Source organism: Neomonachus schauinslandi, chromosome 12 (genome assembly GCF_002201575.2).
Source record: "Neomonachus schauinslandi chromosome 12, ASM220157v2, whole genome shotgun sequence".
NCBI lineage: Eukaryota > Metazoa > Chordata > Mammalia > Carnivora > Phocidae > Neomonachus > Neomonachus schauinslandi.
The window spans coordinates 30108283-30252461 of NC_058414.1; the positions used below are offsets into that span (position 1 = coordinate 30108283).

At 40.1% G+C, this 144179-nt stretch overlaps 2 protein-coding genes across 2 annotated transcripts in view; one reads left to right on the forward strand and one right to left on the reverse strand.

Annotated features, from left to right (window-relative positions):
* Positions 1-431: 431 nt before the first annotated feature.
* Positions 432-98116, forward strand: GRM3 (glutamate metabotropic receptor 3). Its single transcript, XM_021689737.1, has 5 exons — positions 432-899; positions 20643-21498; positions 72564-73630; positions 84964-85138; positions 98043-98116. The coding sequence occupies exons 1-5, from the start codon at positions 432-434 to the stop codon at positions 98114-98116; spliced, it is 2640 nt and encodes an 879-aa protein (XP_021545412.1).
* Positions 98117-106631: 8515 nt separating this feature from the next.
* The window catches only part of ELAPOR2 (endosome-lysosome associated apoptosis and autophagy regulator family member 2), a 46271-nt gene continuing 8723 nt past the window's right edge, over positions 106632-144179 (reverse strand). The window contains exons 4-13 of the mRNA XM_044920222.1: positions 143432-143569; positions 141666-141929; positions 140968-141141; positions 138740-138929; positions 137384-137480; positions 136606-136707; positions 125411-125537; positions 119687-119865; positions 118515-118680; positions 106632-107116 (exon numbers count right to left, since the gene is read on the reverse strand). Coding sequence (XP_044776157.1) covers positions 107057-107116; positions 118515-118680; positions 119687-119865; positions 125411-125537; positions 136606-136707; positions 137384-137480; positions 138740-138929; positions 140968-141141; positions 141666-141929; positions 143432-143569 — 1497 coding nt within the window. The 3' untranslated portion in view covers positions 106632-107056. The remainder of the gene's footprint in view (positions 107117-118514; positions 118681-119686; positions 119866-125410; positions 125538-136605; positions 136708-137383; positions 137481-138739; positions 138930-140967; positions 141142-141665; positions 141930-143431; positions 143570-144179) is intronic.

Consider the following 144179-nt stretch of genomic DNA (forward strand, 5'->3'; position numbering starts at 1 on the left):
GAGTCTAAACACTACCTCCATTCTAGGTACACTTTGTCAAGTCACTTTACCTCTTTAGTCCTCAGGATCCCTTTCTGGGAGATGGAACGATTGAGCTCTATGTCACCACGTGTTGTAAGGACTGGGTGAGGGTGTCTGTGGGAGAGTGTCTGGTGCAGTGATGCAGTATGTGTTTGCTAAATGCTAACTTGAGTCATGATCCCTTCAAAGATCTGATTGGGGGCCATCCATGCAATCACTGTTGTTTTCTTTACCATTTTTGTACATATATTTTTTATCTCTTTAGGAATTTGGTGACAGGCTCTGTTAGTCTGTTCCTCCCTTATCTGAAGGACAGGCCAAAGATCCAGTTTGGAAATGAGAGAGGAAGACTAGCGGGCAACATTGGCTTCATCCATTGATATCTCCCAAGAGGTACAGAAACGGGATTCATGAAGATGTTGACAAGACTACAAGTTCTCACGTTAGCTTTGTTTTCAAAGGGATTTTTACTCTCTTTAGGAGACCATAACTTTCTGAGGAGGGAGATTAAAATAGAAGGTGACCTTGTTTTAGGCGGTCTGTTTCCTATTAATGAAAAAGGCACTGGAACTGAAGAATGTGGGCGAATCAATGAAGACCGAGGGATCCAACGCCTGGAAGCCATGTTGTTTGCTATTGATGAAATCAACAAAGACAATTACTTGCTGCCAGGAGTGAAGTTGGGTGTACACATTTTGGATACATGTTCAAGGGATACCTATGCATTAGAGCAATCGCTGGAATTTGTCAGGGCATCTTTGACTAAAGTGGATGAAGCTGAGTATATGTGTCCTGATGGATCCTATGCCATTCAAGAGAATATCCCACTGCTCATTGCAGGGGTCATTGGCGGCTCATACAGCAGTGTTTCCATACAGGTAAGATTGGCCAGTGCTATTGCTAAAATGTCATGTCTCTTTGGTTTTATGTCCCGGGGAAAACAAAAAGAAAATATTCTAATGATTTCATTAATGGATGATATTAACAATATAATTGATGACTTCTATAGGTATTTGATAAGACAGGTTTGCAGAAGGAACATTTCTCTAGCAATGAAAATTGTTTAGAAGTGTATCGGGTAGCTACTGTAGCATAGCAAACTACCCCAAAATTTAATGACTTAAAACAACAATTATTTGGGGGAAATCAGAGGGGGAGATGAACCATGAGAGATGATGGACTCTGAAAAACAAACTGAGAGTTCTAGAGGGGAGGGGGGTGGGAGGATGGGTTAGCCTGGTGATGGGTATTAAAGAGGGCACGTTCTGCATGGAGCACTGGGTGTTGTGCACAAACAATGAACCATGGAACACTACATCAAAAACTAATGATGTAATGTATGGTGATTAACATAACAATAAAAAATTTTAAAAAAACAATTATTTATTATTATAGTTTTTAATTCTGAAGATCAGCTGGAGTGAGCTGATCGAGGCTGGGTTCAGCTGTGGGTGGCTCTACTCTAGGTTGTCCCTTATTCTCCACCTGGAATCAGTGGGCTAGCCCAAACAAGTTCTTCTCGGAGACATGGTAGACGTGCAAGGGCATGCAAACTTCACTGCACATGCCCCTTCCAGGCTTCTGCTTGTGTCGCATCTGCTAGCAGCCCATTAGCCAAAGCAACAGACAGGACTCAGCCCAGAGTCAAGGGGCAGAGAAATGTGTCCTACCCACAGGACAAGTGCTGCAAAGTTATGTCACCAAGGGGGTAGGGATAAGGTGGCATGATGATTTGAAGCCATCGATGCATCAGCCACGAGAAGAAATAACATCTAAACTCTATTTTTTTACACTAATTTTTACTAAGGCATCATTTTGTTCAGAGATTAATCGTCAACAATTTCTCATGGTGTAAATCTGAAAAATGCACACAGAAAAACCACTGAATTACTACCATAAAGAAAAAAAGGGAACAATTAAGCATGCAACTTAAATTAGAAAGAAAGCTGATAATTGGCTCTCATAATTTTGTTGGGAAAAGAAGGAACATATTATTCAAACTCTAGCAATGCTCACTTACAGGGTCACGGAATTTTAGAGACAGAAAAGAGCTGAGAAATTGTCTAACTCAACCTTGTCACTTTCCCAAGCCCCATAAAGACTGGTTTCATGAAAACACCCATTGGTAGGTAGCTCAAGAACTAGAACTCAGATCTTGCATACTTCTGTGCTCTTTCAACCATCCCATATGATTTCTATATGTTAGCTGTAGTTCAATATTTTTTGTCACAGTAATAAAAGTCCATGATTCTAAGTCATGTACTTTGCCTCCTACTAAATAACTACAGTCAAAGCCACAAGCACTAAAGGAAGTCAGATTACATTCGTGTTGTCTTTATATGTCACAAAGCACTGAAATTGGCTCTATTTGCATTGGAATAACCTTATTTCTATCTCCCAGATTCCTTGCATTTAAAATTCTGTGCTGTTCTAAATGAGGTACTTCAAATTTCTTTCCTTCTTCAGAACACACCCTCATATTATGAGTAATTAGGATAATTTGTTTTTCATAAACACCCTTTGACTTCATTAGGTGGATAGAAAATATTGCACATCTCAAAGCATGTTATCTTAATTTTGCCACTATTTCTATATTTGAATCAGGAGAGATGGGATTTGCTATTTGAGCAGAGAGAATTAAAAATATGTATCTGTTATCTTTCAATAATAATTTCACCAGATGAGTGTCAATCATTTTATAAATATTTATGTTATACCTGATATTACCACTGGTAAGGGATTACATATATGCTTTTCTGACCTTAGTTTCTCCCAGTGCAGTAAATAACATTCTGCAACAGATGTGTAAATACCTATTTATCCAAAGTAATTAACAAACTGTGCCAGGCACACGGATTTTTTTAAATCTAATTTTACTCATTCACTACCTATGTACTCCTCAAAAAAGGGCAAATTGTTTTAGAAAAAAAAAAGTCTGGGCTATTAAAATCCTGTACAAGTTCACAAGGGAAGAAGCCACTTCTTAATCATCAAAGGACCTGGCTTATTATTTCATTCCTCTGGCCAATATCACCATAAAGTCACAAATGCTGATATGGTTTCTGTCTCCATAGTATAACTAAGGAAACCAAAAGGATCATGCTATAATGAAAAGGATATCAATTTTGGCACCGGAAAGACTTGGGTCTTAATTTCAACTCCATCATTTACTGGCCTACCTGTAAAATAAGCAAAATAGCATCTATCTTGACAAGTTGTTGAGAGGATAAATTAAGAGTATCTGTGGGAAATGCCTCACCAAAACACTAACAGACTCAATAAACGGTAACTATTTTGTCCCCCACAATGATAGGAAAAGTCAGTGGAAGAGTCATACCTCAAACCAACTCCACGGCCCTCCCAGTGGCCAAACCACTGTTGGAGCCCCATGTACTTCAACAGCAAGTCAATCTGTATATATCCCCTTCTTTGTGTCCTGCACTGTCACAAGGGTAAAAAGACCACTAAAGTAAGAGAGAACACAGGCGTGGCCTCAAGGAACTTAAAATCTGGCTCCAGGTACAGTACTCTTGTGAAATAACAGTAGCTACAATTCAGAATATGTTTATGTGGCTCGCAAGGTCAGAAACGACTTTTTGAAAGGTTTTGAGGAAGACTGATAGAATGACAGTTGCACTGGAGAAAGGCTAGGTGGGCCACGGTATGAATGAGATGCTGGAGGCCAATTAGAATATGGTGGTAAATGTCCGGGTGCCAGAGGAAAAGGCCTTGACACAAGTAACAGGGTGAGCTGGAGAGGAAGTACAAAGAGGGCTTCACTCCCTCCTAAAAGGACACCTCCTGGTGTCCTGAGTGCTCAGGCTCTGACTAGACCCCACACTGGTCCCTTCCCAGGTAAGCTAGGAGGTGGAGTGATGTGTCTACACACTGGACTCCAGACAGCTTTCCAAGGGACCCTTCCCCACAGGGCCTTGCTTTCAGCTAGGCATCAAGAATGAAGAGAGGTCCTAGGGGGCTCTTAGAGACAGAGCTAGGAATTAAAGTGTGTTATATATTTGAAACAAACCTTTTAATAAGAATTTTAAAAACAATAGTCAAAGGCAATCCAAAGCGATACATTTCTAACGGTGAACTGAAAGCACTCTTGTACACTAAGGGAGAATACATTTTAGGGGAGTGGCTTTTTCAGGGTATCCCTTGCACTCACCTACTGCTCCTGGACTGAATCTCTTCATAGACCCCGGTCTCTGGTAACTGTGGTGACAGCGTGTAGCTGGTGGCCACAAAGATTCATTCATGTCAGTCAACACTGCAATCCATTTTTAACTACTTCAGACTCCCTGAATTATTTATTGGAAAGTATCTTTGCTTGAACTGAGCAGAGGGAAAAAAGAGGGTGAAGCTGTAGAAGAAATGTACTATCACGAATCCACCACTGTTAAAAACTCCTATCATCTAATTGTAGTGCCCAGTCCCAAACCAGAGCACAGAGTTTTCTGTCACAAAATTGCCTGGTGAGAGAATTTTAGAGAATGAAAATAATCTCCCCGTGTGAGCCTAGATTGCTTTATTGGTGGGATTGCTCCAGGAGATGTTTTCTCTCCAGCTTCCTCTTCTTTCATTATCTCCTCACTAACAGAAAAGAACTCTCCGGAAGTCAGCAGAGATGCCCCCTGCTGGGCTAGCTCATACAATAGCTATTGTTTGCAGAGAGTGAAAACTGCCTGAAAGGGGAAATTCTTAATGATTTGCTGAGTTAAGCTGTATCACCATGGATGAAGACCTTAACAATTATTTTCCCAACGTTCTTATTAAGCAGTGCAAATTAGTCTGTGGTTGTCCTTTTTATAAAACAACAGTATTGATTTCTTAACTGGATAATCAATGAAAGCTAGCATCAAAAATCCTTCTTTATTAGCAAACATACACAGGGTCTATTCGCCCCCTCTGGTGAATCAGTTTCTTTTCAAAGCACTTTTAAGATGACTCTGCTCTTCTCTACAAGCCTGCAATCCACCCACTTTGAGGGAAAACAGTATTTATTCCAGAAGAGGATCAGGTTGGTTGCCTTTAGCTGGGCGATTGTCTACATGGTACTTATTTTGAAGCATTGTTTATGCTTGCACCTTTTTAAACAAACTGTAGTTAGAGCTCAATTGTCCACTCAAAAATGTCCATTGAATCCTTCCAAAAAAATGTTCCTCACTCCTTTTCAGAGGCTGTATCATTTTTCCAGTCTTTCTTGCCAACCTGGAGCACATTTTAACTGAATTGACAGGTATAAGTTGACCCAGTTGTGTCCCTGAGTGTTAAAGTGACCTCACAACAAATGAGGACACGGGTTAGATGGCGTCTACAAGGTGAACTCATAGAAAGGGCAGAAGAGACCCTTGAGCCTCGAGAGGATCTCACTACCTCTTTCTCGTGCCTGGGACAGTCAGATGCTTTAACAGAATTTTTAGCAATATCCACATCCTGGGACCTCTCTTACCCTGGGAGAGGGTCATTATAACATTCTTGTTTATCATGACATGGATTTGGACATGCCACGCATTACTCACATCATCTCCCTGACAAGAATAACTCCCTTGACTAAATCCCTTGCAGTGAGTTTCACAGATTTTATCTAAACAGGGCAAGGGGAACAAACAGCACATCAAGACACCATTCTATGATTCCTCCACCCAAGTGCACAGTGCAAACGTGGTCCACCACGGGTCAATCTGGATGAAGCATTGCCCTCCTCAATGCTTCCCTCCTTTTCTTTTAAATGCTTTGGGAAGAGTCACACATGAATTGCTGGTCTTATTATAACAGCATTAGAAAAATAGTCAAAGGACTTGGAGGGACAAGAGCCTTCGTGCAGTTAGCTGTGTCCAAGTATCAGACAGACTGCTGGATGGAAAAATTTATAATTTTTCTGTGGATAAATAAGGTGCATCTAGAGCAGCGTTTCTCGGCGTTAGCACTATTGGGCTGGGGTTGCCCCTGTGCTTTGTAGGAGGATTAGCAGCATCACTGGCCCCCACCCACTGGACTGGATGCCAGCAACACGTCAAGTTGTAAAGTTGTGACATCCAAAAATGTGTCCATGCCTTGCCAAATCACAGAATTATGGCCCTTCCCCACTGACAGTCACTGACCTAGAACAAGGCGCACGTAGGGCCAACGTAAGGGACGTGTCCTAGAAATGAAAGAGCAGGGGGTATGAGGAAGTCAGTCCTCTGTCACTGGAGTTATTCAAGCAAAACTGGCCCAGTTTTGAGGAGAATGAAGCAACATATGGCATTTAAGGACATTTCTTAATTTTATAATTATATGTTGCACAAGCAAAATACTCTACTATTGGGATATAAAGGATTACAAGGGAAGTAGTATCTAAAACATGAAGCAAAATAAATAACATCTCTTTTCTGTCAGGCTCACTTTGAAGAAGCCCAGCCAGTTGTTATTTCACTTGATTATGGTAGTATTTTTAGGAATTTGGTGAATCGAGCATCTCAATTACCTACATATTACAACTAGGACTCTCATAAAATCATTTTTCAACAGAAAATAAGCATCTATTAAGCATTCATATTTCAGGAACATCAAGAACACAGTTGTGTAGAGTCTGGGTAATGTGGAGCAGAGAGAATATAAAATAAAATTTAAAAATAGACACTCATGAGCCCCTGAGGCTTGGATGAGCAAATTAGGAAATATCAAATCCATACATAAAACAGGGACAAGAAAAGGACCAGAGTATCACTTGACATCATAAGCCCTAGGAGACTAGAGAGAATAACAGAATGAGCAGGAAGGAATGGACGTGAACAGGAAAAAGACATTCACATCAGTGTAAACAGAAAGCCTGCCTCTGAAGTCTCCCTGGCAAGTCACTTTCTCATAGTCTCCCAGTTACCATCTGCACATTCTTTCATGAAAGAGAGAGCACAGTGTTTCTTCCACCTGGAACGTAATGTTCTTTAGCTGTCTGCAGACCTTGCCAAACCCTACCTACCTTCAGTTCCCAGTTCCAACCCTACCCTCCTTGAGTAACCTTTCCCAAGTTCCCACTACATAAACACATACCCCTGCTACTATCTTATTAAGTATAATTATTTATTTGCATATCTTTTCTTCCACCAAACTATAAGCCACCTGAGTTTAGGAAACATATCCTTTTGCCTTTGTACCAAGGGCACTTAATATAATGCCTCTACCAGGCTCAGAATAAACTTTTTTTTTTAATGAATTGAAAGAATTAACAGGATGATAACCTACTACATATCCAGAAGATTAAAAATCCCTAAACAAATCTTGGATTGGGTCACAGCTATGACCCACCTATTCTAGATCAGTCTAGATGTTTGTAAGTTCAAAATAAGTATTTTCCAGTAGTGGAAAACCTGGGTTTGATGCAAAAGAAAGATGAAGCAGAGAAGTGAGCATGTGGGACAAAGGTCTCCCCCCACTCTCCCCTCCTCCACTGCCCATACCTGTGCCACGAAGGATGCCTTGATTTGAGAGCAGCTCTGGGGGTTCTACTTCATTTGCCTTTGGAAGCTGGGCACTCAGGGCCATTCCAGATACGGTCAGGACCACGTCCCTCGTCCAGTCTAGCTCTACACAGTCTCTCCACACAGAGTCATCAGAGTACGAAGCATGTCACATACTGTGTGCATAGCTTATGCAAAAGAGAAGGAAATATCATCCTGTCCTCAAAAAAAAGCAGAGTGACAGCTTTAGAGATCCATTTGTGAATCCATTTTTAGTGTGTCTTTCATCACAAAAGTAAAGATGAGAGTTGCATGTAGTAAGCTTAATATTGCAGCTACAGTGATCATAGCACAGATATGCTACAACTATACATTTTTAGCATGCCTTTCTTGAAAAATTTCAGCTCACTGATTTAAAACACTGCATGTGGGGTGCCTAGGTGGCTCAGCTGGTTAAGCAACTGCCTTCGGCTCAGGTCATGATCCTGGAGTCCCGGGATCGAGTCCCACATCGGGCTCCCTGCTCGGCGAGGAGCCTGCTTCTCCCTCTGACCGTCCCCCCTCTCATGCTCTCTCTCTCTAATAAATACATTTTAAAAATCTTTAAAAACAAAAACAAAACAAAACAAAAAAAACTCTGCACGTGGACTGATGAGGATTTATTTAAGCCTTCATTGCCTCTTTCCTCATGTCTAAGATGGAGATACTAGTAATACTCTCTTACCGGCTTAGTATAGGAATTAAATGAATGAGAAAATACATAAAGCCCACAAAAAATAGTGTTTCACACATAATGAGCATTTAAAATTTTAGATTTTAGTACATATTATTGTTGATATTATAATTATGTTAGCTTTTTTTTTTTTTAACTTTTAATATCTCCAGTCCAAGAGAAACAATTCTTGGGGGGGAACCGAGGGTCATAAAGGTCTGGTACCAAGTTTAAGTCTCTACCACTTTGCAAGTAGCAGAATCAACATTAGGATCACCACAGCCTGCCTCCCACACTGCTATCCTGATCATCTTCACACATAGCCTAAGTTTCAGAAAACTCCAACTCAAATGTCATCTCAGATAGAATCTTTTTACTTATTTCCTTTCCAGACCTTTCATTCTAAAGCAATCTCACAAAGCTGATTGTTTTGAAACTTCCCTCATTGCTCCTGCTTCCCCTCCTCCAAGAAAAGGACAATGCTGTTCAAGGACTTTATCATAGGGAAGGAGGCAACAGCAGTTTTAAAATGCTTTTGTTAACATTGTGACATCATAGAAATTTTTCACCAGAGGTAATTATCTAAGATGCACTGGTTTGTTTTTCTCTTTGCTTTAGGGTTAATTTACTCACTAATTAATTCCCCTTCTGTCATGTGTTTATTTGGAAACTACTCTTGTGAGAAACAAGCCCCATCAGGACCACCGTCCACTGGGCAATAGAATGGCCCATGGCTGAGAACCAGCTTCTATTGTGGCCACGTGTCTATGATGGAGGTCATAGGATGACAAGCAAGGAATGCAGACATTCCTGACGTATCAGCAAGTGTTTTATACTATGAGATAGATGAGTAGCTAAGCGAATTGAAATAGGACTCCTTTAGCTAAGCCCGAGATATGATTTTGCTTTAACAACACAAAGTTCTCTTTTCAAATACCATTAAACATGTACCTTTTAAATGGGTCAATATATACATAAGGCTCAGTATTTCGATATGGAAGGAGCCAACACTTAGCAGTTTATAATAATGAAATTTCATTGATTTAGTGTAGTAGAAGTGCTTTTACTGGTCTATGAAAAATGCAGTTGAAAACTTACGGAGCATGTTTCTAATCAATGGACTGTGGCAATCTAAGAACAGTGTTCCAGAAACACTTGCAGCTAAACTCTAAGCAAACACTGATACTCCAGGCAGTGTATCAGTGGGGCTTGGGACACTAAAACTGTGGTGTTGCTATTTTTGTCATCACCACCTGGTACATTATGGAAATCCCTCTGTTACTAGTGACAAAGTCTTGATTCTTGCCAGCTCTGATTTTACCTTCCAACAGAGGGAACTGGCAACACAGGGGAGAATACAATAGAAGCCACACTTTCAAAAATTATATTCCAAATATAGACCAGATTTCCTTGCCAAGTGGTCAGAATGGCAAAGCATCTTGAAACATTTGCCATCCCTTAATAGGGTTGAATGTGCAGGGCATGCATCCCAGGGATGAGTTGCTTTCTCCTAGGCACCGTACCTCCAGCTTGGGTAGCTGCCATCAGGTTCACAGTGAGGCCTCACAGAACACAAACCAAGCAATTAAGCTTTCCCAATGTGGAAGGCAGATGTGATTGAACACATCATCTACAATGTGTTCCGAATTTTTCTACAGCAAAGTAACTTTCCACAGAAGTGAAAACTGTATGTTTGTATTAAGCACAGATTACCTATGCTTACACAGTAGTTGTGAGGAATATCACTGAGAACCAGATTTAAAGAAATGCAACAATAAACACAGGTTGATGCCAACCAGCAAATGCCAACTGCTACTGATGGCTATTTAACTGACTCTCGGTTTTTATTTCCACATTCAAGAAAGTCTTTATGTTCACTTTTCTGAGATGCTTCTAGGGATTTAAATGTTCTTCGGCCTTTCTATACTGTCCAACAACCAATATTATTTATGACCTGCTTCCTTCCAAGAAGGATTCAAGTGACCCGTAACAACACGAACAGGATAACAAAGGGGACATAAGTATTTGAGTAATTACTACCAACCAAATAAAACAGTTTTAAGTGAACTCAAACATTTCTTTACACCTCCACTCTTGATATTTCTAGTACTAATTTATTCATCGTTACTGGGATTACATGAACTCACAGCCAAGGTTGGAATGAGTGTTTTGTCCATTTTATCTTCCTTCCCTGCTTCTTTCTTTTCAAGTTGGATATCATCCACTATGGCCTTTTTAAAACACAACTTTGATCATGCCATTCCCTTAATTAAAAATTGTAATAGCTTTTTCTCTTTTAAAGAATAAAGTCCCAAATCATTAGCAAGGCATATAAAACATTTAGCAGTCTAGCCACAGTCCCTCTATTCTTCTTTACCTTCTACTAAATCTTGCAAAGCACTGGTTGCCCCAACAATACTAAACTGTATTATTACACTATTAAAACAAATACCCTTCTCTGTCTTCATATTCTTCCATCTGCCTCAAAACTTTCTTTTCTCTTTCTCTGCCTGGCGAAGTTGCACTGATCCTTCAAGATCAAGACTAAACGTTTCCTCTCCATGGGAGCCCGCCATGACTCACCTGAGTGTCATGAATTGCTCTTTCACCTGTGTTTTGTATAAGTTTGTATACATGTACCTCAAAACTTTAATCCTTGGTTATGTTTCTTTGTCTTATACCAGACTCTAATTTCGTGGAAGATAGTAGGATACATTACTCATCACAGAAAGACCTAAATTTTAGAATACTGCCTGGTACCATTGGCATTGATCAAAGTTTGCTGGATGAATGACTGTGGGGTGAGACATTATCAGCATCTCTATCACCTTTCCTAAGTGCCAGCCAGTGAGTTAAGTACTTCACAGGTGTTATCACTACATCCTCACATAACTTTTCAAGTGAGGGACTACTATTATTTCCTTTCTACAGATGAGGAAACTGAGGCTCAATAGTTAAAATAACTTGCCTAAGGTCATGCAACTAGTGAGGGAAGGAGCTGGGTTCCAAATATTGGCCTGTTTGATTCCAACCCTGTGCACTATTTGTTTTCATCCCTGACAGCTCTGTTGAAGGAATGAACAGTTAATAGGGGAACCATGGATAACACAGTCCTATTTGCTACACATAACATGGTATAGAACCTTCTGCCCTAAATTTTTGCCCCAGGACCTCAGAACTAAATATTAACCTATAAGCTATAGCCCTCAGCTCCCCCCAAGCATACCAACAACTTTTGGCCTTTGGTTAACAGCCAACAAGGGTAGAAATGCCTTTCTTGTTGGTAAGGCTATATTTGTCATATCATTGTTATACAAGTGACTTCAGGGTCACAGAAAATACGCTTTAGTACAACTTGTGGCTCTGTTAGATCCTCAACAGACATTGTCAAAAATCAATACCCAAGGTACTAAAGGACATGCTTCTAGCAGGTCTGTTGGTGTCAGGTCTTGCTGGGAACCATGCCTTTGCAGGTGTGGCTGGCCAACATTAATATACCCTGGGCCAGATCTGACATAGACCTTTTGATCCCACTGTCAGTGACTGGAACTCAAATGAATTTGGTTCCATGATTTCTCTTGAACATAAACTCATGGAGGAAAAAGGGAGCAAAAATCAGATGCAGACTGATTCCATGGGCAAATACCTTCTGGTTCTTCTCCTAAGTACTTGCTAAGTCAGAGTGGAAACAAAGTTATTCCCAAGATAGTGTCTTGTTAGTAAGGGAGCAAGACAGACACTTGCCCAATGCAGATGGCACTGTCATGATGAGAAACCTGACATGTCTTATAATGCTGGTCTCCTGAAGCAAATGTGATTCAAGGGATCCTATGAGGTCTGCATATCATTTCAGCTATGAGAATGCCAAAATGGATAACCTTTCTATTCATAAATCCCTTTGTCACAAATGAAGAACAGGAAAGTGTATTACCGTCTGGGTTGCAAACCACAGGTGTTGAGTGCAACGATTTCCGGAGAGGTTGGGATAGAAATCAGGTTAACTTCAAGCCATTTTTGTAAGTTTTCGCCATGAATAAGGAATCCTTTGTCTGGACTGTCTATACAGAATCATGGGGACTGAGTCATGCTGTTGAATGCGAAAGGCAATATGAATCTTTGACTAGTGTGTTTTGGGGCCACAGCATGTAAGAGTTAGTGACTTTTACAGATTATACTGAGTAAACTGGCTTTTGGTACACTCTATTATGTGATTTCCTAAATCCAGATTAATCTCTGGCCTTCATACATGGGCTGCAGTCAACTGTTTTCATGCAAAATGTTCCCAGATGTGCTGCAGGTAGTGTGGTCCAAAAAAAAAAAATGACTAATCCTTTCCACAATAACAATATGATTGGCATCCTTTATGGGCAGATAACTCGTGTGATGTGAACAGCTTGAATTCCTCAGGCAGTTTCTCAGCTCTATACCACCTCCAGTTGCAGTTTAAAATACAAGCCAATCCGGGATTTTGTACAGCTAACAGTGCAACTTTATCATTTGGAATAGAAGGGTCACTGAGGTCTCTTACCATCACAACTTTTAGAACCTGCTTTATGTAATAACATGTGTTATGAGGCAGCAGATGGTTCAAAGTGCAGCACTCACTGTTTCTCTTCCAGGCTTATATATAATCATGTAATTAAAAGAATGAAACAAAGCTTTTGGCCATTGCATGTGTGATAAAACAATTAAAGTTATAGACTTATTCTTAGAAAACAACCCCAAAGAGATAGGTGAACAGCAAAGAAGGCAAAGGCAAACCCATGGAGTCTATTATCAAGTCTCCTAACTCCCAGGACAGCCACAGGAGTTATTTTTCAAATGTATATATTTCAGTGCTGTAGATAGCACTTCTCTGGGAAAGTAAGCATTTGATGCCTCTTACCATCTGGAACTCTTGTAGGTAAATACAAGTCCACATAAAAATCAGTCATTGTCGTTCCCTTTAACTTATTAGCACAGCCTCAGAAGCTGATGACAATGAAAGTGCTGAAAAGCATCCTTGTGAATGGACAATCACTTGAGTGGGGAATCTATTTCTACTAGACTCTAAATTTGTACACCCCTTTTTGTCTTCTGTTGAAAAAAAGTATTTGGCATTGTGCCACCACAGAAGGCACAAAGCTTGTGTTTGGAATGGGTACGTCGTGGATATCCTGGGAAGGGTGACCACAGGATGGATGTGCAGGCTCACGGGGGCCTGAAATTTCCAATTCATATTCCCTTTTCACAACAGCAAAGAACAAACTACCTGAGCTCTTTCCCATAGTTCATACTCTTTCACTCTCATGATCAGAACATCATTGAAATGAAGCATGACACCTGGAATCCTACAAAGAAGAGTCCCCCTGACTTGCTAAAAAGAAAAAAAGAAAAAAAAATGCCGGGAGAAGTAAAACTTCCAAATAAATTGGTCTTTACCTCAAAATTCCCAGCAGTGCATAAGGATGGTTTTGATGCCTACAGTAACATCCATCCACAATCAGCTACTGTCTATTGGAAAGGTAAAGTTGTAGACATTCCCAAGAAAGGGTAAGTGAGCCAATAATGGCTGCTTATGTATCTTGCACAGGATGCATTTGTCTCCAGAAAAACCTTACCTTACCATCAGACCTTACTACTTTTATGACTCGACTTTAGGTGTATGTTGTGCGAGAACTAAGGTTTCATGGATAAGGCTGTTAGTTTGTTTTCCTTAGAATGAAAAGATAGTTTTCTAGCCCAGAAGGAATTGGTTCAGTGGCCAGATCCAGTTGATATCATATCGACTTCCTTTTGTATACTCCTAGTTAGTGACACAGATAATTTGAAGAAATCAGTTTTAATAGTACAAAATCCTTTGCTTCAGATTCTTAAATGTCTAAGCCAATTCCATGTCTTATGGTGTCATCTCATTTTAGTGGAAAATTGAATATAATTAGTGAAAGATCCACATTGCACAGCAAATTGTTTATCAATAGTGTTTGAGAGTATCTTTACATTGTCTGCTGGTGGCCATTTTTTTCCCCATAGAAATCTATCCTTGTAATAGAAAAGATTACATGGGAGAACAGCAAACTACCCACTCATTCATCAATTCATTCATTTAACAAACATTATGGGGCATCTCTATCCTCTGCAAGGCACTGAGGAATCAGAAATTAACAACACACATCCCCTGTCCTTAAGAGTTCTCATTCCAGTAGAGGAATTAGTGAATAAAAATCGCTACTATACTTTGATTAGTACCATGAGGAAAATACATAAAGGAGCACAGATAATGGGCACAACTCAGCTTGATGCAAGGCATCAAGAAAGGTTTCCCAGAGAAGGGGCCCTTGAGTGGATTCGCTGAGCAGACAAGTGGTAAAGGTCATTTTAAGCAGAAGGAACAATGTGTGCAAAGGCATGTAGATTTGAGAACATCGTATGCAGTAAACTTTATGCATACACCCAGAACATAACACACTGGGGAAACTACATGGAACTGAGCTCCTCTGGAGGGGACAAGAACCAGAAAATGGTGGCAGATGTTCAACAACATGTAACATTGGTTTGTTGGACAACTATTGCAGACAATGCCCATCCTAAATAACTCCAGCTTGCAACTACGAAAATGAGAATAATACAAGAAATCTTAATTTTAGACCATGTCATCTGCTAAAGTGCATAATAGTACCTGGCCAAGCCCAGCATCCTAAATGTTTCTCTTCAAGCCAACAGGGTCAATAATATATTTATGACTTGACAGGTTACAATGAAAACCTGGTAATGGCTAGTCCTGCATAAACTCAAACCACCCAGAAAATGGTGTGTGAACACTGAATATCAAACTATAATACATACTACATGGGGGAAAGGGTTCCGTTAAATCTGTGTGCAGCCTCCCCAGCCCTAGGAAATAACAGGCTCTGCCATAAGGTCATTATGTTTCTCACATAAATCATGAGGCTGAACATGATCATGATATTTATAGCTTGAAGCTTTCAACTCACAGTTCAAATTTCCCAGTGGATTCTCAGACAACTGCTGTTATCTCTGAAGATGGTCAATCAGAAAACAAATGCTCATGGAGCCACTGCAAAATACAGACTGAAAAATGAAAAAAAAAATATATATATATATACTTTTGATAACAAGGAGTGACTGCTCATGGCCCTCAAACCAAGGAGTTTATGCTGTCAGAAATTTAAAAAAAGACAAACATGTTATAACTTGAAATATATCATTGCCATAGTGTAGTGAGAAGAATCACATATGGCAGAGGTTCAGAGCTTGGATTGCAGAATGGATTGAGTCTGGGAAGGTGAGCGCAGTGCCAAATCCTATCACTTTTGGGCTCTTTAGCAAGATCTGGAGGCACTCTGTGCCTCAGTTTCTCAATCTGTACAACAGGCTAAAGGTAATGTCTACTGCATAGATTGTTACGAGAATTAAGGCAGATAATACATCTACAACAGCTAGAACCCTAGCTGGCACAAAAATATTAGGACTATTAAAAATACGAGGGATCTTTAAAAGGCTTCCCAAAGAGGGTAGTCTGCAAACAGTAACTCAGAGAATAGGGACTGTGGGATAGTTCATCCCTGTTCACTCTTGAGGAATTGTGGGCTGGTCTCTAAAGGGAGTAAACCCCTCAATAATCCATCTTTGATTTTAGCTCCCCTTGGATTTCTGGCGCTGAATTGCAACACTCAACTTTGCATTTGTAACGTCATTTTCCCCCTAGTTTTCTTCTTCTTTGTTCACTTTTGTCATTTTAACTTAAATCCAGAAATTTACATCTCTCCCTATGTTCCTATCACCTTATTGCCAGAGAGAAAGTCTAGTCCTTTGGGGGAAATCAAGAAATTGGGCTCTCATCTTAGCTTTTTCTGTTTATCGGTTGTGTAAATTCTGGAAAGACACTTCACCCTTTGAGCTTCAGCTTCCTCACCTATAAAACAAAACGCTTAGATCATCTTCATGGTTCCTTCCAGTTCTAAAACGTAAAGATCTTATAGCTCATTTACATTTTTTTTCCGAAGTCACTGATAAAAATTTAACCTTACTTGACCACCTCATACAGACTTTGTTTCAAACTGTTCTCTTAGAATATATTCAACTTTCTCATCCAATTCCTACCACTTCCCTTTTCCACAAGAGTCCAAGTAATGTCACTGATGCCTTGTGGAAGTCATGGTCCTCCAGGGCTACAATTCTTCCCTAAATTGTTCAACTAATGCTGAGATGTTCTCTAGTGAAATTCATTGTTAGTGAATTGGCACTGTGACTTTCTAAGCACTTGCATGCTCTCTAATAAAAAACTCTATTCTAGAAGAGTTACTGAAATACATCCTTCTTACTGATTTGTTCACTCTTAATTTATATTTCCTGAATTTGCCCTTCTTCCTTCCTTTTCAACCCTCTGACAGTCTTCCCATTATTGATTTCTCAAAGATTACTGATGGTGATTCCATAGATTCATCTGCTATTTCCTCCAGAACTCAGAACTGGGAGCAAACTCAAATAACATGATTTTATGGGTTTTTGTTTGGACTTCTCTCCCACATTGATGTGAGATAACGTTTTCATATAATTATATTACCATCTCCAGGTTAGAACACATTCTCACAAGACATGTATCATATGACCTCACTGATATGAGGAATTCTTAATCGCAGGAAACAAACTGAGGGTTGCTGGAGTGGGGTGTGGGGTGGGAGGGATGGGGTGACGGGGTGACAGACACTGGGGAGGATATGTGCTCTGGTAAGTGCTGTGAATTGTGCAAGAACGTTGAATCTCAGATCTGTACCTCTGAAACAAATAATGCAATATATGTTAAGAAAAAAAAAAAGAAGAAGAAGAAGAAGGTAGCAGGAGGGGAAGAATGAAGCGGGGGAAATCGGAGGGGTAGACGAACCATGAGAGACGATGGACTCTGAGAAACAAACAGGGTTCTAGAGGGGAGGGGGGTGGGAGGATGGGTTAGCCTGGTGGTGGGTATTGAGGAGGGCACGTTCTGCATGGAGCACTGGGTGTTAGGCACAAACAATGAATCATGGAACACTTCATCTAAAACTAATGATGTAATGTATGGGGATTAACATAAGAATAAAAATTAAAAAAAAAAAAAGAACACATTCTCACTGGAGAGACGGAAGAAGCCAGAGGGACTGGACAAGGTCTTTTCTTTCACCATCTAGAACCACCTTCCACAGCCAATGATTCTCCCTTCTCACCAAGTCTTCTGCTGAAACATAATTTAAACACAAAACAGCAAAAACAATCCCTTTGCTCCATTTTCACATTCTGTGCTTTAGTCTCGCTACTTCTCACGGGTTCATTCCCATCTTCTGTGCTGTCCGTGGGGATGCCCAAGGACCCAGCACACATCTAGCACCCATCCCTTGTCATTGGTACTGTTATCACTCAAATGTCCCCATGCAGGCTAGCAACCGGTGGGTTCTTTGGAGATCTTGTCTTTTCTGTTTTGTTGAAAAGATTTTATATGGTCAGAGTTTTTTAAGTCTTTCTATTTCTCTTAACCTATGTACCTTGTTAGAGTCTCTTTCCATGAGAAGTGTACCTCTATTTCTAAGCCATTTTTTGCTAAAGCATATATAACTTGATCCTGGTTTTCCTTCCTCCACTCCTGCTAACAATATAATTGGAGAACTTTCTCCCAAAATTTCACATTACTTCCCCATCCTACAATGGTTCTTCTTTTACTTTTAAAATGATGTCCAGTGTGGGAGTTCCCCTTATTCCTTCATGCTTTCTCAGAGAAACCATATGGCCTGTAAAGCAAGTCAGGAATGCCTCCGATGCCCAGTTTTGAGACAAACGAGATAGGAAACATCCAGCTGACAACTATCTGGATATCCCCCAACCCTAGTCTCAAGTTTTATGTTAGTAAGAAAGCTCCTACTAACAACAGCTAGACAATCCATGGCGGATGCCGCAGCATCGCTTCTGTTCTTCTCCTATTCTTCCTACCCAGATGTCTTTCTGTGCTTCACCCTTCAGATTCATAGTCACACACTATGAATAATTATAATAATTGTGATAATCGCAGTTTTATTCTAGCCCACCACCCTGCCCAAGTGCTACAGCTCATCATGGCCCTTCCCAGTGCAGGGGATTTTTCCACATCCATTATTCTATGCATAGTTCCTTCTATTGTACAACCTGCCTTGTCTGAAAAATTGTTTTCAGACATCCTGGAGAGGTAGACACGCAGCCACGGGATCCTATCAGTCAACAGACAAGAACTCTTTTCTTAAGCAGCTTCTCATTACTTGTACCCCTCTGGGAGAAGAAAGTTTTGGCAGCTTAGAATCCTTTCACTTGGCTCCTCGCTGCCAGAAAATAATATCTCTGGGCATTTTTCAGGTCCTTTCATTCCCTGCCTCCCTGAGGGGTTAAGGTCTTGAGGAATGTAACTTGGAGATGAGAATAAACTGTAGCATCAAGAAGAGACAGTTTTCCAGTGCTACCCAGAAACACCAATACCAAGCCAAGCCTATGCATGGACAGGGCTCTCTCTTATTGCCAGTCTGCCACCATGGTACACAAATCCGAGGGCAGCCAGATAATCAGTCTAGAAGTAATGACAGTACTTGCTTATTCCCACATCTATCAGGCTGAGTAAACAAGCGATACTCCCATGTTCAAATGAATCAGTGTAGGCCATTGTGTTCAGGGTCTCCTGGTCTTGATGAAAGAAGAAATAAATGGCATACTAGCTTTCAGCCACCCAGCCACTTACCTCCGTTTCCTGCAATTCCTCCATATCCTAGGATATTTAAAAAAAAAAAAGTTTTTACCAAGTGCAAGAAAGATTTGGGTCTTAAATTTGCTTTGTTTTGCATGGCAAGTGTCTAATTTTCTAGCTGTTCCATTTGTAGTTATGGGAGAGGTACCAGGATTTGAAAAGATATAGAAAACATTTTTGATAGCTCTGGGCTATATCAAGTGTTGGTTTTAATAGCAGGCCAGATCTCCAAGAACATGCTGTGTGGCTGTGTATGAACTTGGCTGTTGGTTTCCTTTGCCAGATGAAATGATGATTAATCGGGACTCAGATGTCAGTTGTTTTATGTTACTCGTGCTCTTTGCTAACAGCTGCCTATTTCAAGCTGTGCTTCCTACATGTCAAATGTAAACCTGAAACCACAAGTTCCAGAAGGAAAATTTCAAAGTACTCATAGAGTATATCAGAATATTCAGTGTTGTTTCTGATTAAAGTACAATTAGTACATTATGTGACTTAGCTGAAGTCAGTATAGAGATAGAAGGGTTCAGAATACGTGAAGTATTCCGGAAAAATTAAAACAAACTTATTATTAGGTATACATACCATGTGTGTAGATGTTTTAAGATATATATTTATGCAAATACTCAATGCATAAAATGCTCCTTGATATGCTAGTGTCACTTTCCTTTTTTATTCTGCAATAAATAAAAACAGTGAAATATTACCAATAGGTGAATTATAACAAATTTAAATTCTTTATTCAAGCTTTAAAATTTTGAAGTAGATGGTTTTTTCTTGATAAGGTCTTTAATATTTCCTTATTTGCTCTTTAATTAAAAATGCCCTAAGAATCGCATTTGTATGCTTTCTTTTCACACAGCCCAAACAGAAACAACATTTTATTTTATTTTTTTTAATTTTTTTTAAGATTTACTTATTTATTTGAGAGAGCGAGAATGAGAGAGAGTACATGAGGGGGGGAGGGTCAGAGGGAGAAGCAGACTCCCCGTCGAGCAGGGAGCCCCATGCGGAACTCGATCCCGGGACTCCAGGATCATGACCTGAGCCGAAGGCAGTTGCTTAACCAACTGAGCCACCCAGGCGCCCCAGAAACAACATTTTAAAAGGAAAAAGAAAGCAAAGAAAATTTTGGTCAAGCTTTTCAGAAGTTTAGAAAAGCATATGCCTAAAATTTGGTGTGGACCAAAAAGAATTGATTTTTTTTTTCTTAACCTAGATAATAAATGTCTAATTTGGACTGTCCATGTGGCATAAGGTTCCCAAATTAAACTCTTTCAGAGATTGCCATTTTTAGCAAAAGAGGGGGAAGTGAGAATCAGACAACACCCAGGCTCTCTCTATACACTGTAGCCAAGTTGTCTAAAAAACAGTTTGGCCAATTCCCTGTAGTTCATTGCCTGACTGAGCTCTATCAAGACTCCAGAAACTTAAAACAACCACAGGTAAGACACCTGAACAGGACTGAACATAGCCCAGGGACTAGCATAAAGTCTGGGAGAGAGAGAGGACTGCCCTCTCATTTTTCTACTAATGCCCTTTGCCAAAGCATAAACCACCTGCTCGAAACCTGCTCCATCATATCCAAAATACAGTGTCCAGAGAAGGGTCTGGTGACATCCAGAGGTGGAAAGGGAGCTGGGTAAACAGTCTGGTATTATTCATTTTTCATGTCCGTTTACCTCCAGGTTTCTAAAACAAGTTCTTCTCCCTTCCTCCTCCCCGCTAGGTGGCAAACCTGCTAAGGCTCTTCCAGATCCCTCAGATAAGCTACGCGTCCACCAGCGCCAAACTCAGCGACAAGTCGCGCTATGATTACTTTGCCAGGACGGTGCCCCCCGACTTCTACCAGGCCAAAGCCATGGCCGAGATCTTGCGTTTCTTCAACTGGACCTACGTGTCCACCGTGGCCTCGGAGGGTGACTACGGGGAGACGGGGATCGAGGCGTTCGAGCAAGAAGCCCGCCAGCGCAACATCTGCATCGCCACCGCGGAGAAGGTGGGTCGCTCCAACATCCGCAAGTCCTACGACAGCGTGATCCGCGAGCTGCTGCAGAAGCCCAACGCGCGCGTCGTCGTGCTCTTCATGCGCAGCGACGACTCGCGCGAGCTCATCGCCGCCGCCAGCCGCGTCAACGCCTCGTTCACCTGGGTGGCCAGCGACGGCTGGGGCGCGCAGGAGAGCATCGTCAAGGGCAGCGAGCACGTGGCCTACGGTGCCATCACACTGGAGCTGGCCTCGCACCCCGTCCGCCAGTTCGACCGCTACTTCCAGAGCCTCAACCCCTACAACAACCACCGGAACCCCTGGTTCCGGGACTTCTGGGAACAGAAGTTCCAGTGCAGCCTCCAGAACAAGCGGAACCACCGGCGCACGTGCGACAAGCACCTGGCCATCGACAGCAGCAACTACGAGCAAGAATCCAAGATCATGTTTGTGGTGAACGCCGTGTATGCCATGGCTCACGCCCTGCACAAAATGCAGCGCACCCTCTGTCCCAACACCACCAAGCTTTGCGATGCTATGAAGATCCTGGACGGGAAGAAGTTGTACAAGGACTATTTGCTGAAAATCAACTTCACAGGTAAGCGAGGAGCCTTTACTCATCTTCTGCGGGGTAAACAGGTAGAATCAAACAGGATTCAGATACCTCTGTCCCTGACCTAGAAATCTTCATTTCAGAGCCATAAAAAGGGTTCAGACTTAAACAAATATTCCGAGATGCAAGATGATGGCTGTGGTGTTCTAACTTATTTTTGAGTGAATAACTTGGTTGATGCACTACATGAAATTGAAAGGCTCCCTAGGCTAGGCTGATCTGTGGTAGTTGTCTACATGTGGGCTACGCTACATTTGCTCTCTTTTTTGTTAGCTGTGGGGTATGACACGTCTGATATGGGCATTTAATCTTCTTTAGCAGAATTGGAAACTCTCTAAGGAACATGAACTTCCAAGCCTTCCTTTGGGGTGATCTGAGCAAAAGAATCTCATAACTTTCACAGTGGGTGAGAGAAAAAAGTCGATGTTTTCCCAGAGCTTAATTAGGGGCAAAAGGGAAAAATACTCAGACCATGGATTTCCAGGCATTTGAGTTGATTTCTTCTGCTATACAGAAACATTTCCATGTCAGCATTAAGAGTCGTAGATTTTCTCAAAGGATGTTATGAAATGAAACTTTTTCTGGGAGCCTGAGTATAAACAAATTGAAGGCTTATGGAAGTCATTACAATATAGTAGTGAATAGGCAAAGGTGTGTTTGAAATGGCTTTTGTTTCCTCTTCCTTTGATTCTAAATATGGTAAAGTATTTCTAAAGATAGCATTGCATTTCAATGCATTACTAGCATAAAAGTCACAACATTTTTAAGTTTGCAATCTCTACGATGGTACATGTGATAAACCAGTGCATTAAGGTATTGGTTCTGAGGACTTTAGCTTTACCCAAATCATAAACAGTAAGTAATATTATATGGCACAAAAAAACTTGATGCCAGAAATATTACAATGATAAAGTGCTTTCATTTGCCTAAATCACTAATAATCATCTCCCATGCCATTAGGGCATCATTCTAATCTACACAGTCTGTTTCAATTGGTTTCTCCCCAAAGACATGAAAGTTCGTATGCTCAAATCATATTGTTATTAGAATAAGTGGCAGTTCTCACCTCTCCTGTATAGATGATCATTTGGAAGTCAAAATGACCTGAAAAATCACTGGTAGGACTTACGACCATTGGTTCCTATTCCAAAATTCTAATTCCCAAATCAGTCTTGAAAATAAGCACAAAAATTACCAGCCTGCATTTTGCACATCTTTTCCTCATTCTACCCAGAGGGAGCCGAAAGTAGTAGAAATCAGTTATGTCAGTATTTTCTCCTATTCATCTACGAGATACCTCTTCCCATTGGAATGACTGTTTATAAGTGGTAAAGATTAAACTCTTTCTGTGCCCTGTATTCCCACAGGTGCATTCCATATAGAAATAACAAATATATATTTTATATATAATATCAAATCACCATTTATCTCAAAATCCCAGATCGATTTCCACTGACATCTCCAGAAAATAAGAATGGACCATAGAAATCAGTAAAAAAGAATAGCTTTGCTCTAAATAAAATGAATTTCACAGGTATCTGTAAATAGCATCTACAATGCACTTAAAGATAAATAAGATAAGCACCATCCCTACCCCCTTCTCATTACCCTTGGGGTTATTATTTATCTTTATTCGCTACATGTATTCATTAATCTTATTAATCTAGTCCATTCCTCATTCTTCAGTATACAAATATACAAATCTATCTGCTCATCAGCAGCTACTATAAAGGGAGCTCTTAGATTTCAGTGAGCCCTTGCAAGGTGTTTTAGGTAACAAAAATATTTTTCTTCATTTCCCAGACTGAGTCTTAAATGGTGAAGAAAAGGGAAGAAATAAGGCCATTATTTGGTAAATAAAACAAAGTATCTTCTTTTTGTCTGTCTTGTTCAATTACTGGCTTTGATTCTACAATTTGGTTCAGCTTTGTAAACTTGACCGCAAAGTGCTATTTTAGCCTTCTCAACTTGTTCGACATTACCAATCCTTCTCCACCTCTGAAGAGAGTAGAAGGGTGAAAAACAGGTGGAAACTACAGAGAAGACAGGGAACTTAGACCAGCCACCAGTGCCACAATGCTTAGTAATGTGGGAATTGGAGCAGAAAGTGCCATACTATGGGAGGACACTGAGATGCTAAAGGAGCTAAATATGTACATTTTAAAAATAAGGCTAACCTGGTTACCTATTGAAAAGCAGATTTTGTTTTACATTTTTCTCTGAAATAGTATCTTTGTTTTTATAACTTGAATAATGACCCAAGGGACTAAGCACAAAAGTAAACAGCAAACCATCTTTGCTCAAGTGGGTTGAAAAAGTCCTCTTCCAGCCATCTGCTTGTACTCAGTGCATTTACTCCAAGATTTTTCTGACAAGGGATAGATAGTTGCAGCCAGCCTCCTAAGGGCTCTAGTCATTACAGGATGGAAAAGCTAAGCCTCCTGAGAATTTTAACTACATAAGTTCTTGTTCTGTTCTACAACAGCCTCCTAATTGATTCACTCTTGCCCCCCTCCATCCCAGCCTCCACAACCCATTCTCTCCACGGCAGCCAGGATGCCCTTTGAAAACTTAAATCAGAGCAACTCACTCCTCTACTCACAACCTCTTAGGGAGTTCCCCCATTTCACCCAACAGTAAAAGTCAAAAAATCCTTGCAATGCCCTATAGATGTCTTCCCCAATCCACCCCCTCACTGTCCTTCTTGCTCTCCTGTCATTACTTTCACTCCCCCTCTTTCTCCCTTCACTCCAGCCACCCTCATTACCAAATTCAGGGCTTTTTCTGCTGGCAGTTCTCTCTGTCTCTAATGCCCTATCCCCATATATTCCTGGGGCTAGTCAATTCCCTTACTTCCTTCAAGCCTTTACTTCAATGTTAGCTTTCCTGAGGCCCACCAGGCAATCCTTCTGGAAGTTGTAATTCACTGCCCCCACCCCACAACAGGCATCCTCATGTCTCTCTAAGCTGCTCTATTTCTTTTATACACAGTGATTTTTTCCCTTTTCTTTCATACCACCTCATTTATTTTCAAGTTTATTCTCCATTGTTTGATCTTCACACTTGAATATAAACACCATGAAAACAGAAATCGTTATCAATTTTTTCACTGACACAGCTCAAGCATAATGGCCACTCAATAAACATTTGTTGGTTATGAATATCACTTGACACCCAAACTCATATTTCCTTCTCTGTCTCCATTACTACATTGTGAGCTTTTTCAAGGCAGAGAATATATGTTTCATCTCTGATCTCAAATACCCAACACAGTTTCTAGTACAGAGTGGGCATTACATGAATATTTACTGAAGGAATAAGGAATGAGGAAAAGAATCAGTAGATTTATAATATTCTTTTTATGAAAATTTAATATATATACTGTGTTCACTAACAAATGAGTTTCAACAAAGAAAAGTATATGACTTCTAGAATGACTTGCTTTTACCTAAGCACTGTCCTTTAGTTATGTTCTATCATTATATTTGAGATACATTTAAAACCTAACAGCATTAGCTCTGGATCTCTTATCCATCCCTGTTTTATAGATGAAGCCCCAAAACTCACAGCGATTTGTCCAAGGTCATCATCTGGTTAGTGGCAGGAGCAGAGACTGAAATCCAGTCACCAGGTCTGGGGCTGCTTTTGGGTGTCACCAAGGACCTTGGGACGTTGAGGTCTTTGATCCCAAATACCTAACATCATCCTGACATACATTAGATTTCAATGGGATGTTGATTGAAGGAATGAAAGACAATCAGTCAGTAAGTTTGAAATATGTTTCTTTCTGGGCTCCTTCTTATGATTCTTTTAATGCTCCTGGGCCACTTTCCCAATTAGTTGGAGCTGAGGTGTTTCATAAAACACCCACACTTTGGAAGCTGAGCCTTAGAATCTAAACCTTAGGATATTAAAAAAATTTTTTTTCAAAGCTTTTTTTGTTGTTAGTAAAATGATTTCCATCTGAAAGAGCCATGTCATCCAGAATTCTGAAAGAAATATTTAAATGCGAATTATGTTTGTTGTCATTTGACTTTTCAAAATGACTCTGAGTGAAATTCCATGTGCTTATCATGTAAAAGGAAAGCTTGAACTACCAAGTGAGTTAGAAAGAGAAGAAATAGAGAGGGCCATTAAACATCCACAGAAATGCAATATCACTGTCTGCTGTGTGTTCACAGTAGAGTGCAGTCTCTCTCACTTTTTATTCTGAGACCAATTCCAGAAGGTGGAGGAGAATAAAATCATAGAGTGACAAAAGGCCTTCCTCAAAGATGAACTTGCCCCTACTCCTCACTTGACAGGGGTGGAAATTCAGGATGTCAGCATTATTATCTTCACTTACTGAAGCACATAAAAGTGAACTCAACTGTCAGAGTGATGTGGTAACCGGAGTACACCCAATTCAAAAGAGAAAAGGAAGAGCTCCCACTTACTGAACATACTGCCAGGGGTGCTCCAAGACACATCCACAATTGGGGAGGCATTCTCTTGGAAATAACACTCACAGCATTGCTCTGTGTGATTTGCAGGGGCGGGTGGGCTAGAATGTTTGAGAAGGGAGAAATTGAGAATTTGACACAATAGGAAATGTATCCAAGATCACATAATGAAATAGGTGACGCCAAGGTCCTGATGTAGTCATTCATTCCACAGATGTGATTAGACTTCATGCTGGGGCCTGGGGACACAACAGTGAACAGGAGCAATGCAGTCCCTGCTTTCTGGAGCCGCTCAAGTACAGAAGCAGGATGATGGGGGCCTGCAGTATTAGGGTCTTGCCCTAGTCTTTGCGTTCTGTTTGGATTTTGGTTTTTGTTTTGAGTTGGAAAATTATTATGTATCTTAAGTGAGGCCCAGAAGAAATCTCCAACTCACTGAACAAATCTTACTCCCGGGGTTTGACTTGCAAGTGAAGAGGACAACTGTTATGCTGGACCTGTGGTCCTAATACGACTGGATAATAGGACACACAACGATGACAGTTCTTGTTGTTGTTGCGCATTTGGTTGGTTGCTTGTTTTTTCCTTTTTTCTTTTTCTGGCAGGTGGGGGGTGGGGAGGTGAGGCACACTCATCTCTTGGTCTCAGCAAGGAGACAGACTGCTGAGATCAGAGACTCGCAGCCTTGTTCTTATGTCTACGATTCTCCATACCTGGAAGAGAAGCAGAGGTAGAAAATGAGGAGTCCAGCCTCACTGTCCCACTCACCTCTGCATCTGACTCATCCACTAGGTCCAAGGATTACTCCGGGTTGAGACTGCAATCACAGAGCACAGGCCAGGAAGGGCAGATTTTCTGGAACACTGCACTCCAAGGAATATGTTTGAGCTGGCCCCAACCCAGCAAGGCTCTCCTCTTGAAAAGTACAGGGCCATCCAAGGCACAGCGAGGAAGCCAAAATGGTAATGGCCACATCTTTAGATGAATGGGCTTTGAAGTCCCTGAAAGAGCAAACTGCTCTTGATCTTGCTTCCTCCCCTGGAACATTTGTAGTTCCCACAAAAGCACAGAAACTTGTTCCAGCTCTGCTGATCAAAAGCATTTCCAAAATGTAAAGATAAATATCCTGTATTTCTTTCTTCCCTTTTCTCTCTGGTCAGCTTCCTGGGGTCACAGGAATAAGATTTAAACCCCCAAAGGACACCACTAATGTGGTTACTTATTTGTTTATGCACCATGCATTGTGCTTTGGTGTCTTAGAAGCTTGAGAAGTGATTCCCATTTTAAGGTCACACAGTGGAGAACAGGAGTCTCTAGAAAACCTCATTTTCCACTTTGGCCTGAGCTTGCTGCTGCTGCTGCTGCTTATTATTCTCATCATATAGTTGTTATTATTTCATAATCCTTATGATTCATTTAAAGAGCCATCCTGTCTATGAAGCAGAAAACAGTAATCATCTCTCATGAAGTAGGAAAGAAACGGATTCTACCACTTTGCTAATCAGAAAAAAAGTACAATAAATATGCTATCCTCTAGATGTTTCCAGGCTTTTTGGACACTGTGGTATATTTATAGGAATATCACGTACAAAGGTGTCTGGAGATTGAGGAAAATATTCTGAGCATTTTCTAACACTATAGCTAACGTGTCATTTAAAAAGAAGTTTAGCCTATGTTCCTGACCTTTGGGACACCTGGTGTTATCCCACAATAACCTGGTTTTTCAAGGTTTCTAATTTTAGTTGAATTGGAAACACGTGTTTTTCTACTTCATCTACCTTTGTGGTACTACTCATCTTCGACAGCATACTGGAGAGCCAAAATAGATAAAGGAAGTGCTTCCAATGGATTCAGAAAAAAATTTCTGTCCATGGGGGCAGTCAAATACTGAAATAGAGGACTTTTCTCTGCAGATTTTAAAAGACTAAATTGTCATCTAATGAAGCAGGAGATTATGGGCGATCCCTCCCAGAGTTGTGTTTGGTAAACCTTCCTAGGAACCTAGCGGAATTGTCCTAATACCTGAGCAGTGAGCACAGTTTCTCAAGATTAAGGATGTGAGGTCACATCCTGAGGAGCAGGCACTGAGGAGGAAAGCTAAACACTCAGTGCCTGGTCAATATTCTCACCTCCCTCTTACTTTAAACGTTCAACAGGTGTCCACAGTATTGTTAGTCACTCTATGTGAGATCTCCAGGAAAGATTACATAGTCATCCTTCACATTTTTTCTCCCGACCCCTAGCATTATACCTGGGGTAGTATAAGCCCTCATTTGTATCTAGTTCATTCCAAAACTATGACGGTTAAAGGATACATCCCACTGTCTGGGATAATTTAGAATTTGATAAGGTGGCTGAGTCCCCAGAAGTTACAGTACTAAGTAACATTTCAGAATATTCAGAAACTTAATTCCATAAAAAAAATTATAAACAATTTCCCTAGCACAGAGTTGACCATATATTACATTTCCAAAATAATATCTCCAATACAAAATTATGTTCATACACACACTAAGCTGCTGAACCAAATATGATTAGATGTTCTATGACTGACCATTAATATATTATTCTTTAATTTTTAAAAAATTTTCTTCCAGCTTTATTGAGATAAAATCAACATATAACATTTTGTAAGTGTAAGGTGTACAGCATGTTGATTTGATATTTATTCATTGAAGAATGATAACCACCACAGCATTAGCTAACACCTCCATCCCATCACATAATTACCATTACTTTTTTGTGGTGAGAACATTTAAAAACTACTCTCTTAGCAACTTTCAAGTATATAATACAATATTTATTAACTATAATTACCATGCTGTACATTGGGTCCCCAGAACTTATTAATCTGACAACTAACTACAAGTTTGTATTCTTTGATCAACATCTCCCCCAATCCCCTAGCCCCTGGTAAACAACCATTCTAACCTGTTTCTATGAGTTCAGCTTTTTTAGAGTTCACATATAAGTGATATCATACAGTATTTGTCTTTCTCTGTCTGACTTCATTTAGCATAATGTCTCCAAGGTCACTCATATTGTCACAAATGGCAGGTTTTCCTTCTTTCTCATGGCTGAATAATATATACTACATCTTATTTATCCCTTCATCTGTTGATAATTTGGTTGTTTACATATCTTGGCTATTGTAAATAATGCTGTAATGAACGTAGGTGTGTAGATATCTTCTCAATATCCTGTTTTCATTTCTCTTGGAAATATACCCAGAAGTGGGATGGCTGGATAATATGGTAGTATTTTTTTTTTGATTTTGTGAGAAACCTCCAGACTGTTTGTCATAGTAGCTGTATCAGTTTACATTCCTAGCAAAAGCATAGAAGAGTTACCTTTTCTCCATATCCTTGCTGACATTTGTTACCTCTTGTCTGTTTGAAGACAGTCATTCTAGCAGGTGTATGGTTGTATCTCCTTGTGGTTTTGATTTGCTTCTCCCTCATGATTAGTGATGCTGAGCATCTTTTCATGTACCGGTTGGCTATCTTAATATCTTCTTTGGAAAAATATTTATTCAGTTACTTTGCCCATTTTTAATTGGATTATCTGTTTGTTGCCATTGAGTTGTGTGAGCTCGTAATATATTTTAGATATTAGCCCTTTATCACATAGATAGTTGGCAAATATTTTCTCCCATTCCATGGGTTGCCTTTTCATTTTGTTGATGGTTTTCTTTGCTGCACAAAAACTTTTTCACTTGATGTAGTTTCACTTGATTATTTTTGCTTTTGGTTGCTTTTGCTTTTGGTGTCAAATTCAAAAAAATCATTACCATGACTGAGACCAAGGACCTTACTCCCTATGTTTTGTTCTAGGAGTTTTATGGTATCAGGTCTTATATTCAAGTCTTTCATTTATTTCAATTTTATTTTTATGTATGGTGTAAAATAAGGATCCAGATTCATTCTTCTGCATGAGGCTGTCCAGTTTTCCCAACTCCGTTCATTGCAGAGATTATCCTTTCCCCATTGTATATTCTTGTTTCCTTTGCCATAAATTAATTAACCATATATGCATGGGTTATTTCTGGGCTCTCTATTCTGTTCCACTGATCATGTGTCTGATTTTGTGCCAGTGCCATACTGTTCTAATTACTGTAGCTTTATAATATAATTTGAAATTAGAGTGTGATACCTCCAGCTTGGTTCCTCTTTCTCAACATTCCTTTGGCTACTTGGAGTCTTGTGTGATTCTGTAGAAATTTAATTCTTTTTTCTATTTCTGTGAAAAATGCCATTGGACTTTTAAAAGGGATTGCACTATATCTATAAATCACTTCAGGTAGTATGGACATTTTAACAATATTAATTATTTTAGTCCATGAGCACAGAATATCTTTCCATTTACTTGTGTCTTCTTTGGTTTCCTTCATGAACATCTTATAACTTTTAGTGTACGGATTCTTTACCTCCTTGGTTAAATTTATTTCTATGCATCTATTCTTTTTGATGTTGTTGTAAATGAGACTGTTTTCTTAACTCCTCTTTCTAATAGATCATTGTTAGTGCATAGAACACAGCTGATTTTGTATATTGATTTTGTATCCTGTAACTTTACTGAATTTTTTTATTAGTTTTAAGTTCTTGGGGGGAGCTTTTAGAATTTTCTACATATATAATATGTCACCTGCATATCGAGACAGTTTTACATCTTCCTTTCCAATTTAGATCCCTTTTATTTCCTTTTCTTTCCTAATTACTCTGACTAGGACTTCTAGTACTATGTTGAATAGAAGTAGAAAGAGTAGCCATCATTCTCTTGTTCCTAATTTCAAAGGAAAAACTTTTAGCTTTTCACCATTGAGTATAATGTTAGCTATGGACTTGTTACATATGGCCTTTATTATGTTGAGGCATTTGCCTCTATACCCAGTTGATTGAGAGTTTTTATTATGAAATGATGTTGAATTTTGTCAAATGCTTTTTTTTCTGCATCTATTAAGATGATCCTATGATTTTTACCCTTTATTGCGTTAATGTGGTATATCACATTGATTGATTTGCAGATGTTGAAGCATCCTTGCATGCCTGGAATAAATCCCTCTTGATTGTGATGTATGATCCTTTTAATGTACTATTGAGTTTGGTTTGCTAATATCTTGTTGAAGATTTTTGCATCTGTGCTCATCAGGGATATTGGTCTGCAATTTTCTTTTCTTGTGTGTTCTTGCCTGATTTTGATATCAAGGTAATTCTGGCTTCATAAAATGAGTTTGGAAGTGTTCCCTCTTCTATTTTGGAAGAATTTAAGAATAATGGTATTAACTCTTTTTTAATGTTTGGTAAAATTCACCAGTGAAGCTGTCTGGTCATGGACTTTTATTTGTTGGGAGGTTTCTGATTACTGACTCAATCTCCTTACTAATAATGGGTCTATTCAGATTTTCTATTTCTTCATGATTCTGTCTGGGTAAGTTGTATGTTTCTAGGAATTTATTTAATTCTTCTAGGTTGTTCAGTTTGTTGGCATGTGACTGTTCACAGTACTCTCTTATGGTCCTCTGTGTTTATGTGGTATCAGTTTTTTCCTCTTTTATTTCTGATTTTATTTATTTATTGTATGCAGTTAGTCCCCTTCCAGGGAGTAAGTGGGTGATGGATGTTTTCAGTCTGCTCGCTCTGCCCCAAACCCTGGAGTAATAGCTACAGTGAGTGCTGTCCATTAATAACTGCTGTTGGTTTTCAGAGGTAGGTGTTTGGGGGGCCCTTCCCTCAGGTGGGAGTCTTAAAAGTTGGGATGCTACATGTTGGGTCCAAACCCTATACTCCTCTGGGAGAAGCTGGGAGTTGGGCGTTCCCTCCTGACTGTGGAGTGCTGTGCTAGGGGTGGGGTTTATGGCAAGAGTATGTCTCAGCCTTTCCAATCCATTTCAATGTGGGTATTTTTTTATTTGCCCCATGTATAGATGTTGCTCAGCTGATTTCTGGATTTCTTTAGAGGGAAATGCTCCATGTGTAGCTGTAAATTTAGTGCATCCATGGGAGGAGGGGAGTTCAGGAGCTTCCTGTGTCACTTTCTTTAAAAACTGCCCTCTGGTTTCATTCTTACAACAGAGAATCCTGATGAATATAGTGTAATTCCTTTATGAATGTTTGTCTCCTACTGGCCATTAATATTAACTGACTACTTGTCCATTCATTCATTCCTCCTAGCAGATATGCAGCGAATTAACGAAGGTTTTTAAAATATCGTGGAAAAAATTAAGGCAATTGAATGTGACTTTAAGTAGTCAACCAATTCAGAAAAGATCATTATTTCTGTTTTAGTTGTAGAATGAATTTATCATGTATAGAACCCAAGTCAAGAAGATTAGTTTGAGAGCCATTAGTCTAGGTTACATAGATTCATTTTTGAGACAAGACTGTACATTCTATCCATACAGTAACGCAGTTGGCTACTTACAAGTTTCATACTTGACCATTGCAAACTTCTTACATAATTCGTTCTTCATGGTAAAGCACAAACAAAACTGGGAATTCCTAGTGCTGCTGGTTTTTTTAAATATGGAGAGGATTTGTGCACTTTTCAAAGAATCTTTAGTATTCAGTGTGAGTTAATGTCAGATCCTACAAAGGATGAGAAAAAAAATGAGTAAATAAGTTCTTTCTGCCCTCAAGTAGCTGCAGAGTAGTACAAGCAATGCAAGAAGATAGCTTACTCCAGCAGTTCATCTTGGGCATCTTGAAAGGGTCTAGTAGTATATACATACAGAAGAGGGATCAGCAGTGAGCAGAGAGTCAGGAAAGACTTCCAAAACGATGTAACAGAGGATATAAGTAAGATTTGTCAAGAAGGAGGAAGGGAGAAAAAGATTTTCCAAGTGAAGAGATCATGCCACACAGGCATGTTCATAAATTTTCAAATGTTGTATTTCTGTTTAACCTGTATTAATGTTCAGAGCTCTTTGGAAACTAAAATTGAATTGAACCAGTAAAGTGTTGATCTAATTTTTTAGATTAAATCTAAAAATGTACATTTCCAGTCCTCTTGTATAAAAATGTATAAATTTTTCCATAATCATATTGTTTATGGTCACTAGCCTATCATCTTTACCCTGAACTTCAGCTAAAACCAATGAAGAAAGTTCTAAGGTGAGGAAGGGGAAAAAAGAAAAAGAAAGTAGCATTTATTGATTACTACATGACTGACAATAACCATTTTATATACTTCATTCATTAATTCTTACAAAAGTCCTGTCAGGTAAGTAGATATTATTACCTCTATTTTATAGATTTAATTGAGGCTCAAAGGACTTTAATGACTTTCTCAAGTCTGCAAAGCTAAGTAGCCTCCAAAGACAACTGAAAGCTCTCTGTTTCCTAATCATGCATTGTTTTCCACTGTTGCTTCCTAAGGAGAAAAAATAAGTTTGTAACTAGAACAAGAGTATAGTCCCATCATCATTTGGCTCAACTTACTATGTGCAGTTACAGTAGTAATAAACAGTTGCCCCAAAATGTTCATTATTCAAAAAGGAATTTGTTAACTCTTTCATTAACTGCCATAATGGTATCTTCAATAAAGAATGACTCATAGCAAAGGCCTCCAATTATATCATTCACTCCTTCCTTTGAGAACATCAAATTGTAGTAGATCAATATTTGCAGTATCATACTGTTATTTCCAAGAACCAAATTGAAAAAAAAAGAAAAGTTATCAGGCTACAGGTCACTGTGTCTTAAATGTTAAGACTACATTTTTTCCATCATCTTATTCTCTCATTCTAATTACACACCTCCACACTTAATTAAAAATAAAATAATAAAAGAAAGGGGAAAAATAGTGGGTCTGAAACTCTTCCAGAATTTCCATCCAAGACCCTAATAATTTTGATGGTTTGTTTGGTGTGTTGGTAAGTTTTTCTCATTGTGTTCATGTTGTTGGGTCGTGCTCGTAATTTGTTTTATACTGCCCATCACAAATCAAGTTTTCTTTGAAAAAAAATTAAAAATACCGTTGATACTTTCATAAATTAGCACTTCTTAAGAATTTTTTACCACAAAGTTTTGTTTGTAGGCTATCCGGTCACCAATAATCACATGGTAGCACTGTACCAGCTTCTTGGGGTACTTAAAAAATTTTTCTCTGTCCTTAAAAGGCTCCTGGTCTAATAAAACCCTAAACCTTGATTATCTCAATTTTTTTTAAGATTTTATTTATTTATTTGACAGAGAGAGAGACACAGTGAGAGAGAGGGAACACAAGCAGGGAGAGTGGGAGAGGGAGAAGCAGGCTCCCCACTGAGCGGGGAGCCGGATGCGGGGCTCGATCTCAGGACCCGGTGATCATGACCTGAGCCAAAGGCAGATGATTAACAACTGAGCCACCCAGGCGCCCCTGATTATCTCAATTTTAATAAAAGTAGAAAACAAAGAAAATTTAACATTTCTTAATAATCAAAAGCAAATCTTTGGATATTGCAGTTATTTATATCCCCTTCATTTTTATTTATCAAGAACTCTGTGTCAGCTCCAGAAATATTTTAAACAGAAAAAATATAAATAAAATGTTTCTAAAAGAAAAGCCAGAGTGCCAATTTCCAGAGATGGGTTGTTTCACTGCTTTTGCCTACCTAAATCCTCCCTACGAATTTATCCTGCGGATGACTCCCCCTCCACCTAATTCCTCCCTTTTCAGTATGGAAATTTATTAAGTTCTTTTTCTGTTTTTTGCCTGGCAAGGGTCTTTTGCTGCTGAATTAATGCACTAGCTAAACAATGCAAAAAAAGATATACTTTGTTTTATTTTTCTTCAGAACATTATATCACAGTTTCCTTTAAAATATTATGGCAGACACCTTGAGAAGTGAAGTAAGATCAATTAATTGGCAACAGAAGTAAGAAAGCAAGAGCTTTCCATTCCACTTTGCTGACATCTACAGTTTCAATTTAGCCATCTAGGGATGCCTGGACGGCTCAGTCATTAAGCATCTGCCTTCGGCTCAGGTCATGATCCCAGGGTTCTGGGATCGAGCCCCACATCAGGCTCCCTGCTCTCCGGGAAGCCTGCTTCTCCCTCTCCCACTCCCCCTGCTTGTGTTCCCTCTCTCGCTGTGTCTCTCTCTGTCAAATAAACAAATAAATCTTTTAAAAATAAATTTAAAAAAAATTAAAAAATAAATTTAGCCATCTAAACTACTAGACCAGGGATTGAAGTAATTAATATAATCCCTGAGTGTGCAGGCTCATCCCTTTTTACCATATCTCAAGCCACAATGTGGCAGGGAGTTTATTTTCTTGTCCCTCAGGTTTGATGAGCTATCCCAAGAGCTCACACAGTCAAGAAGCTAAAATGAAGATGCTGCCCCAAAATCAGAATTCTAGAATCTTAATAACAATTGTGAAGATGTAGATCAACTAGCCTTTATCATTTTAAAAACACTTTTAAATGCACTATGACTAGACCCTTGCCACAACCCTCTGTACTCGATTGAGTAGATGTTACTGTTTATTACTTTATTGATGAGAAAATGGATGATAGGACAGGTGTTCACTTGCCCAAGGTCAAAGGAAAAGAACCCCTCCTGAATTAGAATTCATGTCCTTTGATCATTATCCAGTGATATGACACTTCAACTTCCAGGGTAATAGGCAGGTAATGATACCTGTCTCATAAAGCAGAAAACTGTTACTGGAGGCAAAACCGGTCTGATTATATTTGTTGTTGGAGCCTTGACAGAATATTGACACCAAGCAGAGCAAGAGACACTGAGTCAGCAAAATTCATCTTCATTCTAGATTTGCCATTGCATGGCTCTGTTGCTTGGGGGCAAATCACATAGCCCCTCCAAGACTCGTCTGTTAGTACTTTAGAAACATGACAGGTCTGTTGCCTGCCAAATAGAACTAGCAGACACGGTATTTTTGCCCTTATCCTTCATATGACTAAAGTGTTCTTACTTCTGGGAAGATTAAAATTTCTGGGTATAGTTAAAGAGGATGGTAATCCACATTCCACTCATGCTGGGAAGACTTCCTAAAAGAAATAGGATTAGAAGTGGACTTTGAAGAACCAGGTAAATTTCCTGTAGTCATTCAGTGTTTATTGCTGACCTTATCTACATCAGTCCCAGCCCCAGACCCTAGGAGTTAAGCAGTGAAACTTAACAAAGTCCCTTACCCTCTCAGAGCTTCTGTTCCATAAATAAGCTAGTAAATCCATAGCATGTCACAGGGAAATATAAAGCAAGGCAAGTAAACTAGGGAGTCCCGTGTAGGTTGGAGGAAGAGGGGGCAGGTAGGGTGTTACCATCTTATATAAGGTGGTTAGGAAAACTTCACTGACAATTTGATGTATGCCCAGAGACCTAAAAGAAGTAAGAGTACAGGCCATGGGGAAATATGAGAAAGAACATCCCCAGGAAGGAAATAAGGAGGCCTGAGGCGAGAGCCTACTTGATGTGTTTGAGGGGAAGCAAAAAGGGTGGCCAGAAGGACTTAGCATCTATGAGGTGGAGGAAGTGAGGTCAGGGAGGTGGTAGAGTCCAGAGCCTGGAGGACCTAGTAAGGGCTTCAGCTTTTACCTGGATTAGGTTAGAAGCCATGGGAAGCCCCACAAAAGAAATGACAGGAGTAATCGCAAAGATTTAGAATAGGGCACCTTTTAAAATTGTGGTTGCATACTGAAAAAGCTAATCAAGAAAGCCTGTCAATGTTGACATCCTAGTACATATCTTCCATAAATACTGAGGAACCTAAGACATTTTAATTTCTGAAGAGTAAGCCTTTTGTTAAAATTTCCAAGGCGTTCAACCAGAACCCAAATCAGTTCTGTCTATCGTACATTAGCAGCTAGGCACCGATGAGTTTACTTTTCATATCCAGTTGTAATTTTTATATTCCGCCTCAAGACCGGACAAAAGGACTTACCAAAATCACCGTGTGATTCTGTAGAAATTTGTACACTCCCCATCCAGGCTTCCTACCATACCATTGTTGATCCTACATACACAAAGGAAAAGAAAAAAAAATCACTGAGTGATGTTTGCTTTGCCCCGAATGTCGGGGTGATAATAGGATATTCTTCTCTCTGTACACCTGTCTTCCCCACAGCACAGAACCCCTAATCTAATTGTGCAACGTCAAGCAATCCACAAGTTGTTTGGGCCTCTTGCATTTCCTGTGCATATTAGTGATGCAAAGTGGCCTACTTCTATCCCCATAATATTTATTATTAATGATAAGGCCATCATGTATGGGCTTCATTGATCAAAGTATTAGGTCATGTCTGCAACAATCATTGAAGCATCTTTCTTATGTTAGAGACTGGAAAGAAGACAAAGAAAAAGATGTGCTCACTACCCTCACTGCTAATCTTCTGAGAGAGACAAGCAAAAATCTTGAAAGAATAACATGAGGCAGAATGCCCAAAGAGCTGTAATAGAATTATTAGGGCAATAAAATCACTTGTTTGGCACTTCACATTTAAAAATATACACGTACAGGGTGCCTGGGTGGCTCAGTTGGTTAAGCGACTGCCTTCGGCTCAGGTCATGATCCTGGAGTCCCGGGATCGAGTCCCGCATCGGGCTCCCTGCTCAGCGGGGAGTCTGCTTCTCCCTCTGACCCTCCCCCCTCTCATGCTCTCTGTCTCTCATTCTCTCTCTCTCAAATAAATAAATAAAATCTTTAAAAATAAATAAATAAATAAAAATAAATAAATAAATAAAAATAAAATTAAAATATACACGTACATACAGCATCTCATTTGATTTTTAGATCATTTGCAAACAAACTGTGCTTATTAGTCATTGTTGAAAGTAATGCAGTTTCCACCTAGGGAGTGAGAGGAGGGAAGGAGTAGCTCAAGAAAGGCCTCTTGAGAGGACCTTAAAAAATAAATCACTTTAAAATCAGGTGAATATTTGTGTAAGTTTAATATGCAAGGCATGTTAAAGATACCAAAACTAGAGCCAGTGCTTTCTCATCAGATGGTGGGAGCTCCTGTTCTTTGGTTTGTGATGACCTTGGATTTTCTGTTTTAGGGAAAATTGCATAGATTCTGGCCTGTAGTGGCTTACTCAGTCTCATCGCTTGTCAAAAGGTCAAGAGGCTAGACACTTCTGCTCAATAGTGCTTAAGAAAGAAAGCATTGAGACCCATCATCATTAACTGTTTGATAACCCAGCAAGCACAAATTTTGTTCTCGAGAATAACATGGGTATAAAGTGAAATGAGAAAAAAAATGACATTCTGCTAGAAATTCATGAATAGTTACTGGTTTTATTATGAAGAAAAACAATGTTGATGTATTCTGTTTCCTCAGCAGTTTCATATTCTGGTTCTACTTCACCAAGAATGACAAGGTGATCTTACCTGGTTCCTGCAAATCCAAAACCAATCATATAATGTATGGTCTGAAAATATTCCCTTTATAAATTTGGAAATGTCTTCTTTCCTGAAGCCAATCTTAGCTTAATGACTTTGTCATAGAAAGTAACTCTAGGAAGGGGCGGGGAGAAAGATGGCGGAGGAGTAGGGGACCCTATTTCAACTGGTCCCCGGAATTGAGCTGGATATCTACCAGACCACTCTGAGCACCCACAAAACCAGCCTGAGATGTAAGAAGATCTGGATCTCTACAAATAGAATATCGCAGGTGGTTGGTTTTGAGGTACGAAGCGGGGAGCCGTGATTCCACGGGCAGAGATCAGAGGATAAATGGCAGCGGGAGGGAGCCTGGCCGTTGGGATCCTACACCACCGGTGAGTGACAGCCTTGCGCCCTGTGGCCGGGGCACAGACTCGCAGACCGGTAGCAGCAGACTTTAGGGCAGCCCCCCTGGGGCGGAAACCCGGAGCGGCTGGGTCACGCATGCGTGCGAACTGGGAACGGCCAGCGGTTTTAGAAGCACAAGGGGCAGAGACATGCCCTGACCTGGAGGCAGGACTGGGGGTGCTGCGGAGGGGCGCACAACCCAGGATGCTGCAGTTTATAGCAGCACTGACAGAAACGGAGACAGTGTGGCCTGGAGAGCTCACTGAAGAACAGACTGCGGTCTCTCTGCTCTGAGGCAGAGGGTTGGAAATGGTCTCTTCTGCTCTGACTCGCGGAAGAGACGTAGAAAGCCACCAGGGAAAGGCGCCAGAGAACAAAAGCCCCAAAAACTGATTCCCGCTGAGCCCATCCCCTGCCACAGGGGGGCAGGGCAGCTCCGCCCAAACGGGGTTGCCTGAGTAACAGCGCTGCAGGTCCCTCCCGCAGAAGACAGGCTGGGAAAACAAGAGGCCAGCTACCCTAAGGTCCCAAGAAAACAGGTGCATCTTGCTTGGGTTCTGGTCAATAATTTGGACTCTATACATTCCCTCAAACACCCATCAATAGAATGACTAGGAGGAGGAGCCCCAAAAATAGAAAAGACGCAGAGATTATGACTTATGCTGCAGATTTACAAAGGGATGCAGATATAACCAAGATGTCAGAGATGGAATTCAGGCTAGCAATTGTGAAGACAATGGCTAGAATGGAGAAATCAATTAATGGCAACATAGAGTCTCTAAGGGCAGAAATAAAAGGTGACTTGGCAGAACTTAAAAATGCTATCAATGAGATCCAATCCAATCTAGATAATCTAACAGCTAGGGTAACTGAGACAGAAGAGAGAATAAGCGATCTGGAAGACAGTATAATAGATAAAAAGGGAAAAGAGGAGGCCAGGGAAAAACAACTCAGAATCCATGAAAATAGAATCAGAGAAATAAGTGACACCATGAGGCGTTCCAATGTCAGAATCATTGGAATCCCGGAGGGAGTGGAGAGAGAGAGAGGGCTAGAAGATGTATTTGAGCAAATCGTAGCTGAGAACTTCCCTAATCTGGGGAATGAAACAAACATTCGAGTCCTAGAGGCAGAGAGGACCCCTCCTAAGATCAAGGAAAACAGGCCAACACCCCAACCTGTAATAGTAAAACTTGCAAACCTTAGAACCAAGGAAACCATCTTAAGGGCAGTTAGGGGGAAGAGATTCCTTACGTACAGAGAGAGGAACATCAGAATAACGTCAGACCTATCCACAGAGACCTGGCAAGCCAGAAAGGCCTGGCAAGACATATTCAGGGTACTAAATGAGAAGAACATGCAGCCAAGAATACTTTATCTGGCAAGGCTTTCATTTAAAATGGATGGAGAGATGCAGAGCTTCCACGACCAGCAGAAACTGAAAGAATATGTGACCACTAAGCCGGCCCTGCAAGAAATATTAAAGGGGGTCCTATAAAAGGAGAAAGACCCCAAGAGTGATCTACAACAGAAATTTACAGGGACAATCTATAAAAACAGCATCTTCACAGGCAACATGATGACAATTAATTCATATCTTTCAATAATCACTCTCAACATGAATGGCCTAAATGCTCCCATAAAACGGCACAGGGTTGTGGATTGGATAAAAAGACAGGACCCATCCATATGCTGCCTACAAGAGACTCATTTTGAACCTAAAGATACATCCAGACTGAAAGTGAAGGGATGGAGATCCATCTTCCATGCCAGCGGACCTCAAAAGAAAGCTGGGGTAGCAATTCTTATATCAGACAAATTAGATTTTAAACTAAAGTCTGTAATAAGAGACACAGAAGGACACTATATCATTCTTAAAGGGTCTCTCCAACAAGAAGATCTAACAATTGTAAATATCTATGCCCCCAACATGGGAGCAGCCATCTACATAAGCCAACTGTTAACCAAAATAAAGAGTCATATTGATAACAATACGTTAATTGTAGGAGACCTCAATACTCCACTCTCAGCAATGGACAGATCACCTAAGCAGAAAATCAACAAGGAAACAAGAGCTTTGAATGATACACTGGATCAGATGGACCTCATAGATATTTACAGAACATTCCACCCTAAAACAACAGAATACTCATTCTTCTCGAGCGCACATGGAACTTTCGCCAGAATAGACCACATCCTGGGTCACAAATCACGTCTCAACTGATACCAAAAGACTGAGATTATTCCCTGCCTATTCTCAGACCATAATGCTTTAAAACTGGAACTCAATCACAAGAAAAAATTTGGCAGAAATTCAAACCCTTGGAAGCTAAAGACCACTCTGCTCAAGAATGTTTGGGTCAACCAGGAAATCAAAGAAGAACTTAAACAATTCATGGAAATCAATGAGAATGAAAACACATCGGTCCAAAACCTATGGGATACTGCAAAGGCGGTCCTAAGGGGGAAATACATAGCCATCCAAGCCTCACTCAAAAAAATAGAAAAAACCCGAATTCACCAACTAACTCTACACCTTAAAGAACTAGAGAAAAAGCAACAAACGATGCCTAAGCCACACATTAGAAGAGAAATAATTAAAATTAGAGCGAAAATCAATGAATTAGAAACCAGAAACACAGTAGATCAGATCAACGAAACTAGAAGTTGGTTCTATGAAAGAATTAATAAGATCGATAAACCACCGGCCAGACTTATCCAAAAGAAAAGAGAAAGGACCCAAATCAATAAAATTATGAATGAAAGGGGAGAGATCATGACTAACACCAAGGAAATAGAAACAATTACTAGAAATTATTATCAACAACTATATGCCAATAAACTGAGCAATCTGGATGAAATGGAGGCCTTTCTGGAAACCTATAAGCTGCCAAGACTGAAACAGAAAGAAATTGACAACCTGAATAGGCCAATAACCACTAACGAGATGGAAGCAGTGATCAAAAACCTCCCAAAAAAACAAGAGTCCAGGGCCTGATGGATTCCCTGGGGAATTCTAACAAACATTCAAAGAAGAAATAATACCTATTCTACTGAAGCTGTTTCAAAAAATAGAAACAAAAGGAAAACTTCCAAACTCATTCTATGAGGCCAGCACTACCTTAATCCCCAAACCAGGCAAAGACCCCATCAAAAAGGAGAATTTCAGACCGATATCCCTGATGAATATGGATTCCAAAATCCTCAACAAAATCCTAGCTAATAGGATCCAACAATACATTAAAAGGATCATCCACCACAACCAAGTGGGATGTATCCCCAGGATGCAAGGGTGGTTCAACATTTGCAAATCAATCAATGTGATAGAACACATTAATAAGAGGAGGGAGAAGAACCATATGGTCCTCTCAATTGATGCAGAAAAAGCATTTGACAAAATACAACATCCTCTCCTGATTAAAACTCTTCAGAGTATAGGGATAGAGGGAACATTCCTCAAGTTCATAAAATCCATCTATGAAAAACCCACAGCGAATATCATCTTCAATGGGGAAAAGCTGAGAGCCTTTCCCTTAAGATCAGGAACACGTCAAGGATGCCCACTCTCGCCACTATTGTTCAACATAGTACTAGAAGTCCTGGCAACAGCAATCAGAGAACAAAAAGAAATAAAAGGTATTCAAATTGGCAAAGAAGAAGTCAAACTCTCTCTTTTTGCAGACGACATGATACTTTATGTGGAAAACCCAAAGGACTCCACCCCCAAATTACTAGAACTCATACAGCAATTCAGTAATGTGGCAGGATACAAAATCAATGCACAGAAATCAGTTGCTTTCTTATACACTAACAACGCAACTGTAGAAAGAGAAATTAGAGAAACGATTCCATTTACAATAGCACCAAAAACCATAAGATACCTCAGAATAAACCTAACCAAAGAGGTAAAGGATCTATACTCTAGGAACTACAAAACACTCATGAAAGAAATTGAAGAAGACACAAAAAGATGGAAAAATATTCCATGCTCATGGATCGGAAGAATAAACATTGTTAAAATGTCTATGCTACCCAGAGCAATCTATAACTTCAATGCCATCCCGATCAAAATTCCAAAGGCATTTTTCAAAGTGCTAGAACAAACAATCCTAAAATTTGTATGGAATCAGAAAAGACCCCGAATCGCCAAGGAAATGTTGAAAAAGAAAAACAAAGCTGGGGGTATCACGTTGCCCGATTTCAAGCTATATTACAAAGCAGTGATCACCAAGACAGCATGGTACTGGCACAAAAACAGACATATAGACCAATGGAACAGAATAGAGAACCCAGATACGGACCCTCAACTCTATGGTCAAATAATCTTTGACAAAGCAGGAAAAAACATGCAATGGAAAAAAGACAGTCTCTTCAATAAATGGTGCTGGGAAAATTGGACGGCCACATGCAGAGGAATGAAACTTGACCATTCTCTAACACCATTCACAAAGATAAACTCAAGGTGGATGAAAGACCTCAGTGTGAGATGGGAATCCATCAAAATCCTAGAGGAGAACATAGGCAGTAACCTCTTTGACATCGCCCACAGCAACTTCTTTCAAGATACATCTCCAAAAGCTAGTGAAACAAAAGCAAAAATGAACTTTTGGGACTTCATCAAGATAAAAAGCTTCTGCACAGCAAAGGAAACAGTCAACAAAACAAAGAGGCAACCCACAGAATGGGAGAAGATATTTGCAAATGACACTACAGATAAAGGGCTGGTATCCAAGATCTATAAAGAACTTCTCAAACTCAACACCCAAAAAACAAATAATCAAGTCAAAAAGTGGGCAGAAGATATGAAAAGACAGTTCTCTGAAGAAGACATACAAATGGCTAACAGACACATGAAAAAATATTCATCATCATTAGCCATCAGGGAAATCCAAATCAAAACCACATTGAGATACCACCTTACACCAGTTAGAATGGCAAAAATGGACAGGGAAAGAAACAACAAATGTTGGAGAGGTTGTGGAGAAAGGGGAACCCTCTTACACTGTTGGTGGGAATGCAAGTTAGTACAGCCACTTTGGAATACAGTGTGGCGGTTCCTCAAAAATTTAAAAATAGAGCTACCCTACGACCCAGCAATTGCACTACTGGGTATTTACCCCCAAAGACACAGATGTAGTGAAAAGTAGGGCCATATGCACCCCAATGTTCATAGCAGCAATGTCCACAATAACCAAACTGTGGAAAGAGCTGAGATGCCCTTCAACAGACACATGGATAAAGAAGATGTGGTCCATATATACAATGGAATATTACTCAGCCATCAGAAAGGATGAATACCCAACTTTTACATCAACATGGATGGGACTGGAGGAGATTATGCTAAGTGAAATAAGTCAAGCAGAGAAAGTCAATTATCATATGGTTTCACTTATATGTGGAACATAAGGAATAGCATGGAGGACATTAGGAGAAGGAAGGGAAAAACAGGCAGGGGGCATTGGAGGGAGAGATGAACCATGAGACTATGGACCTGAGAAACAAACAGGGTTCTAGAGGGGAGGGGGTGGGGGGGTGGGTTAGCCCAGTGATGGGTATTAAGGAGGGCACGTACTGCATGGAGCACTGGGTGTTATAGGAAAACAATGGATCGTGGATCACCACATCAAAAACCAATGATGTATTATATGGTGACTAACATAACATAATAAAATTAAAAAAAAAAAAAGAAAGTAACTCTAATTGAAAGTAACTTGCATAAAACCAAGTATTGTGATATATATGAAATACACTGAACAAAGAATCAGGGGATGTAGGGTTTGCCCCAAGTTGTGACATTAATAGCCCAGAAGCCTTGAGCAAGTTACCCAAGCTCTCTGGGCCTCAGTTATGTCATAGATCAAAGAATAGAATCTTCCTTGAAGGAACCTTTTTTTTTTTTTTAGAGAAATTTAATTAAAACACTAATCTCTCTCTCTCTCTTTCTCTCTCACACACACACACACACCCCACATCACATACAAATACACGCATTGGAATAAGTTCCTATCTGTTTTCATAAAATCACCACAGAATAGTTGTTGTTTTTTTTAATTTTTAGTACCACTAAAACAATGGGCCAATTTTCCCACTTCATCAAAATTTCGTGTAGTCGATTCTGTTTTTTGCCCTGTGGGAGCATCTTTAATTGACACTGGCCAGTGGGTCATTGTTCCTGTTTGTTTGGACCTCATAATAAAATTGCTCAGAACATCTATTTTCGTGTGAATTTCACCATAAGGGGAACATCAGGTAAGAAGTAGGGAAAGGAGGGCAGGAACTGACAGTAACTGATTTCAACCATAAATTTTTGTTTATAGCACATGAGGTGTCATGCAGTTGCTTCATAAGCCATCGTTAGAGGAGAAGTTCATGATAAGGGACAACAGTAAATTTGCTGAAGGGCCAGGAAAAACCATTTAGCTTTATGTCTTTTCAATTTTTTTTTCAGATTGCTAATATAAAGAATTAACTTTCGAACTTTAAGCCATTTTTAGCCTAGTTCTAAAAGAACCAATAAAAGGAATTAAATTACTCCATGAACTATTTTGTTTCTCTGTCCTTGGTATTTGATTTTTCCTTCTTGCAATGTTCCCACTCACTCTCCAGGAAGTGTCACCTCCAGGGACTAGTGAAGGTAGATGAGTAGAGATTCAGCGGTTTGGATGACACTCTTTTACCAATCCAATGCCTCCATGGCAAATCACCTTAAACCTTGAACTATGTCCTTGAGGCTACCTCACATCCGTCTGACCCCATACACAGAGGTTTCCAAAGAGCTCACGAAGTGGATCATTTGGGCAAAATGGGAAGGAACCTTCAAGATTACTTAGCCAAAGTTTTTAAGCTTTTTTTAAAAAATTAGTATAATTACTTCTTAAACTCTATTAAGAAATATAATACTTAAAACAGATAAAATTGGAGTCGCTGTGGTTGAACTCAGGAGGTGTTGTGAACCCTGATATCCATCCGATAGCCTGCTTTCCTTCCCTTCCTCCTCTTCCGTCCCTTCTACTCATTGCTGGATGAAGAGATCAGAGGCATATTTCTACCTATGTAATAGAAAGTTTATATAATAGGTATATAATTATCTACTGATATATCATTTATATATATATATAATAGGTGTTATATAATACAAGCTTCTCTACTTACTGACTTTATTTTTTTTTTAAAGTTTTATTATTTGTCAGAAAGAGAGAGAGCACAAGAAGGGGGAGGGGCAGAGGGAAAGGAAGAAGCAGACTCCCCGCTGGGCAAGGAGCCCGATGCGGGACTCGATCCCAGGACCCTGGAATCATGACCTGAGCCGAAGGCAGACGCTTAACTGACTGAGCTACCCAGGCGCCCCTCTACTTACTGACTTTAAACTTACTAATTTTTATTTTGACTAGCAAATTTATGGTCTAGAACAAAAAATTGTACTCACTCTGCCCCAGCCAAATGAGGGTGTGAGCAATCTGCTGTGGTCAGCATCCATAACCAGTGCAGCTTCTTCATTTGAACTGTTTGTATGGAAATTACCCTATTTTGAAAGGTTAAAAATTAGTGAGAATGGGTCAAGGCCTAATAAGAAGATATATTTGATTATAAAAGAAAAGAGGCTGAAATAATTTTTTTCAGTGTAGAAAAGTGACCAACTTTGCAATGCACACATGAGGTTAAGCTTGGGAGAGTCCCACGGATTCTCAGTGACAGAGTGTGACTCAAAACTCGGCACAAGCTTATGCACTCATGCTGATACATTTGTGCATCAGGTGAACAAAAAGCAACTGAGAAAAGATGGTCCACGTTGGAGTGGGTGGCCGCAGAATTGGTATTTACCTCTGATGCCTGTTCGCTTTGTGTTAATTCCAAACACTGTTAGAATTACAATCAAGAACTTGAAACTGACTCACCTTGAAAGCGTTAATGTTGGAACTTTTGTTTCCAACCACAGATGACTCAGGGGGGTTTTAAAGCCTGTTTGAATTCTAAACAGAATCACAGTGGGCCTCACAGTTGTAAAGGGGAATATAGCTGCTGAGAAATCCCTCACAGCATTTGTAGGACATCTCAAGGGCAATTGCCTCCCTGCATATTTTTCATATGTAAAAACTGATCCACTTGGAAAGAGAATAATATGTCCATTTTTACCACATCATGTGTTTAGTGAAAATGATGGGATTGTGTATAAACTTCCCTTGGTCACTTCGGATTTAGGACCAAAGGGATTCATGAACACCTTTTTGGAGCCTCGCTCATTCATATATAGAGAACCAGTTTGCTCTACATAATGAACGACTCAACTGAGTAACATCAAAACCCCTTATCTTGAATAAATTGGTCTACTTAGAGGACATTATACTTCGTTTTATTTTCCTTTGGAGATACGATTTGATTGAGAGTATGAAGCCTAATCATAGTGAGCCCCATTATTATCAGAACTTCTTAAGTTGTTTCAGAGTTCCAAGATTATTTTCCTCTTTTCCCCCTAATTTAAAAATACAACATAAAAATAAATTGTATTTTGTCTCAAGTAATAAAATCTATACTCATCTGCTAAATGTGCAAACTCTCCCCATAAAGCTTAATTAACTAGATAAAAGGTCCATATCGGGCTTGAAGCAGTTCCTGTCTCTAAGGGCCTAACTCGGTAATTAATTATGTTTCTGAGAGTCTCTGAACGCTTTTCCAGCTTCATGGGTCCTTAGATATGAGACATCTTGGGCATCATCCAAAATATCTTAATCTTTCAATCTCCTTAGAGTCAAGTTCCTACAAGGAAGCAGAGTTAAATGTCTTTAAAATGAGGCCTATATATCCTATTCATTTAATCAGTTACTCACCTCAGGGTTCAGATAACACTAATTGAATTCTAATCAACCTCATTTTTAAAACATTGTTAACATTGGAGTGACCATTCGTTTGGGGTCTATGTAGCATGTTGGCTTGGTTGAAATCAAAGATATTAGCAAAGCATCAGTTAAGCCTGAAAATGTATAATGCCACACAGATGTGTTGTTGGTGAACAGGACACACCTTGGTCCCTGTTAGAGTTTCAGATGTCAGGTAAGATGTATATGGACACGTCCTAGTGGCCAGCCATCCCACGGTGTTAACTTCATCCCTCTAAGGAGGAAAATGCCTCGCCAATTCACGACCTTCCTAGAGACGTGACATTTTCTCAGCTAGAACCCTGGATGAGCATGCGCACAGCTGAGGGCAAGATCCTAAAGAAATGCGCTTGGAGATGGGGTCTGCAGGAATAGGCAACCGGGAGGGAAGAGAAAGCCTAAGAGCATCTTCCGTACTACATCATTTTGCCTGGCCCTCCACCTTGGGCTTCCCCACACATCCAGACCAGATGGCTTTTTAAAGCTCCTTAGGGGAAAATAGACTATAAACCATATAAGCATAATCAAAAGACATTTACAGATGACACCATTTTTTATAAAGCCCATGCCTTGGAGTCAGCACTTCAAAGTATATGGCTGTGTCGTTGCCCTCTGAATGTTCTCACCCCCTCTATACTCAGTCTCTAGATCTGAAAAACTTTCAAGTTATTTTTAAAAAACAAGGGTAACATCAACTTCAAAAAACAACTAGTAGCGGATGGGAGAGACATTATCCGAAGAAATGCACCCTATGTAAGCCACCCTCCCAAGACTGCTTAAAATGAAATTTTCATTTCTCCCCTTTCCCTTCAGATTTCATGGTGGCACCCTAAAGAAAGCTTGACGAGGGTCAGAATTTTTAATTACAGGCTCCCTTGCAATGTTTACCAAACAGATACTAGCCCTGAGTGCGGAGTTAGGCTGTTTAAAGTCACGTTTTAATCTCCTTTGTAATTGCAATTTGATTGCTGGTGTAAATTACCTAGTAGGCTTGCCACCTTCAGCGCCAGCCATTTCCCAGAGTGCATAATTTTGAATTAAAAGGCTGATATCCATCCAAAAGTTTCCCAGAATGTTTCATGGGCTCAGTGAATTATGCATTAAACAGAATTCTTTAAAAAGAAGGCAAGAGGTTCCTTTGATGTCAGCTGGGGTTTTTCATCATATTATGGACTATTAATTTCTAGACTCTTTTAGAGGTGGTTTTTTGAAATCTATGTTCAATTTAGGACTTATTACTGATCTTTCTCTAACCTTTATATTTTATTTTAACAGCATCATATGTCACCCTGAATATGGCAGGTTCTGGCAGAAACCTGGTGGTTAAGTTCTCAGGGGTGGAGGCGGGGGAGGATGAAGAAAAGAGCAATTTGCTGCAAACACACCATCTGCTGGACAGAACATGTATATACTTTTAGGAGCTGGCCCTCATATTAGGAAAATACTTTAGAAATCTCATGAGGACAAAACCAATTAGAGAGCTGAGATGGATATGGGAACTCAGCTGTGTGACATCTCTAAGCTGTCTCCAAATGCCAATGGCTTCCTGTGATGACTTCTTTAACACCCAATAGAGATAACCTTTGGTTGTTATGTTTGATTTTGAGCTATGTTCCCCATCCAAGTGTAAGATTACAGTTTAGAGTAAGCAAACTCGATCCCAAGAAAATAAACAGCTCCCCCCCCAACCCTGATGTAAAAGGAAATAAGGACAGCCAAGTTTCCACCATCATAGGCAAATGAAGATTCTGGGGAAAGTATTACACAATTCCATATTATTATTCCCTCTCTCTCTCTCTCTCTCTTTTTCCTGAAATGCAAAGTACTTTGAAATTTGTCAAGGGCTGCACTTTCCTACGCCCTTATAAGTTGAACATCAACTTATCGTTCACCATGGGCACTGCTCAGGGTGCTCAAAGCGAGCACTATAAATAATTACATCAGAACAACACAGCACAGACCAGGATTGTTCTGGGCGAATCAGGATAAAATGTCTCTCTAGTCATAGGTAGTCAAGTCTCCTCACAAACAGAAACCCCCTTTAAGTCTGTACCACCTGCCAACTCATGTTAGAGAAGAACAAAAGGAGAAGGTTGAAATGATCCAGTGTAGTGTAAAGATCCCATATGGGGGCAGGGAGGAGAAAGACTCAGGTTTGCATCACAAATACATTCAATGTAGACATGATTCCATTTTTTTATTCATGCGTTAATTCATCCATGGCTAAGTACCAGAAGAAAGGTCAGATACGGGTGCTAACTGGATTTACTATGGTGATCATCCAAATATGGAATCATGACGCTGTACACCTGGAACTAGTATAATGTTATGTCAGTTAGACCTCAACTTAAAAGTAAAAGGTCCGGTAAAGTTTCAGGAGGGTCTAGAAGGAAGCTAAGTCAGGTCTAGCTGAGAAGATACACCGTTTTATGCAGAAGGCAGCATTTGAATTGAGCACTGAACGAGAAGCTGGATTTGGCGGATGGCTCTTCGAGAAGCTGGATTTGGTGGGTGGGTATTCTAGCAAAAGTAGAAGCTGCCAGTAATTAACTGGGCAAACCAAGAACAGTATGCTGCCCCATCACATCCTTACTATGGCTTTTCGACAAATTTTCCTGAAGCTTACCAAGTGTCAAACGCTTTTTGACACACTGATGGATAAAATAGACATCTCTTCTTACTTTCAAGAATATACAGCCTGGGAAGCGGTAGAATTCGATCATCTGTTTTTCAGAGCCCTTTTCCTAATTAGAGATAAATCTGGGAATCGTTGGCATATTTAAACTGACAGGAAAAAGGTAAAAATCACTTAGGGAAAAGATGTAGAGAGAAAGTGAAAAAGACACAGAACAGAATCCTGAATTATTCCAATATTTAGAAACAGGATGAAGAAGTCCTCAGAGGGAAAAACAGGTGTTCTAAGAACACTAAAACAAAGAAAAAAAAATCTTCTTTTCTCCAATTTAAGAACATAGGTAGAGCTCAGAGGAAATGAAGCTCGTCAAGCTGTAGATAAGATATGGCTTTAAGCTTCCTCATTATCCAACAATTATCATAATAATTTCAAAATTATGAATAGCTTTCTCCAAGGAACTCTAAATGCTTTATGTGTCCCTTCTAATGTATCTCCCTAGGATTGTTGTTAAATTATAAAATGATACATTATTGAAAGTGAAGCAATAAGGCCATTACCATCTATGCTATATTCCGTTTTAGATTTCCTGTGGGGAAATATTCTGTTCTCCCCTTTCACTTTCAATGAGGTGAATCAAAGCAGAGCTACGATTCCAATCTTATTTATGAATATAAAATTAACTCAAAATATAGCTCATTCTTCTCGGCTCCCTCCTGGATAGTGTACTCTGTCATGCTGTCCATCATTTTTTAATGAATATTATTCAATACGCTGTTTGGGTCCTGTTTCCAGTCACTTTCTATGTTAACTATTACAGAAAATTTAAAATATGCCTTAGGCTGGAGGTCAGTGCAAAGAACAGCAGATATTTCCTGGATTTGCTAAGCCTCGTCAGAGTTCAGCTGTTATCCTGTTAGGCTTTGGTATTCATTTATCCATTCAGAACATACTTATGAAGCACCTACTATGTGTTGGGTCCTGGGCCTACACGCCGCGGCAAGAAAGGTGTCAATCTCTACCTTTAGGTACTTAGAATCTCTTGGAGAATACAAAGGAATAAAGAGGTGATTATAATGCAGTGTGACAAAGCGAATCCACTTCGGACACAATGGACCATTCACTTTGTTATCCAATCCTCTTTAGGCTTCTATGACTTCTATTCCCATTCACAACACTATGCTATGACTTCCACGATCCTATACCCTCTTTCTCCTTGCTCACCGGCCCTTCTTTCTCAGGTTCCTTGGTATGCTTTCTTCTCTGCCTCCTGTGTCCAAACTCTAATGCTGGGGTACCCCTGGGGCCCCATCCTATCAATCCTCTCTCTGTAGTCATCTGATCAAGTCCCTAATATGAAACATCAGCCATGTAATGGTGATTCACAAATGTCTTTTCTCCATTCCTGATCTTTCTGCTGGTATCTAGATTTATATATTTAATGACTTCATTGACTCTCATGTTGGATATCTAAAATAATCTCAAGTTTCACCTATCCATTTCAAAGCTCTTTATTTTCACTTCTCCTCTCTCTCCCTGATCCCCAGAAAACACACACCTGTTCCTCTACCTATTGTTCTCAGTTAATGGCACCATTATCCATCCATTAAATAAAAATCTAGAGCCGATCAACGATGGGTTCTCTTTTTCTCATTCCCAATGTTCAGTGCATGAGCAACACTTCAAAAGATAAATCTTGGGCACCTGGGTGACTCAGTCGTTAAGCATCTGCCTTCGGCTCAGGTCGTGATCCCAGAGTCCTGGGATCCAGTCCCACATCGGGCTCCCTCCTCAGCGGGAAGCCTGCTTCTCCCTCTCCCACTCCCCCTGCTTGTGTTCCTGCTCTCGCTATCTCTCTGTCAGATAAATAAATAAAATCTTAAAAAAAAAAAAGATAAATCTTAACTGACCACTTCTTACCATCTGTACTCCTCTTCCAAGCCATTCATCTTCATCTCTTGCTTCTTTCCCTGAAACACCAAATTAATGGTTTTCCTTGTCTTCATTCTTAGGCCTTTGGCGTTCCTTTTCCACATAGTCATCAGAGTGAGCTGTTAAAAGTGTAAATCTAATCATAATATTCTCTGAACACTTTTCATTGATGACAGAATAAAATCTAAACACATTACCAGAGTCCCTGTGACCCGCCTAGGATCTGGTCCCCTACTTGCCTGCTCCAACTTTATATCTTGCACCACTTTTCCCTTATTCTCTAGGCATGAAGTGTACTGACTGACTCTCTCTCTGTCCATCCATCACTCCCAAGCACATTCCTTAGATACTCTCTCTTCTGCTCCTTCAGTGTAGAATATTTTTCCTCCAGAGCCTCAGAAGCCTGGCTCCTTCTTATCTTAAAGCTCCGCTGAAATAGTACTTTCTTAAAAAAGTCTGCCTCGGTCACTCAATCTGAAGAATCTTCCCAACCACCGTGACTCATGGTTCTCTATACCATTACCTTCTTTTAGTTTTCGTCACGGCACTTAGCACTATTTGAAGTTACTTTATTTGTTTGTTTGTAGCCCACTAGAATAACCTCCATGGAGACAAGGATCATGGGCATGTTGTTGATGCTTTTAGCCTACCTGCTAGATAAGTGAATGAGTTGAGGTTAGAATCAAATACCAAAAGGATACAAAGGAGTGTCACTTATCCTAATTTTAGGAGGTCAACTAAACATTATACATGCCTTGAGCCATAAATAAGAATTAGTAAAGAGGGACCCTGGCAAAGGGTATGACAGATGCAAAGGAACATAGGCAAATACGATGGAACTTTCAGGGAATGGAAAATTGTTCGGTACTCATGGACCATAGAGCTTAAGAGGATGGTCTGGGGAAAGGAGTGGTGGGGACAAGTGTTGGGGAGAAGGAAGGGGTACAAGGGAGTAGTAGTTAAGCATGTGTTAGGGAGGTAAAAGAATCACATTATCAAAAGCATCACGTCTCCAGCTAAAGTGTTTGAACTATTTTTCATGAAAGCAAAAGCCCTGAAAGGTTTAGACCTAGCAAATGTGATTTTAGGAAGACTGTTCCTGCTGCATTGTGGAGAAGGAATTGTGGCGCAGAGGATGTTTCTCAGCTAAGGTCTGGGAAATCATTTCCCAGGCTGAAAAATCTCTGGAAGTACAACACAGACTTTCTGAGCTGCTTTAGAAAATGGAATAGTAAGAGAACTCACCTCGTGGAGCTGCTATTGAAAGTAAGAGAATTCATAGGTCTGAATCTGGGAATATGAAGAGAATCTGAGGTCTTCTAAAGTTTCTCAACCTCTTCCTTCACCCTAATTAAAAAGATGGCAATTTTTAAATTAATCATAATTAGAACTCACAAACATGGTCTCAAAAGTTATCAATAAATGAGATGCTCACATCAATAACACTCAATTTATCCAAGACACTGATACCACAAAAGGAACTATCTGATATACGGCCTAGAACCAGACAAGGAGTTTGGATGTGCTGAAGTAGACCATACATGTCATTCCCATACACGTCCCCTAGGCCTGTCTCCTTAGGGCGTTATCTCTATTGCTGACCAGGGCATTCCTTCCAGTCTGGATCACTGCTTTCTATGGAGACAGCAAAAAAAAAAAAAAAAAAAAGAATTCTTCCTCAAATGACCCATTTATAGAAATCCTCAAATCATACTGTGAACGTGTTCATTTATTTAGCCTCAAAGACCAGCCCCGGGTGTCATTCCTCATCATTCATTCGGGGAGCAATCCCTTAAGTGCTTATTATGTGCCTCTTACTGACCATGGCAGATACACTCAGTGCTTATGGAAGCACCATGAACAGATATATAAATCAGACTGGGAGTCCAGGACTCAGAGTAGGATAGGATCGGTCATAGTTAGAAACACAAGCGCTGGACTCATGCACACCTGGCTTTGCTTCAGAGACTTTTCACTTAGTAGTTGCATGACGGCAACCTCTGTCCCCACACCTGCCAAACGTCACTGAGGACCCACTTTATCAGGTTAAATTAAATGAGTTGATATATGTAAAGCACAAAGCTGGATACAAAGCACTACTCAAATAGATTTGTGTGCAGCAGTAATCGTTAAGTATAGTTTAGGATTCCTTCCTTATATGATTATAAGTTGAGAAGGTATCCAGTAGAGTAGAGCAAGGGTATTTATTATTCAGCAAAAGAAGGTGCATACATGCCAAATGGCTCAATACCCAGCAGATGCCTGCAGCCTTAGTCACTTCCCAGCAGCACCTAAAAGTCCAGAAACTAATTACTACGATTAGCAATAAAAGAGGAAGTTCTGATCCAGCAGTGCTGTATAATGTGGGTCAACTTCCTAGGCAGGCAGATGTACACTGTGAACTGAAAGCTTCTCTTCCGGCCACCGAATCCCTATCTCATTGATCAGATCTCTGATGGGCGCTGGGCAAAGAAGCCTGGGCAAAGTCCCCCACCCCCCACCCCACCCCCCGCCATCACACGGGGACCCGAAGCACCCGTCCCGGACCTCCTCGCTGTAAGACGTGTCCGCTCCGGAAATGGATGCCTGCGGAGCCCGCACCCACAGCTCTAACTCCTCCACAAGAAAGAACAGTTCACTTTACAGGGCAATTATCACAGCCAGAGATGCCTGTGCCGGTTCCTGAATTCATAGGATGAAAATAAAAAAGAAAGTAATAGCTGTCATTGTTAGTATGTCTTTATGCATGTGTGGGAAGCAGCAACTCTAAGGGGGGAAAAATCAGTTTTTCACCTTTCCTCTTTATTCTTGCAACGAAGTTTTTGCAAATTTCTTCCTTCTCTAATCATACATTATCAAGAGAAGCTTTGAAAAAAAGGGCTTTATACTCATTCCAGTTGCTACCTTAAAAGTGTTATTGATTGTGTTTCAAATGAGTTACCACATAGCATATTCAAGAAGGACAATCGCACACCCTAGAGCCGACAAAAGAAATGCTCCAGGGACAATTTTGCAACCGTTTGAAGAAAAGTATGGAACACTGACCATTGTGGCGGCAACAATCAGGGCTGGAGAGGCTGAGCCGAAGCTCATGCCCCCCTGCCCAGCAGGCCCAGGGGCGCGGCCACAGCGCTAGGCTATGATCAGCAACGAGGAATGCACTCACCTCCAAAGCGCGATTTCAGCCGTGCAGTTCCTCAGAGGCCTTTGACCCAAGATGTGTAATGTTCTAACCTGTGAATGCCCGAATCACACTCCGTCTCCGCCTCCTTCCAGAGTTGTCTGTCATTAGTTCTGAAGTGGAAAGCTCTCCCTACCGTGAAAACAGTCAAAAACAAAACAAAGGCCGAAAGAAAGGAGAGAAAGAAAAACCTGCCCATTCCACACTCCATCCACAGAACGTACCCTGAAATCCAAATAAAATGGGAATAGAAGGTGGAGATGTAAGGATGACCTCGGCCCGATTCCAGGTGACCCTGGAGATGACAATGCCTGTCTGCCGCCCTTGAACGCATTCTTCTCACCCTTCCAACAATTATCTGGTCCCAGAGGGCCGTTATTCAAGTCCATGAACCAGAACAAAGCTTCAGTTTTCCACAATATGATTGCAGAGTTAATAAACCCCTGAGCAGATTCTCACGGTGATTTAAATTTATACCCCGGTCTCCATACCCAATACTCACACCCCTTTCTGTGGGTAAGTTTTGATGCGGAGAAGGAGCCTGGCTCATAACAAACGGAAAGGGCGTGACTGTTGTGGATAGGAAAGCTGAGAGGTTAAAACTCGAGTGTGTGGCGATTTTGCCGAGAGGGAGCTGTGAGCCGGGCTCGTCCCGGCTGCCAAGAGCAGACCTGGGCGCGCAGCAGGACCGGCCGCTGGGGCTTCCAGCAGGATCTCCGCCTCCCGGCTCGCGCCGAGAGGTGAGAAGGTGTTACCTTGTTTCAAAGTCATTATTTTAAAATAGATAACAGGAAAGAATACCTCAAATTGGGTTTTCCCAAGGAAAGTCAGCAGGTAGTATGCGTTTGAGTACCTTCCACAAGCAGATAGTCAATTTTCAGTTTTCACACGAAAGCCTTGAAGAATTAGCCCCAAATATATCAGGGCCCTTCAGAGTGGCAAGACCATACCCACTGCACCGTGCAATAAAATACTATTGCCGAACGTGTTTATCCGTATCAGCTGATGTTTGGGGAGGTTCCTTGCTTTCTGCTTTATATTAGTCATTCTTTTTCTGATTCCTTTATCCATTGCCCCAGCACACATTTGGTAAGTGCTAGGTACTAAGGTGATAACAATTAGTAAGACAAAATCCCCATCATCAAAAATTGTATAGGTACTCTGAGAGAAAAGAACCAGGAAGGAAACCAGGCCCTTACTTCTACAGACCAGAACAGACTCTCCAAAGCAAATGCTTCCGGCCTTCCAGTATCTTGCCCCCTCAACATCCCCCAGTGCCTGCCCTCTAGCAAAAACATCCCTAATTGTGCAGAGGGACAGTCAGGGGTTCTTTCTTCCTCATTTGCATAGCCAACGTTACGTCCTACAGAAAAAGTCCGACATTTTTTCACTACCTCTAGCTTTCTACATGGGTGTATGTGTGCTGAGGTTCCGATGATAATTCTTTGAACAACAGACCTAAGCCATTTAACGGAGGCTAAAAGCCAGCTGGCTGACCACACAGTGGCTACACAATGGTGCACACTGGTGCACTTGCTCATGTATTCATTCAACAAACACTTATCGACTGCCTACCAGAGGGCTCTCTCTCTTAATCAAGCCAGGAGTCATGGGGCACTCTCTGTGTGCTGGACACTGGGCTAAGCACTCTCCACTTAGTGCTCCCAGGAATCCTACGGGTTGCCAAAACACACCCCAGTGACTTGACCAGTAAGTGATGAGACAGATTCCAACACAAGCAGACAGTTAGACTGCGGGGGAAAGTGATGCATGGCACAGCCCAGCCCGGATGAAGCTCTCCGGCGGAGCAAGGAAGCAGCTTAGCGAGGGTGAAGCATACTCGGCTGGGGCCGTACACATGGGCTCTGGGACCCCAGAAAGAGCGTTCACTTATGGCCAAGCATCTCTTGTGTATTTGCGTTTTCCGTTAGCACACCTCCTTAATTCATTCTCCCCCTGCTCATTTTGAAAAGAAAATCAAATTTAAAAATCTAATTTTTTTTCTAACTAGTGGGATAGTCTCCCCCCTGTCCCTTGAGATTTGTGAGGTAATTACACTTGGCTTAAAACACCTGTTTTTCAAGAACTTATTCTGTATTAGCCACGGTCGCTGGGGCGGAAAGACAAGTACATCATCAGCGGGCTGGTCAGCGCCAGGAGCAAGCAGACAGCTTGGAATTCCTGTCAGCCGCATCTCTTGCTCCACAAAGGCCCAGGGTCACCACGTCTGCCTGTGTTTCAAGAAATAAATCTAAATTTTTTATCTCAATGTCTTAAGAAAAGACACTACTTCAGATATTTTGGAAATCATCGGAGGACAAGTAAGGCACATTTCTCAGGCTGGAATTAGCCTATGGGTGTCAGCTTACCATTCCTATGTGAAAGGCAGTCAAGTTTGGCTTCTGCCTTTGAGGGGCTCACGACTTAGTGATAATAAAATAGAAAAATGGAAGCGAGACACAGGAAAAAAATAATTATAATGTGAGAGACAGGTGGTGAGCGCCAAGGAAAAGGAGCGTGATACACGGGATGACAGAGAGGAATGACGCTTTCGGCGGGGAGATGCAAGGCATTCCAGGGCATTCCAGGGAAGAAAAAGCATAGGAAGCACAGGGAATGATTTGAGTGAAGCTCTGCAGGTGGAAAAGTGCAGGGCGCATATGGGCAAAGAGGAAGCGGGCAATGAGGTTTCCTTGTGGATCCTGAAGGGACAGCACAAGAGGGACAGGGGGTAGGGTGACGGTGCAGGACCCAGGAATTCACGGCCATGCTTGATTCTGTGGGGTGTGGTTCCAAGACACACTGGTGCACAAGATGACAGGCTCCTTTAGTAAAGTGAACACATTAAAATAAAATTCGGTAGCCCAAAACTTAGGGAAAGGCTACACATCCTATCAATTTCCGGATGACTTTCAAAGCAGACTCACAGATTAGATGCTCAAAGACCTAAACACTACATTCAGGAATGAAACCTGTTTAACTTTGTTAATCCAGTTTATTTTTTTAATTTTTAAATTAATTTTAATTTTAATTAATTGTTTAGATTAATTTAAATGAATAATTTAAATAATTTAATTTTAATTAAAATTACTTTTACTTTTTTAATCCAGAACTTTTTTTCTTTGAACACTTATTTTTATCCTAAAAAGAACAAACAAACAAAAAATTCAGTCAGTTTTCCTAGATGCAACCGGAAAGCCACTTAGGCCCTCATGCAATGGGGTGATGGGATACTGGGGGTTGTGACACCTTAAAGACATTTTAAGATGAACCAGAAAAACGAAGGGGAGAGACTGGGTACAGAAAATCAGCTAGGAGCACATCACAACAGTCTGCAGGAATACTAATGGCCTCCTCTGATACAGCTCTCCGTATACGCCAGACATCCCTGGGGTGGTTGTTCATATTGTGCATACGGTCATGAGAACAAGAATTGGGCTGAAAGCAATGGTCATTATCCAGTTTCAGAGCGAAGATGGATCAGCCAGAACTCACATCACATCACCCTTCCCATCCTCTCAGTTTCCTCTTTATCTCTCTCTCTCTCTCTCTTTCTGCTCTGCTCCTGCCTTTTCTCCCCCAGCTCTGGTACACACGCCCTGTAACTCCAGTTTGAAAGAAAACAAACGTTTGATATTTGAATGCTGCCATTAGATTATTTTTTGACTGAGATTCATTTTCCTTTCCTTCTTTACTGCTCTCTGCCCTTTTCTTTAAGACATATTATAAGTTAGAATTAATAGAGAAAGCAGGTGGTTAGCATTGTGGTGGTAGGAGGGGTGCGGGTAGTTCAGGGCTTTAGGATGGGATTTAGTGCCAAATCCTACTTTCTCCTTTTCTTCTCCTGGGCTCTAAACACATAACGATGGATCGCTAAGAGGAAACTAGTTTCAGTTTTTGTTAATAACTAAGCAAGTACCTGATCTCCCCTCCCTCTATCCTCCTTCATAGAAGACTTTTCTGATATTATGGCTGGAATACAGGGCAAAAGCCAGAGGGCAAAAAGGCTCTGGTTTCTTACAAGCCCTGTCCAAGTGGCAGGATCCTTAGAGCAGATTCCAAGCCTACTAACCCAAATATCCATTTGTATGAGTAGCAAATGGCAAGTCTTCCTCCCAGCCTGTCCCAGGTGGCACAGAGAGCAGGCGGAGGGTCAGCACCACCAGTCAAGTGCCACCGCCGCCGTGCAGCCTGGAGACCGGCCGTGCGCTGTGGGCATGAACATGGCAGTGAGGTTGGCCCCTCTGTCGGTAGGTTACTGGAGGTAGAAGAACATCTGCCTGTCCCTTTAATTATGGCGATACTGTCATTGCTCTCCGTGGAGGAGAAAACTACTATGGGAAAGAATGGAAATTAAGGAGGAGAAATTCCCTTTTCTTAGGGCTGATGCCAAAACATGAGCCAAGAACAAAAGTGTTCCCCTTCCCCCAAATGGTATTACTTTAGGAAAGCTGGACAAACATTCTGGCCAAACTTCCTTTTCCCCCGAGAGAGCAGATTCCATTATCCATAATTACCCCATGGTAGCCTTTCACATTGTCCTTTGACAATCTCTTTCAATATGAACATCCCTGAAAGGCTTAACATCAGTAGAATCTAGAACTTCCATGGGAATTAGTTTTGCTTAGGGCTACATGGGAAGCTTATGTATTGGGAACAAGAAGGTATGCTGGAAAAAAAGAGGAAGAGAAAAAGGAAGTAGAAGACCCCCAAGGTTCTTTTGTCTACTTCATGTTGCACACCTGCTTGGATGCTGATAGGAAAATACCCTAATTGTCTCCAGTGATTTTAAGGATGACTTTGGGTGAAGTCCTGGATGTGAACAATGCCCTCTCCCTTGGTTTTTCAGTAAAAACACCGTACAGGAAATGTGAGAATATAAACAAGAAAAGTATATATATGATTTTATGATAGATAAAGTCAATTTGGTGATAAAATACTAATATATCCCTTAAGCATAACAATTATATAGCATATGTAATATATAATTAATATATTAAGATATATATTATAAATATATCTGTGTTATATAATATATAAATATATATTATGGTTTTTATCTGATACATGTAATTGTTCTCTTTAAAGGAATATGTTTATCTATCAGCCATTTTATCTACCTTATGAATTTAACATAATTGTAGGAGTGGCAATGAGATTTGTAAGAGCTAAAATGATTTCTGAGGATGATCACTTTCTAGGAATATTTTCTCAGAAGGAACAAAATAACCAGATTTATGATACCATTAGCATCCTTATTTTTACAATAATTCAAAATAGAAATTATGGCACAAATTGAAGAGAAAAATGTTAAGTTACTATTTTTAAATTTGCCACCTTAATTATTTCCAGTGGAACAGAAACGCTTTCAGGAAGATGTGAGTTTGGAATTTTTTTCAACAATGTAGGGATGTGCTTGATGACCTGACAAGGTCACTTGAAATCTTGTAGTTCAAAAATGCAGCCCCTCTCTGTGCAGACAGAAGACAGGCTATGAATGCTACAGCAGCTTAGGAAAAACATGACAGGCCAACAATAGACCTGCATGCTGGGAGAAGTCACTTACTTCCCCTTGTAGTCTCTTCACATGATACCACACAGAGAGTCACACGCATGTCTGTGCATGCATAAGGCATAAGAAAAATGAATTTGCTTCCCCCACAGAAAATTTCAGTTACCTTGTGCTAAGCTGCTGGGCTTATCTTTGGAAAGTTCATCCTTGAAGGATAAAATTTCTGCTATTCCGTTTTTCATATAAAGTAGTATGTTGTTTGCTTAAAAATGGAAAGTTGGTTTTATTAAGCATGCTTACTAGGACTATGTTCTTCAGAATATTAGCTCTGCTCCCATTTTTCAAGTGGGCTTTTTTTTTCAGTTGGTACTGCTGACTTTCTAGAACTCCTCTGAATGGGATTTTCTCAGCCATTTTCACCTTCTCTCCCTATCACATTGCACGGAATTCTGCCGCATCCGATCTGTGGCATCGGATGGGATGGGGAGGAGTGATGCAGGGCAAAACAACGGGGAACATAGGTCTTCTCCTTTTAAAAGTCATGGATGGATATGTACTTCCATCCTACTTGGGGGGAAAGGCTTTTTTTCCCCCCGTTTTCTTCTTCTTTTTTTTTTAAATCTATGCTCTCCCGCTTGATGTAGTCACATTAAAAAACATGAGGACAGATTAAATTTGTCCTCAGAATTCACAGGGTCTTTTCTCCAAATTGAAAACCTTTGGTGAAGGTTGCAAAGTCCCAGCGTTCTTGGGTGCATTGGCTTGTGTTAGGGACAGCCCATTAAATCGGAGAAAAGTCCCACAGAGACCCTACTTAGTTCTCCCCACTAACACCTAGTCTCTATGCTGTGAGTCTGCTCCAAAAGAGTGGGGGACTCTACCCCAGCTCCATGCAAGAGCTGGCTTCTCCCCTAGGAGGGGATTGACAGCAAGGAGACATCCAGCTGAGGTGACTAGTTTTTCAAAAGGGGATGAAAGGAAAACCATGGAGATCCGTATGAAATGGGTTCTGTGGTAGAGGTGGGGATAACGCTCAGTACAGCTATCATTGTATGTGGAAAGGAGAGGACTTTGAAGGAGAATTGAAGGGAGCATATAATTGGAACTGTCTGCAGAGAGAAAAAAAAAATAGGTAATAGAAAACTCAGTATCATAACACCATAAAAATTATCAAATAATCTCTAGAAATGCAAACATGTATTACCCTTGATGAGGATTTCTCGATCTTGGTAGCGTTGACATTTATGGCTGGATAACATTGGTGGTGGGGATGTGTTCTGTGCACTAGACTAGTTAGCTCTCCCCTTACCCCCCAATGAGGCCTCTACTCACTGGGGCCGGCAGCAACACCAGCCCTGAGTCCTGACAACCAAAAATGTCTCCAGATGTTGTCAAATATCTTCTGGGGGCAAAATCACCCCTGACTGGGAACCTACAGCCGAGACCCATGGTTTTTTACCTTGGTGGCAAAGTGATAGAGTAAACCATCAAAACAAATGTGCAAAGGCCCATTTCCCTAAGACTGGCATTTCATCGGTCTCTGATATGGCTCAGAGTTCGATGTGTCTTTTAAGTTCCTAAGATGATGCTCTTCGGTCTAATAAGTGTACTCATCAGTTTAGGAAACAATCAGTGAAGGCCTCCTATGTGCCCAGCATTGCCGCAGGTGACGAGGGGACAGAGACGAACGACACATTGTCGTTGGCCCAGACGGGCTTAGGATCGAGGGAAGCCACTCCTCTATTTTGTTGTACTCGATTCCTGTAAAGCTAAACATACAGGACACTGTGTCAGCGCACAGGGAGAGTAGGTAGCCTGATGGCACGGAGTTCAGGATGTCACTACCCTTCCACTGCACGGCTCCAATCCAAAGTCAGCGACGTCAGGGAGGTGAAGCCACTGGAGCTGTCTCAGGACTTTATGCTTCTTCATACATGTACACACCTTTACACACACACACACTTCACTGCTGTGTCCATAGCCATACAGATAAGCCCTGTACACACACACTTCACTACCATATGCATACCCATACATACAGGCACTTGTCACCACTGTATACGCATACACACATGTACTTCGTACCCCCACATTCTTCACTTCTGTGTACATGTACGTACATACATACACTTGTTCCCACATACATATGACAGAAATGCCGTGTGTACAGAACTAGTCATCGCAGCCATGGGAGAGGCTCTCAGTGACTTGCCCACATCACCTTCGCACTCACTGTTCTCAAACATGCCAGTGGCTTCTCGGTAGAAGCATCTGTGACTCTGCCAGGAGCTTTTCTGGTCACGGGAGCATGTTCTGCCTGTGCCAAGAGCAGGTCGAAAGTGCCATGAAGCCACCACCCCCCGAGCAGCTCTCAACCAACGACAAACAAGAGTTGTCCCACCCAAGCCAGTGAGTAAGCTGGGATACTGGGTCCCTACCCCCGATCCATGCTGTTTCCCAAAGGACCCCAGTGAGAACGAGACCCACTGGCACTCAGCGATGCACTCTCTGTTAGATTTTGTCCAGTCTATACCTTACTTCTCTACTCCCCTGCAAACTCCCACATCAGCTATTTGAACTCAAATCTAGTCTTGGGGTTTGCTTCTGGGACAACCCAGGTAAAGACACAGCATTATTTATATAAGCTAAAGATGCAATGAAAAGAAAAAAAAAAAAAAAGAAAGAAATGCCCCTCCACAGAAGCATGGCTAAAGAAACTGTAGCACATCCATATAAGAAAATACTGTAGCTTCTCACCACTACTTGAATCTCACCAAACTCAACTTTGAGCAAAAAATGTTACAAAACAATATATACTTTATGATGACATTAGTATAAAGTTTAACATCAGGCAAAACTAGTTCCTTGTACTAAAAGGTATGGTGGTGGCTCCCTTTGGGGAGAAAGAATAGGAATAAGGGGAGCGGTAATACTCTATTTCTTAACAGCCGTGATATTACATGTATATGTTCATATTGCGATAATTCACTTATTTTTGCAATTTTTCTATATATACAGTCCACTTAAAAGTTTTAGAAAGTCTAAACATTCATCATAGGGTCTGTGAGAAAAGCAGATTTTGTAACAGGGAGGGCGGGAGTGGAGAGGGGCGTAGAAAACAATGGGATAATAGCCATAGCTCACACTAAAGAGGATCCCTAACCAAAGATTCAGCGGCTACCATGAGACTTCCAGCTGAAATAAACCAAGTAAGCAAAGGCTAACACTGAGCCTGATCTGTGAATTGGGAGAGAAAGGGACTGGCATCTCACTAATTTTCACTCATTGTGCCTTCCCTCCCCACTCTTCATTCTTAGTCTAAGAGTACATTGGTCCTTGCTGAGCTGTCTTGAGGGCTGAAAACTTCGGCAGTAATATGTAGAATAGAGATAGGGAAACCAGGATAATATGTAATAAAGCATTAGAAAAGCATTAGCCGCAATAACTTTTCAGGAGAACTTAAGAGAATCCTTTTCAAAAGTCATAATACCCAAAAAAACCCATGTTCTTTCAATAGCTTTTCTCGAACACTCACTTCCACTGGACTATAGGTACTTACTAAGCATTTCTCCTATGTGAGACTGACCACCTTAGACGTCTAGATGGTGCTTTGCCCCAGCAGCTAGGTTCTGTTGATAAATAACCATGAGAAATGCATCCGCAATTTTGTTCCTAATCAGTAGGGAAATTAATTACTGATACCAAGGATTCATTCTTAGTATTTCCTATTTCCTATGTCCCTGCTGCATGATGTTTGTAAATGATTGTTTGCTCTAGCCAAAGGATTTTGATTTCTTTACCTCTTGACCTCCAACAAGGTCTTTCAAGGGAGATGCCATTTTCTGTCTTTTCATTTATGTCTTTATTCCAATTCATCAAATTAGTTCACCGAAACCTCAGTGATTGCCTGGCTGGAAAATGTTGTAAATTGGAGCCATGTTGTCGTTAGTAGCTTTTGCAATCTTCATTAGTATTTATGAATGTGAACCCAGGCCGTGGCAGTAATATTCCCATTACTGAAAGCCTGTTAAGAGCCACATTATTGTCTTACCTTAATTGGACTTCTGTCTGAGAGGAAAAAATAAAGAACTGATTTAATTGTCTCCTGCCATTGACCTATGATATTTTTAAGGCACGGGCTCGCCTCATCTCTACCAAATGGGCTTTAGGAGAGCTGGTCACGTTGGCACTAGACTTCTCAGATAAATCCATTAAAAGCTGGGGTCAAAACTAATTGGATAATGAGCTGAACTGAGAAGTCATTCTCCCGACTTCAGGCCACATCAGGCTCCTTCTGAAAAGTTGGGACCTGATTTTGAAGAGCCAGATAGTGAAAGGACTTGAAGTTAGATTTTGGAGGTTATAAACTTTCTGCAAAAGAAGTCTGCCATCCTTCCAGTTCCTTTTCCCTCCTCTCATTTGGGTTCTTTCATGCTGTTGCAACAACAAATGGGTTTCTAATGATGTTTGCTCCCTTGGTAGATTCAACTTTAGAAATAGGCAACTCCCCGGAGTCTCCTCACTCCAAAGAACCATACAACTGATCTCCACAATTCTGGTTCACTGGACCTTATTTCCCAGGTGAGCCATTTGACTTAGAGGCAACTCTAAATGCATCGGGAAGGGAATGAGATCAACACCCTAGAGCTTCCAGCTGCTTTGTCGTTGAAATGACTCCAGCAGCACCTGAGAAAGAGCCTGGTTTTCCTCCCTGCCCCCACACTACCCAGGCTGGGCATGTTTGGAATAACCTCAGAATCAGGATTATTCTCTCTTGTGCAATATTTGACAGGCACGGTTCATCTTTTTCTTCTAGGTTCTCCTTTCAGTCTTTGTCATTGGAGTACAGACACAGCAACCCTTCATCCCAAACTGACACGTCTGCTGACAGTGGATCTTTGTTTAGAATTCGTAATGCATTTATTTGAAGTACTTGCATGTATTTTATGTATTCAAATGACTTAGACACTAGACCATACTTTGCTGACTGTTGAACAAAACAAATTTAGTGCCAGGTAAATTGGTATTAAAAAACAAAATTTCACCAAAAGCGCTATTTGTTCACCGTCCTCTTATCAAGCCCTTGTTACAATATTTGCAAAATATCATTTCTCTAAGTTACTTTGCAAGCTGTTGTGTCTGACCTTGCTCAATTATTCTTCATTTAACTTTATAGTTTATTTTTATCAAAATAATACATGCACATAATTTTTACATGAATTCAACTAGCTTATGAGAAAGAATAACTGTCTCTTGCTTCTCTCTTTTTCCAGCCACATCCATTCTCCATAGATATTCACTTTGACTCTTTTGACGTCCTCCCTCTATTTTCTCTCTCTCTTTCTGGAACTCTCCTTGATTGAATGTTGAAATTCCACGGAGTAATCTCTAATTTTCCTGTTTTTTTCTACTTTCCTTCTCAGCATTGTTGTCAAACTTTGAGAGTTTTCTCAAGTATACCTTTCCATCCTTACAATGAATTTCTAGTTCTGCTGTTTCACTTCCAGAAGCTCACGCCTTGTTCTCTGATTGTTCCTTTTTAAGAAGATACTGCACCCACCTCATAGATGCGGTGTTTTCTCTGGTCTCTCGGAGCACATTGGTGCTTTAAAGCATTTGCCTCTTGTTCCTTGTGCTGCCTCTGTGGACTGCACGTTTCTTTGTTCTGCCTGTCTCAGTCGCTCTCAGGTTAGAAGTTTACTCAAATGTAAAATTGATTGTCAATTTCTGTTTTCCTTTTTTTATTATGTTTCGAATCAGTAACATATTCGCATGCCTCAAAATGCAAAAAGTCTATGAACCAATTGAATAAAATTTTCCTTCCCATCTTTGTCATGCAACTGCTCTTTTCTGATTGCCCATTGGTAACCACTTTCTTGAGCATCCTTCCGGAGTTCCTTTATGCACATAATAAAAGAACAGATTCTTCTATTTTTTCCATCTACATAAAAGAGATAGCATATTAAATGTTATAGTATGTGTATTGCTTTTTTTTTTTACTTCTAATGGTGTCAGTTTTCAAATTATTGATCACTTCCAATATTCTTCTATTACAAAGTTTTGAAATAAATAACATTGGAAACATCATTTGACACATATGCAAATATGTCTGTAGGACACATTCCACAAACTGGAGATGCTGGGTGAAAAGTTACATGCATTTGTAATTTTGAAAAACTATGTCAAGTTACCCTCTGTTGGAGGTACACCAATTTACCTACCTACCAGCGTGTAATAAGGCTTTTCTAGAGCCTCACTAACAGAATAAGTGTACTTATGCAAAATAGTTTAATGTGTGTATTAGTTTTCTATTGCCTTTGGAACAAATTATCACAAATTTAGTCACTTAAAGCAACATAACTTATTAGCTAACAGTTCTTGGGGCTAGATCCAAAATGGATCTAAAGTGAATTGCACCTTCACATATTTTGTTAAATGTATCCTGAGTTTTTTATTGTGTTTGATGTCAGTGGTTCTTTCCCTGATTATAATTTGTATATATAAGTTATTTATATTTTCCAATATATCTTAGCAAATCTCCTAGTAATTCATTACACTGACAGGAGCAATTGATTTTAATTACATGCTCAGTCCCCAAACGTGATAATCAGGAGAAATAAACATTTGCGACATTACTCCCCTTGAATGACAAGATTAATTAATACATCTTACTGTGTCTGGAAGAGCATATTCTCACATTTTAATTTTTAAATATTTTTATTATGAAATGCTAAATCATACAAAGAATATACTTAGTTCAGTTTATGAAGTACAACAATAACATAATCACAGGAAACACTTCATCTGAACAAGAAACAGAAGATACCAAATTGGTAACCCCCTCTGCGCTCTTCCCTGACCCATCCTTCTACATACCTCCTTCTCACGCAATACGCATTATCTTGAATCCTCTCTTTATCATTCATTTGCTTTTTCTTAAAAGTTTATTCTGTATGTATCTCCAAATGGTATGCTTAGTTTTGTTCATCTCAGAAGTTTATAAAAGTAGAATCATAGTCTTCTCACATGATACTGTTTCTAAAATACATCCATCTTCTTTCCCATAGCTGTTGTTAGTTTTATTTCACAAAAATATGATATCGCGAATAGTACACAAAATATTTTTTGGTGCCAATTTTTTGGAAATTGAAGTTGTTCCTACTTGTGTTTCCCTTATACGCAGTACTAATACCATTCATCCACATGTTCCTGGCACACATGTGCAAGAATTTCTCTAGGGTACGTGTGTAAGAATGTGATTTCCAAGTAATAACAGATACACAAGTATTTAACTTTACTACCAAATTGTGTGCTCCAAATTGCTGTGTATGGGTTCCTTTTGCTCTCTGTATTTTGATGTAGAATGTGCCAAGTTTTTATGGGATAAAAGTTTATGTGTTTTTAATGAAATGCATCATATAGTAAATTTTGGGGTCCATACAATCTCTAGTGCAACTATTCATCTCTACTGGTGTAGTAGGGAAGCAGCCACACATAATATGTTAACAGATGAGCATGGGTATGTTTCAATAAAACTTTATTTACAAAATAGGTAAGAGGCAGAATGTAGCCCATGGGCTATAGCTTGCCAACTCCTGCTGTATAAATACTTCAGTATAGGTATTTCATCTTTTAATAATTTTAATAGCCAACGTATTACCAAAAAATAAATAGAGACAGATAAAACAAATATGACAAAATGTTAACAATTAGTTAGTTCTAGGTGAGCCAAATTACTGTGGTGTCCACTGTACTTTTCTTTTACCATTTCGGTAGGTTTGAAATTTTTCAAAATATAAAGGTAGGGAAGAAAAAACTGATGAAAGTCTAAATATATGCTGTCTCTCTGCTTTAAAATAGCCTCATGAAAATAATGGCAACATTCTGTAAAAGCAGGAGCTAAAGTCCTTATTTATGATCCTTTAAAAATGTATTAACGGTCAACATTTTCCAACAATTCAGAAAAAATGTGGGAATTGAAACGTTATTACTATAGACTCAGGAATAGGAATCACTATCAGAATTATGTTAACATCAAACTCAGTTTCTTTATTCTATGCTTAACAGATCATTAAAAATTTTAGAGACTCCTTTCATATATCACAAATAAGTGAAACCTTGAATATTTTAACACGTTTTACATCAAATGCAAGAATCTCAGATGTGTTATTAATTCTGTTAACCTCAACTAGGCAAAGAGTCTCCCCCAATATTCAGTTGATGATATTAGATCATTTCCAGAAAAGATTTGTAAGAGGAATGTTTTCTATCTCTAGTGTTTATACTGTTAGCTCATAGGCCAACAGTCCTTTCGGTAAAACTTTCCAGCTCAGAACACACAAAACAATCATTTTTATCATCTATCAAATATATTACTTTTAAGAAACTTAAAAATATTTGTGAAAATAATGAAGAACTTAAATTAAGACTGTAAAACATATTCCTTTTACAAATCTTTTACAGAATAATCTAACATCAATAGAACATTGGTAGAGATTGGTTGCATAGTTGAGAGTAAACAAATTAATAACACATCTGAGGCTGTTATACTTGATGTAAAATGTGTTAAAATATTCAACATTTTACTGATTTGTAACATGAATGGAGTAACATATAAAAGGAGTCCCTAAAACTTTATTGAATTTTTATAAGCATAGACCAAACAAGGTTAGTTTTATGTAACATAAGAATTCTGATACTAATTCCTACTCCTAAAAAATATAGTAATAAGTGTTTCAACTCCTATTTTTACTTGTTCCAACAGATATTAAAGCATAGTCAAAAGCTGTATCAATGGCAAAAAGACTGTACCACTGTGGAAAGAGATCAAGAGAAAAAACAAGTAACATAGAGTTAATTATCATACAGTTTCGTATCTGGCAAGTGCTAAAAATAAGTGGAAAATGATCATTTTATATTTTTATATTACTTTATTTATAATTTTTGTTTATAATTTACAGATTAAGGAACAGAGTCAGAAAGGTTAATTTGGCTAACTATTAAAGGACAGAGATGAAAATCACATATAAACCATCTAAATCCCAAACTGTGCCTTCATCTACCACATCCCTCTGCCTCACTATGAGCTCGAAGCCATTTCACAGCTAGAATACAGACACACACAGACGTATGTGATGGGGTCGTGGAATGTGGCAGAAAGCTAGGTAAAGTTTAGTTAGTAAAGCTGAAGGGAAAAAAAAAATCCAAAAACCGAAAAAACAAAACAGTTGAATTGCAAGTGAGATAACAAAATCATTAAGAGAAGAAAAATCATAAATGAGGAATAAATTTGGCATACTGGGCCACACTTGCTAACAGACTTGATATGTGGTGTGAAACATTACGGTAAACCACCCAACACAGGTCTCCAGGGGCACCTATGAGCCCTAAGCAGGAGAGGGCTACTTGGTAAATTGTCAAGTTTTCTTTCACCAAGGACCCAAGTAACTCAATGAGGGACCCTTCTCCTTCATAAAGCATCTCACCCAAGAAGGGTAAGATGTTTCCCCACTGGCTGGAACAACGTGAGACCCAGAGAAGGTGGAAGGGAGTTCAGGGAGAAGACAACAAAGACAGAAAATCCCTGCGGAGTAAGAACGCAGTGTCCTCCAAATTCCATTTTCTCATTCCCCAGTAGGGTTGTAGCTGCACACATTAGCTAAGCTACATTTCTCGGCCCCTCTTGACACTGGGTGTGCCCCTGGAAAATTCATTTCCTCTGAATGAGATGTGAGTGGAGATATGTGCCACTTCTAGGTTTACCCTTTTAAAAAGTAGGGACACCTGCCTCATGTTCTCTCCTTCCACTGGATGGCTACCAATGGGGAGGAGACCCTGGAAATTGGCACAGCCTCAAGACGGAAGGAACCCGGGTTCCCAAATCACCATGTGGAGGAGAGACACCCACAAACCAAACCTCAGATGGCCTCATGAGGGAGAAGTAAACGTCCATTGTGTTTGAGCCATTGAACAATTTGGGGTCTATTTACTGACACAGGCAAGCCTATCCTAACTAGTAGAGTCTGTCTGTGCATCAGTAAATATCAGCAACATTCTTCTTCTACATCCAATGAAAGCTTAAAGAAGGACAGTGTGAGATATTAAGCACACAGACCAAAGCAGGGAGCATAAAAATGGGTGATCAGAGTGGCAGCAAACATTGGCAAGAGAAACAAGATAACAAACAGTTGGAAGACAGGAAACCTAGATGCTCGGAGATCTGCTCCTCTTGAATCCTTGCAGCAAGCTGTGAGACAGGGAGAGGGTTCCTGACTCTGTATAGTCAGGAACCAACTTTAATGCACTGTCACCTAGCTCCCATATACTGTTGGTGCCTTTAAGATATCCAGGCCACATGTGTTTATGCGAATAGAAGCAAGCTACATAGAGCATGAATATATCCCAAAACATGAAAATATTAGGGTTAAAGGATTATGGGTGGGTTTCCATTCTTTTCCCTTCTGAATTATCTGAACTGTTTAAAAGCATACCATGTGCAGTCACTGTAGAAAACATCATGGAGCTTCCTTAAAAAATTACAAATAGAAATACTATATGATCCAGTAATTCCACTACTTGGGTATTTACCCAGAGAAAACAAAAACACTAATTCGAAAAGATATATGAACTCCTATGTTTACTGTGGCATTATTTACAGTAGCCAGGATATGGAAGCAACCCAAGCGTCCATTGATAGATGAATGGATAAGAAAGATGTGGGGTGTGGGGTTCATTGGTTTTACCATGTATACCGCAATGGAATATTACTCAGCCATAAAAAAAAGAAGTGAGATTTTGCCATTTGTGACAACATGGATGACCTCAAAGGCATTATGCTAAGTGAAATAAGTCAGAAAAAGACAAATACCGTATGATTTCACTTGTCTGTGGACTCTAAAAAGCAAAAATCAGACTCTTAAATACAGAGAACAAAATGGTGGTTGCAGAGGGGAGGTGAGTGAGGGGATGGGGATTAAAGGTACAGAATGGGATTAAGAAGTACAAACTTCCATTGTAAAGTGACTAATTCATGGAGATGTAAAGTATAGCATAGGGAATTCAGTCAATAATATTATAATAACATTGTATGGTAACAGATGATAACTACACTTACGGTGGTGAGCACTGAGTAATATATAGAACCGCAGCATCATCATGCTGTACACCTGAAACTAATATAACATTAAATGTCAATTATACTTCAGTGTTTAAAAGTGGTTTAAAAAAGCAGCATACCGTACATTTGTAACGAAAAACTTTTTCTTCATTTTGAAAGAGAAAAATTCTTCCTATTAATTCTATATTTTCATGAAAACATTTAACATTTTGGTGTCTATACACCATAAATATGTAATAAGGATGAGACACAAGTTTTGCCTGATTCCTACTGTGAAATCTTTGAGGGAATGAATATTCACACACCACAGAGACTATGACTATGTTTGCCAGTTGCCCTGTTACATAATCAGCTCCTTTGAAGGCAGGCGCTGTAGTGTGCTCATGATTTTCCCTAGCACTTGGCACACAGGAGGTACTCAGAAATGTTAAGTGAATGAATTCATAAATACACGAGTACTCTAGTAGCTTTTAATGTGTAAACTCAATGGTAGTCAATTATTTCAGCCTTGGAATCCCTGTTTGCTGTTTTTTCAGTTTTGCTAGGAGTGGGACATAAATTAATTGATCTCACCTAAGATACCTAAACAGTGTTCTTTTTTTTTCCCCTTTCACTTCACGTGTCACAGCTCCATTCAACCCAAATAAAGGTGTGGATAGCATTGTCAAGTTTGACACTTTTGGAGACGGAATGGGACGATACAACGTGTTCAATTTCCAGTACGTGGGTGGCAGGTACTCCTACTTGAAGGTTGGTCACTGGTCGGAAACCTTATCACTGGATGTTGACTCGATCCACTGGTCCCGGAACTCAGTCCCCATATCCCAGTGCAGTGATCCCTGTGCCCCCAATGAAATGAAGAACATGCAACCGGGGGATGTCTGCTGCTGGATCTGTATCCCCTGTGAGCCCTACGAATACCTGGCTGACGAGTTTACCTGTATGGACTGTGGCCTTGGGCAGTGGCCTACTGCAGACCTGTCTGGCTGCTATAATCTTCCCGAGGACTACATCAAGTGGGAAGACGCCTGGGCCATTGGGCCAGTGACCATCGCCTGCCTGGGTTTTATGTGTACCTGCATAGTTGTGACTGTTTTTATCAAGCACAACAACACGCCCTTGGTCAAAGCATCAGGCCGGGAGCTGTGTTACATCTTGTTGTTTGGGGTCAGTCTGTCCTACTGCATGACATTCTTCTTCATTGCAAAGCCATCGCCAGTCATCTGTGCACTGCGCCGACTAGGGCTGGGGACCTCCTTTGCTGTCTGTTACTCAGCCCTGCTGACCAAGACAAACTGCATCGCCCGCATCTTTGATGGGGTAAAGAATGGCGCTCAGAGGCCAAAATTCATCAGCCCGAGTTCTCAGGTTTTCATCTGCCTGGGTCTGATACTGGTGCAAATCGTGGTGGTGTCTGTGTGGCTGATCCTGGAGGCTCCAGGCACCAGGAGGTACACCCTCCCGGAGAAGCGGGAAACAGTCATCTTAAAATGCAATGTCAGAGATTCCAGCATGTTGATCTCACTTACCTACGATGTGGTCCTGGTGATCTTATGCACTGTATACGCCTTCAAAACTCGGAAGTGCCCAGAAAATTTCAACGAAGCCAAGTTCATTGGTTTTACCATGTATACCACATGCATCATCTGGCTGGCCTTCCTCCCTATATTTTATGTGACATCAAGTGATTACAGAGTAAGTCTTTGAATGGTTTCTTCTTTTCCTTCTTCCCTTATCCTGCCAATGTTCTGTTATGTAGGATTTAAAATAGACTTATTTCATCTCAGTTATTAGGTTAATTGTAAACGCCATGATGAAACATCCTATTATATATGGAAATTAATCCAATGTTTTAAAAGCACTTAATTAGTGAATACTATGCGCAAAGCATCGTACTAGGCACTGAAAGTAAAATAAACGTAAATGACATGGTCATTCAAGCAATCTATAATCTAGTAGGAGAAAAATGTAACACACGCACCCACCTAAAACTTTTAATTACATTTAGAAAGGGATTCCCCAGAGGGTAACACTTAAACCCACTAAGAACCAGGTGAGAATACTTCAAATAAAACAAAAGAGGACCTGGCTGCCACAGATTAATCTGTAAATTAAAAGAAACTTTCAACATTAAGCCAATATCAGATCTAAACACTTTCACTCAAGCTTCAAATAAGCATCATTCCTTCTCTAAAATAGATTAAAATAGGGGTGCCTGGGTAGCTCAGTCGTTGGGCATCTGCCTTCGGCTCGGGTCATGATCCCCGGGTCCTGCGATCGAGTCGCGCATCGGGCTCCCTGCTCAGCGGGAAGCCTGCTTCTCCCTCTCCTCCCTGCCTGTGTTCTCTCTTGCTGTCTCTGTCTCTCTCTCTCTCAAATAAATAAATAAAATCTTTAGGAAAAAAATAGATTAAAACATAATGTTAATTTGTTATACTTGTTCTACAATTTTAGTTCCTGTAGATACATGCTAGCTATATATATATATATATATACACACACATATATATAAATCCTTGAATTAGTTAAAAATATTACTGTATATATCCAAGTAATCTAAGTCATTATTCATAAGGTTTTTAGTAATGCATAGTTCAAATTTCTGGGCATCAATATAATTACCATCTCTTCTGAAAGAAACAGTTCATCATTCTATCATAATTTCTCAAATTGTTGAAACCATCCATCAGTTATTTCTGCATTTATATTTCTGATTTTAGTATCTTCCATGGACTGAGGATGAGAATTTTTTTCTCTTGAGGCAACTGATTTTATTCTCCATATTTCTTAAGTTGTCAGAAACTTTTCCAGAGGCAAAATGTTTCCTTGTTACACCATAATTTCACAAAGTAAAGTGCTTCTGTAGGCTGTAACAGTCCCCATATCTTGTTTAACAGCAATTCCTATATTACCAAAATCTTTAATATTGCAGCTCAAAAAGAAGGCAAAGCTATTTAAAATGTGGCCTCAAGAGACTAGCAAAGCTCAATGTTTCTCATCTTTTATTTATTTATTTATTTATTTATTTTTAAAGATTTTATTTATTTATTTGACAGAGAGAGACAGAGCGAGAGAGGGAACACAAGCAGGGGGAGAGGGAGAAGGAGAAGCAGGCTTCCCGCTGAGCAGGGAGCCCGAGGCGGGGCTCGATCCCAGGACCCTGGGATCATGACCTGAGCCGAAGGCAGACGCTTAACAACTGAGCCATCCAGGCGCCCCTGTTTCTCAACTTTTAAATGATTTGCAACCATGTGACTCAAACTACAGACTAAAGGAAGAACAAGGAAAATAAAGAACTTAAGTTCAGGGTCGGGGTAATGGTCAGGCATGCTACGACCACCTGTAAAAAATTTTGAAAACGTGTCAGTAGAGAAAACATTGGAACTGAATCGGCAAAATCAAAGGTCATATCATATGAGCCACAAGGGAGCTAGAACCGAAGAGTGTAGGGATTAAGATGGACAACTAGGGCTAATGTATTTTAGTGCTGCCATCTCCATCCTTTGTCTGTATGCACACATCCACTCCTACAGATCTGGAAGGACTTAAGTTCTTAGGAAGCTGTCTTCAGCAGACATGATTTAGGGTATGGGGACTGTGAACTGATTACAATATTAATTATTTAACCCTGGATATATGATTTGAAACTACTCATTCTCCAAAAAGCTACCAAGAAAATAGAGCAGAAAATACTGAGTAAACAAATAGCATTATGAAAATTTAATTTTATTGAGTGTATTAACATTTATTTCTAGAAGACCAAAAACGACTTTTTTCCCCTCACATGATAGCAATATAGGAGCTCAGCTGATTCAGTGGGATTAGCGAACGATACCAGAAGTCTCACCACACGGCATAAGGCAAAAGGGGCAGAGGTGGCAGAGCATTCTCAGATCCAGGCTAATTAAGGCATCCAATCACACTGAAATCATCTGAGCCCTCACTCCTTGCAAATAATGCCAATTCTAAATTTGCAAAAGAAATGAGAAGGTAGAATGGAGCCTCCAACACATTGGTTTTCAAATTCGACTGTTCAGTGAATCAACTGGGTAGCTTTGAAAAATATGTATTTGGGGCTGTCCCTGGAGCACAGCCCCAAAGATTCTCATTTAATTGGCCTGCGCTGTGGCCTGGACATCTGGATTTTTCAAAGCTCCCCAAGTGACTAATTTGCAGCCAAGACTAAAAACCCCTGCTCTAATGAATCACGTGCTCTTACTCTCTCACAGATGGTTTTAGTTTGGCATGTGCTGTTTGGAAATTCTTTGAAATATTTGTCAAAATTAGAAAATTGAGGAATTTTATACGAATATCCAGATTCCTGGTTTCTCTTAACAAAGTAAAACATGTGGACTCAAATTCGTGCATGTCCACTGAGCTGGACCTTAGTGTTTAAGCCTCTAGACAGAGCACACAACTACCAATCCCTGAATGCTTACAATTGGCTCCCTTCACTTATGCATATGCATGAACTATAAGCATTTGAACTTGGGACCACTGTTCTAGAAGTTCCAGAACAAGAATGAGATTTAAAATTTCCCAGAGAGAGAGCAGGTGGTTCAGATAGAATGAGCAGCATTAGAAAAGTACCCAGCCATCTACAGGCAGCTAGTAGGAGTTTGGCCATCAAATAGTCAACAAGGTATATGACTCAGTACTTTGCCACCCATTGTGAATTATAAATAAATATAAAGCACTATTCTTGTCTTCAAAAAGCTCATATCCCAGATGGGAAAAAAATTAACAAGCATGAAAGAATTCAAGATTAACACGGAAGAGTTTATAATTAAATTGGTGATACAAGCTCTTAAATGCCTACTGGTTTGAAAAAAAAGAGTTGGATCAGTAAGAATGGTCTTTCCAGGAATACTCCTTCAAGAGGGGGGAGTTCACACTGTACCTTGGTAGGAAAGTGCAGTTACAGAGCTTAGAGAATATAAGGCATATAGGGAATATTCTTTTTTTTTATAAATCTTTTTTTTTAAGATTTTATTTATTTATTCATGAGAGACAGAGAGAGAGAGAGAGAAGCAGAGGGAGAAGCAGGCTCCCCGCTGAGCAGGGAGCCCGACGTGGGATTCGATCCCAGGACCCTGGGATCGTGACCTGAGCCAAAGGCAAGACGCTTAACCATCTGAGCCACCCAGGCACCTGGGAATATTCTTGAGGCAAGACAGGAATGAACCAAGCAGAACACAGGAATATTGGTCTTACTCAAGTAGAAAATGGGTTGGGGGGAGGAGTCTAGTGAGAAACTAATGGGAATTGGCCACTTGGTCAGATTTTAACAGGCAGAGGAATTCATTTAAATAATGAATTTAAATAATGAGTAAAAGCTCTGAGGTCCTGCTATTTTTAAATTTTTATTTTCTTTTGGTTGGTTGTTGGCACAGGCAAAAAGTGACATGATGAAAAGTAAGAGGGAAAAATAGGAACTAACTCTTACTGATCAACTCTCAAACTTATGCTAGATACTTTGCATACGGGAGTTCACTTATCCTCATTAGCATCCTGAAAGGCAAATGTTAGTATCCCTATGAATAAACAAACTCAGGGGATAATTAACTTCCCAGGTGGCACAGTTAAGAAATAGTAGGACAAGTTTTTCCGACGCAAATCCATGCCTTTCATATTACACTGCAAGCTTATCTATCCTTAATATGGTGGATGGGTTTGAAAGAATGGAGCCTAGAACAAGCAGAACTAATTGAAGCTATTACAAGCATCCAAGACCCAGCAAGCAAGAACTTGAGTAAGAATCCAAAAATTCAAAGATCTTTGAGAAATATCCAGGCCATTTCCTTCTGTATCACAAGATATTGTAAGAATCAAACACTGAGTCATCAGGGATCCAATCATAGTTTTAGCGGTACAAATAAAAACTAGGTCATATTTGGAGGGAAAGTTAGCCATAAAGGATTTAATAGTAATTACTGAGTGTTTTGTTCATTCGTGTCTTCCAAAACTATTTGAGCACTTATTATGGGCCTTGCAGATACAGCTGTCAACACAGACACACCTCTTATAATGTGTATAACTTACAGGCTAGTGGGGAGCGAGGGGAGGATAGGGGTGGAGAGGAAATAATGAACTGACGAAAATTCAGGGTAATTCATGCAGTGGTTCAAGGGCTGTGATGGAAGGAAAAGGGGGTGATGCTATTACACTGCTCCGCAATCTTTAGTGTGCAGACAGCTCACCTGGGTGCCTGGCTAAAATAAAGATTCTGATCCAGTAAGAAAAGAGGCAGCCCCAGATCCTGGGTTTCTGGCAAGCTCTCAGGTAGTAGAGATGCTGCTAGACAAAGGACCGTACTCTGAGTACCAAGCCAACGGATTTTATAGGGTGTGGCACAGATGAAGCACTTCGCTCACAGCAGACAGAGCCTTTGGAGGTGACTGGAATGTGGACAAGGTTCAAATACTTACAAAGAAATTCCAATTTTCCCCTGTTGACTATTTTGAAGATTTAAAAAAAAATATATCAAATCTCAAATTCTTTCAAAACATGTGCACCACCCTCGCTAGTGTCTATTTCATAACACTCTGTTGAAGGATGGGAAGGAGCTAGCCATGGGAATTCTATGTGCTAGTCAAAAGAAACAGCAACAATGAACACCCCAAGGCAAAAAAAAAAAAAAGTCTTGGAAAAGAAAGGTATATATGGCTGTAGTTTAATGAGTAGATGGAAGAGTGATTTTATATGCAAGGTGGGCAGGGAAGCTAAATCATGTAGGACTTTATAGGCCATTGCAAAAAGTTTAGATCTCAGTCTATATGGAAAAAGAAACTATTGAAAGATTTTAAGTGGAGGAGTTTAATCTCACATTTTATGATCTCACATTCTGGACAAAAAAATATATATCTATATATCTATAACTATATATCTCAAGTTGCTGAAGACACAGACTTAAAGGTAAGGGCAGAAGTGGGGAGACTGGTTAGGTGGCTGTGGTGGGTGTTCCAATCACATGGTAGAATATTAACAATGGAGATGGAACCTGTCAAGAACTGTCAAGGGTTTTTACCCATCTTGCAATCCAACAGGTTAGACTGCCGTGGTTTTAGGGATGCTGGCAGAAGACATGAGACTCCCGATTCAGAGACAAAGGACTTTATTACCCACAGCCACCACTGTAGCCAGAGTGCAGCATTTATGGAAGTGCCCCAGGCCCCAGTTTTCACTAGGCAGTGCAAAGTGGGCTAACTGACCCTTGTATAAGCAGTTCTCAATACAGGATCAGTATCTGCCTTAAGACTGATTTTGTCCTACCACAGCACTGTTACTGAGTCTATCCTTATTTAAAATATTGGTAGTGTGTTCATCATAGGTTTTTTTTTTTTAACGATTTATTTATTTATTTTAGAGAGAGAGAGTGCATGTGAGCAGGGGGGAGGGGTAGAGGGAGAGGAACAGAATCTTAAGCAGACTCCCCGCGGAGCATGGAGCCCGACACAGGGCTCAATCTCAGGACCCTGAGATCATGACCTGAACCAAAATCAACAGTCGGATACTTAACCGACTGAGTCACCCAGGCATCCCCATCATAGGTTTTTTGCATTCATTTTTATTTTTAAAACATACTGCGATAAAACATTATTTCTCTTAATTACTGAGTTTTTGATGCCCCCTTAAATCTGCATCTCAAGCAAGTGCCTCACTTGCCTCCTCGTAGGCCTAGCCCTGCCTTCCCCTTAGCGGGTCAGTGTAGGATGGTGAGTTGGTTGTCTATAACCAGCAGAGCATAAAAATTGGAGGTTTTGCCTCCCCAAAGTTTCCCAGTGTATTGGGTCTGGTGTGTATGGGACTTCAGTCACCCTTGGGGATGGGGAGATTTTGGTCCTATCCATAAGTATCGTTCTCCTCAAAGCAGCTAAAATCAGGGTGGAGGGTAAAGGAGGAATCAGGCAGCACAGAGGGAGAGAGTAACTCCATGCCATTAAGTAAGACACATTAGCTTTCAGTTTTAAGCATGCAGCCGCTACTTGGCTCAACTGAACAAAGGTCCAATGTTTCTGAGCCCCCCAAACCCTAAACTGCATGGCAAGATCAAAATTACTGTCACTTCAACTTTGGGAACTCCCTGACTCAGAAGCCAGAGCCAGCTAGCTTTCTGCCTGGGGCACATGGTTTGTGCACTTAGGCTAACTCAGCCTTGACTCACACGGCAGGGACTTTTTTTAAAGAAGTCCATCTTAATCCAGGGCCTTTGCTGTCTCATTGTGACATCTCTTAGCATCTTGCCTGGTTTTAACATAAGGACTGGGGAAGTTGTCCAGTGCTTGCCAATTGCAAGAATTTAGATTTCCTTGTGTCTCTTTCACTCTTTCATTCTTGAGTACAGCCCCTTTGTCAGCATTTTAAACCCAATCCAAGTCAATAAGAGCCCAAATACTAATCAGTGCCTCATCTATGGTTTTCCAGAGCATTTTTCTGTCTCAGGGAAATCCTGCAGAGACAGCCAAGGCTCCTTTTTTTGCTGCCAGGTTCTGCTGCAAAAAACGGAGAGACCTTTGTCATCTTGGAATGGATCTAAATTTAGTATGAGAGACCACAGCGGGGCATGAGCCCTAGCAGGGCCCAGCTGCTGCCATTCTTCTTTAGCAAGGGTTTATGCACCCGGGCCTCAGCTCCCAGGAGAATCAGCCAAAGTGCAGGTGATTCACCCGGTGTCTGCCTTCTCTGAAGGTCCCTCCTTTCATGCTCAGTATAGGTGTATGTCTCTGCAAGTTGGATGTGAGAGGGAGTCAAACTTTCTGCCCACTCAGGACCTGGATCAGATTAGGAAGGAAATCGGGATACCTGGGTGGCTCAGTCGGTTAAGCATCTGCCTTCAGCTCAGGTCATGATCCCAGCACCCTGGGATCGAGCCCCGCATCGGGCTCCTTGCTCGGCGGGGAGCCTGCTTCTCCCTCTCCCACTCCCCCTGCTTGTGCACCCTCTCTCTCTGACAAATAAATAAATAAAATCTTTAAAAAAAAAAAAAAAAGATTAGGGAGGAAATCCACCCCACCCCCTAGAGGAGAGTTAGCAACAATTACAGTACTGATCTAGCAGCTCTGTCTGAACCTAGTCCCAGTTACTCAGCCCTTAGCCCCTCCCCAGATCCACCTCATTCATTAGTAGGGAATAATGTGAGCACTATTACTGCCTGGTTGGCCAGAGAATTTGGGCAACATGTTTGCTACTGATTCCCATGGACTTCTCTCAAATTTTGTTAATTCAGCCCCTACGGCCCTCTTTGAGAAAGCCATTCCGATCTCATTGCCAAAACTGTCAAAGACTGCATCATCTGAGACTTGACTCTACTTGTAAGGTAACACGTTAGCTTGCCAGGGTTTTGTTGAGGCTGACAAAAAAGCCTTTATGACTCAAAGCAATAGTGGTAGCCAGAGGGTCGGCATTGGCTCTGGTCCCTTGGGCTCCACTCCCCATGAGCTGTGCGAAGTGGGCCACATGACCACCACATAGACAGTGGTGGCAGCACAGGGCAGGGACCGGGAGCTTCAGGAACCTGAACCTTCCATAATGGATGATATGCTGGCTCTTTGCTCCACAAATAGGCGCTGTCTCCGACTTCTAAGTCTCTTTGCTCTACTCATATACCTGAAAAGAAAGTCCAGAACAAAGGCAGTCAGGGCTTGTGCTTGAAAGACATTTTAGAAGCACAAGACACCATAGAGAATTATCTTCCAAAAGAACAAACAGAACTTGCTATGGGACTGGATGTGTGGGTGTAAGAGAAAAGGCAAAATCAAGGATGACTCCCAGGTTTTGGGCTTGCACAATCGGGTGGGATTTGATGTCACTTACTCAAGTGGAAACATTTGGGGGAAGGGATCCGTTTTGCTCACAAATTAATCCCAATATGCCTAGTACATATCCAAGACAATATGCCAAGATAGCAACTGAATATATGTCTGGAAGCCCAGAAGACAGGTTGGAACTAGTAATAAATATTTGAACAACATCAACATAGGACCTATTTAAGCCAAGGAACTTGATGAGGTGATGAAGAAAAGAGAATCCAAACTGAGGTCTGGGACGCGCCAACACTTAAAGTTCAGGGAGAAGCAAAAAAGCCAACAAAGAAAACTAAGACAAGGAACTTTCAGTGAGGGAAGGAAGGATGTCTAGGAAGCCAAAAAGAAGGAAGTAATTAACCACGTCAAATAGTGCTAGGAGTTTGAGGAAGATCAAAGCAGCAAGGGCTTCAAAGAGGCAGAACAAAGAATTACAGATAAATACAGACTCAGTAGTATGACTTATTAAAGGAACTGGACAATTGAATTTATGAGGCTACTACTTGGGCTTGTAAGAAGACTAAAAGTTGTCAAATTAAAACAATTATATTAAATAATATGCTGCATAAACTATGACCAACATGCATCTTTAGTTTTGCCGCCGCTTGCCCCTTTAGTATTCTATGAGCATAATAATCCCCCACCCCTGGATGAAAATCCCAGTGGGCACATTCAAATCCTGAGTGTTCACCATATGTGAGGCCCCATTCTGGTGCTGGGGATAGAGCAATGAATGAAAATGCTCACAAACTTTGTAGGCCCATGAATGTGCGCTCTTAGGTAATATGGTCCTACAATCATTTTCAATGAAAAATAGTCTCTATTAGGAAATTAAAATGTCTAGTCCTGGGTAATTCTCAAAGCCATACCTTGACTTAACATCAATCCTCATTTTCTCCCAAAGTCCGGCCTGCCTCAGGCTGAGAGCCTGCAGTGCCTGACTTTTCTTTTCCCTTTGTTCACACTCCCCAGTCCACCAGTTGCTGTTTCCCTCTCAGCCCTGGTTAAAACGTAATAAGGAAGAAGCAGGACAGTTCTCACATAACTGGATGGTTTTATGATCTCCACAGTATTTGTTAAACACACATCCTTAGGATACCTGGAAGGTGATTAAGAGTTGTTTTCATGCAATCTTCAGAAATTTCCAGCTGCTTTCTTTTCTCCTGCTGGCCCTTGAGTGAGTCGGCTGGCAAATCCTATTCTAAGTTGTCCCTTGTGGCTCCATCCTCAGTCCCAGGGCACCCAGGTATACCCTGCCACTGGCCTCTTTCTAGGAAGGACTCCAAGCTCCTCCACATGGGCTGAAGACTACCCTTGATGGCTCTGTCTAGTGTGGCCCAGCTTGTCCATACATGACACTCACATATCCTTTGTTTTGATAAATTCTTACAGTAAAGGACAGTCTTAGTATAGTAGCAAGCTCTGCCAAGAAAGTAATTAGTCTTTTCTCACCTTCTAGATTTCCAAGACAGGAATCAGGCTCCAAACCAGGGCATCTTCCCCCTGCAGGAAAACCTCAAACCTTCTGTGAATGGTCATAGTGAAGCTCTCCTCTCTAGGCCTGAGGTGAGGAGATGAGCACAACCTTCCTTCGGAGAGGAAGGGTCTACAACTCATAGCATGGCTCTTTCCGATATATCTTCCTCATAAAAGCCTCTCCTCTCCTTTTAATGTGTTCGAGTGTGGGCAGCTTCAACGTTATAGACATGTTTTTAGAAAAGGTTTCCTTGAAAACTGGCACATTTGAACTTGCCTTACCCTCACAATAATATCTGATATCTCTCCTCTTGGCTCCACAGTCAAAGCTGAGGATGGAGAAGTAGAGTTCTAAAGGAAGAAGACAGTTCTGATATTATCTATGTAAAAATAAAAACAAATTACACCAGAAATTGGGCTTGCTATAAATAACACAGTTATGATTTATCAAGGCTTTTACATTGTGGAATGAGATAGTGGACTCTTTTCTGAGCAGTTAGCAAAAGGGAAAGGAGCCTGCAATGCGGGGGCCAAGTTGGACAGTTAAAAGGGAAAAGAGGTTTAAAATAGAGAGGACAGATTGTGCTTTTAGCATATAAAGTAAACCCAGAGTCTGAAGAATTATGCTATAAGTATAACCTGAATTTTTTTTTTAGTCAAAAACAGAATGCAGCCTCCTAATGTTATGTGGCTTCTCCAGTTAATTGTTCAGTCTTCAGGTTTCTTTGATTAGAGAAGAAGGTCGGACACTTTAGGGCATAAGAGATTATGCTACCTGGTAACAGCATTGCCTGGAGAAAAAGGACAAAGAAATCTAAAATCACCTTAGGATTTACCATAGCTACTCTGAGTAGAAACTGATAGAAGAAATAATTAATTTCTATTTTTCAGTACCGAAAGCAATAAAATATGTAGAAGCTAATATAGGATTTTCCAGAAAATGTATGGGAGCTGAAGTTAGGACAGTTGATGAGATCAGTGAAGATGAAGAGTGAAAGCAAATGAATGAATTAAAGACATGCTAAAACCTAGTTTTGAGGTGTACTTTCAGGGGAGGCAAAGAGGAAGCAAGTGAAATTCCTCTGTCAAGAACAGGTGTATGGAAGCCTAGAGAACAAAATGACTGAACAGTGAGTACCTGATGTATCAAAATTCCAGAGAGGTGCCAATGAAATAATTAAAGATGGGTACCCCAGAAGAAAGTTGACAGTGTTCCCTGATTTTGAGTAGGAGAACCAATAGCTGATAGGTAGAACTCCTAGCAAAAAAAAAAAAAGAGAGATGGAGAAAAATGTAAAAGGTCCCAATTTGTTCATGATTATAGTAAACCTTAAACAAGCCAAGTTGATTGACTGAAACCATCAGCAATCTGGTCACTTCATCACTGAATATTGATATTTTACTCTTTAGGATTCTGACTTAGGTGGTTCTGCAGAAACATCTTTCCACAAATATAAAGAAGAAAACAAACAGAACAAGAAAATCCATGTAAAGTCTTGGCAAGCTTTCAGGAGCACCCGACACAAATGAATTTGTTTACAAATCTTCAGTGATGTTTCCATAAACATCCCAAGCTCAGAAGATCCCATTTAGTTATTATTTTGGTTTGGTTATACTAACAATAGAACTGTGAATGATTTGGGGTTTTTTTTTTTTTTTCTTACTTTGGTCTTTTTTCAGTGTTCTTTTCAGTAGGCCACATGATTGAATTTACAGCCGGGCATTTAACTAGGCCACCTTTTCTTGTAGGTGCAGACCACAACCATGTGCATCTCCGTTAGCCTAAGTGGCTTTGTGGTCCTGGGCTGTCTGTTTGCACCCAAGGTGCACATCATCCTGTTCCAACCCCAGAAGAATGTGGTCACACACAGACTGCACCTCAATAGGTTCAGTGTCAGCGGAACGGGGACCACGTATTCTCAGTGTAAGTACAGAACTCGGCGCTGACCCGTCCGTGAACGGCACCGAATAGGGAGCACACTCAGAGGGGAAGCCAAGGACATAGTCAGGCAAGGATAACAAACGTCCATCCCCGTGAACAATCTCAATTTGATTTTAGTAAGTCCTGGTTCAACCACATGTGTCAGGTACCGTGCTAGATGCAAGGGATACAGAGGTGAGTAGACAAATCAAAGCTCCCGTTTTGGTAGTGCGGGCAGTCTAGCAGGGAAGACAAACATTAAATTCGCAGCAGCAGTTAGGATGTCTGGCCACGTTGTGGAGTCAGAGAACCTACTCCCTAGTCCTGACTCTGCAATCAGTTCAGGGGGTAACCCTGAGCACCTCACTCTACTATTCGCAGCCTTACTTTACTCATTAGCCTAGAGGGTTGGACCAGACTGGTGCTCTGTAAAGGATGTTCTATGTCACAGAGATGATGAAGGCGCTTCATGAAAAATTTAAAAGGGAAGATGACTGAGTAAGATGGAAAATGGTACATCCTAAATACCCCCTTGGAAGTTCAAAGCACCTCCCTGAACGTGAGCGTGTTAGTCTTAAGAAACCCTAACGCAAGGCAGCCTGTTTAACCTCTATTTACTGTTTCTTAAACGTATTCGACCACAGTTAAACCAGCTAATGTGTTCCCATGGAACACCCTTGAAAAATGCTGGAGTACATCTTCCTCGGGCTTCCCTGACACGATGCTTTTCAGCTACGAGCCAGCTGAGAAGCAGTGTCAAGGGCAGGACAGCAGAGGAATGCTCTAGTCCACGCGGTCTCTCCTGCTGGCCTGCAAATATCTGAAACACTACCCTTAGCGAATCACTCATTTAATTATTAGGCACAAGGTACCTAAAGGGGACAGCGTTTTAAGCCATTTTCAGCTTCTCTGTGGTATGAAGCAAGAGAAATTCACTGTGACAAGGGTGTGGGGGGGGGGTGGTGAGGGAGGAGGGGTGAAGCCACAGGAGGGGGAAGGAAGACTGGAGTGACAGAGACAAATGACTACTTCACCATTTTGCCTCGAGTCGATGGGAAAGGATGCTTCAAAATAGCTCAGCATCACAGACCAAGCAATCACATTAGTGCCCCAGTTTCTGCAACAAAGTATGAAACATAACAGGGCTGCCCTTCCCCCAGCAAACAAAGGCAAGGCTTCGGGCTGAAAGCAGGTGTTCCCGGCACAACTCCACATGGAGTTAGGGTTGTGGAGACAGGGATAGGGTGGAGATAGGGAGATAGGAATGTGACTGTCTTTCCAGCCACAAGTGCCGGGTGTCCCCATGGCTGAGTCCCAGGACAAGGTAAAACTTGTAAAATAATTTTCCCTGGACCTTAGAGAAAACTGCTTATTTCTTGAGCAAACAAATCTCTTTTCTAGAGCCCAACTATAACAGCTGGCGAGTCCAGACAAGAAAGAACTGGCAATAACAAAACAAAACAACAACAATAAGAGCAGAAACTATCATTAACTGAGTGTTCTCTATCTGCTGTGCATGGTGCTCAAGGTTACACACACGTGTGCACGTGTGTTGTAGGTTATTTAATGCACACAATGCCCGGACATCCAGAAACCAGCATCCCACATGCTGAAAGTGGCCCAACTGGAATTTAGAGTCAGTTTCTCTGATTTCAAAGGCAGTGCATCAAACTACTGTATCAAACTCCAACAAGCCACTTGACTCGTGCAAGCTGGGGAAGTTAGGTCCAAGGTAGGCTTTACTGGGAGAACAACAGGAAAGTTACCCTAGGCTCGCAGCAAGATTTACTTCCGAGCAAAAGTCATCTTGTTCTCAGAGCTCAGAGTTCCTGGTTGTTATTCAAACAACTGAACAAGGTCCCTAAATCTTCCACACACATGGATACATGCAAACCTCAGTAATTTTGAAATGGCAGCATTTCCTGATATATATGCTAGGAATTAATAAATTCCTCAAGGGATAACAAGGGCACTTGACCCAACCAAGTCTCTCTTCAGAATTTTAAAAATATCCATTTACACAAAAATAATGTATTTTGACCACAATGGACCTGCATAAAGCTTTCACTCAGAATGCTAATCTGCTAGTGGCCCAATTAATAATTCAAAGTCAGCATCTACCCAGCCCAACATTTTAGAACAATTTTGTTACTCAGTGAAATTTTAGGTAAATTTTTTTTCTTCAAAAAAGACTTCATTTTTTAAATAGTTTTTCTCTAATCTATATTAATGAAGTGTTATTAAAATAATAAGGTGAAGAAGTAGTCATGTGATACCTCTGGGCATTTCAAAGTGTATAAGTAAATACATTAACCCATTATTTGTAATTCTTTATCTTTTATTCAAAATAGTTTTACTTGTGGGCTCATACTTCTCAAAGATATACAATGATTCAAGAATCAACACTGGGTTTCCTGACTTGTGATTAATATCTTACCCATTTTAATAAATTAGAACTACAGTCATTGAATTCACTCATTCATTAAATGCTTGAGTACCCTCTATACAACAGAAATTTCTAAGCACCTGTGTACATAATGGTGAAAAGGACAGACACCCTGGTCCCATGAAACTCGGTGTCTGGACCAGTTTTGTCCATACTGTAATGTGTAACCCATTAATAGGTCATGAAATTTATGCAGTATGTTTGGCCGGCATTTTTCAGAAGAAAAAAATATATATTAGAATCATTATATGTAATAAGGGTAAGTAGTATTTCATTAAGTTTGCTCCAGAGGTGACGTATATATACAAGGTCCAAGTAAAATGTTTACTACTGTGAATTGCAACCAAAGAAGTTTGAAAGACACTGGCCTATGGTATTTAGTTTATAGATGAACAGTTATTGACCTACTGTTGTAACCATTTAAGCAACCAGTTTAATTTCTCAGTGCCTGTTTCCTCCATTAAATATTTGGCTCAATTTATATTCATTTCCCTCCTAAATACCAGGAAGTACATGGTTTTATAAATCAAGAAATATCCTTAAATTGCCCTGAGTTCATTAGCTAAAGCATATGTTTTACTTAGTTGGCACATAATTTATGTTCTGGTAAGTATTATTCAGGCATTTTATTGTTTTGAGTTATTGTTACCAATATTGCTGCTGGTTTTCTAATTTAATCCCTCCAGATGTAAAAATAACAACTCCATGTGTTGATGAGAATAAGTTAGTGTAGCAACAGGGTTACCCCCCCAACACACACATATATCTAGTTAGCTATTCCCACATGGCAAACTTCCCCAAAATTTTGTGCCTTCAAAACAATAACCCTTTTAAAAAATTAAAAACAAAGCACAGTAACTCTTTTATCATCTCACGATTCGGTGGGCCCGGAATTCAGGCAGGGCTTGGCTGAGCAGTTCATCTGCTCTTATGAGGCCTGGACTGGGTCCTCCTGTGGTTTCAGCTGAGACTGAGCTGATCCAGAGACTACAGTAGTTCTAACTCACACTTGGCAGCTTGGCAGGATGCCTTGCCACGGAATCATAAAGAGGATGACAAAGCCTGTCGAGATTCAAGGGAAGGTCCATAGACCCCCTCACCTCTGAAATAATTTGTGGCCATTTTTATTATGCCACTTTCACCCAATCCTTCCTCCAATAGTGCAGTTTTATCAGGAATCACAAAGACGGGACACACGCAATCTTGTGTAATGCCAAGAAGTTACCCAGGCTGGGAGGTGCAGCCAAATTCATTCCCACTTAATTCTCAGGCAACAGTAGCAGAAATATCACATCACTTAGGAGCCTGGGTGAGCCACCTGACAGCAGCTAAGGGGGCTGATAGCAGACAAAGTAATAGGATTGGATTTTAAAAGCTGAGCCATTGCTCCAAAAAGTTGAAAAACATGACCAAACTTAGAAACAGGCATGGAAGAAAGGACGTGGTTAGGGACATCTCGGAAAACTCATGTTCTGCAAAATGTTTACATCCTGCTAAGTGCAAAAGAGAACAATTTTAGTTATATCTGATTAGCTATACGCAGTGGGAGTCAAAATAATACAAATGAAGGGAACATTAATTTTTCTCTATTAAGTACACCCGTAGGCCAATGGCTTCCAATATTTGTGTACCATACAGACAACCAAAAAAAAAAACCCTCTTTGAAATGGAGTTCCTAGGCCTCACCCAGAGATATGCTGAGTCATATGGTCTGGGTCAAAAGCAATCTGGTTTGTAACAGATACTCCAGCTGGTTCAATGGAAGTGGCCCAAGGGAAATATTTTGAGAGCCTCGGCCTAAACCATGCTGCCTGCTTCATCTGCTGTGATCAGTGCAGGACAGGGAGAGCCTCTGAGAGGGCCCTCAAGGAGGAAGCAGGCAGTGGGATCAGAGGGCGAGAGGTGTTCTGAACTCCCATCCTCTGCCTCGTGATGCCAACAGCCACAACCCCGTGCAGCTGCCATTCCCCCAGCTCTCTCTGGAACCCTCCAGAGAAGGCATTTCTGGCACAGAAATGGGTCACGTGGCCCACTTTGCCAAAGACAGGCAATCAAGAACATAAGCTGCAAGTGTAAGTAGAGCTGCATAATCTTGAAGGAGACAAGCTGGATGTACACGTGAGGTTATGCAGCAGAAAACCCTACGGGCCCCATGCAGGTCAGAATGTTGTTGACACTACTATGAATTCGTATCAGCCCGGAGTGGGGAGAGAAAGGTGAGAAATGGGGTGTGCCCAATCATTGTCAGAGCCATTATGTATCCAGACCTGGTCCTTTGGGGATGTGTGTTTCTCTTGCTCATGGTGATCATCCAGATGTATGTATGCCATTACCAATAAGAACAGTCAAGAGGCTTCTGCTGACTAATGATGCTCAGATTTGGGTCCCGGAGGAGCTGCAGGTATAATGAGATTGATTTCTTCTGCCAAAACCTTATTCAGAAAGTCACTTGTCTAGGTGGTGAAGTGCGAATGGCTTCATTAATAGAATTATCCTTTACCACAAAGGATTTTCACGTTATAAGGAGCAGTGGTATAAAAAGATCAAGTGAACAGTCTTTCAGAGTCATGCTATCATTTTCCACAGAGCTATAGCAACTGAAAGCAAGCATCTGAGGACCAGACTTTGCATTTGTCGATGGCCAAGCCTTTGAAGTACCCCAGTTAAAAGGGGGCAAACCATTGCTCAAGTCCGAGTATGACTTTATAAAAGAAAAAAAAGGCATATAATGCCCAAGTTTCTTCTCGACAGTGCAAGTCCAGAAAATCAGCATAATAGGCCTGCACTTGACAGTCGAGGGAGTCCCATAATGACAGTATGTACTAGACCGGCCAGGCAAATTAGCACGTTATTTGGCAATGCAGACTGAATTGATGGTCTTCTCTGCCACAGGCATAAGTATATTATAAACATAAATCCTGGCTGGCCAACCCGGGAGGAGCTGAGAGTATTCAGCAAGCTAAGCCATCTGCTGCGTCCAGGCAGAATAGACCTAGTGCATCCACATCAGACAGATGTCAATCCATTTTCCCTTTGGAGGGGAAAGTCACAGGATGCCTGAGAACCTCATTCCAACCTCTTGCACCCCTTCCTCCTTGAGGGTGGGAGAAGAGAGAGACCCTGGCTCTCATAGATGACCCTACATGTATCGGGGAACGGATGTTCACACTTCCCCTTTCTTCTATGTAACATTTCCATTGTATTTGTCTCACAACTGCCTTTTTTAACCCCTAAATCTCTTTACCTCTAATACGTCACTAGGTTTTCCCCTAAGCAAACATAGCCTACCTTCTTTAATAACAGTGACCAAAGGAACTCGAGCTGGAAGAGAATGCTAAGGATCATTTATTCTAATAACCATATTTCGGGACGGGAAAACCAGAGCCCTGTCTGTTAGACACTTTAAGGAATTCGATAAGTGAAGTCACAGATAAAACTCTCAAAAGCGGCTATGTGCCTCTTCTGGCCTCTCTGGATTTTCTGCCTCAGCTCAGTTACCAAATGCACGTCAGAGATTATTCTGACAGCGAGAATCTTAGCATCTGCAAATTCAGTGATTTCTTTTTTAAATTAGAAGCCTTCTCTTCAGTGCCACACATGGCAGCATCTTGTTCTATGGGCATAGGGGCGAACGTGTATTCCTCCCAAAAGCCCATTCCGAGAAGTTCAATGGCATAAACCATGTCCATCGGAGACCCCGGGGACCCCACACCTGGGCTACACACAGGGAAGGTGTGCTATTCCCGAGGGGCTACCCACAAAGCTGCCCAGAAAACGTGCTCTGGTGAGGACAAAACAATACTGTTAATGGTGACTGGCTAAATGTTTATGTCCACGATAAAATTTCTCTCATTTAAATAGTAGTTTAAAAGTAAGCATCGTTTGTTTTTTTTAAGCCTGTCTTGCATTAAATGACATTGTACAGTTCCCTTTTGTCCTCTATCATTGAATACAATGTAAACTCAGTAACTGAAAGAGAGCCCTTCAACCAGCGATGCCAACAGTCATATGCATTTCCATGTAACTCCAAATTTATTAACGCCTTTAGGGACGTGGTACAATGCTCACAACTATGCAGATATGTTAATTAAAAAAGGAAATATGTATATAATCAAATACTGCCCGTACATTGACTTCAGATGGTCAATTCCTTAAAGCAAGCAAAGAGTCTAACATCAATTTATTCTGTACTATTTCTCCTTCCAAGTTCCTTTTCATTTTGTTTAAGTGAAATTCACTGGAGAACATCCATACATGGAAATATCTGTATCCCTAGAATGGGAAAATGCTTATATATGGAAATTTTTTTTTAATGTCTCCCCTACCGAGAGTAATGTCAGAGGCTTTGGGATAGGGACTCCTTAGTAGGTAATTTTGATCAAGTTGATGGATAATTTACTCATTCATTCAAGAAGCTTTTGGGCTGAGGCTCAGCTCTAGGCACTGGGGATGTGGTAATGAACAAAACAGCCAAACCAAGAATACATAATAAATCAGGTGTTGATAAGCGACGTGGAGAAAATAATGTGGGCAAGGACAAATACGGCTGCATGGGGACACAGGGTTCCTGTTTTTTATACAGTGGCCAAGGAAAGCCTCTCTGATACAGTGCCATTTGACCAAGAGCATGAAGGAAAGGGAACAAGGGAGCCCTGTCTGTATCTGGGGAAATGCAAAGGTCCACAGCTGGAAGAACAGCAGAAAGGCCAAGAGGAAAATGACTAAGGATGAAAGTAGGAGGAGATGAGGACAGAGAGGGGTCAGAGCAGGAGGACCGTGGAAATCACTGTCAAGACATTTCCTTTTTTTCCTGAAAGAACTGGGAAACACGCACCAAGGGTGTGGAATGACCTGACTTTAAAAGCATTGCCTTCATCACTTTGGCTGTGTGGGCAGGACAGGAGACGGACAGCAGTCAGAGACATAATTTAGGAAGCTATGGCTGAGTCCAGATGTCCGTGGTTCACGCCAGAGGGTGGCAGCAATGGAAGCGAGTGAAGCGTTCAGATGCTGTATGTAATTTGAAGGTGAAGCTGACAAGATGAGCTGCACGAGAAGAGAGGACGAATGCTTGACATTATTTTATTAGAGTTTAACACTTGTGGCCTGATTTTGATCCCTAGACAAAGTAACACATACAGCTTTTAGTAGCTGTTTGAGGCTCAGGGTAAAGGAGCTTCTGATCCTTGCCTGAAAACACATTTGGGTAAGAAAGAGGAAAAACCAGAGACGTTGGGCAGCTAAGAGGAAGCAAAAAGGATACAAACTAGAATAGCACAATAGATTACTATCCTTCCATTTTCACATTATTTATCGCACATCCACTTTCATATGCCTTGCGGGGTGGGGGGAGGAGAGAGTAACAGAACATGATTAGAAAGAAAGCATGATGGGGCGCCTGGCTGGTTCAGTCAGTAGAGCACTTGACTCTTGATCTTGGGGTCATGAGTTCAAGCCCCATGTTGGGTGTGGAGCCTACTTAAAAAATAAATAAATAGATAGATAGATAGATAAATAAATATACATATATTTTTTTTTTTTTTGAAAAAAGGAAAGCAAGCATGACAGCTTATCATGGCAACAGTGAACTGGGGTGTTTAGTCAGAGACCAAGTGGAATTTCTGTTGATAAGGTAATTAAGCTGTATTCTGGGTCATAAAACAGTACATGCCATATTTTCTCTTTCCGTGAATCTTGTCTCACAAAAAATAAGTCACTGAATGAAGAAGGCTTTGCATTCATAATCTCTAACTCCACATTTGGAAATTAAATCTTGGGTCTGTAGATTTTTATCCCACATCATCATGAATATGATTTCTTCTTAAACCTACTGTTAAATTTAAGACCATGACTCAAAGCATCTAGCCTCGTTCCTTAATAACTGCCACTGTGAAGTCTGACATAGCAAGGCCACCAAAATGGTGGCAGTCGTGTCATCATCTGCGCGGACAACTGGTATTAATCAGCAGATGAACATCTGGAATGCGCCCTTGGGGCCCAAGTAACATCAAGGTGATGAGTAAGAAAACAGGTTCAATAACAAAGCAGGAAGACAAAGCAACAGACAGCTGGTAGAAACTGAATTCCATGACCATAGCATTAAAATATCTAAACAAGCAGACATGCTGGGAAAAATTATTTGGGGTTACCAGGAGCAAGGAAACGGAACAGATGGGAACAAACTGGAATGTCTGTTCTGTTTAAATGTTTGTTTTACTTTTTACCCCGAGTCTGCTATATTACACAGTTATCGTAACACACTGATTCTCAGGAACCAAGTCTCAGCCACTAAATTGACTAAGAGACTTGGCATCCATAAGAATCTATTAAATATGTTTAGCATTGATTGAGGGCCCAAGTACCTGAAAAAAATGGGGTCATTTTCCCCACAGCCTGGCCAGCCTGTGCATTACGGGTGGAAGAGAAATGGATTTCACAGTGTGAGACAAAGCAGCCTCTTGGCTGCATTGATTTCCAATGCTGCCCCTAAGTGTGTGAAGTAAAATCTGCCTTTTGATGGGTGTGAATGGCCCTTTTGTGATCAATGGTGGAACTTATTCGGTCCTTTTCCACTATCTTCAGTTTTTACATTGCATCACACCACCTTAGCCTGGAGTGACTAACACCTGCTGCTCACCCCCCACCCTCCCCCTCAACAAAGCCAAAAATAAGCCAGCATACCTCTTATTTCTGACAGAAAGTATGATTATAGAAATCTGCTTAACTGCACTTAAGAAAATGGGCTAAACTTACACCATTAAAAACCTCAGGAGAATTTCATTAGAATAATAGCAAAAGCTCATCACAAACACACGCATGGAAATGATAGTACTTTGCTCTCCCCCAGATTTCACTACCTTGGGGAATAACAGATGGGCTAAGACGGGAGGCGTATGTAAAATATTTATGAAAGGCAAAGTAATTGAGATAGTAAACTCATAAAACAGTAATTTCCTCTACTATATTCAGCAGCATGGACAAAAATGAGGATATTTTTTACATAATAAAATAAAATGTGCTGGCAGAAGCTACAGACGAACACTAAAAGAGAAGCAGAAAAACACAAGTTACCACCCGCTTCAATACACTTAAAAGTAGGGAAGAAATAACTACAGAAAGCGTCTGGTGGGGAGGGGGTTTGCTGCTGTTATTCCTGTTAAGAAAAACCTTGAATTTGTAGGATGTGTATTATCAAGGCCTGCCATTGCTGTGAATTTGTATCTTCCTCTCAAAGAGTTTCAACACTCTAACATAGGGCGTTCCCTTTAATGTCCCTGTGATGCAGGCAGGTGAGTCCAAGTTCTTCTGCAGATTTCCATAATGGTATCAACAGGGGTCCAGGGGAACACGATTTGAAACTATAGCAGGATTTTCCACGCAGCCACCTTTGTAGCCCCCGTCCTTCTTACTCACCTAGTCAAGATCCACTCGAGTTTTTAGAAATTTAGAATGCAGTGAGCAAGAAAAATCATAAGATCACACTGAAGAACCGAGCTCCAAAACAGTATGGGGACTATCACAGTAGGTTTCTGATACAATCTTCAAAAGTGCCGAAGGGAAGAGGGTATTAGACTTATCCAAGATGGACACAGAGGGGCATGAGCATACCAGTCCCTGGTTCTCCTAGACTTACCCCCATAACCTATCATTCCTCTTCAAGCTCTGAAAATGAAAAGTCTGCACAGAAATAATAAAACTTGATCCGGAAAAGATGAAGAGATTAGTCAGAATGTCAAAGGCACCATGCCTGCCACGGGATGTACACAGCCTGGGCCAGTTCTCTCCGCAGGGGTGGTGGAAAGTCATTGTCACAGTGTGGCTGGAGAAGCAAAAAGCCCTACCTGTCCCAAGACAAGACTGCCCCTACGCCTTCTCTCTCCTGGTCATTTCTTCAGGTGAAAATATTATTTCCTTCTCGAAACTTCCATTGGTTCTCCCAGTTCTTTGAAATGCAACCATTTATACAGTCATTCAGAGAATATTTATAGAGGTTCTATTCCATGACCAGCATTTGGGATAAAATAATGAAAAAGACAGAGCCCAGCATATTTTCTAGTCAAGAATATTAATAGACATAAGACACTAACAACAACAACAACAAATAGGCAAGAAAAAAATCAGTTTTAAAATTAGGTAATATGACAGAGAATTACTGGCCAGCTATTTAAATTAGGTGGCCTGATGATAGCCTTTTCCAGGAGGTGATATTTCAGATGCAGATGACAAGAAGAAAGCTGACACGTGATGGAGAGAGGGAAGAACATTCCTGGCAGAGATGGCAGCTACTGCCAAGGCCTGCCATCGCTGGGATGTGCTGCGCTTGAGGACAAATGCAGGAAAAGTGGGGGAAAGAAACCATGGAATGAAATGATTACAGAGCGATAGGCATGGTCTCAATCACCCGGGGATGTGTAATCCGGAGGAAGGAGAGCACAAAGGAGGCCATTATTAAGGGAGCACAGGGAGGTGACGGACATTTCAACATACTGTCACTGCTCTACGGAGAATGTGTGGCAGGGCAGCAAGAGTGGAAACAGACACCAGCAGCACAATTGTCCCGGCGGCCAACAGCCACATGATGGTGGCTCGGCCCAAGGTGGTGGACGCACAGATGGGTAGGCGGATGTGGAGAGTGAGTTGGCTGCGCCACGCAACTGGTCTGACGTGGGAGGAAGGACAAAGAAGGAGGGAAGTGTCACCCTTAGACTTCTGGCTCGGGTCACTGGCTGGAGAGTGAGGCCATTGACCGAAGAAAGGAAGACTAAATGGGGACAGGTTAGGGGATCAAGAGTTACCCTTTGCCACTTGATTTCGAGAATGCCAGCAGAGCACACATACTGAAGAGCCTGGCATGCCTCCTACGTTTCCACCTGATGGTGGTCGAACGTCACCTCACCTTGTTCTTTCTCTTGCCTTACCTAGCTTTCATGAAGCTAGGGTTACATAAAGTAGGAAGAAGCTTTACAAGGAATAAAGTAAAACCCTCACATTTGAAATTATTATCATTATCCCTTTCCATCCAGTATTTATCTCGCACCCGCTGTGTTCTTCACTATAGAAAGATAGATTATGCCATGTTTTCTCCCAAAGTTGTGCCTTTTAGTGGGATCAGATTGTAAAGAAAATTGAACCTGATCCTGCAAATGATCAAAGGAAAAATATCTCCAAGAGTTAGCATGTCACAGGACTCTGCTTAACCTCAATCACAGAGACTTGTCTTTACGGCTTTTCTTACACACCTAGCTGAGCAATCAATGCAAAGTTGAGAAGTCGCCAGTTCCCTAGTGGTGAGCCCGCTGAAAGACTTCAGTGCCCCAAATATGGTGACTGAGCACATCATCTCAAAGTTTATAATTAGTTTCTCCTTTGTGTTTAAAGAAAACCCTATGGAAAATGCCATTTTATGGGGCAAGAATATTTCCACTATCAGGCATAAATACTTCAGCAGGAAATGAGCTTATATGATTATTAACCAAGAGAAATGCACTTAAAGAATGGGAAAGCTGACGTCAGCTTGATCTGGGCTTTGGCCGGGTAGCCAAGAGGATCAGTTCCTTCTCAGCAAAGCATATCATCATGGACAGGCCAAGGGATGCAACATAAACAGCTCTAAAAGGAAATGAAAGGCCATCTCTGATTCTCTTGGCTACATAGTTGCGCAGCCCATGGAAACTGGGGCTCCTTGCTTTTTTTGTCCTCATTCAGTAAAATGACAAAGCCGTATGTAGATTTCTCATAAAAACAAAACCTTTAAATTAACAAGAGATATGAATTGCATCGAGGAAAACTAAATGCCGTAAAAAGAACGAATATACATACCCATGTTATACTCACACCCTGACACTGTCGTCACTGTTGTCATTAACAAGAGCCTCATCCCTTTGGAACGTCTCCCCTTCTGAAAATCGTTAAGAAACTGAGTTCTCAGCACCCCAGCCCTTGCTAGAGTGTTCACAGAGGTTATCCACTTGAGCAATGAAAATGCATCAAACCATTCTGTAAAGCAGTGGAGTTCACAGATGACTCGTGAGACTACGTAAGAGGCATCCCTGCCCAGAGAGAGCAAAAGTAATTGAGGTACTATAAACCGTAATTAATTTAACAATCTTTAAGAAAATTGCAGTGAGCTTTCAACTTTGCACATTCTATCTTAACCAGTTTATAGCTTACCAAAGCTAATTTTAAATCCATGAGCGACTCCTTTCAACAACGATGATGCTCACAAATTCTCTCTCCAAGAGGGACATTAGTGGAAGTATGTGCCAGGATACAAAGCTAATTTTGATCAGAACACATTTAGAAAGCTGACCTACTACAGCATTAAGTCACTTAGCCTTTTCCAAAGCTAAATTAAAAATGGGTTTTTGAACTTAATTTTACCTAGTGTCTGGGATTATCCATTCCATTACCTATGTGGCTTATTTGACTGAACTGAATTTTCTGACCTGCTTTGTTTTCCAGCTTCTGCAAGCACCTATGTCCCAACGGTGTGCAATGGGCGGGAAGTTCTCGACTCCACCACCTCATCTCTGTGATTGTGAATTCCAGTTCAGTTCTCGTGTTTTTAGACTGTTAGACAAAAGTGCTCGCGTGCAGCTCCAGAATATGGAAACTGAGCAAAAGAACCCTAGTACCTTTTTTTAGAAACAGTACGATAAATTATTTTTGAGGACTGTACAGTATATAGTGATGTGCTAGAACTTTTTAGGCTGATTTTAGCACCCCTATTATTAACGATTCCCTGGAACATGGAAATAACCATTGTTTACAAGAGCTGAGCATTAGTGACAGGGTCTGACAGGGTCAGTCTAAACAAAAATATGGTGGCAATATTAGGTAACTTTTTTTCCTATGAAGTTTTTTGTAGGTCCTTGTTGTAACTAATTTAGGATGAGTTTCTATGTTGTATATTAAAGTTACATTATGTGTAACAGATTGTTTTTCTCAGCACAAAATAAAAAGCATCTGTATTAATGTAAAAATATTGAGAATAAAACCTTCAAGGTTTTCCAGCATGGTGGATAATGGCTTATTCTTTTTTAATCACTCCAAGTAATCTGAATATGTTGACTTTAGATTATTTCTATTTTTAATGTTGGATGTAATTGTCTACTGTGCTTCTCTTTACACCTACATACGCTCTGAACACAAGCTGTTACCCTGCTAGAGAGTTCTGAGCGTATCTGGACTTCGCAGATTACAAAGATCAGAATTGGACGACACCACAACTATCCGGCTGTGTCAGTGGCCAGGTGACAATACACATACAGGTTTCTTTAAGCCACATCTGTAGGGCAGCCCAGAATTTGCCCAAATGGGCCTCTGATGCAGTAAGTAGAGGGTTCTTGGCATGCAGACACTGTGGCCTGCCGGGGAAGGCTGGATAGCTCTCATTTTCAAAAGCATAAAGATGGGAAACTATTCTAATAGAACTATTCTAAACTAACCAGGAAGTTACTAGGAAGGAGGCTGGGAAAGCATCCTGTCAATCCATTGGAAAATCACTCTCACCACTGAGAGCTAAATGGGGCAATAAAATGCAGGATATGTTACGTTCCAGTGCATTTCCAAAGTCTCAGTAACAATACTCAGGCACACAGGTTTGTCATTAAACTTAAATATTTTACTAAGCGCAATACAGGAGTGAACAGGCAAAGCATGGATAAAGTAAAACCAGCTTATTTGTACCCAGACTTTCCTACTTCCCCTTGTAAACCCTTCAGTCACAAATCGTTTATCAGTGTAGGAAAATTCACTAAGAACTCATCTTCCTGCCAGGTCGTATTCCAGGTACCATGACTAGAGAACATACTCATTTCCTGTGGCTGAGTTAACAACTTACCACAAACAGGATCACTTAAAGCAACAGAAAAATTATTCTCTTACAGTTCTGGAGACCAGAAGTCCGAAATCAGAGTGTTGGCAGCACTGTCCCCCACCAGAAGTTCTAGGGGAGAATCCATCCCATTACTCTTGTAGCTTCTGGGGTTGTCAGCTTCCTTGGCTTGTGGACCCATCACTCCAGTCTCTGGCTCCATCTTCACATCACCTTCTGTGTGTCTGTCTAGCTTCCCCTCTGTGCATTTCTGATGACAATACTTGTAATTGGATTTAGGGCCCACCTGGATAGTCCAGGATAATCTCATAGCAAGAGCCTTATATTAATCACATCTGCAAGGGCCCTTTTTCCAAATAAAGTAACATTCCCAGGTTCCAGGGGTTAAGATATAGACATACCCTTTGGGGGGAGGGGCACTCTTCAGCCCATGAAAGAGGGATCATTCAATGTAGTTCCTGGCTTTAAGGAACATAAAGGCAGGAAATTATTCTAATGGAAGAAGTGTGACTGAGGAAAATAGTGAGAGGAAGGAGGAGGAGACTGGAGGATAGGAAAGGCCCATGGGCTCAATAACCAGGGCCTGGTTCATCGGGATGTACCAATGCTATTTTTTTTTTTAAGATTTTGTTTATTTATTTGAGAAAGAGAGAATGAGAGAAAGAGAGCATGAGAGGGACGAGGGTCAGAGGGAGAAGCTGACTCCCCGCTGAGCAGGGAGCCCGACGTGGGACTCGATCCTGGGACTCCAGGATCATGACCTGAGCTGAAGGCAGTCGCTCAACCAACCGAGCCACCCAGGCGCCCCAATGCTATTTTTAAAACATCTAGAAATTGTGAGCAGGTGCACACAGCCAACAGGCCTGGGCTTGAAGGACATACAGTGAGGAGTCAGGTGTTTGAAATTCTCTCCTCCCTTCTGAATGCATTTGGATCAGCAACCTAACCAATCCATCCAGAATGCACAACAGTGCAAACCAGTCCCCGAACTCATATTCAAAGAAGAACCTGGATTTGGGGGAGTGGGTGGAGAGGACTGGGATATAGATTCAAGACCTGAGATGGTAGAAGAGTGTCCTGCTGTGGTGGACAGTGGTGGGAGTGCTGGGTAAGTACGCCCCAAATGAGAATCTGTTCAAGATAAAGACTGAGGCAAGGCTGATGGGAGGGAGAATAAACATAATCCATTGATGGGATAGGACAGTCAGAGGGAAGAAGGCCATATCAGATGGATGGTTCAGAGACACAGCTGATGCCTAAAACAATCAAATTGATCATGGATCTTTTTAAACAAGACAATGAGGGCATGGGTGAATCTTGAGAACACTGCAATGGAGAGTTCGATTTTGATCTACAGGCCACTGTACCTTTCACACTCCACCTGCACACCAGAAGCGAAGTAACTGACCATTCTCGTCGTTTTCTCCTTCCTTGCCCCAAGCCTTGTTCCCTATTGGAAAGAGCATTACCTAACATGTGATCCCTAGAAATAATCTTTTGAAAAACATTCAGAGTATGTATGGGAAAACAGCAACTATAAAATCATTTTTACATAAGCCATTTCGAACAAATAAGTTTTTTGGTTTTTTTTTTTTTTAACTCTGGTAAGAACATTTCATCCTTCCAGAATATAAAACTGGTTGAGCCGATCCATCTTTTCAAAAACTTCCTGAATTTCAGAAACCCAAGCAGCATATCTACCCTACTCATTAAACATATCATAACCTAATGCTCTGGGTGATGATTTTTGGTCTTCTGAGTGTTTCCAGTTTCTGAAATGCTCTGGGTCCTCTCTAGCTTAAATCTTAACAGATTCTCTTGCCCACCCAGATTCATCATGGTAATATAAAAAAGCCCAATTTTCTGGGGTGCCTGGGTGGCTCAGTCAGTTAAGCATCTGCCTTTGGCTCAGGTCATGATCCCAGGGTCCTGGGATCAAGCCCCACGTCAGGCTCCCTGCTCAGTGAGGAGCCTGCTTCTCCCTTTCCCTCTGCTGCTCGCCCTGCTTGTGTGCTCTCTCTCTGTCAAATAAATAAATAAATTCTTTAAAAAATTAAAAAGCCCCATTTTCAAGCTGTGGGGCAAGCTGGTTGGCAGACCACACAGGGGACAGATTAAGAGAGAAGCTGAGAAAGGAGGTAATTCAGACAGTGCATCTTTACAATCTTACGTCCACTTTCCCTGCGCTAGCCCCTGCTTTCCTCACTTAGCCATCTTGATAGCTTCGGGCCCCAGAGCTCTTCACTATAAGCCTGGAGAAGCCAAGAATGAGGTGCCAGGAAGATGGAACACCGGTGTGGGTCCAAACCACCGGAACTCTAATAACAAAGGCCCAAACCCGTGAAGAAGGCAATGATCACTCCTGCCTTGTAACACAAAGTTGAGGTTTTCAGAACTCCCACTGGTTTAATTCTTTTATTTAACCCAACCAATGGTAATCTGAAAGCAGCCATCTGAGATAAAGGAAATACTGCCCTGCTCTACACCAAATCTACCAATACCACAAGATAGTTTTAGACAGAGCTCTTCTTCTAAGACTCATTAATAAGATGAGGAAAATTCCAACAAATTAAAAGCCAATTGGAGGTCCATTTCTCAAGCCACAACATTATTAAAGGAATCCTAACTGTCTTTTGTAGCTCAGTAGGTCTTAAAATAGGATTTGGTAAACGTGTGTGGATGGAGGTGTGTGCTGCCTGGACATGGGCAAATGGATGAGGTGAACCTCTCCAGTGCTGGGACTCAAGAATCTCTGCTGAAACTACTCTTGGGGTGCCTGAGTGGCTCAGTCATTAAGCATCTGCCTTCGGCTCGGGTCATGATCCCAGGGTCCTGGAATCGAGCCCCACATCCGGCTCCCTGCTCAGTGGGAAGCCTGCTTCTCCTTCTCTCCCTCCCCCTGCTTGTGTTCCCTCTTTCTCAGATAAGTAAATGAAATCTTAAAAAAAAAAAAAAAATGAAACTACTCTTATACATCAAGAGCCCCTACTTGAGGATGCTATGTTTCCTTTAAATTGATCTGTATATGAGATTGAATATTATCTCCAAATCCAGTTACCTTAGCAATAAGTATTACACAAATCCCAACGAGACAAGGTGCTTAAATCAATCTTGCTGGTTGAATCTGAACCTATTCACATACTTTAGTTTTATCATTTGCTAATCAATATCGAGAAGTGAGTCCCAAAACTACAAGAGGAATGCAGAAGAGTATCTGGCTTTGCCTTTGTGTGGGTGATTAAATCATCAAGGAAAGGTGATGGGTTATTTTCTTCCTGAACATCTCTAGAGACTTAAGAAAATTTTGAGGTGGTAACCACCTAACAGGCCAAGAATCTGTACGCAGATTCTCCTGAATAGTTTTGCTCGTGGGTGGCAGCGATTAAAACTACTGGTTGGCAGGGCGCCTGGGTGGCTCAGACGGTTGAGCGTCTGCCTTCGGCTCAGGTCATGATCCCAGGGTCCTGGGATCGAGTCCCGCATCGGGCTCCCTGTTCCTTGGGAGCCTGCTTCTCCCTCTGCTTCTCTCTCTCTCTCTCTCTCTCTCTGTCTCTCATGAATAAATAAATATATAAAAAAAATCTTTAAAAAAAAAAAAACTACTGGTTGGCAAAACCATAGCTTGAAGACCAAATCCTAGTCCAGTACCTGTTTTTTTAAGGCCTGGGAGCCAAGAATGCTTCTACATTTTTAAATAGTTGAGAAAAGAATCAAAGAAGAATATGTCATGACATGTGAAATTTAAATGACACTCAAATTTCTGTGTACATAAATAAAGTTTTATTTGAATGCAGCCACACCATCTGTTCACATGTTCTCTGTGGCTGCTTTCATGCTACAGAGTTGCAACAGAGACCACATGTCCTGCAAGGCTGAAAATATTTACTACCTGATCCTTTACGGCAAAAGTTGGCTGGTCTCTGACCTAGACAACTGCAATAGTAATATCAATTGTGATGGTAGCATCAATATCCACTTCAATAGTGTTATCAATTTTCAATCACTTGTCCCCATCTTCAAGTTTTACTTCCTTCATTTATGATCCTAAAATGAACTCATCTGAAAATTTTAAGCTAAAAGAAAAAAATCCAGCAAGAGTGTCATCTCTGGCCAGGCAATGTGAGGGTGAAATCCATTTTAGCATCCAATGAATACAACAGGTGTTGTTTTTTTGTTGTTGGCTTTTTTTTTTTTTTTTGAGTTTACTCATCTTGGGACCTTTTCTTTTTTTTTTTAATTTTTTTATTGTTATGTTAATCACCATACATTACATCATTAGTTTTTGATGTAGTGTTCCATGATTCATTGTTTGCATATAACACCCAGTGCTCCATGCAGAATGTGCCGTCTTTAATACCCATCACCAGGCTAACCCATCCCCCCACACCTCTCCCCTCTAGAACTCTCAGGTTGTTTCTCAGAGTCCATAGTCTCTCATGGTTCATTGGGACCTTTTCTTTAGGGCAACCTGAATATAGGGCTTGGTCCTGTAAATATGAGATAACATCCATAGTTATGATAAAAGAGATGTGAGGATATTTTAATTTCTCTCAAGAGGAAGACCTAATCTATATATCTTCTGTTTAAAAAAGATAAATGTGAGCAATACACTGACTTTAACCTTGCCAGTGAAGTCATCTTCCCACCCCAACTTCCAGGAAATTTACTTTCATGAGGAAGAGAGAAATGATCGGCACATTAGCCTTCTATTAGGAATGACCATGAGCCATAGGAAGTAGTTCTATTGACAGATGTCAAATGATAGTTGACCCAGTTGGTCTTGAAGAATCACAATCATGACCCATTACCTGGGAATCTGGACACTCTGGTTCATAAATGATTGGACCCAAGCAATTATTCCATATAACCATTAAACCATCTTTTCTCCTTGGGAAGAAAATAATCACAAAACTCTACACAAAAATACTATGAAACATTTTTAATCCTGGAAAGGACTTGATTTACTAGTAACCAAAAGGGGGAAAAGTCAACAAGAATAAAATTCAGTCTTTTAAATCTAGTGGACACATATCAAATTGCTCAACATTGTTAAATGGCATGATGTAATTTATCCATAGATGACATGGTCCCATCCAGTGGAAAACCGATTTAAATATGTTTTGACAGAGCACTAGGAGATATTATAGGCAACAATGGACTTAATGTAGTATTTAAGGCTTCAAAACCTGTGCCTTTTAGAAAAATGACCTATAACTTCTTCTTCCACCATTTATGAGGGGAAAGAAACAACAAATGTCTACTAAAAGTCACAGAAACATGATTAATTTGTTTATGCCTTTCAACATTCCACTAAGCTCTGCAAAGACAAGACAAAATTACAGTGAATTTTATAGCCAAGATTGGTCTGAATATTTTCCTGATATTCTTTCTGTCATACTCCTTCAGCGCTCAGAATAAAATGACAAATCACTGGGGAAAGGGGAAAGGCAGCTCCTTTCCAAAGATGGGACTGAGCTGACAAAATCTATTTTATATCTAAAATTAGAGATAAAATAAATTCTTCAATATCAAATACATTTTCAGAGAGTTCATTAAAATTTAAGGCATTTTTTGACATGTCAGAGATTTTAGTTCAGTGACAGGAGAAGAAAGAAGCCACCTGGGAGCAACTCCCAATTATCTCTGTGGCTTGGTATATACACGTGGAACACAGCCGAAGATGAAGAGAGGTGACAGGTGACTATGTGCAACCTCCTGAATCTGTCCAGCCTGGACACCTTTGCCAGGGCTCCTCTGAAGAGGTGCATCTCCAATGTATTGTCATTCTTCTGTTTAAATTTTGATCAAGAGGGGGAAAGGCTCATCAGAGCACAGTTACCAGGATAATTGTGAGCAATGCCAAAATAATTTATTGTAATAATTTCTAATTAAAAAACAAGATTTAGGAAATTGAACGTGAAAAAAAGTTGATGCTAAGTGATGCCCTCCCTGAATTTCACGACAAACAATAAAACCTTGGCAACCTCACCTATACTCATGAATCCCACGGCAAAGATGTACACAAAAGGAACATTCGTTCAACAATAACAGGATGGTTCAGTGTTTTACCTACCAGTGGAATAACTGCAATTATTTATTTTCCCCCACTTTCCACAAAAATAAAGACATTACCTGCCGAATCAAAAGTTACAAGTCATACCTCATTGAAAGACTTGGGACAAAACTTTCACAGACCCTGCCCTTATGGCCTGCCTCTCAGGCAATCATCAGTCTTTTTAAAAAAATCTAGATTAAGATCTACAAAGATTACTGTTTATTGAAAGCAAACCAGAGCACCTTAGTTCATCAATGGTCAGTAAACTCCCCTCTTTCCCAGTTCTGAAACAATAAAGGTTTACACACAATTAGTCAGATCCAACTTCATTCAAACTTCTTTCAACAGATAATATTGAAGTCGTGCTAATTCTAGGAATCCATCCGTGAGAGGAAGTATCACAATTACCTGGATCACTTTTGAGATAAGAACAACTCGTATTTCCTAACTACTTATGGTACACCCACATTCTTATTCTGAATACAGTTAGATGCAATTTCCCAACATTGAGTTCCTGCCTTATATACTCAAAAAGAAAAACTTCCATGGAAGTCATAATCCTCAATGTCTTAGCAGAAAAATAACCATATAACTTTGATGCTTGACATAGGGCCAATATCCCACTGCCATTTTCCGCAAACCATGAAATTATCCCAATACCTTTGCACAGTTACGTGTACTTATACACAAGCCATCCCACTTCCTTCTTCTTGATTTTGCATGTGATTTGATAAACAAGCTTTCTTACTCATTTGAAATTATACTTCAAGCATTACATAAATGGTGTTAAGCCATTTGATTTCCACAATACCATGAGCTTGTTTGTTTTAATGGAAAGACAGGATTCTCTTTGCCTTTTTTTTTTTTTTTTAATACTCCTTCAACTCTTTCAGTCAAGCCCTTCTTACCAGTTCCAACAAGGATGAAATTTCAAAGGCGAATGTAAGTTTAGGTAACCCAAGCACATGTTTACATGTTTATTCTTCCTGAAAAGTTACTGCTTACTTAGGCTTCTGAAATCAAGAAAGACCCTATGGAAAAATGAAAAATTTATTGTCTTCTTTTGTTCATCATTTTTTAATAGAAAAGATGTTTTAAGGTCCGTCAGGAAAATAATGGGAAAAAACTATACCTTAAAATTTTTCAAATCTTCCCCCAAACTATAAACAAAGACATAAATAGAATCACAATGCATATGCTCACATCTGCCCTCCAAAGCACACTTTTTATGTAGAAGTTATAAAGAATAAAAGTTACCCATTAATTATATGGCATGCATCAGCAGTGCACTGGGGGGCTTAACCTTGGTTTTCAGTTATGTCTATTTACAGATAAATCTCTTCCTGAGTTGAGCTTCATCTTCAGTTGAGACCCAAGCCATTTGCTTTCCTATTTTTGGCAAAATACTTGACCATGTGATAAGGCAATCAAACGTTTCAACCTCCTTCCCTTTTCAGCGGCATGGCCCTCCTCTGTGAAATCACCAATGTGCCGGGATACAAAGACAGGATCTAAGCTACGGTCCTGTAGAACTAGAGATCAGGTTTCTTTGTTCATTAGTCTGAAGTCTACAGCACTGTCTTTTCATATATTTGGGGATCTTGAGGATTTCAGTTGAACAGATTCAAAATGGTCTTCTTTTTCCTATGAAGAAAAAAATATTGAAACAAAATGAACTCATTCAAATTCCACTAAGATTTTAGGATCTTATGCATCCAGAAGGAAAGTTCTGGAAATCATTTTAATCTACATACATGCCAGTGTGATTAGGATTTTACATTTAAAGGAGAGTGGCAGATATAAAACAGATAGCATGCCTACCTTGAAGGATGCTTTTGACATCCAGGAGATAAGACAGACAATCCAAAATAGAAGCAAACACATGATCGCAATAGATACCAAAAAATATAGCTTCACAAATTTTTGTGAAGAAACCACTGAGACCAGACCCTTCTTAAGAGGATATATGACCTGGGTGCTGAAACAGATGACCTTGCCATAAGAATTTTGGACAAAAGAGGACTGACAGAAGCTACATATTCACAAGATAACATAGGATACCTAGTAAGAAGAAGGACAGCAGAAATAATGAGGACCCCAGTAAGATATAAGATCATTTGGGTTCACTGACATGTTTTAGGAAAATCTTTTGGGTATATACCTTCTAAAGATATTAAAAACAAATCATCTTAGATAATAAATCAAAATTTTAACTCAGATACATCATTGCTGGCTTTTGTTACATATTACATTCAAAATGCAGCCTATTAAAATAAGCACTTCTTTAATGGGGAAAAAGAGAATTAAGAGAATTCTCCCAATGTTTCACTGTGAAAGTCAGAAAAAACTTTCTGTGGAGTCTGCTGAAATGGAGTGGGGGGTACTATGCTTTCAAAGAGAATAACAATGAAGAGAACTAGGATTATTTTTAAAATAAATAGGAGGTGGACCAATCCTAGGTGCAAACAGATGCATGTCTGAAGTAGAGAAGTGAAATGAGAAAATAAAAGTGAGCAGACCCTGAGTATCTGTCAGAAAGAATAAGGCCACTTTTGTGCTTTCTCTCATTTGAATGGAGAAGTCCAAGACTTCAGACAAGCTTTTGGGCTACAGGGAAAGGAGTATAGGAAAAACGTCACCATACGAACACCACCATCTCACTTTTCCTTGCCTGCGCTGAGATGACATGCCCCCGCGAGGGCAGACCGTGCATCTCCTCAGTGCTCTCACTCGATCCCTCTGAAGAAGTTTGCCTGGAGCCTCATGTTGACCAGACCTCACTTTATTGAAATAACTGTTGATAATTCCAATGTTTACTAAGCCCCAGTGCACTGCAGGAACAGGACTAGACTTTAGGGATACAAAATGTCTGTCCTCAAGGAGCTTACAGTGTATTATGGGAAAGAGCTTCAGGGTACCAGCAATAAACTAAAAAGGAAATCTGAGATTTTTATGGTCTTTCCTTGAGAAGATTTGATTCAATATGTTCCTGAGGGGAGAAGGGACAGAGGCCTGTTGGTGATCCTCAAGGTGCGATTTGAAAGAAAACACTTTATAAAATCATGTTAGCATCATAGGGCTTTAGATGCTGTGTCCTCTTTGTTCACATGGGATTTTGCTATTATTGAGATGGTGGGATATATATGTACTTACACATTTGTGTGTGTGTGTACTTAGCACCACTAACTGAGACTTACAGATGACAAGAATTGTAGCTTATTCATTTTTTAAATTCCCAAAACTTGACTCCAGGCCTAGTACATGGTAGGCTGTCAATGCTTATGCAAATGCATTGAAATGCCACATTTCAGAAAGGAAAACACTGGATTGGAACTCAGGAGATGGGTTTTTAACTCCTACCTAACCCTCTCTTAGACAAATAACGGAACCTCTCTAGGTATCAGTTCACTCAAACATTAAATAAAGATGCCATACAAATTATTTTTCTGAGTTCTAAATTCAAGAGTTTACTCAAATGCCAACTTTTCCCAGAAGCTTCTCTTTACCTGTCACTACCTTATTGCACTCCCTTCTCTGTGCTCGTCACAATGGATGATGGTAAGTGTCTGTGAATGATGTGCATGTGCCATGCCCTAATAAACTAGATAGTCTCTGACATAAGAAACTCTATCTAATTTGACATAGCACCAAAACCGGGCAGAGTGTCTATCAGATAGTATCCCATGAATGATGGTAGAACGAACAAAGAAAACAAACAAACAAAAAACCCTGAAGATACATTTTTAATGTTGCTGAGAAAAGTCAAGAAAAGTAAATCCATAAATAAAACCTGGTAAGTCCAGTGTATTGGGAGGAAAATACCAAATAAGATCTGACCTTTAGGACAGGAGTAAGCATATATAAGATAAAGCAAATCTTAAATGACATAACAGTTAAGAAACTTACAACCATTTTTTCTCCACAGAGCCAGGCATAACAAAATTCTTAAAGGGGACACACAATAAGACTTGTCCAATGATATTAATAGCAGCTTCGTTCATAGCTAAATATTAAAAATAGCCCAAGTATTCATCAATAAGAGAATGGCTGAACAAATTTTGACCTATCCATACAACAGAATGCTAATCCTGCATAAAAAGGAATCTACCGCTAATTAACACAGGGTAGATAAATCTCAAAAACATTTTTCTGAGTGAAAGAAATCTTACACAAAATACTATACACTGTGTAGTTACAGTTATATGAAGTTTTAAAACAGACAAAACTAGTCTACAGTTGAAAAAGATCACTACAGTAGTTTCCTCTGGGGGTTGAGGGTGGGGATCAATTGCATGCAAAAGGACATGAGTCTACTTTCAGGGGTGAGCTTAATATTCTATTTTTTGATAGGATTTAGGGTGACACAAATATATGCACTTCCCAAGGGTTCATCAAGTTGCATACTTGTTACGTGTGCACTTCACTCTATGTAAACAATGTCCCTTAGAAAAAAACTGAAAATATTGAATTCTCTCATCAATTATACATATCCTGAAATGTTTAGGCGTGAAATGTATTGAGTCCTGCAGCTTACTTTGAAATGCATCAAAAAGGATTTATTCGTAAATGAACAGAGAGATAGAGATTTAGACAGATAGGTAATAAATCAAATACAGTAAAATTTAGGTGATGGGTATGTGGCTGTACCGTTGTACAATTCTTCTGCTTTTCCAGAGTATTTTAAATTTTCATTTAAATGATTTTTTTAATCTTTATGGCAATTAAAATTGCTATTCAAAACAAAAAGGCGAGAAAGACTTTATCCTCCATCATGTTTCCTGTGACTGTTTCCAGTAATCTTTCAAGCTTTTGATTCTCTGGCCATAAAATAACAACAAAGGAGGTACTGCAATATGAGAAAGACTTCAAAGTTTATTAATACTTGTAATTCCTGAGGTGTCTGGGTGACTCAGTCGGTTAGGCGTCTGCCTTGGCTCAGGTCATGATCCCGGGGTCCTGGGATCGAGTCCCACATCAGGCTCCCTGCTCCGCGGGAAGCCTGCTTCTCCCTCTCCCTCTTCCTGCCACTCCGCCTGCTTGTGCTCTCTCTGTCCAATAAATAAAAATCTTAAAAAAAAAAACTTGTAATTCCCACTTTTTCTTTTCATTCAGTTTAGAGGTCACTTTCTCCTCAAAATCTTCCCTGGCACCTGACTGCTTCCCCCACTATAAGGCAATGCCCTTACAAAGAGGGAATCACAAGATCAAATCAGGTAAGAGAAGTCTACATATGCTGACGATGAGGATCATTCTCCATGGGTCTCTTTGTGTTTCTGCAAGTCTTCTAAGGAAGACGTTAATTGTCCTTAATGGTACACAATCTTCTCAAAGCTGTTTATATTACAAAAAGCCTTGGAAGAACACAAGCAAAGGTTGCTTGCAGCCCTGAACCTCTCTCCTCCTGTGGAGCAAACGGCAGACTTGCTTCCTGACTGTTCGAGAAGATTCAGATGCCCCAAGCTAAGGGCTCCTGTTCTACAGCATAACACACTGTGCATCACCTAGGCCACCTCACTCTGTGGGAAGTGGGGCTTGAGGAAACAAGAGAAACACTGTCATTTTGGCCACTGCTACTTCTGTGAATAATAGGCTTGTTTTGTTTCTGACCCAGGAGACTCCTTTCTTCAAAATGTCCATGAAAGTATGGCAGGCTAATTTGGTGGCTAGCAAGCATATTGTAATTTCATAACCTTCGTAGTTCTTCACTGTTTTGCTGATGAGATGGGAAACTGACAGACAGGTGTCTTTCTAGAAGAATAAGGGTGACAGCCTCACACACTGGTTAACAAGATTTGAGCAAAGTCCATGAGAATTAGCAACAAACATGGTGACCAAACTGTATGATCCACAAGGCAATTAAAGTTCTCCACTTCACTGCCTGGAAGTGGAAAGGAACCGGGGAGGTGGCTGTAGGCTAGATTTTGGGAAGTGGTTCCAAGAGTTCATCGTTCAGCTGCCTGCATGGTGGCCTGGATGTTAATTCTCCTCTGAGCAAGAGGACTTCCTCACCAATCAGGCAATCAGTTGCAGGTGTGCCCCTTGGTAACAAGTAGTATTAAAATGCACCCTGAGAGGAAAAGGTTTCACCCCCTTTCAGACAGAGGTTACAGAGCTATGCACCGACGATGACCCTTAAAGAAAAAACAAAAACCACTTATGGGCCAAAACTAGGTGAACTGTTAAAATTTTTGCTGATTCTCTTTGAAGATAATGTGGCAGGAATCAATGATCACTAAGAATGGCAACAGCTGGGCCATCCTAGCGCTAAACACCTCTTGCACTCTGTCACGCCAACTTTGGGTGTGTTCACAAAGGTCTCAAAGATTTTGTAGTGGGTCTCGACTGCAGTAACAGAGCTTTGGCCTTCTTTAGCAGATTTCCCTGAGGAATTCCCACAGGAAAACCTAGTGAGGGAATGACTAGCACTGGGGCTCTTACTGCCCCAGATTAGGTTTGCAATGTGGAAAGTCACTGCAGAATGACAAACTGACCCAAAGGAATCTTAATAAGTTAATATGATCAGCCCCACCCTGGAAACTTCCCCTATCCTTTATTTTAAAACCAGGCAATAATTTAGATTTATGCAAATGGGGCAAGAAGTAAGGTGGATTCCCTTTTTTTAAAAAAGGCTCCAATATGCGAAATCAACATAAGCCTAAATCAACAGAAAGACAAAACACTTCTAGCCTCAGCCCAAAATCAATCTGGCTGGACTGAGACAAGAAGGAGTCCCAAAGCTGAAATAGATGATGTCGGGAATGATAACCTTGCCATTCAACATACGATTTTAGGTGGACGAAAACACTGGAAGTTTGCTTGAGCAACTGCAATGCTGCTTAAAAGCAAAAGCAAATGAGTTTGCTTGCTGTCACAGAAATTGTCTTTCTCTGCACCCTTAATCTCTTCCTCCCCATCTATCTTGACTTTGGCTGCTTTACGGGGAAAGATGATTAGTTTTCCTGTCACCAAGAGGGACTGAAGGCCAGGCACAACCACCTGAGTTGGCTTGGGAGCCTTCAGGAGGGGGAGGATTCAAACATTTAAGACTCTTCATTGCAGGCACCAAAGTCAGCATCCTACCAGAACGTGTGATAGGAGAGGAACGTGTAAATTCCACTAATGGGGTTTAAGCAAGGTTCTCAGTGGGGAAGCTAAGGTAATGTGACCTTGTGTGAGGGGTTCTGCAGGACTATCCAAGATGCTGCTGTTGTTGCTTCTACATCCGAAAGTCCATAGGACTTGATGGTACATGTGTATACCTCCGCATCTGCTAAGTACCAGAGGAGATTCCCGCGGTCAAGAGCAGTCCCATGGAGAGGAGAGCTAGAAGGGCATTGCAAGGGTTCCTAATTCCTCTGCCATTTGCAACAAATGTCTGTGTCAGGATTACACACAAGTTTCTCTACCTGCCGATGCCGAAAGGTGTCACAACATAAATGATGCAATGTCGGTGTCAAGTCAAAAGCCTCAGTCTCAACAGCATTGCCTGTATTGTCAGACTTCTGCCAACAAAGATGGCTGGTAAACCCCCACAAAAATTCAGGAAACTGCTAAGTAAGTAAAGTTTCTTGAGACCATGTGATCATATTTGCAATGCTAACCCTATCTGCCAGTCATGGAAAAACAGTTCAGAACTTGACTAGACTCTTCGCTATTGGAGACAGCATGGCCTCACTTGAATATGCTACCTGCTCTTTGACATCAGCTAACCTACCAAGTAGTATCTTTTGAGGTGGGCCCAAACTAACAGGCTATGTTAAAAACTGTCCAGCAAGTTGAATCATGCTCTCCACCTTTGTGGCCTCACAGCCCTAATGACCACTTTGTGATAGAATTCTCGGTGACTAATGATTCTGCCAATTAGAGACTTCAGCAATGGGAAGGAGCCTTCTCCCAGAGGCACCTTTTGGGATTTTAGACTCATCACCTTGATATGGCTACCAGGTAGGGCTCTTCTGAAAAGCAGCTATTAGCTTATTATTGAGTTCTTGTCAAAACTGAAAGCCATTCCCATGCACATCTTGTGATTCTACAGCCTGACAGTCACATTCATGGTGGGTCAGCAAGGTGGCAAAGACCTAATAAGCCTCACTTGTCAAATACAAATGATATATTCAAGAATGCAGCTGGTCCTGCCCAGCAGCATCTCAACCTCACATGAAAAAATGGCAGAATACCCTTTTGGGGAAACTTTATCCCTTACCCCACCACCAAAAATGAAGCCACTGGCTCCAGTCCTTGGTTCACCTAAGTTCTACCTCATGCCTGGGCCTGGTTCACTGATGGTTTGGTGGAGTTGAAACCCAATGGGTATCCACCAGCTGCGGTAGCTGTCCTATCTCAGCACCAGGTATGCATAACTAAAAACCTACAAAATTGCTTGGCTTAGTGGGCAGAACCCAAAGCCATTCTCATAGCTGTGGCCTTGATAAACCTTATTAGATCACCACTAACTCTTGAGGAATTGGCAGGAGTCAAACTATTTGGTCTGCCACTTGGAAAACTATAGACTGACACATCAAAGTTACTTCTCTCTGGGGCAACAAATTCCAGAAACAAATCTCAGCTGATCAAATAATCTGGGCCACTTATGTAGATACTTCCATTAAGGACCCATGGTCTGAAAAGATCAAAGAGAATTAAGCACACAATAGAGATTGCATCAGACAGACTGACATAAATGCTGCATGGCCCATCATTCTGCCTGCCATAGCAATGAATCCACCATCACACACTGGGCACAAAGTAAAGGATTCTTTTTCAGATGCAGAGGTTACCGAGCATGCAAGACTTGGGATTCATGCCAAGAGCTGACAAGTTTTTCCATGGCAAAGTGATGAGGTCACACCTCTGATCACTTCTTTGGGCTATCAGTAGTGCCTTACCCTTTGACACCTGTTCATGTTATGCTGTTGCTGTTCCAGTCAGATTCGCTAACTCTAGCCACACCACTATGACCCTTGAAGAAAATGCGTTCCATGTTTGTGACTTTATGGATCTTTTGCAGTCCAACAATGGTACCCTTTATATCACAAAAGCTACCTGAAAATGGGCTGAGAGTAGAGGTGTTCAGTGGACCTTCAATACTTCATACTGTTGAAAGGTATCATTGAGCATGACAAGGGCCTTCTCAAAAATGAATCAAAAAGATTTCTGACTCTATCTCCACCCTACCTCCTCCTGGTACACACATTTAATAATGTCGTTCAGTTACTAAACATGGTTGTCCCCAGAAAGGGATCATCTCCTCTTGGCTGTGTCATGCATAATTATCAGTAAGAAGGTTAAGGTTATATGTACTTATATATGCTTATAGACACTTACATAAAAATCCAGGATTCTACCCTGACCACTCATGGACATGATGTGTCCTTTTTACTCAAAAGCAACCCAAAGGATGACATATTTGGTCTCCATCATAAGTTTTTTTAAATGCCTTTCTCCCTCTTGCACTTGAATGTTCTGGTGCATAGGTCTAGGTGTCAGTAAGGGGATAAGTAGAAATAAGATGAAGTTTTAGCTGCAATGGGAAAAACTGATTTTGTGGCAGTGGAAGAAGATCAATAATGCAGCCTGGTAATGAGGTGCCTGGAGAGAAGATACCTTAGACCCTGAGAGATATGAAGGATGGAGGGATATTAATGATAATTTGTTTTTCAGAGCCACCCCGTCACCTATAAAGGATAATGCATTAGTGTTCCCCTCTCAAACTGTTGCCAAGTACCTAAAATTTAATTGACTACTAGGTCCACCATACCCACCAGAGGTTCTAACCTTAAGTCCCTTTAAACTTACTGAGAAATCTGTAATAAACAGCAGGGAATGGCTCTAGCTTCTGCCCCAAATAACAACATCAACACCAACATTCCCATTGCCATTGCTCAGTCATTCCATGGAGTGAAAAAGCACCATCCAGTTTACAGCATGGACCAACAGGAAAAGTTGGACTGAGTGCCCTTAAGCAGTCTCTCAAAGACAAAGAAGAGACACAATTATGTGACGTGAATTGGGAACCCTAAGGTTTACTAGCCACGAGGAGGTTGCAGGCACCATCAGCCTGTATTGCCTAATTAATGTAGGTCCCACTTGGTGTCTCCAACAATTGTCTATAATACTTTCTTTCCAAAGACATCCTATGTACCTTCAGGACTGTACTTCTTGTGTAGAAGCCAGGCATTAACTTCTCTCCTAAAAACATAGTGGCTTATATTTGTACCCTAGGAGCAGTTGTAAGTGGTCATAATTCAACTATTTATGGAAACAGCCCCAAAATATCATTAACCTTTAGACAACTGCAAGGATTTTCAAAATGAGACTACTGTTGGTTATTCAGAGGTTTCTAAAGGGATAACTGATGTTATTCATATTCACCCTATAGGCAGTTATTCAATTAAAAAATGGTGAAAAATTTGTCTCTGACTTTAGCTAGAGAATGGCATGACACCACCTCAGCCTCTGATGACATTTAGGTCAACCTCAACTCATGGTTCAAACATCATTATGGATGATATAATTGCCCTCAACTTCACCCTTGAGGGTCAAGACAAAGTCTGTGGAGGCACTCATCTATCTTGGGTATCTGGAATGCCATCATCCTAGATCAAAAGACAGTGACCACCTGGTTGAGTATACTGCTCACCAAGTTCCCCTACCATGGCCACATAGACAAAAGTGGGAGATATATTGGGTTCTGCAAATATCTGAAAATATCTTTGACCTTCTTCCACATGAATCTTATGGAGGAAAGATCTCAGTGCCAGTGGAAAGGTCTCAAGCTGAGTAGAAAAGTCAATACTGGGACTTAAAGCTGTCTAGCTTTTTAAGGTGGACCCTTATGGTTTATGGGATTTATTCAGTTAGTTGGATCTGGGACCCTGGGGAGTCGTTTGAAGTTAATAATGCAGGTTCATCTCATCTTGCTGTTTGGGGTCCTAATGGTAGTAGCTTTATTTAAGTGACATATGCTGTAAATTGGCCAGATTTGAACCCAGCCTCAGTCAAACAAATCAAAAAGAGGGGTGGATAGCATGCTATACTAGTGGGAAAATTCACCAGAAGCCAAGATGGTGTAGAAATGAGGTTTGGATATTTTGGGGAGATAATTCTCTTTGGTTCCTTTGCATTTTTGTAGATCTTATGAGCAAGACAGTGATTTCCCTTTGTTCAAGATTATCTTTTTAAGGATTTTTGTATAGAAAGCAGCCTTGGAAGCTTAAGGAATTGTATTTTTCCAGAACAAATGGCAGGAAATGGTGTCTCCCTGTGAAGCAATGAACACACACACTACCTGTCTAGTACAATAACAGTAATACCTCTCTTTGGAGGAAAGCATTGGCATGATTCCTGCCCATTCTAAAACAGTCAGGTTCCCAAAGCTTAGAGTTCCTTTCCTGTAATGCAAGCCACTGAGTGTGCAAATGTCATCTGTTCCTGTCCACAGAACCCTGAGGAAAGGGGGGTTTGGGGAACTGGTATGAATGCTAATACCCTGGCTAGCGCATCTGCTGTGAGCACTGAGCTGTGCTTTGTCTCTGAGCAGGAGTCTTGTGTCTCCTAAATTGTCCATGAAACAGTGGCAGGTTCATTTGTTATCTTGCAAGTCGGGTGAAATCTCAGTTCTTGACACTAACTATACATTTGTTATTCCATAACAAAAACATCCTTCCTAAAGTACCACAGTGAAAAAAAATAAAACCGTTAAATAACCATTAGAAGGGGAATGTGGCTTATTCCTTCTGTTTTTAAATGATCCCTTATAATATATTTATGTGCTTAAATTGGAAGAACAAAAGGAAATAGTTACTAAAACATTCTCAGTAAATGTAATCTTTTGTCACTTGTCCCTCCTGCTGAAAATCATTTGAAACACATTCTTCTGTTTCATTCTATTTTTAATGCTGAGTGTAGGTACACTGGTAATTTCTCATATTTTAAGTCAGTGATGAAGAATGTCAATAAAATGTGTTTACAAATAATATTTAAGGCTTAGTGTTAATCTGTTTGGATACCGTAATCATTTCAAAGCTGACAAATGTGATGGCATCTGATAAGGTACCTTTAATACCTCAACAGCTCATATAATTTTACTTTTTCTATATGAAAAAAACCATGTTACAAATAAAAAAACAAAAAAGAATGAGTGAATAAGATCTTTTTTTTTTTTTTTTTAAAGATTTTACCTATTTTTTTGACAGAGAGACATAGCGAGAGCAGGAACACAAGCAGGGGGAGTGGGAGAGGGAGAAGCAGGCTTCCCGCAGAGCAGGGAGCCCGATGTGGGACTCGATCCCAGGACCCTGGGACCATGACCTGAGCCGAAGGCAGACGCTTTAATGACTGAGCCACCCAGGCGCCCAAGATCTTTTTTAACCTAAAATTTTTAATATTAGAAAACAACACATTATCTTTGTGAAAATTCAAATATTATAAAAATGTACTACTTCAAAAACTAAAGACTCCCATTGGTTCAAGACTCCCCCAAAGCAGCCATTGTTCATAGTCTGCTTTGCAAAGACTGACATAAATGTATGTTTAATAGATGTAATAGTCTGTGTGTTGTTTTTACTTTACTTATCTTGGACCTATGGACATACATATGTCCGTTTCTAATAGCTGCATAGTTGCACAGGATTCCATTACTTTGATATATGGAAATTTCTTATCTACTCCTTCTTCATGGTGTGTAAGGTTGTTTCTACTCTGTTAACCAGAGGGGGGTGGGCGGAAACAATACTGTGGTGAATATTCTTATATTTATATCCTTGTGCACTTTTTTTTTCTCTTTTTATTATTAACATATAATGTATTATGTTTCAGGGGTACAGGTCTGTGATTCAACAGTCTTACACAATACATAGCACTCACCACAACACATACCCTCTCCAATATCCTTGTGTACTTCTAAGAGTATTTCTGTTGGATAAATACCCATGGAGAGAGAGAGACAGACTGAATGACAGGGTTGCATGAAAGCTACTATTAGTTTACTATGGCCCCTTGTTAATAAAAGCACAGTAATACCAGGTTAAAATTCTGCTCTCACCTTTGTTGCCAAGGATTTAAGTTTTCCCAGTAGTGACTGTTTATTGGAATACACAACTTCTTCCTCATTGTCTTCTCCTTCCATGAGAGCACAACTGTCTGCAGCTGGGAGTTCACACTCTTTTGAGTTAGTTGTCATCACTAATTTGGAATATTTGTACTCCAGTCTAAGTGGTGGTAAATAAATAAAGTGGCTGTTTAGTACAAATTAATACTAACTTTAGGTGGTCATACATCAGCTCGTTAAATGCTCTTGTAGTATAGTTGCTCTTCTAGCCAATGTCCCTGACCTATAGCCAAAGCACCATGTGTTCTCATTTATCTACCATCTACACACAAATTTTTTCCAGGATTTCAGAGAATCATGGCAGTATAGTTAACTCTTATCAGTTATTTTACATTGATTAAATGGTCCAATTATGAGGAACTTTTGAAAAACAAAGAGAAATCTTGAAGTCTGAATGCATTTTCTTAATATACAAATATTTGGAAGCTCAGGCACTATATGATTTTCCATAGTTTAGTTCATAAGGATGAGACTACCACATAGGTAAGTGACCTGGTCTTTCCTGTTTCTGTATATAACTCATTCCTTCCTATTCACCACCTTGGATATTATAATGGCCTTGAGATATTACAATATAGAAGTTTCAGAGCTCTGCTGATATATAAATTATTTTAGAAGAATCAAATCTCATAACAGAACAATATATATTCAGGAAATAGACTCAATATTCAACCTTAGATTCCTGAGGTCCTGAGTAAATAAAGATCATATTTGCCTATATACTTAGTCTGTTTCACAAGAAACTGAAAAATAAACGTTGGGGCAAGAAGACACAATGTTGTCATGAAAAGAAAAATAGATGCAGAGAGAAAACCTGACCTCTGATCTCAGCTCTGCTCCCATTCACCTCTGTACCCAGAGCCTCCATTTTTCTCTATTTTGTAACAAATGGGTCTAATGCAATCACCTCTAACATTCTATCATCTATTAGCAGAATAATAATCATTTCTGTTTCCTTTCTTAAAGGTCTTTCCTCTAACTCCTTCATAGGAACAGTTTCTTGTCTCTGAGAAAAACTATAGGATGTAATAATAATTAGGTCTAAAATTTTCACAAAAAAAGAGATCCTTCAGTTTTTACATGGTCACTCCAATGAGATTACTTACTTCTGATTTTTTTTCCAGAAGTAGCAAGTTAGAGCCACCAGCAAAACCGCTGTGAATGCTCCCACTCCTGCTCCCACTTTCAGCCAAAAGTCAACTGTTTCACAGGTTGACAACTTTTTCTCAGGCAAAGAAATTCCTTTAATGCACCATTTAGGTTCATTCCATACATACAAGGTTTCCTTTAAAAAAAGCACACACACACACACACACAGATGACATGAGAAATGAGATTCAGGAGAAGAGTTCTGCTCTTTATTCATAGTAGACATAGAGGATTATTCAGCATTCATCTAAAAGAAGCTCCAAAAAGAGAAGAAAGAGATAGAGAAGAGAAGGAATAAGGAAATAATGAACGAAAACACAACAAAACCAAATAAAAACATGGCTCGCCAGATCAGGAAGCTTGGTCCATGCTGAGAAGGTTGAATAAAAATGACTCTGTCTGGACATACCATTTGGGCTTTCTTCCTCAAATTTCTTATGATCCCTGACTTCTTAGTCATGTTTTTAATTGAAAGCTTAGGTTGTTTAATATAGAATGGGTTTCACCTACCGATGATGTAGGTCCATTTCCTCCACCAAGCTTCTCCCCTGAGAAGAAGAGCAAACCCTGGACCAGGATAGGCAGGCACACCATGACGGGTAGGCTTGGGTAAGTGGTGGTAGGGCAGGCTACACACTTATTTCCTATGCATTATTCTGGGTCATCACTGCCCACAGTAGGTCCTTATTCTTACCCTCCCAAAGCAGATGACTCAGTGTTGCTAGGGCAATGTTTTTCAAACTGCAAGTTGCAACTAACTAGGAAATAATGAAATCAAAATACGGGGTGCCTGGGTGGCTCAGTTGGTTAAGCATCTGCCTTCAGCTCAGGTCATGATCCCAGGGTCCTGGGATCAAGTCCTACATTAGGCTCCCTGCTCAGCAGGAAGTCTGCTTCTCCCTCTCCCTCTGCCTGCCGCTCTCCCTGCTTGTGCTCTCTCTCTAATACATAAAGTCTTTTTTAAAAATTTAAAAAAAATAAAATTAAATTAATATACTGAATATCAACCATGATTTTTTTCCAAATAAATAGATCAAATAACACTAACCAAAAATGAAAATTACAGTGCATGCTTCCTTTTATAGTTCAACAAATACGATGCCCAGTAGCAATTTGTATGATGATTATATCCAGTGACATTAAATGACAATGGAAGACTCAATTTTTTGATCATTGTGTCTGATTAAATTTTCTGGTATCCAATAGTCATTTTAATAATATCCTAACAGAAGGATAACACCATAATGTGTCATTTTATTGTACAGGTACACACATTTCTGCAGTTAAACATGAAGTACAGGAGAATGGTATTTACTTTAAGGAAAAGTTTCAACCAAGTTTTGGGTAAGAATTCTCATCATGTTTTTTGGAAAGGACATTAGTAATTGCAATTTTTTTTTTTACCACATGACAACTGTAACATTTTCATTAAATTTAATGTAAAAAACCACTTTTAAAATGGGTCACATTATTTTTATAAGAATGAGATGAGAAATGAGGGGCATGTTCAAATACAAATGCTACATCTCTCAGTGTAAATAATGACAATAGAAAAACATTAACTCTAAGTCAGCACACGTTGGCTTCATCTGAATGCGTTCTAACAAAAAAAAAGGCCATGCAGGGATGCCTGGATGGGTCAGTCGTTAAGCATCTGCCTTCGACTCGGGTCATAATCCCAGGGTCCTGGGATCAAGTACTGCATGGGGCTCCCTGCTCAATGGGAAGCCTTCTTCTCCCTCCCCCACTCCCTCTGCTTGTGTTCCTTCTCTCGCTGTCTCTCTCTCTGTCAAATAAATAAATAAAATCTTAAAAAAAAAAAAAAGACCGGAAGAATGAAGGGGGGGAAATCAGAGGGGGAGACGAACCATGAGAGACAATGGACTCTGAAAAACAAACTGAGGGTTCTAGAGGGAAGGACGGTGGGGGGATGGGTTAGCCTGGTGATGGGTATTAAAGAGGGCACATTCTGCATGGAGCACTGAGTGTTATACACAAACAATGAATCATGGAATACTACATCAAAAACTAATGATGTAATGTATGGTGATTAACACAACAATAAAAAATTTTAAAAAAATTAAAAGACCGTGCAATTCTTTATATGGTTTCATAAATGTGTAACACCCAGTGAAAATGGCAAAGCTGTAATGTCTAATGACAGTCATAAACAAAACGTTAAAACTTCAAATTAAAAAGATACTTGTAAACCCAGGATACTTAACTTTTCCATAAGCTCCTCAAATTGTTCAAGAAAAAAAAAAAAAAGATCAAGCCATTGGCCAAATCTGTCAGTCATTCCGTAACTATTGATTAGAATGGCTCATCCCTTCATCCAGTCACATGTCATTGGCAAAGGAGAAAATGGCTGACTCCGCTGCTGAAAAATGTATTCTTCCAGCATGCTGAGATATTTTGTGAACAGAGTGAGATAAATTTGATGATAAGCTTAAAAATATCCCTCTCAGTGATAACATAGTATCTCTTCAAATCTTTACAACTGTGTGTCATTTAGAAGTAATGCTTACTACACACTGAGAAGCTGATATAGATTTTTAAGATCCAATTTGATAAGAGCACTTTCCCCACAAGTTGTGCCACTCTCTCAGTTTACAATCCTCTCTGTGGAGGACTTGTTGTAGTGTGTAAATTTAACTTCATACACACCTGGATTAGATACATTTATAGAATTGGGAAAATACACTCGTAGTCAATACAGAGAGAAAACCTGTAAAGGATAGAGCAGGAGACACAGTGCAATTGTTAAAAAATTAAATGATACCCAGAGCGATATTTGGCAATCACTGTATTTTCTCTCTCATGAGGTTTTGGCATCCAAAGAAATCTACCCTTGCACATGAACCTACCGTTGGCCCCCCCTTATCTGCAGTTTGACTTTCTGTGGGTTCAATTAGGAAGCAGATGATCCTCCTGATTTATCATCAGAAAGTCAATAGTGCCCTAATTCTCTGTCACGTGTCTACATCATTCGCCTCAGTTGATCTCATCATGTAGGCATTTTATCAGCTCATTTCATCACAAGGGTGAGCACAGGACAAGAAGATATTTTGAGAGAGAGACAACATTCACATTACTTTTGTTACTGTACACTGTTATAATTGTTCTATTTTATTATCAGTTGTTAATCTCTTGCTGTGCCTAATTTAGACATTAAACTTCATCATAGGTATGTGTATATGTATGTAAAAGGAAATACAAAGTATACACAGTGTTCGGTATATCCATGGTTTCAGGCATTCACTGGGGGTCTTGGCACATATCCCCCATGGGATGGGGGGAGGTCAATTGTAATGGAAAACAGTGAAAGCTGTCATTTGCACTACATAAAGCTCACTAAAGAGCATACTTTTTAAAATATTTTATTCAGAGACTAGAAGTAAACACCCACTTACTGGGTCATACCCATTTGTTTTGCTGTTGCAACGGAATACACTAAGCAAGGCGCATGAGCTTTGGGATGGAATTTATATTTTTTTTAATTGAAGCCAGATCTCATTTGGCAAATATTTTCAAAATCAGTATCTAAGTATAACAGAAATGTATACTTAACTATTTCTTAAGTCAAATTTAGGACTATAGGAGGGAAATTATATATTTCAATATGACAAACACATCAAAATGTTCCTAAAGATTATTTTTAAGGCAAAAACAAATATTTAAAAAGAATCACCTTGTAACTATCTGTTCCAAACATTCTTGTAACATGCTGAACAGAATTTTTTCAATAAAGAGAGTTTAAATGAAATTAGAGAGATTATTGCAACCTCATGGTCTTAACCTTCTCATCATTATCTTCCAGAAGAGAAATGTTGAATATTAGAGAATGTTTACATAAAAGGTCATCCGACTTTTCAAAGCCCTTGAGTTGTACTTGGTGGACAAAGAAGGGAATGCACCCGTTTCTCCTTTATTCTTTAAAAAATGATAAGGCTGTCATCATTTCAGAGAAACGATAAAGAATTTCAACTGTGAGACATAAAACATGTATCATTATTATTATGAGGACTAAAAAGAAACCATGTTTTTTTGAAAGCCAAGAATTTTCACCCTTGGCCCACTTAAAAACATTAACAAGAAACTGGCCCACCAGTGCACGAGATGCATGAGCAGCACCGTCTGTGTGTGCTCTCAACCGTAAGGAGCTATCCAGAGGTAAGCACACTTGATGAATGAAATAAAACTTTGCTGATTTTTGTCTTCATGTTGTCCATTTGGGAACTTTTCCTGTTTTGTACTCAATTATTTCATGACAACACATTTTATATTACCTTTATGCTTAGACTTTATCATAAAATATGAAAATAAGTATTGTTCCATGAAATTTAATTTTATTTTTAGGCATATTGCTATGTGTCTGAGTTAGTGACTGTGTACTAGCTTTGCTGTACAATGTATTTCTTACTATAGGTTCACTGTCATTAAAGTTTGAAAAATCCCTATGTAGAGAATAGTTCTCTGGTTTTTTCCTAGAGATAAAGGCTACTGCTACTAACACTCTAAATGCGGGCGATGAGGTAGGGTATTCTGACTTCTTCTTGTACTCCTGCCCTGTGACCTGCCAATGACATGCTCCTCCAGACTTTCTCAGACAGAATAGTGCTCCCTCTCTGATCCCTTCTTGCCACAAGCCTTCTAGCATGCTCCCCACTTCAGGCAACCTGAACGTCAGACCTATTCCATCTGCATCCCAGTTTTCAGAAATCCCATCAGAATCTGATTCTCTGATGCCAATTCCCTACTAAGGTTACCACCACTAGCAGTGACTTATTATCATTTGTGTTTTTTCCCTCTCATTTCAATAGAATTCAGAGAGGTTGAAGTAGGAAGTCATCTTGAAGGAGGAAAAGTTTGTGTTTTTCATATGGCATTCCTCAAAGCTAGTACAGTGAGCTAAGCACTCTCAGACTAGCAGGAGGGCAAAATGATACCGCCAAAGCAAGTTAGTAACATGTCTCAAGAACCTTAAAAATGTCCATCTCCTTAGATCCAATTAATCTTTTTTCTCATAATAAAATCTAAGGAAATAATCACATTTCCAACAAGGATGTTCATTACAGAGTTATTTACAAAAAGACGTCTTAAATTTTCCTTAAATGTCCAACAGGGGAGTTATTAAATCCCAGAATATATATAACAGAATCATGTTTTCGAAAAAATTTAATGACAAGGGAAATACATTAAATGTAATCACTGGTGGTGGTAACCTTACTGGGGAACTGGCATCAGAGAATCAGATTCTGATGAGATTTCTGAAAACTGTCATCAGGATGGGATAGACCTGATGTTGAGATACATGCTTTACTCTTTAGGTGTGCTTTAGTGAATCATTTATACCATCCCCATCTTAATTATACCTACAAGTGCATTATATAAATCACCTCCTGGTTTAATGATACCATTTCTTTATAATCCAGGTAAATATCCATAGCCTACAACTCCTTGCACAATTTATTTTCCCCAATGCCAGTGCACACCTTGAGCTACCCCAGCATGTGGGAGTTCACCTACCAAACTTGATTTTAAATGCATATTAAGTAACATCAAGTTAACTATAAGCTTTAGCCATGGTTTTGAACCTGAGTTTCTGTGATCTAAGTGATGCCAGACTAATCAATTTCTCTTTAATCACATAGCTCTGCTCAGATGGATTTTCCCCTTACCTGAAATCCTCTCTTACAGGCTCCCTCAATCTCATGGAAGTCATGCTCTGTGCACAGAGGGCAAGCTTCAGCACTCTCCCACAGAAAATAGAATGTACATCCATCACAGGTGCCTGCTGGGCACTTGCTGAAATAAAAAATGAAATGACAGCTCTTATAACACATTCAATCAAGTCCAATCAACATTTGAGTGTCCACTGCATACTGGAAAGCAATGTGTGGGTACTGAGAAAACAAACAAACAAAAAATCAAAAGGAGATAAAACTACAACTTCACACCTACTAGGATGGCTAGAATCAAAAAGACGGATAATAACAAGAGTTGCAAACATGTTAAGAAATTAGAAACTTCCTACACTGCTAATGGGAATGTAAAAAGGTGCAGCTGCTTTGGAACAAGCTGGTAGTTCCTCAGATCATTAAAATGAGCTACCACATGATCCAGTAATTCTACTTCTAGATAAAAATCCAAGAGAAATAAAAACATATGTCTACACAAAAACTTGTCCATGAATGTCCATAGGAGCATTACTCATAAGGGCCAAAAGGTGGAAACAACTCCAATACCCATCAGCAGATGAACAGATAAATATGATGTGCTATAACCATTCGATGGAATATTACTAGGCCAGAAAAAGGAACGCAGAACTGATACATGTTGCAACTTGGATGAACTTTGAAAATACACTAAGCAGAAGAAGCCAATCTTCTACTAATACATATACATTTATTTTTTTTTAAGATTTTATTTATTTATTTGAGACAGAGAGAATGAGAGAGAGAGAGCACATGAGAGGGGGGAAGGGTCAGAGGGAGAAGCAGGCTCCCTGCCGAGCAGGGAGCCTGATGCGGGACTCGATCCCGGGACTCCAGGATCATGACCTGAGCCGAAAGCAGTCGCTTAACCAACTGAGCCACCCAGGCGCCCAATACATATACATTTATATAAAATATAAATCTTTTACTAATATATAGAATATAAATCTTCTACTAATACACAGAACTTCTACTAATATATAGAACATAACTTCTACTTCTACTAATATATAGAACATAAATTCTATATATTAAATGCTATTCTTATGAAAGTCCAGAATAAGAAAATCTATAGAAACAGTAAGTTAGTGGTTCCTTGGGGCTTGGAAGTGAGCTAAGGTATAGGGCGGTGATAGCTAAAGGGTATAGGGTTTCTTTCTAAGGTGATGAAAAGCTCTTAAAAATGACTGTGCTAGCAAAAGAAACAGTCAACAAAACCAAAAGACAACCAACAGAATGGGAGATGATATTTGCAAATGACATATCAGATAAAGGGCTAGTATCCAAAATCTATAAAGAACTTATCAAACTCAACACCCAAAGAACAAAGAATCCAATCAAGAAATGGGCAGACGACATGAACAGACATTTTTCCAAAGAAGACATCCAAATGGCCAACAGACATATGAAAAAGTGCTCAACATTGCTCGGCATCAGTGAAATCCAAATCAAAACCTCAATGAGATACCACCTCACACCAGTCAGAATGGCTAAAATGAACAAGTCAGGAAACGACAGATGTTGGCGGGGATGCAGAGAAAGGGGAACCCTCCTACACTGTTGGTGGGAATGCAAGCTGGTGCAACCACTCTGGAAAACAGTATGGAGGGTCCTCAAAAAGTTGAAGATAGAGCTACCATACGATCCAGCAATTGCACTACTGGGTATTTACCCCAAAGATACAAATGTAGGGATCCGAAGGGGTACGTGCACCCCGATGTTTATAGCAGCAATGTCCACAATAGCCAAACTGCGGAAAGAGCCAAGATGTCCACTGACAGATGAATGGATAAAGAAGAAGTGGTATATATATACAATGGAATATTATGCAGCCATCAAAAGGAATGAGATCTTGCCATTTGCAACGACGTGGATGGAACTGGAGGGTGTTATGCTGAGTGAAATAAGTCAATCAGAGAAAGACATGTATCATATGACCTCAGTGATATGAGGAATTCTTAATCTCAGGAAACAAACTGAGGGTTGCTGGAGTGGGGAGGTGGGAGGGATGGGGTGACTAGGTGATAGACACTGGGGAGGGTATGTGTTATGGTGAGCGCTGTGAATTGTGCAAGACTGTTGCATCACAGATCTGTACCTCTGAAACAAATAATACATTATATGTTAAGAAAAAACAAAAAGAAGATATCAGGAGGGGAAGAATGAAGGGGGGGAATCAGAGGGGGAGAAGAACCATGAGAGACGATGGACTCTGAAAAACAAACTGAGGGTTCTAGAGGGGAGGGGGTGGGAGGATGGGTTAGCCTGGTGATGGGTATTGAAGAGGGCACGTTCTGCATGGAGCACTGGGTGTCATGCACAAACAATGAATCATGGAACACTACATCAAAAACTAATGATGTAATGTATAGTGATTAACATAACAATAAAAAAATTTAAAAATGACTGTGCTGATGATTGCATATATCTATGAATATACTAATAACCACTGGCTTGTCTGTTTTAAGTGAGCAAAGTGTATGGCATGAGAATCGTATCTCTAGAAAGCTATTTTTTAAAAAATTTAAGGGAGAGACAGAGATAATGACCCAAAAAAAGCTCTAGGAAGACTTCTTGGAGGCAGGGATGCCTAAGACAAGTCTAGAATCTTCAGTAAGAGTTAGCCAGGAGAGAAAGGAAGAAAGCAAGGGAAGGCCTGCTAGAGGGATGAAGTGGTAGATGAATTATAAGGGAAGTACAAGATAGTGATTATCACAACAGCTTCAAGAGCAGGGCAGTGAATGGGTGCTAGGCATACAGGCAGGAACTAGGTGGTAGAAGGGAAGTGCCATTTCTGTTTAAGGTAACGTACTTAGGCAACGGTTCCAAAAAACAGAATGATGAATGGGACCATGGTCTAGAGGGAGAGGGTGGGAGGCAGGGGCGGGGGAGAAACATGAAAACAAAATTGCCTGAAGTATAAAAACAAACAAAACAACTATCAGGTCCACACACAGCTCAGTGATGCAAATGACTGTGCAAACCTGGGTTTCCTCAGCCTGACGATGACTTCTTTCAAGAGGTGGTGACCATCACCACTCGGTGACCATGGAGGGGGCTTAGACACAGGTGCAAGATCGCAGAGAACCAACCACACAGGCAGGGCCTGAATGGAGACTAAGCCGCTTTGTGGTGCATGGGTCTATTATGTCAACTTGCATGTTTCATTTCAGGGACAGATAAACACCGCATGGCTCAGAAATTAAACTGCTGTTACTATGTACTGAATCCTTATTGATTGAAGCAAGAAGTTATTTGGAAAGGTTCTGGTGGGAATCGCTGTTTTGTTCATATATTCATTAAAGCTAGGGGAATACTGTTCCGTTCATTTGTCTACTATACTTCCCTTAAGCTGTGTACATACACAACACTGCCCTGGAAACCTCCTTTAGACCTGAGCTGCTGAAACACCTAGAGCAAAAAGATAGACACACAATAAAAGGGAGAACCCCAAAACACCCCTTTTTAAGTTTTAACTTCAGATGCCTTTCTGATGATATGCAGTCTAAAACTGTAATTTTCGGTCTATCAGCAAAGTAAAATTTCATACTCTTAGTATATATTCTAAGGGCACCCTACAATATGAACACTGAAACAAAAATCTATGCACCTAAAAATTGACTACATTTTATTTATTTATTTTTTAAGATTTTATTTATTCATTTGAGAGAGAGTGAGACAGAGCATGAGAGGGGAGAGGGTCAGAGGGAGAAGCAGACTCCCCACTGAGCAGGGAGCCCGATGCGGGACTTGATCCTGGGATTCCAGGATCATGACCTGAGCTGAAGGCAGTCGCTTAACCAACTGAGCCACCCAGGAGCCCCCAAATTGACTACATATTATTAAGAGTATCCTTCCAAATGTCTGCATGCTGTAAACTAAGTAATCATGGGTGGGATGTAAATAAAAGCACAGCTCTGTGTAATGTGCTTCAGAAATAGAGGTTCACTACTGTTAGAGCTAAGAACAGCGATGAATGGGGACTCTTTGGAAAAATGGCTTAACTCTTACCTGCCTTGATTTCTGTTTGTAAAAAGCAGTAAAGTATATTCAGGCAAAGAAACAAAAAGAGATTTAAAAAAAAAAAAAAAAAGGTAAGTACAATAGATGAAAACCACGCCACTTAAAAAATTATCGCTATTTCCCACCTTCCGCATCAGGAAAACCAACTCAAAATTGCACTTTTGAAAAAAAATTCGGTAACCAGTTAGAAAAGTTCTTTGAGAACATAATTACTTGCATAACAACAAATTGAAACTTTAAAGGTAATTAACTTTTTGATCATTTAGCATAAATTACCAATATACTTTCCTGTTTCTCTCCTTCCCAAATTATTTTATCTTTCCAACACAGGCACATTTTCAAGGGCAGTGAGGGCTGTTTATCTTGGGAAAATAAAAGAGTAAGTCTGGTAAAGTTTGAGAAGAAAAAAAAAAACTCAACAAATGAAAAAGAAAAGGGGAAAATTAATTAAAGATGCAAAAACCTCTGGAGAGAAAACTTGGGTTACAATTCCGGCTGGACTTGCAAGTGATTTTGTGTTTTTTTCCACCAGTGACTCAGCCCCTCCTCCCGCTGTTTCATACTTGTAATTTAGCAGAAGTGAAATGTCTGTTTCACTGCCTTCATAGGGTGGTTATAAAGGACAAAATGAGAGAACATTGGGAAAGTTTCAAGTACTGCAAAATTTAAAAGACTATTAACAATGCACATCACTTTCTAAAGAACAGGTAAAACTACAGAAACGGGGGAAAAAATCAAGACATTGATGTAACTTAAAAAGCTGCCATTAAGTGTCAAAATACTGCAATGATTCACTGCATTTCCCTAGTAGACTTCACTTTTTAAAAGATACTCTTAGGTGAAAAGTAGTTTGGTTTAGAATCAATTCTTTAATCTTTCAACCCCACAAATAATTTAAAATGTGGAACATCCAAATTTGATTGTTATAAACCCAAGTTTCACAGTTTGAATCAGGCCTTCCCTATGAAGTGACAAGGATGTAGGAAGCAGTACTCATTTCAATAGTGCTTATAGGTAAAACGAAAATAGAAAAAAAAAAAAGATGCAAGAGAAAAAACACAAAAAGATTTTCTTCTACTAAGAACAAAAAAGCGCGTTGGTAAGAGACAAACGCTTCATCGCCAAATATGTGAAACCCTCTTCCCTTTGATGACCTGAGTCACCATCATCTCTATCCCCTCCACACTGGCTTTTCAAAGGTGTCACTAATTGTGCTGCTTTTATAATTTTTGGTCTACAAGATCCAGCAAGTAGGTATCTGAAGAGCAGTACGTGAATCATGGAGAGTTTGGGCATACAAGGCCAGAGTTCCACAGGATGACCCCATGGCTGTGAGTTCTAGGTAGAGAAAGCACCATCGACTCAAAGGACAACCAGGTGTACCCTAATGTGGTTTCACTGTTAAATGAGGAAGACTTTCCAGTCTCCTGATTTTGCTTCTGGGATTGCCTTACCCATCAAGATAGCACCAGCAACATGTTAGAATTAAGATGAATCTTTTTTCAAGGAAGTTCCATCTTGGATTCTAAAATGGGATACATATTCTGGGGGGAAAGTGGATGAAGCTACAAGTTATTAGTGTCCTCCTTTAAATGAATCATCTTACCTAAAGCAGGATCTCCTTGGTTCATACTAAAAATTCATGGACAATAATCTTATTTTCTTATGAACTATTACAACCCAATACTCAACCTACTGTTAATTGTTTGGAGAGTTGATAAAACAGTGTAAACTTGTTTTTGCCTAAACCTTACTCAAACTCCAAAGTTAAAATAAATTCATGTACGTTGTCAGTATGGTTCTGACACTTCTGTAGCTGGTCTCAAGAGACTGGGGGGAAAGGCCATAGTTTTAAGTGCTAGAACTTTTCTAATTTGGTGTCAGAGCACAATTGTTACTCAGCTTCTTTCTTGTGAGGCTTTTTTGGGCTTCCTGGGGTTTCCCAATCTTGGAGTTCTGAGACTGGCATCCTCTGGCATGGGTGATGCTCTCTGACCAGCTGCTGGTAAATCCCCTTGGCTTTGGCTTCTGAGAAAGCTCAGCATTTCTCTGCTGAGAATGCCAATGGACAGAAAGCCTTCTTGTATGGGGTAAATAAAATGGCTTTGGATCTTGCTCTAATTTTGTTTGCCCTGAAGCTGAAGAGTATAAATCACTTATGATTGAGTTTGAACATAAGACTTTTTGATCCATACCTTTGATCCAGGGATATAAAATTCTACCAGTCCCCTGCAAAAACCTCCCTTTTTGCAGATCTCCCCTGGGTTAATTACCAAAAGCCAAAATCTGATCAAGACCTGTACAAACTACATTAGCCAACACTGCCCAGTCCCTCTGCAAAATCTTTCAAAGCTTTATCATCCTTATTTCAAAATGGATCCTTAAACTTTATGACTGCTTTGTGATCTTTTTATGTCATGTTCTAAGATTACTCATTAGTGTTTGAACTGTATAATTTTAACAATTCTGTATTAGAATTTTTCCATTTCTTGATCATAACGGGTTTTTACTTATGCTTAGAGTGCTTTTATATGCCTCCTCACTTTCCATTGTTCTAAGAACACACTTGGCTTTAATCTTTCAAATTCTGTTGCCTTTTAAATTTAACTTGTACAGATTTAGATATCTATTATCTGTCCATAAATGGTTCAGAGGAATAAGAAAACAAGGAACCCATTTAACCAATCATTATCCTCTGGCTTTTACCACCTTAAAATGGATAAACTTTTTGGCTGCAAGAGACCTCTCCCAAAGACCAAAGAAAACACTAGTGTCCTACAGGTCTGGTGATTTTGATAGAGCAACTCTAAATCAGAGCCTGTGGAATAAAGCCCTGGCATATTCAACCTCTCAGTGCTATCAGGACAGACCTCTGAAGCATTCCTTTTGTGAGATACAATATTCTCAGAGGCTATGCTTTTTTTTGTTTTTTTTTTTTAATGGGGAGCAGCCCCTCTCCACTTGCCCCTGAACCATCCACCAGCCTGACTCTCTGAGGCCGAGGCTACATTTATGATAAAGATGAATTTGGATTTCGAAGGAGGTTTTGACAAAACAGTTTTAGACTGATTTATAAACTACCCAAGCAGTTAAATATAGCTATAAGTTGAGAGAAAGAGAGAGGATGATGATTTCCCTCTAGCTCATAGTATTACTGAAGACGACCTCATTGGAGGAAGGATGACTCATGTTAAACAAGGCACCAGTAACTTGCAGATCAATTGAGTTATCCCCCAGATAATGTGATATTTGCCTCTTTGCTTAGTGTGCTTCTCTGTAAATCTCTACCTATGAAGAACTGGAGGGAAAAAATGGCAAAATGAAAACATGACAGAAGAAAAGAACAATAGGCATAGTCAGGGCATCATTCCATCTTGACTGTGCTACCACAGCTATCCACCCCAGGTCCTCAGTGTTCCCCACGGTGTCAAGCAAATGGGTCTGACTCAGGTCTCCCATGTGCTATGACAGCTCTATCATCAGAGTAAAAATGATTCCTTTTGCCCATTTTCTAATAACACTTCTTTTAAAGATTTTATTTATTTGACAGAGGGAGACACACAGAGAGAGAGGGAACACAAGCAGGGGGAGCAGGAGAGGGAGAAGCAGGCTCCCCGCGGAGCAGGGAGCCTGATGCAGGGCTCGATCCCAGGACCCTGGGATTATGACCTGAGCCGAAGGCAGACACTTAACGACTGAGCCACTCAGGTGCCCCTAATAACACTTTTTTAGAAATTCCTCATATATTTGAAATTTCTCATGTATTTGAAAGAACACTTTGGACACAATGCTTAGGTCTACATTTTTTCTACCAAAAGAAGAACCTTCAATTTTTCTAACCACCTAGGATCATGACTGGAGGCAAGGCTGGAGGGCGATCTATCGAGGGCTATCAGCAGTCTACTTTGTTAGAAATTCATTCAATGGCCAAGATACAAACTGAACCTGGAAATCCCCAAAAGTCTACTCTGGCTCTCAGATTTCTTCTGCCACAGACATCATGCTGCTAAGTTTTTATCTAAAATGTCTCACACCCCCTCTCCCCAGACACTTTGTGGAATTAGAAACCAACTGCATTTGCCAGACCAAACACAGACAGGATGCTGTTTTCCAATTGCAGATTAGTAGGCAGCCCCAATAATTTGCAATTCCCTCTAAATTTCCTATGAGATACATAGAGAACACACATTGCCCCTTTTCTCCTGCCCATCCACGCTCTCTTAAGACATTCTCATTTTCCCAAGGCTAAGGGTGTTATGACATTTTCTCAGGTCACAAGCTTCAGAGCCCCAACCAACATCACTACTACTCAAGTCTCCTTTGCCTGCTTTGCCAAGATTCTTGGCCAAGAGAGGAGAATTCCCGGGGGTGGCATCCCTTCCAAACTGCCAAAGTCTGCTTTCTGAGACGTTTTGGTCACAGCATATGAGATTTTTCAAGGCAAGTGCCTGGTTAGCACCTTCCTCCGTCTTCTGGAGATCTTAAAGCTCCCCCCCCCAACCCCCAAAAATTGCAAAGTAAATCCTCTTCAAAAGTAGCCTGAGAAACCTGGCTCTGTTAACATTTCCTTACTGTTAATAGGAAATCATTATACAGCCCCAAAGCTAAAAAAAATTCTAATTATTTCAGAACAAGCTACTGTTTTTCATATGCTGATCCCAGAGCTCCCCCTTGTGCCCTCATGGGGAACTGATTGAAGCAAGAACTGAAGGTTAGCACCTTCATTAGGTTGTGGGGTTCCAGCCGTTGCCTAGAGCACTGGTCCTCAAACATCAATGTGCATCATAATTATATAGAGAGTTTTATCAAATATGGGTGAAGAACTACCCTGTAGACCAAGACATTTTAAATTAACCTTTCAGAAAACTAAAATGCAGAACTGTTTGAGAATTTGTCTCAGAAAAAAAACAAGCCAAATCACCAAAATACCAAAATGTGGATTAAGATTAGTTCCAAAATTTTAATCTGCATCAGAATTGCCTTGTGTTTTTTATAATATTTTATTTATTTATTTTTTAAGATTTTGTTTATTTATTTGACAGAGAGAGAGACAGCAAGAGAGGGAACACAAGCAGGGGGAGTGGGAGAGGGAGAAGCAGGCCTCCCGCAAAGCAGGGAGCCCGATGAGGGGCTCGATCCCAGGACCCTGGGATCATGACCTGAGCTGAAGGCAGTTGCTTAACCGACTGAGCCACCCAGGTGCCCCTATAATATTTTATTTTTAAGTAATCTCTACCCCCAATGTGGGGCTCAAACTCACGACCGTGAGATCAAAGGTCACACGCTCCACCAACTGAGCCTGCTAGGCAACCCAGGATTGCCTTGTATTTAAAAAAAAAAATTCCTGTGCTTGACACTCAAGAGATTCTTTTGGTTTCATGAAAGATCTAGAAATTGATTTTTAAAATAGACACCCCAAGGTATTCTGTCACAGGTGATCTTAAGAAACCCTGGCAAAGACAGCTAAATTCCGTAAATAGAACAAACTGCTAGGTCAAAGGAAAAACTAACTTTTCCTCTCCTTACAAGGAAAAAAAATCAAGTTTCTAAATGCTATTATCATTTAACATCATGAGACTTTTTTTTTTATTACTTTAAAACATCAGAACCAACCTTGGGAGAGTGAGATACTTTGTAAAGGACACACCTTATCTTTGGTCATATTATCTACTTTAGCCAGAGCCCTGGAGAAGGCTTTGGAAGCCATCAAGGGAGACTCCAAGAGGCCAGACTCAAAGAGGCTAGTTGCTAAGTCCAAAAAAAAGACCTTATAGGTGCTACCATGAATAGAAGAAGCATGTGACCTCAAAGCTATATGGTGGGATATTGGAGAATAATTAAAGCAACTCTAAACACACCTTCTCATAAACAAAGTGTGGTTTGCTGCCCTGACTCCAGCTTGGATGCTGGCCCAGGGATCCTCCACCACATGATGCTCTTGAGCATCAGGCTCCCTCTGTCTCTTTCACTGATGTCTATTACCTTTCATTGTTCTCCTCTCATCATATACTTCTCTCACCTTGAAAAGGTGAAAAGAAAAATTAATTCCCAGATCCATGAGAACCAGAGAAACACAGTTGGTGAGATGTGAATACTAGTGTACCTTTATGAACCAAAGTAAACCCACAATATTGTTAGCACTGCTAATATTTTTAAGATATCAAGTAGTTGACACAACGCTTAGACCACTGATTTCCAATACTGCAGTGACATAAGCAGAAGAGCTTCAATCTCTCAAGGGTTATCGTGAATCTATCAAAAACAAAACTAAGTCAATTATTTTCTTTTTTAAAAATATACACTTTTGCTAGCTTGATAGAGAAAAACCTGCAAGTCAAACTGATCCAAAGGCACCTTAATCCTGCACAAAGATTAGGAATAATCTACACACAGAACAATGAATAAGTGCAAAGAATGAAAATCAGCAGACATTTACGTGTCACTCATACCATGAAAGCAGTAAGTAAGCTGACAGTTCTGAGGGCATGAAATTGTTCATTTTCTCTTAGTGTTCCCACCCAAGTGGACTGTATTAGTCAGATTGAGACTGTGGAGAGCTGTTGCCTCAATGCCAGTAAGTTAAATGAATTGTATTATGTATTCTACAGATGAGACTCTACCTTGGTGATCTAGATGGAAGCAATCTACCCTCTGAATCGTAGCTTCTTCCTCTGTAAGAGGATAGGGGCCAGGGTAGATCATTTGTATGCTCCATTTCCAACTCCTCCATTTTCTGATGAATGGTGGCAGAATCACCAAGGTAGTTCACTGTTGATGAAGAACTACAAGCTAGGTTATATATAGCACAGCTCTTAAGCAAATTGGGACTAAACACTATGAATAAATACAAGGATACAAACACAATAATTATATATTAAATAATTTTCAAGACTATTAGACACTTAGGCAAACAGGGTGAGAAGATGCCATTGAGGAGACTGGGAAGTACTGAGATTGGCGAGAACCTATTCCTCTTAAGAGACACTCAGCACATCCCTACAACAAAAACCTACATATTCTTCTGTTCTTTCTGCTTTGCATTCCTAGAGAATATGTTTTAAAATAGTAAGAATCTGGAGAGTTTGCTGCCTCACAATAAATACAAATGTGAAATAACCACATAGAAGTAAGAATACCTGGGGACTGAAATCACTCCTGCTCCTGGTTTGGTAGGATTGCACCTCATTTTCACAGCAGTTGACCGGCCATTGACACAAGATGTTGTAGTTGTAGAAGACCTATTACAGGGCGAATGGCATTTTACAGAACAGACAGGACATAGACCACCAAGACATAAATATCCTGTGTATAACTGCTCCCATGCTTTATGCAACAATGAAAAAGAAAAATGTGTCCAGATTCACTAATTAAGAATTTTAACACAAACTGAGCTCATTTACTTTCACTGCCTAGGAAAAGTGGACTGTCTTCTCCGGTAAAGTAATAAGTTATCTTCAAGGTGTTTAGTCAAGTTACCATAATTATAATCAAAGTCATAATCACAAAAATTTTTAAAGGGAACAGAGGTTGTATCTACTTGGGCTGATGTTGAAGTATGTGAATTACAAATACTGCCTGGACAAGGAAGTAGAGTCTCTTTTTGCCTAATTTAAAAGATATATATATATATATGTTATATATATATATATGTTATATATATATATAACAGACAAAATAGTATAGAAAAAATAGATATAGATAAAATACATATAACCAGAGAAAAGATATATATTTATACATATCAGAACGTATGTAATACTTTCAAAATAGTTCATTTTTCCTACTTTACACTAAGTCTTCCATTTAAGAACCAATCATTGAGTATCTATTAAGTATAATAAGCTACTATGCTAGGTACCATGAAGAGACATTTTTTTGATTAAAATAGTCAAGGGAAGCAGCATCTTCACTTACTTATAAAAGAAATGCACATCTGGTATTTGGCTAGGGGTTACTGGGAACATTTCTTCTTTTATATTAATATTTTGCAATGTAGTTTCAACCGTCACTCCTAGATGACAATAAAAAGAAGCTATTAAGCAATATGGAAAAATTAGATTTATTTAGTCTGTGTATCTGAATTGAAAGCAGCTTTAATCTGATACTGTCATTTGACCAGAAATATTGTATTAAATTTATGCATTCATGGTAAGATCAAGAACCATTCCAAATTCTAAAGAATAAAAAAGAAAAGAATCTACTCCACAGCCCTGTAATTTTGCTCAAGTCACTTCACATCCCTGGGCCTTACATCCTAAATCTGTAAAATTCATGAAATAATTGAGATGATCTCTAAAGCCCCTTCCAGCTCTAACATTTCAACATCCTAGCATTATTAAAATTCTTGGCTTCTGATGAGTTTTGTTGTACAAGCTGGCTATTTTGCTAATACAGCTTCTCACTAAATATAGACACACCTGAGAAAACAAAAATTTTTGTACCCAATAATTTCCAGAAAGCAACTCCAAATTTTGTTTAATCTAAAAGTCAGGCATTTCTCCCATCCCTTGGAGACAAAATGACAGCAGAGCCAAAATGCCAGCAATAACAGCAACCTCTCCTTCTGACATGGAGTTCGGAGACTGAGTGCAAATTCAGTAACTGACCTTGGTGCTGAAAATTAAAGCTGAATTCCTCTGGAGTCAATAGCAATGGTCTTCAAATTTGCTGTACATTAGAATCACCTAAGAAGCTTGTTAAATTATTACACTGTTATATGTTATATCATCATCCCAGAGGTTCTAATGAACTTGATCCCTAAAAATCACTAAGAGGTCATTCTTAAAACTTTCCTATGCCCTCTAGTCCACAAAGACAGAAAGGACAGACGGGGAATAAAGCTCAGCACATTCACCTTTGCTAAGTGTCACCAGCTTCCTTTTGGTATGAGAAAAGATTATGAAAACTGGTGGTAGATATTATGATTTAGGTTTACACAGTATTTGTTTACTGTTCTTCTTTTGTTTATAGTTTTGGTTTCTAAACTTATTCTGCTTCTTAAATTCCTAGAGAATTTGATGAAAGGCACAGACTCTCAAAAAACATCCTATCACATATGAGTTAATGCATAAATTCAGCAGATGCTTGCACTCACTTAGATTGATCAATAGATCTCAACTGCAGGGGCTTTTGAACCATGTTACAAAGTGATGATTTAGAATTACCTGTGGCCTTCAACATCTATGGCAAACACCAACACAATAACAAGTTATCAGTACTGTAATTTTAGAATAACTGCATGCATGCATATAGGAACCAAATGAAGCTTACCTAAAAATCTATCTGCCAGAATGATGGACTGTGATGATAAGGCTGCTCGGAAACCCTTACTTTCAGAAGGAATAATCGTTGACTGGCATACATATGCTCCTACCAAATTCGTGTAATCATCTGACCCTGCCACCATTTCCTTTACTGTGAAGTCTGTTATATTATTGGTACAGAGAGCCATCTTCTTCCCCTAGGAAAATAAAGTCACAAAGAGGTTTTACAGAAGAGTCAGTCTTTACATTAGATCTCAGAGAGCTCATGACCCTAATAGAGCAGTGGGCTCTCTCCTCACTACAGAGATTCTGCTTTAATTGATATGGTGTGGGGCCCAGGCACTGGCATTTTTTTTAAAAAATCTCTTGAGGAACTCCAGTGTTTAACTAGGGTTGAGTCGTTTAAATTACAATGAATATAGAAATTCAAGACTGCACTGCTCTTCCAACTGCAAGCATCATTTGTGCTGGATGAAAGCCATCTAACTTAAGGAACTAAAAGTCACCCATGAAACCTTCAATTCAAAGGATAACAATGCATTCAAAGAGACCAGATAACCCTGGTGAAGGTTTTAATGTCAAAGAAAAAGACGTGCTCTTCCTTCACCTTTATTGGCCTACTGTGGCAGAAAGGTAACGTGAAGTCTGAAGAAGAAAGCATAGAAGTCTTATTGCAGCAAAATCCTAGGACACCATCTAAATTCTTATTAGTTGGTCACTACAAGCGTCTTTATTCACCTACTCAGATTCAATGACGTGTAACTACTCAACTACACAGAAAGTTGAAGGGAATACAGGAGTTTACTTTTTAAATCATTTAATCAGTTGGAATATATAATTTATAAAAATTGGAGGATGGTTTAAATATACTATAGTCCCACTGCAAACAACTACAGCTTTATAATTTCTATGTAGGAATGTATAAAGGGAAAAAAGATGATGATTTTATTGCTCTTAGATGTAGGGTGAGCACACATGGGGCACTAAGAAAGGAACCTAGATTTAACTTTCTTCATGTAGCTAGCAGTCCAAACTTATAAAATGTTCTCCCTCCACTAAGCTTTTTCACCACAGTACAGGTACAATATATTGTTAAATTGTTGAAGCTGAGAAGAGGAAAGCAATGGAAAAGATTAGAGAGAAGCTATTGAGGAAAGAAAGAGGAAAACAGCAATAAAAGGAAAGGAATGAGAATAAAAAGGAAAGGAAAATAAAGAGGACAGAAAAGAAGAGGGGATAGAGGGAAGGCAAGACAGTGCTAACACAGGCGTAAGGACAAAAAGAAATATAACACGTAATGTAATGAATCTCGTTCACCGTGTTCCACTCAGTATTTAGCAGAACAGGTATTTAATATGTATTTATTCATTGAATGAACTGAGTGACAACCTATCGAGTGTGTTAGATCACTCCCTTTAAAATCAGAACAGGACAAACACCACACCACGTAAAATTTATAGATCTTTTTGCCTGAAAACGTCTGTGGTCATCAGATCTCTTTTTATTTCCTTTGTACAAAGTTTGGCACAGCATCTCATAATGAAGACCACTGGAGATATCGGAGTTAATATGGAAAAAAACATGGAGGAAATGCCTTATTACATTTTCATCTTTGCTAATGGTGTATACATACACGTACTTCCCAACCCTAACCTCGTAGATCTATAAAAATATTGGGCATCTAATCCTCTAACTCTTCCCATTACCAGCATTAATTAAAGCTTCTTCCCACAGAAAGATAAGATCCCAGTATTTATTAGCAGATACCAACTGATCAGCTGACATGTGTTCTCTGTTTACCTCCTTTTTTATTTTTAGACAAACTTCCTCTTGGAGGTCTTTTTCTTTTTAAAACAGAAAATCGACAATATGAAGAACAGTAGAACATTTTCAAACCAAAACTGCCTGCCTAAAAAACAGGTGGGACTGACAAGCCCGAACCAGTTGGACAGAAATGAAAGATCCTTCAAGCACCTACACCCTAACTCTGAGCTCTGGGGCTCCAGGGGCTGGGGAATAAGTGCTTTAATGGATGGAGATGCAGACAAGGCTGGCCCTGCTGGAGAAAGCTGCCAATGTGCTAGGAGGCAACACAGGATTTAAGCAATCACAGCTCCATTTCTGACATTTGGTTGTTAGTTTCTGTAGAGATTTTATTGGGCCATCCACACAGAAAATATCAACTCAATCAGAACTGAAATACAGCTCCATCTCACTCTGACAGCCAGAACTCACCTCGTGCCCACATAAACTAATATTGAAGAAGTGGAAGTATTTGGTTCCTTTGGAGGTAAAGCTGGGTCCATTCATTAATGAGCCCACGCTGCTGAGGTTGCTGAAGTCATAGTGCAAACTCTGATTCTCTTTTTCATGGTGGAAAAAGCAGTCACTATAGCAAACTGAGTGGTCCTTTGATTAAAGATTAAGAAATAAAAAATAGATATATAGTAGAAAAGGAAATATTAGCTGCTATGAAAAATGTGTTTCAAAAACAGTTCTACATTTAAAAACTCTTTTGGTAATTTTGTCTTATATTTTATCACATGAATATGGAGATTTTCTAAACAATAATTAAAATATTCCAAGATATACTTGCTGCTCTCCATATATTCCTATGGCCAACCCACTGGGGGAGTTTACTCGCTCTCCCTTAACAGAATACACAAAAATCTAATTTTAATATTTTTGGAAAGCATTCTTATTTGGGTGCTTTTCTTAATATCTTATGCCCCCAGGAACTGGGGCTTTCATGGCATATAATACGTGTTCAAGTGCTTAATAAATGTAAGAGGAGAGAAAACAGGAAGAAGAATGAAAAGGCCATTTCTAAATAGAACTACTTCGTAGTTCCTGGAGAAACATGAAGGATATCTTGTGAGTGTCTCTATTAAAGTGTGCTTTCCTGGGGAGAACCAAAAGACACACTCACTTACCTGAGTGCTTCTACTCCCAGGCCCACATGGAATACAAGCCTCCTTGCCATAGACTTGATGTATGGACAGGTAGGTGTCAGGTGGACACTCCTTGCACTGGTTGGTTTCTTTCTCAATGTAGTGGCCTGGGGGGCAGGGGACACACGATGAGCCCGACTGCTCAGAACCGAGGGCACAGGCACGGCATGAGGACGCCACCCCATCAACGGCATTAGTGGCAGTGATAGAATAAATCTTCACCATGTCATTGATGAACCGTCTATTCTAGAAAGAGAGCAGAAAGTAATGACTTCTGCCTTGGGGCTTAATTGTACAACCAGATTGTTTTGTATTGATATCACCAAAATAGCTAAGTAGAGTGTTCCAGCCTAACAGTTTATAATCGATAGTGGATTAATATTATTTCTTCTTGGTTCTTTTAAAAAAAACAATCTTAAATCTTAACACTAGGAGCTAATTTCCATAGTAATGGAGTTCCAGGAGGTTATCCGCAATCACCGCAAGATCAGGCATATTTATAGGCTTTACATCTGGAAGAACTGGTATGGTTTAACAGAGGAGCAACTTTATCTCCCATCATAGTTTATTCAGGGATCAGCCTAACTGTAATGATACAATAGGATATTTGCCATATAGCAAGTGGTAAAGCCTTAGATGAGGGGTTAGTCTTGAAAGACTAGGACTCTGCTCCTCACCCAACACTGTGAGGCCATCACACCACCCCTCTGAGCCTTTCTCTCTCTTTCTCCAGTACTTTCCCTGTGTATGGATTTCTAGTGAAGGGATGCACAGTAGAGAGCAAATCCCTGGGTCTAACTATACTTTTCCTTCTTGTGACACCGGGTCAATTAAGATCTAGTTCTCACCAGGCAGTGGGCACCATTTTATCAGTAGAGAACAGAGCTACCCTAGACTACTTAATGTTTTTCTCTGGGGTAAAGACAACAGGAAGACAAGGAAGCACTCCACAGCACGTTCATGCCCCACCTGGTGGTAACCCGAACACTCATCAAGAACAATTAGCATCAAGTAACAACTGAGAATGGGTTTCCCAAGGAAAGCCCAAAGAGACAAGAGAAAATGTTCTGCATTTGTCACCACAGTTTAAAGTGGTTTACCTTGTTTGCACCTTGGGAAGTTCACGTCTATGGAGATCCACAAAAGTAACAGTCCTGCTACTATTGAAACATACAGTGGAACTTACTTAGGGGAGGATTAGGGTCTACTCTAGCAGGGACAGTAGAAGAAAATAAATAATTCTGTGTGTTAACCCAGTTGTGTGTACATACACACTCTCCAGGCTATACAAGGAGACATCACTACAATGAAATAATAAGCCAACACCAGTTAATGGCTCCAGGACAAATGTCAGATCATTCAGAAAAAGAGGAAGACAGTCACTAGCCTTCTCAAAGTCTTAGAAAGCTTTAAAAAATATGTTTTTAAATAACTACAAAATCAGATTTTCTTTCTCTTAAGCTTTCAACAAATATATCTGCTTAGCATAGTTAAGCTTTCAACAAATATATCTGTTTAGTATAGAACGATCCAAAGAGACATTGTGTTATTCAATTTCATATATTCTTGCTCTCAAAAAATATATATACCATTTTTATCCAAATCCACTCCCTAACCAAATGATTGATCCCACATCAATAAAAAACTAAGTCTTTTCCTCCAAAAGATCTGAGTGATCATTGTGTATGAATGTCCATTGGGAGCGTCATCTTTGTATTTGAAAAAAAAAAAAAGTGCTTGGAACTTACATCTTGACCCTGATTGGTTCTCTGGAAAGCCCATGTAAATGTAAATGTTGCATTCTTGAAGATGATGTGGGTGTAAGCTTGCTTTTCTTTGGTTCCACCCCATGATTCCACCACATTGGTACTTTTCCTATTAATATCCTAATATATAGTAGAAAAATATAAACAAAAAAGCACAAATTCAGGATTAATATACATATGTATACATTACAAATATGTGTCTTTACAATAACCCCTGTAGGGTCAGTGAATATTTATCTGCAGAGCACATCACCCTAGAACTCTCAAAACCTCCCTTCAAGTCTACACAAGCACTCACTAGCTTAGTAATTACAATTTTTCAACCACATTGCCAATATAACCTGAAAGAGGTATCAAATTATAGTACATTTAAGAATGTATGTGTGCATGTGTGCCTGTGTGCACGTGACTCTAGCTTAGGAAATACACTTTGAAAGGAAAACATAATTCCTCCAACTTCTCACAGTAAACTTCTAGGCTCCTCAGAGAATAGCAAGGTTTTTCCATGTTTGCCTTTTTCCTTGCGAGATTCTGATAGGCAGCTCTTGCACAGGAATTCTAAGTTCCCTCTGAATGACACTTGCAACTTCCAGGCTTCTCCAAGTGTACATTAACCAGAATGTTATTTTAAGTCCAAAGAATCTTCTTCTGCTTAAACTTGAACTCCAAAGGAATTCGTGTAATATCTTATTTCTGATTTCCTTAGCTAAATTCAATATTTAGAATATTC

Excerpts from the sequence above, each read along its gene's own strand:
- GRM3 (XM_021689737.1), top strand. The coding sequence starts at position 432 with ATGAAGATGTTGACAAGACTACAAGTTCTCACGTTAGCTTTGTTTTCA. Across the intron at positions 900-20,642 it reads ACAGCAGTGTTTCCATACAG|GTGGCAAACCTGCTAAGGCT; the intron begins GTAAGATTGGCC and ends CCTCCCCGCTAG. Across the intron at positions 73,631-84,963 it reads TGACATCAAGTGATTACAGA|GTGCAGACCACAACCATGTG; the intron begins GTAAGTCTTTGA and ends CTTTTCTTGTAG.